Source organism: Hemibagrus wyckioides, linkage group LG05, assembly GCF_019097595.1.
Source record: "Hemibagrus wyckioides isolate EC202008001 linkage group LG05, SWU_Hwy_1.0, whole genome shotgun sequence".
Classification (NCBI taxonomy): domain Eukaryota; kingdom Metazoa; phylum Chordata; class Actinopteri; order Siluriformes; family Bagridae; genus Hemibagrus; species Hemibagrus wyckioides.
In genome coordinates this window covers 15,005,440-15,149,618 of record NC_080714.1, presented here as the reverse complement: position 1 = coordinate 15,149,618, position 144,179 = coordinate 15,005,440, and the positions used below count along the sequence as shown (strand labels likewise).

At 39.1% G+C, this 144,179-nt stretch overlaps 3 protein-coding genes across 10 annotated transcripts in view; 2 read left to right on the top strand and 1 right to left on the bottom strand.

The window, feature by feature from the left end:
- ap3s1 (adaptor related protein complex 3 subunit sigma 1) overlaps positions 1–1,434 on the top strand; it is a 17,508-nt gene extending 16,074 nt beyond the window's left edge. Inside the window, exon 6 of one of the 2 annotated variants that reach the window (XM_058390251.1) lies at positions 798–1,434. In XM_058390251.1, coding sequence (XP_058246234.1) covers positions 798–926 — 129 coding nt within the window. In that variant the 3' untranslated portion in view covers positions 927–1,434. The remainder of the gene's footprint in view (positions 1–797) is intronic. The other variant, XM_058390252.1, reaches the window with a different exon arrangement.
- Positions 1,435–7,843: 6,409 nt separating this feature from the next.
- On the top strand, positions 7,844–43,940 carry commd10 (COMM domain containing 10). Its single transcript, XM_058389088.1, has 7 exons — positions 7,844–8,002; positions 8,337–8,427; positions 8,658–8,768; positions 9,458–9,613; positions 11,783–11,896; positions 43,077–43,136; positions 43,242–43,940. Exons 1-7 carry the CDS (start codon positions 7,974–7,976, stop codon positions 43,278–43,280), a joined length of 600 nt encoding a protein of 199 aa, XP_058245071.1. The 5' UTR covers positions 7,844–7,973; the 3' UTR covers positions 43,281–43,940.
- A 5,139-nt stretch (positions 43,941–49,079) lies between these two features.
- sema6a (sema domain, transmembrane domain (TM), and cytoplasmic domain, (semaphorin) 6A) lies at positions 49,080–126,067 on the bottom strand. 7 transcript variants are annotated; one of them, XM_058389080.1, is made up of 19 exons: positions 125,847–126,067; positions 101,673–101,808; positions 100,798–100,915; positions 95,233–95,293; positions 94,655–94,717; positions 94,244–94,345; positions 91,429–91,519; positions 90,610–90,729; positions 90,237–90,325; positions 87,764–87,981; positions 87,059–87,190; positions 86,078–86,233; positions 84,551–84,724; positions 82,111–82,251; positions 81,871–81,945; positions 78,110–78,168; positions 77,526–77,546; positions 74,327–74,437; positions 59,426–63,061 (listed from the first exon to the last, which is right to left on the bottom strand). In XM_058389080.1, exons 2-19 carry the CDS (start codon positions 101,770–101,772, stop codon positions 61,983–61,985), a joined length of 2,910 nt encoding a protein of 969 aa, XP_058245063.1. In that variant the 5' UTR covers positions 101,773–101,808; positions 125,847–126,067; the 3' UTR covers positions 59,426–61,982. The 7 variants fall into 7 exon arrangements, with proteins under 7 accessions (XP_058245070.1, XP_058245063.1, XP_058245065.1 ...); XM_058389084.1 differs by lacking the exon at positions 59,426–63,061 and adding an exon at positions 64,862–65,019; XM_058389087.1 differs by lacking the exons at positions 59,426–63,061; positions 74,327–74,437 and adding an exon at positions 49,080–49,708.
- Between the last annotated feature and the right edge of the window lie 18,112 nt (positions 126,068–144,179).

Here is a 144,179-nt window from a genome sequence, read left to right as displayed (position 1 = left end):
GCTATAAAAAGAAGCTAATCCTCTTGTCAGCATAGGATCAATGATCAATTAATTATTAGGAATTATAGTGCATGTAAAATCTAAATGAATGCTTAGTGATCTACAAATACTGATATTAGTGATCATTGAACTGTTGAGTTGTAAGTATTACAGAAGTGTTGATCACAGCTGGCAGTCAGTGAAGCAGGAGCTTAAAATGGCAGGAGTCAGTTTGGTGTGATTAGTGAACTAAATATCCAGAAGGTGGTTATTATAAGGGCATAATCGTGAGGAAATGCTTTATTTCTGCAGTGCTTGACAATTTGCCAGCTTGGCATACTTGACTGTATTAAGATGCAGTTTAGAGCAAGGAATGTGGAATTTTGACATGATTTTTTTTTTTCCTTTTCAGATTTCCTTTCTCTGCTTTTACATTTTTCTCTCTTGCCCATTTCGTAAAGACTTTTAGTTTAGTTTTGGAAAATTCTCACTAAAGGCCATGCTTTTAATTGATGAACACTCCTTGATCTGTTGATAAATACGTTCAGTTTCCATAGTTACGGCTTACTCTGCCCTACTCTTAGTTACACTGGAAATTGACCTGAGACATGCATGTGCATATTGAGCTGTGAGAACAAGAATGCCAGTTTGCACCCATCTGTAATGTGCTTTGCATTTCGTGTGATGTCGACTGTATCTGTGAAACGTGATTCGAGTGTCTGTGTTGTCTGTTCTTACTGTCTGTGATTGTTATTTTCATGCCATGGTTCAAACACTACTGTTACTGTGTGTGTGTGTTGGTGCGTGTGTGTTCACAGGCTGGCATTGCAGGGGCTCCTGCACGTGCTGTTTCAGCAGTAAAGAACATGAACCTGCCAGAAATGCCCAAGAACATCAACATCGGAGACATCAGCATAAAAGTGCCAAACTTGCCATCTTTTAAATAGCAGCAGTGGACAAGGATGGGCAGACGTATTTGCTAAATGTTTACCAAACACAAAGTGAATATCTTGTTAAGAAGGTACTATGTGATTTCCTGTCGTGTTGCTTCTGGTCTTGGAATGCCATTTATGTGTCTCTCTCTCTCTCTCTCTCTCTCTCTCTCTCTCTCTATCTGTCTATTTTTTTTTTTTTTTTGGAAATGAAGTATTTATTTATTACATTCCAGAGGCCTTTCTGAAGGTGTGCTCCAACATTTTGGCTGCTCCAGTATTTGAAGATTGTGTCTTTATAATGCTTTGTACAGCAGACCTAAAAATCTACTCAGTTATGTAAACATCCAAGTGATGCTGTATATGCTTTAATTGTATTACTGGTATTATACTGTATGTAATCAGAGTATTTTATATATAATTTATCTTTTCTTACTCAAGCAGTGATTTTATCTTAATTAGTGCATGTGAGTGTTTCTTCTTTTTTTTTTTCCACAACAAAATAAAAAATGCATCATTTTAATTTCTGGTATTTTTAATGGTACACTGTAGTGTAATACCAAGCAGGTCATAATAGAAAACGCTTATGCACACACACACTAGATGCAACAAAATACTATTACATTTACTTAGATACTGCGTGTGTATATACAAAGTGTATATACTGCGTGTGTACTGTACAAAGGTTTTAGGCATAAAGTAGGAATGCATTCTTCTAAATAAATATATATATTTATAATTTGTTTGCATTTTGTAAATTGATATAAAATAAAGATAGCAAACAGAAGAAACATTTACATTACATTTACATTATTGTAAATCAAATCAGTGTTTGGTGTCACTACCTTTTGCCTTTTGGCTTTAAACCAGAATCAGTTCTTACACTTGCACAAGGTCAGGGATTTTGTAGGATCAGAGTCAAATGTATGATTAACCAACTATACCGACCAGGTGCTAATGTTGATCAGTTTCATATGTAGGTTGAAACCCAGTCATTAACTGAAACAGGGACAGTTGTGTAGGAGCTGAAATCTAGGTGAGCCAAACTCTGCTACTAAGGTGATGATGTGGAAGCCATGTCGCAGGTCATACACCATGGCAAGACTGAGCACAGCAACAAGACACAAGATAGTTCTACTGCATCAGCAAGGTCTCTCCCAGGCAAAGATTTTGAAGCTTGTGCTGTTCGAGCTATTTTAAAGAAGCACAAAGAAACAAGCAATGTTGAGGACCGTCAACGAAGTGGCCGGCCAAGGAAACTTGACACATCATGAAAGTCCAGCAGTTCCAGCAGCAAAGGACTGGTGGAAACCAGAGGGACCCAGGTACACCTATCTACTGTACAGGGAAGTCTGTCAAGAAGTGGTCTTCAGGGAAGAATTGCGGCCAAAAAGCCAGATCTCAAGGAACTCAACTATGCACGAAAACATAGGAACCAGAGTGCAGAAAAATGGCAGCAGGTGCTCTGGACTGATGAGAAATATTTGGCTGTAGCAGGAAGCAGGTTGTTCACCAAATGGCTGAGGAGCTATACAATAATGAGTTTCTTCAGGTAACAGGTGAAGCATGGTGGAGGTTCCTTGCAAGTTTGGGGCTGCATTTCTGCAAATGGAGTTGGAGATTTGGTCAGGATTAATGGTGTCCTCAGTGCTGAGAAATACAGGCAGATACTCATCCATCATGCAGTACCATCAGGGAGGCATCTGATCAGCCTCAAATTTATTCTGCAGCAGTCCTGAGTCCTGAAAGTGATGGTTTGGCCCCCACAGAGCCCTGATCTCAATGAATCATTGAGTCTGTCTGGGATTACATGATGAGATAGAAGGATTTGAGGCAGCCTACATCCACGGAAAATCTGTGGTTAGCTCCCCAAGATATTTGGAACAACCTAGCGGTTGAGTTCCTTCAAAAACTGTGTACAAATGTAGCTAGAAGAACTGATGCTGTTTTGCAGACAAAGAGGGTCACACCAAACTTGATTTGGATTTCTCTTCTGTATATTTCATTTCCTTTTTGTTAACTGATAAAAAATAAACTGGTAACTCTAAGTTTTGAAAGCATTCTTACTTTATAGCATTTTTTCACACCTGCCTAAAACTTTTGCATGGTATTGTGTGTGTGTGTGTGTGTGTACATGTAAACACAAAATGTAAACACAAAATACACTTTGTAAGCTACTTGTGTTCTAGAAAATTTTGACTAAAGGTGCACAACAAAAACAAGGGACACACACACAAAAAGCAAGCATGCATGAATGGGACGTTTTTACTTTCCCTTAGGTGTTCATACATAAATGAAGCTCACAGGATAAAGAAAGCCCATGCTCATTAACACACTGGGTTGGCTTCACACAACGCCTTTATTGCATCTTTTGAAGTGCCCACTCTGGGGTCTAGTACTTAAAATTGGGCTAATATTCGAGTTATATTTTGGGAAATGGGACAAAATTAAATTCCTTAGAAAACATTGTGAGCATGTACAAACAAACAAATCCAGACCCATTTCTAGAACAATCTTTACTCGAATGCACATAATTAAGATGTTATGATATCCGTCCATCCATTTTTTTTTACTGCTTATCTGTACATAATTATAATTATCAGTGCATTAGATGGGGGACCAATGCAAGGCACACACACACACACTCCAGTCACACAAGGCATGTCTTGAAAGCATGGAGAGAACACACAAGCTCGATACACACAGGATAGAGGCGGTAAGCAAACCACCAACTGGAGAGGTACTAACTGTATCTCTGTTTTAATATGTGATGCAATACATCTGAGGTAACGGTACACAATAAAAATATAAAAAGATTTGTTTTATAAACAATGTAAATCACCAACCCAAACTTCTATCCATACAGTTTAAAATCAGAACTCAGCACAAAGCTGGCTGTGTCCTGAATTGTTATAGAGTAAGCATAAGATGCTGCTATTGAGAATTCTGCTGTTTCCTTTGAGGATGTGTGACGTTAGGAATAGACTTGTGTGTGCATGCTTATGAAGGGGAGTCAGATTTTTTGCTGGAGTTGGCATTATGAACAAGATGAGATACTATTTAATGGGCCTCTAGTGTTTACTGTGTATGGAAATGAAAAGGGAAGTGTATTCTACCGTAAGAGAAACAGAAATCTGATGTAAAAATGCAGCTTACTCTAACACACGTGAACATGAAGGGGAGACGGATTCCTCTGGTGAGATGAAATTTGGCACCAGGCTGGTAGTAGAAGCTACACCGGAGTGCTGTCTAAAACACACAATAGTAAAGCGCTTACTGAAGGAGAAAACGTATTCTCGGTTATGGTTCTACTGCATGGTGCTTGTGCAGCACTTTGCTGAGATTGCAAGCTGTCTGAGGCGATCTGTATATCTTCGAGAGCGATTATTGCAAGCTCAAAGACAGCTGAAGTGCCACATAGTTTAGGGAAAGAAATTTTCAGCTTCTCTGCTTTCCATCCTGTCCTGACCAGGCCTGCTTATTTTGATGTGAGTCTCTGAGCTCTCCTTATCATCCTGACGAGAGGTACTTGAAGGGAGCGTCTGTGGGGAGAGGAGATTGTGAAATAGATCTTGCTCTCTGCCTGGTGTTATCTTCAGTGGTTTAATTAATTTAAGCCATTTTATCAAAACCCTAGTGATGTCTAAAAGATATTAAATTCAATTCAGTGCTCATAGTCACTACCTTTCCCCCAGTGTTTTTAGTATTTCTAGTGTTATAGTAAAAAAAAAATCCCTTTCAGACTAGGCCACGCCCACTTGGATCTCAAATCCAATTATGGATACAGATAGTGGTAATTACACAAATAGCATACACATAGTTATAAAGAACCTCTTTCCTGGAATTGTCAGATATGTTTCAAAATTTTTCATGTGCCCCCTTTTTTCCACATACTTTTCTTTGAATACCAAAACCCATTGCAGTTCACAGTATCCCAAAGACTGCTAAATAAATAATTTTGTAATTGCAGCTCCTACGACTTACATTTCCATTGAGAATGCTATACATGACATACATGTAACAGGATGTAAATATTTTAGTAAATGGATTTACTAAAAAGAGTTATAGATGATGCCAGGATAATGCTCTGTGCCCTGTGTATTCCTTTGGCTCTCTAACTACAGTACTAAAACACACAACTCAGAATGTGACCACTAAAATCCTCTAGGAGTCATTTTTGTCATCCATCACATCCGTCATAAATCACAAAAGTATGTGAACACCTGACCATCGCACTCTTTCCAAACCTATGGGCATGATGCTGCCTTGATACCTTCATTGGAATTATCGTAAATACAAGTTGCCCACTAGGAAGTCCGAATTTCAACTGGGAAACTCGAGGTACTTTTATAATTTGGTCATATATCAACAAACATTTCATTCCAATGAAAATAACTTTGTATAAAATATCATGGTATCAAAATAAAAGTAAAAGAAATATGCACAAATGAGCCTGGTGTGGTCTATGTATCATGTTCTTTCTGACAATAAAGCATACCATACTCGTAATTACCACTTCAGATGTGGGAAGTAGGATGATTCTGTTAGCATAGGAAGGCAGCATAAATGTGGATTTGGCGCCAGTTTTACTGCTATAACAGCCTCCACACTTCTGGGAAGGCTTTCCATAAGATTTTGGAGCATGGCTTTGGGGATTTGCTCATTCAGCCACAAGAGCATTAGTAAGGTTGTGGTCTGATATCAGTCTGCATTTCAAGTCATACAAATAGTGTTCATTGGGGTTGAGGTCAGAGATCTGTGTATGAGTTCTTCCACCAACCTTGTTAAACCATGTCTTCATGGACCTTGCTTTGAGTACAGAGGCATTGTCATGCTGAAACATGTTCGGTCCCCTTAGGTCCACTGAAGGGACATTTACCGCATACATCCACATTGTAGACACAGTTATGCACTTTAAACTGTGTAGCAATAATTTGGGGAAGACCCACATATGTGTCTGATCCTCAGGTGTCCACAAACATTTGGCTATATAGTGTATCTTGTGCAAGAGCCCTTTCAATGTAATATTCATGAACATCCTCTTCAATGCAACAAAATTTCAGTAGTAAGTTTAATCAGTAATGAAACTGACACAGCATTATTATGCATCTTGACCATATGGTAGAAAAATAGTGAATTCATTCATTTAGGGTTGTTGTTTTACTTTTGAACACTGGGTTTCTGAATAAGCCACAGTATAAATAAATATAATAAACACAGATAGGGTTAGGGTTAATGTTAGAGGTGACAGGAACATGAGTTCTTAATCTGACCCGTATTCTCACAAACCTGTGAAATATCTTTTTTTTTCTTAATATACTTCTTATTTGGTGTCTGCCATGTTTACAGGTCATGTTTATCAGCAAGTTCAAGTCAAGTGTATCATTTGCACAGAATGACACATGTACATTACAATGCTGATGTAATAGAACATCACATGCACACACACACACACACATATGGCAAAGATATACATACAATAAAGTACAATATGTATGATGTGTGACTTTAGCTGTGGCTTGGATTTTAGTGCCTGGTGGGCTAGTTTGAGGATTTCAGAAATCGCTGATCTCCTGGGATTTTCACACAGTGGATGAGCTACAACAGCAGATGACTACATCAGGTTCATCAAGACTGAAAAAAGACCATTTTCCTTTTTTTTTTCTCTAATCTTCAGTCTGTGTCCATGATAGCCTCAGATTCCTGTTCTTGGTTGAGAGAAAAGAAACCTGATGTGGTCTTCTGTGGTCTTATAAATACACACACGTGCTGGTTGTGCAGTGTTCTCGAACTCTTTGGTCCACACCACCAAGACTTCATGTCAGTCCACTGTAGAACAGATAATTGCAAAGTTTAACACTCATTAAGTAGCAAATGGTAGTTGTTTTGTAAAAGGTAATCTTTTTATGTTTAGAAGTTTAGATGGTTGACCTGCTGATTAAATTGTTAGGGATGAAAAATGAACATGTTTTCTGTGTATTGGTATTAATTTATTAACATGATTATTTTAGAACATACATTAATAACTTGGTATGTGTGTGTGTGTGTGTGTGTGTATACAGTACCAACTGTACAACAATCAGCCATAACATTATGACCACTGACAGGTGAAGTGAATAAGATTATCTTCTCATCATGGCACCTGTTAGTGGGTGGGATATATTAGGCAGCAGCTGAACATTTTGTCCTCAAAGTTGATGTGTTAGAAGCAGGAAAAATGGACAAGTGTAAGGATTTGAGCGAGTTTGAAAAGGGCCAAATTGTGATGGCTAGACGACTGGATCAGAGCATCTCCAAAACTGCAGCTCTTGTGGGGTGTTCCCGGTCTGCAGTGGTCAGTATCTATCAAAATTATCCTTCAAGTCCTGTAAGTCCTTTAAGCCCTGTAGGTCCTTTAAGTGGCTTGGTTGAGCCCATGGAGTCCCCTTGGTGGCCCCACCACACAACTTGCAGGACATAAAGGATCTGCTGCTAAAGTCTTTGTGTCAGATACCACAACACACCTTCAGGGATCTAGTGGAGTCCATGCCTCTTCGGGACAGGGCTGTTTTGGCAGCAAAAGGGGGACCAACCGAATATTAGTCAGGTGGTCATAATGTTATGCCTGATCGGTGTACGTCTATATGTGTAATGTGTCAAGTGTCTGAAAGGGGGCAGAGCGAAAAAAAGTAAATAAAGTGGCGTGGTAATAATTGAGGAAATTCCTTGTATTTACGTAAGCATTAGCTGATTAACTGAGTGTAAACACTGATACACAGTATTAATAAGTCTCTCAAACGTTTACATTTTAGAATAATTCATATTTCAGATGTTTCTCTCATTCACCCTGCACTGATGTCATGTGACTGACCGCCACGTGACCGTTAAACAGGAAGTAACTGCAAGGTCGAATTCCAAACGGCTCCATTATTCCTACATAAGTGCACTAGATAGGGTATGAAACAACAGAGCTTTATGTAGTGCACTATATATCCAAAAGAGCTGTATTTGGGATCTGATTTGCGTTTCCTAGTTAGCCAGAATAACACTGATCGTTCATATAAAGATTAATGAGACATTATCATGGCTTTAATTGTCAAAGAAACACAGAGGTAAGTGAGATGAGGTTTTGATGTTATTGTGTAGCTGTCCTGATGTTAGCTGATAGCTAGCCTGTGCTAGTTAGCTATAGGGATCTTGCTAATTGAATAAGTGAGCACTGATCTTGGAGTCTAATCGAGCTCTAAATACGAAGAGCTGAAACACTAGCTGTTAAATGAGCTGGATGGCAATAACAGACCTGAAGTTAGAATGATAACCTTTCTCTTTTGCACTATAAGAATACATGCAATAATATGCAGAATAAGTGCAATAATCTGTGTGAAAGAATGCAAAAGAATTTAGTGCATTTGTTGTTTTGGTTTTTAACTTCATTTCTGTCCACAGCATTAAAGAGGCAGTAACCCTCATCAACTCTATAGAGGTCAATAAACTGTCCAGACTTCTCTCTCGCATTCTCCAGAAACTTCACCTTAAGGTATGAATCCCCTAACCCTAACACGTGAGTATTTATGGGCCATGTCCCGTGCTGACGTCACAGGGTGGGACATTACTGTCACAGCTACAGTGATGTATAATATGTAAGCAATACCACAGTCTGTACATGTATGTGTTTCTATGGGTGAATAAATATAATGAACATGTTTTTTTTTGCATTTGTGCCGAGCTCCAGTGTTTTACGACCGTATGTCTCGCTTTCCATCACAGGGCGAGCGTTCCTTCAGTGAAGATGAAGAGCAGAAATTACAGACTGCCTTGGCTTTAGAGAAACAAGCCCTTCACCTGGTGCTTGAGACGTCCTCCTTCTTATTAGAACAGGTTGGTTTTATGAGATGAAACTACATCTAGAGACGCATCAGTTTGATAAGGTGCCAGTGTTGGTCTGAAACCCTGGATCTCCATTGGATTGGAGGTGATATGTTTTTCAGTACGGTGCATTGATGGATTTCGTGCCATGAACGATAATTTGGCAACGGAAACTTACAGAAAGTTGGCTTGCTTACTATGAGGATGTTTGTGTCAAAATATTAGTATGAGTCAGTGCATTACATATATATGAGCTATTTTTGCTTGAGTAAGTGTTTCCTAGATTTTATGCTATAAAGTAATGATTTATGCTAGAATTTAATATGGAACATTTCCTTACCCTTTCGTTTATGTATAATTATAATTTTGTGGGAAAACAAATATTTCGTACTTCAAGTTTGTAGTTAAAAACCATATATGAAACACCAAAATATTGAATAACTTGGATAATTATAGATTTTTCCTAATACTTAAAGCAATTTCATGTGACAGTATCTGCCTCACTAGATTTCTTCACCACCTTCACTTTCTGCATGTTTATTTTTTAACAACTTTATTCTTGTTATTCTGGTCATTTTGTGTGAACGAGAATGTTGGATGAAAATGTTTGAGATCATTCTGAATGTTTGAATGGTAGTCCTGTTAGAGTCCTGTTTATATTGTGTATAAGTGAAAATGTCCGGTGTGTCTCTTGTGTGTAGGCTGTGTATCACAATATTAAACCAGCATCTCTGAAGCAGCAGCTTGAAAACATCCACATTGCCCCAGACAAAGCCGAGGCATTTAGTCAGGCTTGGGCTACCGCTGGTCCAGATGTGGTAGAGAAGATTAGACAGACGATATTTGCTCCCAAGAAGGTGAGTTCTTTCTATTTTCTAGATTAGTTTAAGCTGAAATGATGAATGATTGTTTTACATTTACTTCCATATTTGTTTGTAATTCATCATAAATATCAGAAAGCAGACTTGTAATGTTGTTTCTCAGAACAGGGCTAGTTGTTGTTTTTATATTCATATTCAGTTCACAGATGACCAGGCACAGTTATCAGTGAATCTGATGTATTATAAAGTAAAGTAATACTGCAAGTGAATAGCATAGGAAAATATCCATATTTATATAAACTTTTTGGATTTCTACCAATATTTAATCAGGTAAAATAGACTCTGTAGCCAAAGCTGTAAATCTGGCTTGCAAATATTACATTACATATTAATATTATTACATTATAATGATATAATAATAATAATAATTATTATTATTATTACTATTATTATTATTATTATTATTATTACTAATTCATTAATAATACATTGCATATTATAATGCATAACTGCTGAATTCCTTATCCCAGTACATTAGAAGTTGTTGATTAGGTTTCTATATCAGCAGCTCAATAACACCAATAACATTAAAAACAGATTAATGGATTAAAAACAATACTATATGGCATTTATGGACACCTGACCAGCTCATTTATAGTTGGGACATTCCCAAATTATTGGCACAAAGTTGGGAGCACATGTTTTTGTAAGTTCTCTTTGTATACACTGACTTGAAGACATGTTTTGTCAAGATGTGAAAGAACCCTGACTTCAACCCCACTGAACACCTTTGGGAGGAAATGGAGTGCTGACTGAGCCCCAGGCCTCTTCACCCGGCATCACTGCCTGACCTCATTAACACTCTTGTGGCTGAATGAACAAAAAAATCCCCACAACCACACTTCAAATTCTAGTGAAAATCCTTCCTAGGAGAGTGGAGGTCCTTGTAACAGCAAAGGGGACACAACATGTGAAACTGGATGTTCAGAAAGCACATGGACGTGATGGTCAGCTGTTCAGATACTTTTGGCTATATAGTCTATGTTGAAATAGTAATTGGATTAAAAATGATGGATGTACACTTATTGCCTTTACTTACACTTATCTCACTTATTGAAAGTGAGAAAGAAATCACCTGGTGAGTTGTAGTTGCTCTAACATAAGTGCTAGTTGTAAGCACAAGCTGTGAGCGAGTACAGCTTGTCTTTAATAAATAACAACATATTGTAAAGGGAATAAAACACTTTATTGGAAACAGTGACCACATTGAGTTAGTAACATTAACTCCTCTTTGCGTCAGCTCGCATTACTCAACCGTATCTCTTCTTATTTTTTTCTGTAATCTGACAAGCTGAGAGTTTTGTCTGATGAACTTGCAATAAATCGGTGTATAAGACTTGCACAGCATGCGCCACACATGGCTTTTATATTAGGAAGTAATTCATGAACAGATTTCTAATTGTTATGCTTTGAGAATTTTATAGGTGGGATCATTTCAGACGTCATAGCTTCTGAAGATCTTTGGCTGCTGTTTTAAAAGCTATTAATCCAGGTTGGATGTATGCCTTGCTGAAGCATTTGCCACAACAGAGAAAGATAATAATAGATATAATTGAAATAATTAATGGAAAGACATGTGGGAGGGTAAGTGCTTTATGATGGTGGCTGTGTAGATGCGGCGTTTACACAGTATGGGAAAAGTAAATGAATGCATTTATGATAAGAATGACCTTTATTTCCTGTAGACTAACACTGCTGCAGTGAAATATAAGCAAAAGAAAGTTAACACATTTTTTACCGTATCCAGACACATACTGTCTATGACCCTGTTTTCAGTGCACTTATTATTTTATTTCAGACTTTTATTCTAGGCTATATGGATTAATAATAATAACTGACTTCCTGGTTGAATATTAATACTGAGGCATAAAATATGCAGGCTTTTCCATGAAATATCAATGTAGGACCCAGATTTTTAGAGCCAGTTGCATTGTGCATGAGACCTTGGTTGCTCATTATAGCTGACTTGAGTGAGTTATTGAGTTTAAATTCTTAATTCTGTGACTGATTCAGAGCCACTGCTGGGCTACAAACCCTAACCTGCTCTGCCCTGTGCTTGGATTTGTATTTTGTTTCCTTTGTTAAAAGCTCTGAGTCAAAGGGAATGATGACACATGTAGTAAGAGTTGTTTTTCTCTTTGCTAGCTGGAGCATATAGGCTGGCAGCTCAACCTTCAGATGGGCCAGTCATCACAGGCTAAGCAAAAAGAGCCACACGCCGTGCTGGACCTGGGCGTCAGAGAGGAAGATGAGTCGGAGGTAAAGGCTTTCCGCAGTTTATCCATGCGTGGAGATGATGTTTGTGTCTCTGTGGTCTCTGTGGGGTAGCGCCTAGCTTTGAAATGGATGTAAATTTGGACTCGTTCTGTCTTCACAAAAACAAAAAAAAGCCCCCCCCCAAAAAACAAAGGCAAAACAACTCATTAAAGGAACTGCCTGCTAGACATTGCTTCTGTGGGTATTATTTTACCCTGAAAGAGCTCCCTTTTCTTTCTTTTTTTTCTTTTAAATCCACAGCAGTCTGAATTGCCAAGAACCAGGCGTAATCCGAGCCTGCAGAGTAACAAAACATCTGGATAAACACACAAACCTCTGTTTTGCCCAAAGCAGCGACAGACCTTCTTAAGTTTCAGTAGATTTGAAGGCATTTTTAATTTCTGGCTTCTAGTCCATAACCCCATTTTTTTTCCTAGTGTTATTAGTGGCAGTAAAGGATATTTAGCCACTGTGTCCTTGTGGTTGAGGGAATGCATAATGTACCATTGCTTTTTTGGTTCTAATAGGGTATATAAACAGAACATTTTCCCCTTAAAATAAATCCACTTAGGATGACTCTGTTAGGAATTGATCGCTTTTAGCCTAGAGCAAGTCAACGTAATTAAAAGAAGGACGCAACGCTTGCTCTTTTCTCAGCCGCTCAGTTGGGGGCGCTGTTACCACACTGCAGAAGTGAGAGTCTGTTCCATAAGCGAGAAGCACGAAACTGTCACAGTCACCGGCAACTTCTTTTACTTTCAATGGAGTTGTTGAGTTTAGACAGGATGTTAGAAATCATTCTGAATAAAAGGCTTGCGTCCTGCCTTTTACCTCTTAATGTATGTGTAAAAGGTAGAGCTGACATTTTCTCTGCAAGAGAGTTCTCCATCTGCCTGAGTTTCAAAACCCTGATCTGTTTTTGCTTTGTTTAACTGTCATTGTTTTTACGCGTTACGTTTAGGCGAATGGGTTTTCGAAAGCTGTCTGTTTTTCCCTTTGAAAACAACTCGAAATGATGATCTCTGCTAGACTGCAAATTTCTTTGTACTACATGACACCAGAACACTAATAGGAATATGTTTTACGTGTATGGCTTTCTGCCAGAGAGCTGTCGATTTGAGGAGGACAGAAAGAAGCTCCAGATATTTGAGCACAGTTTCTTTTCAGAAATCACAAACTCTTAAGCTCCAGATGATAGATTAGTGTTAGCAGCTATGTTGAAATCTGTTAATGGTAATGTGCATGGAAAAGTGGACACATTCATTGAAGCAGGCCATGTTAGTGTTCATGTCTAAAACTAAATCGTATGCAGCCACTGTGGTGATTTTCTAATAAGTATGTTACTGATATAGTAAGTATATTAGTGACTTTGAGCTATCATGACATTAATATTGTGTGGTTAAGTCTGATGTCCAGAATTATGATACTTATGGTCACGTCCTAATAAGATATACTTGATGTTAATGCCTTTTGTCAAGATTTTGCAATGCTATTTTACCAGCTTTGGATTCCATTACATGCCGTAAATTGATCGTCTTTTGTTCTGCCCAAACTCTGGTGTATATTAAAACGCTCACGTATTCCATGCCTCAGCGATTTTTCCAGCCACAATAAGCATTATGTTTTGGATTGAAGCATCATTGCACAGAAGCGGAGCTAATAAAATGAAGCAGTAGCAAGGGGAGGTGGCCGAGGAAGGCTGTGGGTTGTTGGTCGCAAACTCAAACAGCTTGGGAGAATTCACCTTAGATGGACGACGCGTCCCTGAGGCATATTAGTCCGTCCTCGTTAGTCCTGGACTTGCTCTTATCGTGACCAGTTGACAGCTGGCTTCTGTTTAAAAGAATCAGGCTCTTTGATATTACTTTGAAGTTCTTAGGGTTCCTCCTGTTTCCCTTCTCTCTGATATAAAGCCCTGTGAATCTGCAGGCTTCAAAACAAAGGGCAGGATCTGTGAAAGGTACACGGCCATGTCAGTGTGTTTTTTGGCTGGTTTTCAATGATTTAGATTGAACGAGTTGAAGATTCTTCTTTGACCACCATTTTTAACACCATACAATGTTTTGTAGACTCTGACTTATGCATTTGCATTCAGTTAGACTTTAATTTGATTGAAAATATCGGTCTAATTATTATACCAAGCTTATAGGATGACTTTTTTTTTTTATCATTTTTTTTTAAACCTCATCCCCATTTTTAATTTAATTTTACAGGTTGCTGTATCCTGTGATTACTTCCCTTGTTAACGTCAAGGTGTTCGCTAATACCGCATAGTCAGACGCACGTAAAGTCATTCCAAACGTCCGACATTATCTTATTTCCTCCGGGCTCAGCCACGGAGCAGCCAGAAGCTCTTTGTTGGATTTCTCACTCGTGAAGGCGATAACCTCATTTATTATCACCTGGAAAAAGAGGGCACGTAATTAAACATGGGATTTCGAGCTGTGAAGAAATGCAAAGAAGCGTTGTAAACATTTGTTCTCACTTGATGTTAGTTGTAAACAGAGCAAAAGCTTTTTACACAAACAAAATGGAGGGAGGGGGAATCATACAAGTGACAACTCGCACCACAAAGTTGTAATTGGTAGCTTCTTAACATAATAATAGCTTGCCACGCACCTAACCAAAGTGAAAAGAAAAACGGATAGGAAGCTGTGGCTGCTTGGGCCGTGCTGTTTGTTTAGGGATGCTTTGCTTTTTTTAAACATTTACTGTGTCTGTTTGCATGGAGACAGAACGTTTTGTCATTTTGTTTATTACCACAGCAAAATAGCGAGTAGTCATGCATCTTTATTCTTGACCGTACTTTTCTTTTTTTTTTTTTTTTGGCTTGCTCAGTTTATTGTAAAGCAACCCTGTGTTGATAAATGTTGGTGAATGGAAACATGAAACACTGCAAATTTTGTCAGCACACTGATCATTATGCAGGCAAAACTGGATTTGGCCGCATGCTGATTCTCCCAATCAGTGAAGGCTCTTATTTGCCTGTATTGCTGCTCTGTTAGATGGGTAAATTAGTGCACTGTTGAAGCACATTGCTTTGATGAAAGGGTGGTTTGACACTCACTTGTTTATTTATTTGCATGCAACTGCATCTGGGCTTGTTCGGGGGAAAAAAATGAAGCAGTGTGCTCTTTAGTGCAATGTGTGAGTAAGGAAGGTTTTGATCATCGTATGTAGTTTTAGTGTATAAACCTGAATGCTTGCCAGTGAATAAGTAAAAAAAAAATGTCATGGTTATGCATTTTGCTAGATTGAACATGGACATGATGTTTAAATGTGAAGCTTGTCATCATGAATCTTTCTGCTTACAGCATTTCTGGCAAGTTTCATCATATCATGTGGAAAAAAAAACTGTCTGGATGTTAGAGTAGAATTTTGGAAAACAGCCAAAAGTGACAAAAGGTCTAGACCAGAATTGAGTTTTTCTGCCGGTATTATACTTTGACATCTTTACTGTAAGCAAACATACAAGCAGGTCTATAGATATTCAGACATCTGGACACTTATCTGAAGAATCTGGCCAGCTGGTGTGAAGGGGTTTTTCTTCACCAGGGAAAGACGTCTTGTGTTGTCCACTACAGTACTCATTTGTCTATTATTTATTTTTAAGAATAGTAGATTTGGCCAGAGCTGACAGTTTTGCTATCTCTCAGATTTTTTTCCAGCTTAATAATGGCTTGCTTCACTGGCATAGACAGCTATTTGGACTTCATATTGAGAATTAACAGCAACAGATTCCAGTTTCAAATGGCACACTTGAAATGAACACTAGACCTTTTATCTGTTTACTTGTAAATAAAAAAAATGAGGGAATAACATTTCTTTTATATTTTTGGTTCCTTCAGAGGTGGTGGGAGTGGGAGGGAGGATCGGGGAGGGGTATCAGGGGTGGGGGTTGAAGATGTGCAATTCATTTCAACTTTTGACTTTGACTCAATAGACGTGTCAGTGTCCAAATATATATGGACCTGACTGTAAATATGTTTTACAGTGGAAATCATTTTTATGTCAAACACTTTTGCCTTGTCCTTTTGCCTGCAGAATTCATGTGAGCCACATTAACCGACTCTGGTACATGCAGTCCCTCTGTCTAAAGATGTCAAAAACCTCGCAAGTGTCAAAAATCAAGTGTTTAATCAAGTTTGGACATTTTATAATGACATTCCCTTGGACATAATGGACATTTGACGTTGCATCTGCACAAGTTATCATCAAAATAGTGAACAGCTCTTACATCCTGTGTACAACCTTCTAAAACATTAGTAAGAAATGATTTATTCAGCTCTACAGAACCTGACTGAATAAATCAGTGATTATGGATGTAAGTGTGAAAAGTGTGAACGGTGAGCTGCCGCGCGATTAGTCAATGATGAGACGCTTGTTTAAATGGTGCGAGTGACTTTACATCAGGTGTTGAGAGCCTGTGATCTTTATAAGCAGATTAGATTATAAGTAGCTGCGACTTCATTCAGACGAACTGGAAAGGAATCTTTTTCTCCCTTTTTACTTGTATGGGGCACAAGACTAAAGTGAATTATCTGAATTATGTAGAGAAAATATCAACTTTTGACCGTGTAAAGGGGTTTTCACACACTGCCCCACATATTTGACATTTTTTTTTTGGGAGTGATGCTCTACTTTTAGCCCTTAATCTATTCAGACATGATGCATGCGTTTTTCCCAGATCTGGCCCAATCAGTATACACTAAATGGACAAAGGTTTATGGACACATAACCTAACCTAATCACACCCATATGTGTGGGTCTTCCTCAAACTTGTACCAGAATGTCTAAAATGTCACATTACAGTTTCCTCCACTGTAACTAAGAAGCCGAAATGTTTTAGGATGACAGTATTTGTCCCCATACACTAAGTGAGGTCCATGATGACATAGTTTGCTAATGTCGGAGTGGAAGAACTCGCCAGCACAGAGTTTTGACTTCAACACTGCTGAACACCTTTGTGATGACTCGGAACACTGAACATAGCTTGAGTGAAATCAGGAGACACAGTCAAACATACAGTGATATTATCTCTTCAAGTCTCCAGTTACTGAACTGTGAAATTGTCAGTTGGTGTTCATACTAGTGGTTCCCAGAGTAATACCATGTATCAGTAGGTGGAGCAACTAGCATTCCGCTAGAGAGCAAATCATTAAATCATTTTTTTATGCTACTAAAATGAAATATTCTGGAGACAGATATAGCGTTTGTATAGAAAATTCACCAGTGTATATCTGCATCACGTACGAGATGAAGGAGAAGCAGTGTGTGCTCTCCCATGGATCACATGCGCTCTACTGTCTTCAGTCCCATTGCTAGTCACTATACCAAGTAGCCTAAAGTTTGCCTAAAGTTAAGTTTTTCTCAACTTTGTCACGTCACTGGATACCAAACTTATATCAGAAAGTATAAAATGTCGCATTACAGTTTCCTCCACTGGAAATAAGAACCCCAAATGTTTTAACATGACGATATTTGCCCATGTGCACAAGTCTTGACTTCAACACTGCTGAACACTGATGAAATAAACACAGTGTGTGCTCTTTGCCACAGATCACATGCGCTCTACTGTCTTCACTCTGATTGCTAGTTGCTACACAAAGTCACTGCATTTTTGCCTAAAGTTAAGTTTTTCATAACTTGGCATGTCACTAGATACCTACGTCTAGTCACCAACCGTGGCCGTCACTCATGTCACTCATATTCCTTAGCTCTGTGTTGTTTTTTATTTAATGTAGCATCATGGTCCTGGAGGAATGTTGTTTCATGTACTGCCTCAGCTATATATAGTGGAAATGACAATAAAAGCTTCTTGATTTGACTTTACTCATGTCTCCAGAAGTTGTCAGCTCACACTGACAATCTCTGTTCTCTTCATCTTTGCGACTTGCTATATGTATGAACGATCATAATGCTGTTATGGCTGAATAGCCAGACTTCCACAGTCACACTGCAAAATAGTGGAAAGTCCAGATGAGTGGAGGTTATTATAGCAACAAAGGGCCTCAAAATCTGTAATAGGATGCTCAAAAAGCATGTATGTATGTGTGATGGACAAGTGTCCACAAATTTTTAGTGCATATTGGCAAGATATGCTGTAAGTTGATCCTGAAAGTGTTTACCACTTACAGCCTTTCTAACAATAGTATTATCAACTTTTGATTAGTGTGATCGCAGGTGGAGGGGTGACGTTCTATTTTCTGCCACCGATCTGTCTCGTTGGCTGACTGCATTGGATAGACATGCCACTGTAGATGTTCTGTTGATGCGAATGCCCTTCTTTCCCACAAGCTGTACAGTATAAAGGACGAGGCCCTCTAACTCTAAGCCGTTGTAGTGTCGACATACCAGAGGGATCTAAAAGGGAGCCTAGGCGATCACCAAAGATACCACACAAGAGACATTTCTGTTGCTATGAATAGTGGCCCGTGAGCCTCTCACTCTCTCTCTCTCTCTCTCTCTCTTCAGCTATAGTGTTTCAAAAATGGATAGAGGGGATGTTTTTATCGTGGGAGGGCTTTGGCATGCTGCGGGTATGTACAGCACATAGCCGCATAACCGAGGAAACACTTGCTTTCAGTGAATTCCCGGACTGTGTCCAACATCTCTATCACTTCTAGTTTATGGCATCTTTTTTATTTCCCTTTGTTCGTTCTGTTTTCAGCTCAGCTTTTAATCAGGTTCTATTTTAGTATAGTTTCTATGTGATCCTATTCTTTACATAATCCCACCTCCTACTTTATTAGGAACATCATACTAATGCTGGCTAGGACTAAGCAGAACATCTTCCATTCTTTGTGTGTTGAAAACATTCCTTAAGATACTTAAGAGTTTGCACATCATGCTCTAGATCTCCTGTTCTGCTGCATCCCAGAGATGCTCTACTGGATTCAGGTCTCACGACTGGGAAGACTATTGAAGTACACTGAGCTCACTGAGCTTGTTCATGGAAGCAATTCGAGATGATTCTCGACACGGCGCATGATCGTGCCAGGCTTAGCCAACTAAAGGAATGTCCTTGAAGGAATGCACATAATCATCAACAACACTGTAAAATTAAGTGATGTCATTCCTCACAGCATTACCCAGCTACCACCAGGCTGAACTGCTGACACAAACTCGGTTTTGTTTCGTGGATCCATGCCAAATTCTGACCGTCGAATCTAAATGTCACAGCCTAATGTAAGAAGGTGACATTATTTCAGTGAATCTGTCCTCAGCTTGTAGCTGACAAGAGTGGAACCTGATTTTTCTTCTGTTGTAGCTCATCTTCCTTTGAATTTCATTTTAATTGACTTGGCTATATTTCACTGACGACTGTGTAAAGGGCTTTTGTCTGTTATACTCATAAACTTCAACCTTTTGTAGCACATTTCCATCAGTCTGCTTTTTAATGCCCTTGTCCTTCACAGCATTTGCCGTGAAGTTGCCCCAGCTTGTACAGAAGCTTTTGTCGCTGTTTTATTTCAGTCAATTCCGCTCCCTCAGACCCCTCATATTTCTTACCAACACTTTCTCTTCCAGTCATCGCTTCTCTCATGCTGGGATAACAGAGCGAGCGAGGCATTTTTATATTCTTCTTTTTATCACTGGATGAGTCAGTGAGGGTATAAAAATAGGTACCATGCAGTAAATATGAAGGTGTTATGTGCCTTCTTGTTTTCCGTCGTTCTCTACCAGTGCTGCTAGCAGATGCAGCCTTCCCGCTATTGTTTACATCAGAAGCTTATGCTCCTCATCAGATCATCCTGTTCTTAATTTAGTGGAATACAAAGACGCTATTCTATATGGACTTAAGCTCGGTGCTTAAACCGTATGACTCAGAAATGTCTGAAAGGAATGGAACTTTGTTATTGCTACCTGCATAAGACCCAGTTCTGTAATCTGTCAGCAGATGGATGTCTGATTGCACTGAGTCACTAATGCACAACTGAGCTTTATCTAGCTCATTATAGTGAGATTTTCTTTCGCAATAGGTTCAAAAGGGAAAGCCAGGCAAACTAATCTTCAGATAGAACTGAAATAACAATTACACTAATTTAGCTTTTTACATCTGGATATGTTTCATCTTTTTTGGCTTTATGCTCTGTATTACTGGCAACAGTGTTGTGTTATAGCAGCTGGCTTCGTGTCTCTGATTATGATTCACACGTCTTCACCGGGTGCCATTTGCACTTTAGTACCATGATCTGAATTGTAAACTGCCTAATGAATAGATTTGATGAATTTTTTTTCGCCTCTGTACAACAAAGACGGTAATTAATGCCGAATGTAGTTTTAATTTTCCAGTAGAAATAGGGTTAAATTGTGAACCCAGTTAAAATCAATACTGTACATTCCGCTGTTTCTCCTAAAGTGTCTTAAATGACTTTAGGCTCAGAGACCCCTATCTAACACATCGTATAGAAATCCGCACTGTTCCATTACAAATCTGTACCAGTGGTGCCATAAGTTAGTAGTCTTGCTTTGCCTGCGACTGCACCCGCAGCCTCCTGCCGCTGCTCTCTGATCTCTGACTAAAAGCATGTCTGTGATGGATTGTAAAGGACACACCTGCATCCTTAAATAGGCCACCACGAAGGTCATGGAGTTACAAGTGAAGAGTACTGGCTTTCTTGCAGTTCTCCTTTCATGCCTATGATCAAGCCCTGAACTCCTGTCTAGTGCCAGAAAGTAAATTATAGATGGAGACTGCAGCATCAGTATGTCATTTCCCTGTTTTCCTTGCACTATGAGATTGCACCATGGGAAATGGAATGAAGGACTGCTGTGTTAGCAGCGAGGGATTTAGCTGAAGCTTTCAGCCTTTCTTTGGCCATGGAATGGCATTCAGTAACCTTGCTCAGATGTTTTCTGAGGTTATAAAAGAATGTGAAGTGATCTGGATATGAGAGTATCATTCTTAGTTATTATCAATATATTTCTATTTTGCACATATCACAAAAATGTCATTTTTAGGGGCCTGGGCCCTTTAAAATCTGAGGCTCCTGATTGGCGAAACAGAAAAGGCTTGCTTTTGATATCCTCAGTTGATTTGCAAGTTTGAATCAGAATAATGCTACAGCCATTCAAAGCTGGGAGTCCAAGCGAGCGTAATTGGCCATGCTGTGGAAGGAATTACTCTCTACTGAGTTTGAATGTGATTAAGTAATTCTGAGCACAGTGACATGACCCATTAGAATAGGGTACACACTTATGCCACCAGGTTATTTATTAGTTTTAATGGTTATAAGATTTTTTTTCTTCCCTAAAAGGTTTCTAATTGTTTTTATCCCTTGAATTTTTAGTTACTAAAAGCTGAGTGTCGACTTTACATTGATAAATGCTCTCTCAACAAATACATCCTGATACTGCTTCACTAGATTTATAGGCTAAGAGTGCTATCAGTTAAAAGCTAGGGGAGATAATATATTATAAACACACACACACCTTATATATTTTTGATATAAAGTGCTAATTTAAGTACCCTATGAAGACGTAGGTCTTTATTTTTTCATTTGAAGACAGTCATGTACATGGCAATGATGTTTTTCCCAGCACAAGGCAGCGATGTGTATGCAGCCAGCATCGAATCCAACTCTGTTACAGATTTAATAGATTAATTCATCTCAGACTTTATGGATTGGACTGCAAAGTTTAATTGGTAGACACCATGACCTCATCATAAGTAAATATGAGGATGTGACTGGGGTAATGTGCTGGATGAGCGAAAAGGTTTAACTTTATTGTTGTCAGAATATAAAGTACAAAGACCATGAAATGCAGTTTACATCCAACCAGTAGTGCAAATAGCAGCTAAGGTTATGGTGCAATAAGCTAGTATAACGGAGGAATGCAAATGGAAGTGCGGTTAAATGAAATAAATAAGACTTGTGCAGCAATAATCTGAGATAAACAGTATACAGGTAGAACTAAACTGAAAGATGCATGCAGTATGATACATACACTGATTACAGTAAATGCAGATGTACTAATAACAATATAAATAACAACCTAATATAAATAATTGCTTAAACGTGTAAGTACTTGCACATAATTGCAGATAATAGTAGTATAGTATGGTGTCTAATGCTAATGTTTAGTTATTAGCTGGAAGGTGGCAGTTAATGCCTAGAAGCTGAATTCAGCTTTAATACAGCCTAAGGGAAAGCTGTTTTTTTGTGACAATGCAGACTGTAGAGTTTTCCCGATGGGAGACATATAAACAATACATGGTGGGCATGGAGGTGTCATTGATAATACCTCTCGCTGTCCGCAAGCAACAATTGTGAGGAATGTCTGTAATGTGCTGCAGTAATGTGTTGGGCAGTTTTCACTACCTGTAATAGTGCCTTCCAGTTACACACTGTGCAGTTGTTGTGTTGTGATGTAGTTTGTAAAAGGATGCTTCCAGTGGTACATGATAGATGTTCTAAGGAAGAAGCTGGGCTTTCTTTAGTCTCCTTAAAAAGTGGAGGTGTTGTTGCACCTTTTTGATAAGAGAGGAGGTGTCGAGGTTCTAGGAAAGGTCAGACATCCAGAAACTCGCAGTTAGAGATACCTTCTAGTCCAATTAGTAAAGATGGGGTTGTGTTTGTGGCTCCTCAATAACTTCTGGTAGTTCACCATCAGTCCAAGGTTGTAAGTGGCTCACCATGTTACCAGGTAAAAGAGTTGGAGCTGTGCACAGGTCCGAGGTGCAGTCTCGGTGTTTGTGGTGATGAGTTGTTGATGTCAATAAGTCTAGGCTTTATTTGCAGACAGCAGTGTTGATTCCCAGACTGTATAATTTGGAGATTAGCTTCTATGAAATGACTGTGTTAAACGTATAGTCAATGACTAGTATCCTCACACAGGAGGTGCTATTTTTCAGATATCAGGGCAGAGTGAAGTTACTAATATAAATGTAGCCTGTTACTAGCCACCTCTGTTGCAACTGTCATGTACGTAGATGCCAGCTCATGAGCTGTGCTGCATTAGGGACATAACCTAGATATAATACAAGATACTGAGGCATACTGAGATTCTTGCTGTGGATTAATTCATCTAAATATTATTGTTCATTACTGCACAGATATCTGTGAAATCTAATATGGTTTAAAATGAGCTAAATATCTTTCTGAAATATCCATTCCTTTTAATATCACTGAATATTACCTCAATTTGGCTGCTTCCTGTCACTTTTATCACACTTTCCCAATGATAACCCAGCAGATAGCAGCATTAGCGCTATTGCAATACAGTGGATGTGTTTGGAAAAAGCATATACAATTCCCCTACTAAACCCTGCCAAACATGGGCAGTACACTGTATGAGCAATATAAGTGATTCCATTACACCAAAGATACCCAGATGATGTACTGCTTAAGCTCGTTTCCGAGCATTCTGCTTACTGAATCCCACAATACAGTCATTTCATTTTTGTATGACGTTGTTTTGTATAAAATGATAATTCTTCCATACCATATACTACCTCAAACTACTATGTGGAATAGTGTACAGTGTTCACCCTGGACCGTATCTGCCGAGAGCGAGCTACAAACCACCAAATGATTCCATATGAATGCACTACATGACGTGATGTCGGAATTACGGTAATTACAAGTTTCAACTTGTAAAACCATTTATGTCTTTGTGAAACCTGTAATTACCATTTGGAAAAGGGGCTTTTTTTTTTTTTTTTTGCATGAAAGCGCTGACTTGATGTCAGTGGTAACACCATGTGTTAAACAAACAGTTTCCTGGGCCTAGAGAATAAACAGCAGCTTTCAAGTACACTCTGAGTTGACCTCTCTACCACATGGTGGCTGCAACTAATGATTATACTGATTGATTGGTTGATAGATTAATCAATTAAAAATCAATCTCCCTGTAGCTATCCGAACAGCACCTTCTCTATTTGATTCTAAATCTATGCTCAAATCTAATTTATTTGAAAAAAATTATGATGGGTTCATTTTTATTTGCGTTGTTTTTGTATATCGTCTGTATTTTGTTTACTTGTTTTATTGTTTCAGTTTTATTGTTTCATTTTTTTAAGTAATTAAAAAATGTGTGTTATAAATAAATGAAGAAGAAGAAGAATTATTTTTAAGTTAATTATTATTTTTAATAATTTAAAATATTTATTTAATATTAGATTTATTTGCAGCATTTCAGTCAGCTTAAATAGGCTGAACAGGTCACTACCTGTAATAAAATATTAATGACCTTTATCAGGAAATCTGTCAGGCAGTTTATGAGATTGAGAATAGAATTATGTCAACCAAATAAGTCCCCCAACCTAACACAAGGTGCTGGTAAGCTACTAGTTACTTAATTTGCAACTATGTATGCTCTGAATTTCGAGCCCTGAAAATAAAATAAATTATCCCTGAAAATAAAATAAATATCCCCTGCTGTCTCGTAAAACTAGAACAGATGCTAAATTAATTTTGCCTGTAAATCGACTCGGAGGCTTTGGGGCTGACTCCTAGCTTTCAATGCCTGGAATGACTGAATCTGACCATGTCCATTGTTAAAAGCATTATACAAAATTGAATTGAAATTGAAATTTTATGTTTTGTTTATTGATCGTTCCACCGCCTGCTCTTATGTCATGCATTCAAAATAGAAAACTATGAATGAATTCCGTTTATCAAAACATTTATAAAACCCCAATTAAGTTTTAATAATTGCACCAAATTCTTGTGTGCAAATATCTCTCCTACATTAGGGCACACTGTAAACTGTGTGAACACTTTGTTCACAATATTGCTCATCTCCTCCACTTGCTGAACACAAAAGATGCCGAAACTTTGGTCTGTGCTTTTATCACCACTCATCTTGACTACTGCAATTCCCTTTTCTTTGGTTTTGTGGCTAAAAGCAATACAGGAGTTTCAGTGTGTATTCAACACTGAGCCTCCAGAGTACTCACGCATTCTGCTTCACATCACCGCTATGTTTCCTGAACCACACTGGCTATTGGTTTCAGCCCACATCAAAACACCACTCTGGCTTCTGACCTATAAATCCTTACATGGCCTTGCTTCATCTTTACCTTTCAGAGTTCCTTCTTTTCTTCACCCCATTGCGTATTCTCAGCTCTTCTTTTAGATTGTCCAATATGCCAGACGGATCTTAGCACCTAAACATTGGAATCTTTGGGGAGGTACTTCAATTTATTCTTTTAAACTTAAGCTGAATGTTTGCATACTCTGGTTTGAACTTGTTCAGGAAGTAAAGTAACCTGCGCTTGCGTTTTAGCTGATGACTATGACATTAGTTTCCACAGTAATGTGGCAGGGGAACGTTGTGGGACACAGAAAATGTCAAGAGTCTTACTGAACATAATAGCACCAAAATAATCAAAAACAAAAAAAATATGGTTAGTTGCTGTTAGTTGTGTTCTCCATATATTGTTCAGTAGAATCAAGTCAGTCTGAAACTACTTGATTCTGTTGCAGGGCCACCGGGAACAATCGCACTCAGATTCAGACCTCAGCATACGTGACCAGTGTGAGAATCAACTAAATGTCCAAGCAGAAGCTCACCAACTATAAGCGAACACTCCCATTGTTGTATATGATAAGTTTGTTTGTATCTTGGTTGGATGTGTTTATAGCATGAACTGACAACAGGTTCTGTGGTTATCGTCCCATGACATTCTCATACTCTGTTCCAAGGAGTTGCTGCATGAACGCTGTAAGCTGAAGCTGGGTCAGACAAATGGAGGCAGAACATATCATATGAGAATAACTGAACTATACTTCATAAAGTGATGCATGGATCAACACACAGGGCAAGCATATGGTTATATGGATGCTTGTATTCTCCTTTGCATATTGGAAGCTATGTTGGATATCCACTGATACAAGAATGTTTTCTTTTCAGTTTTCTGATTAATGGAATATGAATCAGGTACCTGTCAAATTGGACACTGCTGTCATTTTGATGCTTTGACTCATTCCTTAACGCTCTTATTTCCCTGCTTTAATGGTGCTTTTTATTTTTTTAAAAAGAAAAAAAAACAACCACCAGAATTTAACCGTGTCATCACTGTGACAAATTTTGATGTGCAAAGGATACTTTTATTCCATTTCTTTTCAAGACTTGTCATGTCTGACATCTGGTTCACTTTTGTGTGGTCAGAAGCCCCCTGTGGGGAAGAAGGCACCATACAGGGGTTGGTATGTTTGCTTTACTTTTTCTTGCCTCTCAGCGGAGGGTACCATTAGGCACTCGTCGCCTCTATCATATGATTGTGCCAACTTGCCCTTCACCTCCTCGGTGTTCTCATAATCAAAGTGCAATAATGGCATTGGTGCTTACCTTAGCACTATGAGACTAAAAGCATAAGTGCTTCTCCATCATCCCAATGAAAAGCTGTGCACAAAGGAATGACCGAGTAAGCGCTTCACTTACCTCTCCGTGTCATATCTTTTTCTGGTTTTGTCTGTAGTTTGTCCAAGCATAGCCTGTGAATTATCACCAAAGCAAATCAAACCCAGGCCAAGCCTGCATGCTTGAGAGATCAGAGACAGTGTCCCAGGAAGGCAAAATAAACAAAGCCTGAATCACTTTGCAATCAGGGTGGCATCGATGCCTGATCAGATTTTCCATGCTTTCTTTAAGGTGAAGACTGCCAACAAAGCCTTATCTTCTCACATGAGCGAAGCAGAATTGAAGCAGGGATCAAATTCTAAATCTGTGCAGGTGGTGCTGCAGGATTTCTTCAACAAAAAAGAAAGCCCGGAGAACACTGCACATTGAAAATTAAATTTGTCAAATGGGTTCCATTAATGGAATGGGAAGTGAATTTAATTACGAGCGAACATCAGTTTCATGTCAGGTTTGTGTATTTTATCTTGTGTTTGACCTCTACACTCTGTGTGTGTGTGTTCTCTCTGATGGTTTGCCTTGTTGCCTTTGTGCATCTGGGTACTTGAAATAAGCAAAAAAAAAAAAACAACAACATAGTTTGGTTCAGTTGTAAGACTGCAACTTTTGATGATTACATTTTTGGAATATTTTGCAGAATACTGTCTGAAAGATTTGATTATTTTCTAGATGGATAAGCTGCTCTAAAAGACTTCATTTGAATAATGTAATAAAAGAACACCAGCAGTTCAATACAAACCATCTGAAAGAGACTCTTCTATGGGACATTACCCCATAAAATCCAAACAAACTGTTTACAGCATACACATATTTTCTATTAAATATCATCTCACCTCCATCTTTGGACTTAAATCTGAAACATTCATGCCCTCAAACCTTGTAGGAATGATTTGAAATACCCCTATAGCAAAACAGGCTGCTTTTGGCATCATCCGGATTTCTACTCTTAATCTCCAGACTTTTCTGTTGCGCCGCTTAGGAATCCAAATTGATCAAATATTTATAACTGCCTTAGGTCTGATCTATTTCACTACTCCCTGTATTCATGCTATTACTCCAAGATCTCTGGCTTATTGAGTAGCGCTGCATTACAGATTTTAACCCACTGTATTCACAGGAAATAAATTACCACTGCTATCACTTTGGTGTGTTAGATGACACATCAAACTGATAAGAGTAAGACACCACTGTTTTACTTGATACTGAGCTTAAGCTTACACTTGCGTCTTTCGTTTCTTGTGTCTTGAGTGTCAGGATTATATCCTAATGGGAAATTTGCAAATACACCCGAGACACGTTTAAGTTTGATCAGTCAACCGTGTTCAAGCGGAGGTCTGAGGCTCATCTGTGCCAAGTGTAAATGCATCAGTTTCTCCAAGCAACGTTTTTCAACCCGAAACCTCTCTCAACAGGCCACATACATGCTCTTTAGAAAAGCATGATAATTGATGCAGTGAACATCTTGCTCATCACTGTGGCTTAGCACTGGAAATTCATCTCAAAGTACAGCTTTTAAGTCTGTTTAAGCAGAGGGGAAAAAAATCTTGCTGAATTTACTTAATTTAAATGCGCACATCTGTTCCACATGATTGAATCAAGTAACATTAACACAATTAGTTTTTGTTCATCCAACATGATTTGTATTTTCAAAGCGCTGAATAAAATCAAACACACCTGAGCTGAGACTCAAACCCACAAACCTGGTGTTTTGCAACAGACATGTTATTGCTGTGCTGTTCTACCATGCATGTTTTAATTGCCTACATTTAGTACTATAATTATAATTCCCATCACTGCCAAAGTCCTCATGAGATTTCACAATCGAATTGATTTATATTAATAGAGCCTGAATTGATCACGCTCACTCTCCATAAATCAATCTAGCAATTAAACTTAATTAAGTTAATCTAGTAAAAGCAATAAAATCACATTTTGTTGAAATGTAATATTTTAAGTAAACTATACAGATGTTTTTGTCTTAAATCTCACTGACTCAGATTCTCAGGTGTACATAGAAACCGAGTGTGTGTTTACTATTATTATTATTATTATTATTATTATTATTATTATTATTATTATTATTACTATTATTATTATTATTATTATTATTATTATTATTATTATTATAGCCTGTATAGTCTATATTATTGTAGCGTATATTGATATAATGATAATAAAAATAATAAAAATTATTCCATTATAATCATTTCCATTGTGCATACAATGTTTTTAAGAATTAATAACTATTTTTTAGAAATACTGTTCAAATGAATAATCTCTACAGAGATTATAATGCCTTTACCATCATTTAAACTGTAAACAGCAGTCATTGTTTGTGCTTGGCTTATTCTCACTCCTTTCTTACTTGAGGATTTCTGTCATGCAGGCTGTCAAGAGATGTGCATTTTGCGCAATCCTCTCATTGCCAGTACTCCTACCATGAATCTCAGCCACTCTATCATGAACCAATCATGTCATTCGACACCCAGTTCCAGGTGCAGGTTGCTTTCATGCGTGATGTGCACTGACCCTGATGTTCATTTGAAGTGAACCCTAGTCCAGTGTTTTCAGGTGCACCGGAGCTCAAATTCCTGGCCCACACCAGAGTTTGACGAGTTTTATGCTTGACAAAAATGAACTGCGAACAACCTTGAGTTTGGAGAAAACGTTTCTAATCTGGTTGAGAATTATAGTCTTAGTTTTAACGTCTGGCTTATTTTAGCACTCAGACAAGATGGTATAGAGTCATGCTGTGAAACATGCCAGATCCCAGAGATAGAGGCTCGACTAATGAAACATCTAGAGTGAAAATCTTGTTGAGAGTGTATAAATTTGTCAAGCTGTCATGTGATGGAGAACAGCAGCAGGAGCTGTATTAGTGGATAACAGTGTTGTGGATGTAGCATGGCTTACTGCTTTTCCTTCTTATTACTACTCTAGATAAATATACCATTTTTGTTCCTACCCAACATGACCTGCTGAGCTCGCCTTAATAATTGAGCTGGATGTCTGAAGTTTTGTTGACGCTGTTTACCTGATTGAGGGTGCTGAGGTCCTCTGTGTATACTTTTATATACAAGCACACATTTTATTGGGAAACTCTACCCTGAAAGACTGTGAATGTGTTCATACCGAAATATTTGTGATGCTAATTTGTTAGTTGGCCAGGTATTTTTGTTGTTCCTGTGAGAAGTTAGTTGTTATGTGCCAGTTTTTGTAACAATCTCAAACAGTCAGGTTTTACTGTTGGGTACTAAACACAAAAGAGCACGAGCTTTTTTTCCTCACTCACCATTTTCCAGTGACATTCAGTATCGAGTCTGGAGTCTATCTCGGGGGACTCGAGGCACAAGGAGGAGGAGACAGTGGACAGGGTGCCAGCCCATCACAGGGCAAAATCACCCACACTTACACACTGTGGACTATATAGAGATGCCACTTAGGGAGTACTTGGGAAAATCCCTAAAACACACAGGGAGTACATGCAAACTCCACATGCACAAGAAAGCATGAATTGAACCCCTAACCCCGGAGGCATGAGGCAAATGAACTAACCATTAAGTTCCAGTAGAGACTGGACTTGGCAGTCTACCAGGTGTCAAGCATGATGATGTTGATGTTGGTATTAGAATTAAATTTGAAGCTTGCAAAGTATACAAGTAATCTAAAGCACTACTGCATCACTGTTTAGATCGAAATGAATCAAGGGCTAATTACCACTGGCACTGCTATCAGTAATTGTCAAAGGGCATTGTGGGTAAGGTAGGAAACTCATGTTATTTTTAAAGATTAATATTCAGGAAGTTCAGGATAGGTTCCTTCTTTTGGGTATTTGCGCAGTGATTTGTATTACATGTACCTGACCTTGTATTTCTCTTCTTCTGTTTCTCCTTGTGTCTCTCTTTTTGACTGTAGACTTTTTCTAGTTGTATTGTTTTAAACGTCTTCCTGAAAAAGTGCTTTAATAAAATAGGAGTTATTCTTTTACCTGTTAGTTTAGAGACTACAGTTCAGTGCTGGAACCTTAAGCAGCATGTTACAATAAGACATGTTGTGAGTGTGGACATGGGAGCTGGAGTTCAGCGTCCTCTTCTAGTCCCTACCCGATCCTCATTTGACTACGCTTTTGTAAATGCAAACACGCCAAAGGTGATTCATTTTCTATTTTGAATGATAGATTTGTCGGAGTACCTCAAATTGTTATGGGCCAACAAGTGAATTGATCAGTACAGGTTTTATAATTTGCATAATTGTATCGTACTAAACTGTAAGGAAATTAATGTCCGTCAAAGTATAATGAAGCATGAAGAACTGAAAATACAACTCCGTGCACAATATTTGAAACTACTTATCAGACTGTATTCCTGACACCAGAATCTATATAGTCTTGTTATAATTCAGCCGCTGTTCATTGTTTCAGCAATATTGCTGAAGCATGAGTGCGGTTATACTGAATATTGGCAGGCTGTGATTTGGCTGTAGGCACGAGTCTGCAGGCTGAGAACTGTGTGTAATCACAGCCGTGCCGATGTTCAGTATAATGGCAGGATTAATATATAGTAAGTGTCAATTTGTGTACAATATGGCTGCACTAAGGGCCATTTTATTCTAGTGGAAATAGATTTCGGAGAAGCCACACTCACTTTATAGCCGGTCACATGTACATTCTGGTTTAAAAGGTGCTTCTGGGGAAATTGTCATCTTTATCTGACAAGCTTTTATGTTTTAAGTTAAAAGTAATATCATCAGTTAAAAACATCATTAACCATGTTCTCTGATGATGGTGTTAACTATTTTACAGTGCAAACACAATTCTGTGGAGTGATGCGCACAGTTAAACCTCTCTGTATAGTCACTCTTGGAACGCCACTCGACCGATCAGATCAGTGGACTTGCTTCAGTGAATTCTTCACTTTTTTTAATCTAGTAAATACATTAAATAGCTTAAACATATGTGTTCTTGTCTGATTGTTTTGTCTGCAGGATATTTTGACAGAGAATTTGATCTGTATGTGATTTTTTTTTTTTACAAACTTGACTTAAAAAGGGCCCCTTAGACCTTCTGAGAAAGGAGCTGTACAGATTAATTTGTTTATTATTTTCTTTCTATAATGGTCAGTGGAAAATGAGATCCAGATTGAGTGATTGAGTGGCAGTCTGTCATTTACCCACAGTGGCTTCCCTCAAGCCATTTCAAGTATATTTCACACTCTGGAGTTGTGTCTTTGTTGGACATGCTATTTATGGAGGAAATATACTTATTCCTACACAACATCGCAATGGAGTTGACACGAGTTGGGCAGTAATTTGACAGGGCTTGTCAACTCTGAATAGCAGAGAACTGCTGAATACTTGATAAGATGCCAAGCCCTCAAACCCTGAAAAAAAACTTCTGATGTGGGGCAAAATGAAAGATGTACAGGATTTAAGAAATCCTTACTCCTAGTAATTACCTAGACCAGAAGTCCTCTGAGCGTTACAAGAAAACGTTTGCAATCCATTTAGTCACAGTTTTGTTTGGGTAAAAAAAAAAATCCTTCTCTCCTTCTTCTACTTTTTACTTTTCTTCAAGTTTTGGTTTGATGGTGCGCCTCCATTTTGAGCTGAAAGCTCTTCACGCATTAAATAAATAAGCTAGCTACAAAAAATAGCGCTTGCATTTGGCAAGCTGACAGGGCTTCTCAGGTTGATTGGTAGTGCAGCACTGGATCATTTGACTCTATAATTCATGCCATGTGATGTGTTCAGTCAGTCAGCAGCTGGATTTAATGCACACTGCAGACATGTTTAAATTCTGCCATGCGACAAGCACCACTAAATTATTTACAGTAGGTTTCTGTCAGCATCCTATAAGACTTGCGCTGACCTACTTTTAAATAAACAAATCTGGATTCAGTCTGTGACCAGGTAGTATGCATACTTTCCATAATTTCTGTGAATGTGAAGCACATTGGACTGATTGGATTACAGTAATGGACTGGTTCACATGTTTAAAATTCATGCTTTCAGAGTTCAAAATGTTGCAGCACCAATTCATCTTAAATATGACTCTGGGTTTGTAGGAGTCACAAGATGGAGGAGGCTCCGAAGAACAGTTCTCCAAGAGAGCTTATCAGATCATACATATTCACTGACAAAGGTATTTCAGCTCTGCTGTATTCACTCATATCTCACTCCTTTTATACTGACCAAAAAAGTAAGACCACTAAAAGACTGTACTTTAATTAAAGATGAAATCAGGACATCTACACACAAAAAACATCCACATAACTATCTCCCTCTTCACCACAGCAGACCTCACATTTCAGCAGTGCTTCTTTTTGGTTTGGCTTCACAAATAATTAGGCTTGGGTCCTCCTATATGCTAATGATTTGCTAATCTCCTCCTGAGTGCAGGGCTTAATGAGGGCGGATTATCCTTCGTGAGAGCTGCGGTATGGAAATAAGTCACATCACAAGATGGGAGAGCAGAACGACTTTACATATTTTGAATCGTCTGAAACCAGGCTCGTTGTCCTCTGAGGCCATCCTTGGATTGTAAACAAACGCTAATGAGTTACAGGAAAGAACCTTCACTCATTGAGGTTCTGGGAAGTAGGGCACTGCGAGATATCTTTGGGTATATGAGTGCATAAAGAGTCTCAGAGGGCAACGAAGGGTGGAAGACTTATGTGCGTTTATTTCTATAAATGCAGAGGGATACACAAAACTGAGTTTTTATCTTAAGAGTAGGGGTTCACCTGGGCACATGTCGAGTTATTTGACAAGAGTTTGGAGGACTATAATGATTTTTCTTGATGTAACAACCTGGAAAGTAACCTTTCTGTGTTAAAGACACCAATACGATTGTATATGTAGAAATAAAATACAAAGTCAGCTTTGAGTGTGTTTACATTCAAAACAGTTGAAGAGTGTCAGAATTACAGCACTTTTTGCGGCACTTTATATTACTTTAAATTGTTATTTTTAATACTTCAAATCCTTTAGACTCAATGGTTTCCTGAGGTCTGGAGTCCATATACAAAACCAGATGCTTCCATCCTGATGCCCTACTTCTGGTTAGAGATCTCATCACCTGAAAATCCCTCACTGCTGCTGAGGATGGCTCCACATAGACAGGCTGAAGATGCAAGAGATTACTGTGGATGGTACCACTTAGAAACCATGAAGATGGCTTTGGACTGCAATTGATATGATCAGTTTTCTGTGATTGCTTTAGGACTGCAATTGCCACGAAGAGTTTTGCACTCAAGTTTCCATCAGTCACCAGTTGATAACTTCAACAAAATAGACTTCATGTTAAAACTCAAATGAATTTCCTGGTTACATAATTGCACTTTTTGACCATATAGTAGACAGTTATAGAAGGGAACAGATTTATAAACCAGATGAAGATGGATTTCTCAAGGGTTCTTCCTCATATTGTCTCAGGGAGTTTTCTTTAACACCGTCACCTCTGGTTCACTCATTAGGGATACATTTGTAAATGTAAAATTTATATCCTGAAATGATCAATTGTTTTTAAAGCTGTTCTGTGTCTGCATCCACTGTTAAAAGCACTATGCAAATTGAATTGAATTTTTAGATGCTGAGCTTCTTCTATTGTTTTACTTTAATGCAGCTCTCTTCAGTTTCTGCTTGTTCTAGGAGGCATTTTGCCTTCAGCAGATGTAATTTATTCTGAATTGGATTCAGGTCAGGCTTGGACATTGAAGAACATTCATTGCTCTTGACCATTGCTCACAAGTGTATTTATTTGTTTAAGACAATGGCTTGCTTCACTAGTAGTAACAACTCTTTGGACTTCATATTGTAGTCCAATTACTCTTGGGAACCACATATGAAAAGTGTTGTATTTATTACACCATTCACCCAATTTGGTTGTAAATACTCTCAAAAGGAGGGTGGGATTTGCCTTTTTGCATCAAGAACTAGTTTACTAAACTGCTAATGGCTGTCATTCAACTTGATTTAAGTGAAGTGATTTAATTCTGTGAGCTGTTGCTTTGAATAACTAATATTTTTCCATAAACCAATCATATGTGGAATATTTACTGTACTGAACACACTATTCTAGTAATAATTTATAAGATTATTTAAAAACTTCATTATCAAATGCATTCATCTGTGCCTCATTTATGCCCATCTTTCATTGCCCTAAGGGAATATCAGTACCTCCGTTCACAAATGAAGCTAGGCAGATATGATAAGGGCTGTATGTCTATATAGATTTTTAGCATGTAAAGTGTGAGAAGGCCCCTAGCCTTCTCTGTCCTCCTGAATGTGACATGGCCCTGAACCTCCTTAAGGCCCTGTTTAAAATGCCACAGCGCCGGCTAAGTGCAGTTGGGTACACGGCAAATGAAAAGCAGCCTGAGACCGTATGTCTTGGCCTGGTTTTGATGTGGTGGAACAGTAATTGCCTGGATGAGCAAACACTTGAGAATGAGTGCTGACCACACAGGCTTATGGAAGAGTGGGGAAAGGGGTTTAGCTAAAATTCTGCGCGATAGGAATGTTAAAACCTACGCTTGAAAGCATATGGTTTATGGTCTCTATTAAAACAGAAAGGACAGAAATCTCTTCAGTCCGAGCAACTGGATATATCATATCACATCACAGCGTCCTATGAGATGTGGATCCAACATTTTATGTAGAATCCCCAACAACAGCAAGCAGACAGTATAAGTTATACAGGTATGTTCACAGTGACTGATTTATTGAACAGAAATATTACAACAAATGCAAAGGCCTTGCATGATTCACACGATGGAACTGAAGCACAAAGACAGTGATACTGATTCTGCCCTTTGTTATTGTGTTATGCTAAACCAGAGCTTAGCACTCCATTCTTGCTTCATACCATTCATGCCCGCTAAAGTGAGGGAGCCTCTCTGCATATTATTCAGACTTATTCGACTGAGTGGAGAACTGTTACCAATCCTCATTTTTCCACGCTAAGCAATAGGGAAGGTGAGGCCTACCCACGATTAGCGATGTGACGAGTGCTGAAAGGGTGCTCTGTACATCCAGCTCTGTCATTATGCGCCTTTGAGCATCGGGCCACTGGGGGACAATCCCGGCCATTGTTCGTCGGTGTTATTGCACTCTGGCTGTGTACTGTACTGAATGGCAGTGTGAAAACCATGTGAAAATCCCCCCGGGCCTGCATGAATTCCGCCAGCTTTGGGGGAACCAGGCCCTCACTGGAACAATGAGGCATTTTTCTTATTCTTGTTGCTCCCAAACAAAAAGAAAATGCCCAGACTAATGCCCCAAAGGCTTCGAGCTCAGACTAATACGACGTTCTGGGGTTGCTGTTTTGTATTGTGAGCGATGCATACTGTGTGGGTCATGAGTCGGATGTGCACTGCTTGTTTTTGTTGGGGCAGAGCTCCTTTTCCAGCTCCACCCACTCAAAGCCACAACAGAGGATGTGGTTTATTGTAATGATGTACGAGAGAAAATGTCCTAGGTGACCTCATCTTTATTAAACAAATCAAAAGTTATGGCATTGGCTTGGTTTACTCGTTGCCTCCTCATTTGTGTAAATGTCAGTGAAAGGCGTTTGCTTTGTGTGCCTTTATATAAACTTGCACTTTTCATTCAGCGTTCATTAGACTCGTAAGGGACATAAACCTTAAAGGAAATGAACAAATCTAATTATAACTGAAAAATCATCAATGCTTCTAAACATGAAGAGGCCTGATTTATGAGATAACAAATCCTAGAGAGGGCTGTAAGAGAATGCATTATTGAAATGAAAATGCTCTGCTATGAATCATGTCCATGTGTCGTGTAGTCATCCGTATTTTTCTATGTTTTCTCCAATTACGGTTGCCATTTTCTTTTGCTGTCTTTGGCGACCTGAAGCCTCTGGCCGGGCATGTCGACATGCACTGCTCTTCACCTTAATTGGATCATGCTATTCACCTGGGGCCTGACTCGATCTTCCTTTCCATAAATGCCAATCTGTGTGCCACCATGGATGGATGCCTCTCTGATAACTTGTCTGTGCTTAGGCTTTCTCTTTGTTTGAGTGCTGAAAACACATGAAACCACACTTGCTACCTCTAGGGTGCTTTAGAAGCAGAGGACGAAGTATGAAAAACAGAGGGGATCGCAGTCACTGCTGCCGCATCATCCAGTGGATATTTTTGATATCACATCTGGGCTCTGTTTACTTTAAAGTGCTCCTGCTGCGTGAGCAACAACTGAGCTTGATTTTCAGCGGCATGTACTTTCTTTTTAAAATAAATGACTTTTCAGTTCACAGAATGGGATTGAAGTTGGGGGAAGGGGGAGTTGTATAAAATCAACAGGAAGGAAAGATACACCACCCACCCCATTCCTGTTTATGCGCCTACAGTGTAGTTCTTTCACACTGTGCGCATGCAGGGTTGCTATAACGTCACTCGGTGCATCCTGCTGACTGCTATGCGTCTGATCCCAATTCTTTAGAGGCTTTAGCATCTTTCAGCCGCCATCATTTGCCTCAGCTTCTTCGGTATGTTTACAGTTTGAGACGAGACAAAGACAAAGATTTAATATTGTTCCCATCCACCACTGTCTGGGTTACACAACGACTCCACCGCTGGCGTCGGCTCACGGCAAACATTGAATGCTTGTAAAGTTTGTTGAACTTTTTTGTTTATATCTTTTGGATTGAAGCTATTGTTTGAACTCACATTTGAATACTGTTTGTTCCTTGTTGAGTTCAGACTGCGAGGCCAAAATATTTGAAACTAATTTCTTCTAGACTGGATGTATAACACGTGTATATAGCAATGTGTCTCTAAACTAAACCGTCTTTAATTTGTTCAGCATGTTTCTTTAGCATTTTCTAACACGTCGTTCCCTCATAGTTTTCCTTACATTTGCAGCCAGATAGGGTGAAATGTGAAAGATCAGACCGTACATAATGGAAAATTGCATTTAAGTGGAGTTGCTTGGGCCAGTATGGCATCCCAGTTTTCACCATTATCCCTGAGAAACTCCCACCATCTTGAAATGACTGACACGGGCACAAAACTTTACAATGTATTCCTCGGAGCAATGCTACGAGTGCACAAAAGAAGACTGACATTTTGTGTGGAGACAGACAGCACGGTACAGCGGAAAAGCCTTCCCAAGAGCTCGGTGACCATGGCAACCAGTTAACCTAGGAATTGAGGAGGGGGCTTATCCATAATTAAGGATGTTTGGGGTAGAGCTCTGCTGTGGTCAACACTTGAGTTGAAGATTCACATGGTCAATATACGTCCATTTAAAATATAACAAAGACCATGTCGGCTCCTTTCTATTGATTATTTTCCCCCAGACTTTGGTGAGGGCGCACATCACTCTGTTTCTGCATACTATATAGGTCTTAATACGGGTTTATGATTAAATAAAGAGCCTAATTCGATTTTTCCGTTGCCTATTTTTAATGTGTAAATGAATCATTTTCTAGTGTATTTAAAAATATCCCACACACTGTGCATCAGATTTTACTGTCTGCTGCTTCTCCTGCTAATATTGATTAGTCAGTTCTCCAGTTCTAACAACACCGTGAAGCCAAACTCTAATTATGGATATATTTCAGACTGAAGCTGTTGCTGCATCTGGCAACCCGACGTGCCATATGTTGTATAAATTGTTGATAAAGAGCCTTCAGTATTGGGATGTAAACTTATTTATTTAAGCATTAGGGTTGATTCATACATTAAGGAACATTGTGAATTTGCTTTCTAATCCTTTTTCTTGATCCATTTTAAGATATAATTGAGCAAGGTAAAAGGCTAAATTGCCATTGTTAGTAATGTAATAGTTCATCTGCAACCATAAGCCTTGCCCACTCTACATTTTGTTTTTTATATTTCAGATTTATAAAATAGTTAGATGAATGGATGGATGGATGGATGGATAGAGATGGATGGATGGATGGATGGATGGATGGATGGATGGATGGATAGATAGATGGATGGATAGAGATAGATGGATATGGATGGATGGATGGATGGATGGATGAAGATAGATAGATAGATAGATAGATAGATAGATAGATAGATAGATAGATAGATAGATAGATAGATAGATAGATAGATGGATGGATGGATGGAGGTGGATGAATGGATAGAGATAGATGGATATAGATAGATTGATGGATGGATGAATATAGATAGATAGATAGATAGATAGATGGGTGGATAGATGGGTGGATGGATGGATAGAGATAGATAGATAGATAGATAGATAGATAGATAGATAGATAGATAGATAGATAGATAGAGAGATAGAGAGATATAGAGATGGATGGATGGATGGGTGGATGGATGGATGGATGGATAGAGATAGATGGATATAGATGGATGGATGGATGGATGAATATAGATAGATGAATATAGATAGATGAATATAGATAGATAGATAGATAGATAGATAGATAGATAGATAGATAGATGGATGGATGGATGGATGGATGGATGGATGGATGGATGGATAGAGATAGATGGATATGGATGGATGGATGAATATAGATAGATGAATATAGATAGATGAATATAGATAGATGAATATAGATAGATAGATAGATAGATAGATAGATAGATAGATAGATAGATAGATTATATAAATTTGTTTATTTATAAAATTATTTCACATACACAGCCATACATAGTACAACAATATAGTGAAATGGTTTATAAGAAATAAAGAACAAAATAAACAATAAAAATATACTAAGAATGAATAAATTCTAATACAATTTGAATTAAAATAGAATATACTATACTGGTGGAAAGGGAAGATGCATATGGAAAATTATATAAAATCTAAAATGATATACTGTATTTGCCATATATATCTGTATGGTCAAAAGTTGTGTGTTATAAGAAAGTAATCCATGACATGGTGGTGTTCTGTGGCCTGACCCAAACCTCAGGAGCCTGGTTTATATATGAAGTTAGATTTTGTGTAGTGTCAGCACAAGCCACATTGTTCACACTTATGCTGAGTAACTTTAAAGCATTTATCAATATTACGCACAATAATGAAGTTAAACCCAATTGTCAAGCTCTATTTCACTATAAGACTTTCTGCTGCTGTTGTGATTATTGTCATGAGCTGCAAATCAAATAAAAATCTCTGACCTTACATTCAAAGGTATTTATTAATCTAGAAAATCCAGACAACTGCTATGCAAACCAGACCTTTTGGCAGGCTAGTCATGAGTTTTAACAATCTAAACATTAGCAGGTAAAACCGATTAGTGTTAGTACTCATTAAAAGTCTAGAATAGTACACAAGAATGAGATTTGAGACACGGCACTTCCGTCACAATCTGATATTTCTAATATTAACGTATTGAGTTTGTGATTCTCGCAACCCCATTTGTAAATCTCGACCCCTAGTGTGGAAGCCCCTGACATATATAGTTTAATACTAGAATCGATATCCTAGTCCTGTTAGATTTCTTCGTAAAATTGTTGAAATATTTTTCGGCTTTGAATTGGGATAAAAATGATGACTCAGGATCCTTTGATCAATTTTGTAAGAAACAGTATGTATATTTATTAAATTCTTGTCTGCATTCGAATGAGAACATTTACTGGCACATTTGCCTTCCAAAAAACTGCTAATTTATAAAACACGAATCATTTTACGATGCCAAGACAGTGTGTCCTCCCAGAGTTAAAAGGAAATCAGCAATATTAAATAATTTGTTGTTGTTTCAGTTCTTTTGCCAAGAACAACTAATAAGCTGTTTGTGTGAAAATCTTGTCTTGGTAAAGGCATTCTTCTGCCTATTATGACTCACTTGCCCACATTCATTCATTTCAATGCATATGATGCATCTAGTCACCGTTTGCATAGTGACTGGAAATTTAATATGAATGCATACGCTCATGCAGTGACTGCTGTATTCTGATTAGGGTTGTGCTGCAACTAGAACTAAGCAGGAATACAGCCTACTATAGATAGATGAGAGTGCACACACATATTCCTATATATACTTAAGGGCAATTTTGAGTATCCATTCCATCTACCAGCAAGTTTTCTGGAGGTGGGAAGAAACCACAAAACCCAGAGGAAGCTCAGACAGACACAAGAAGAACACAGTGTTCTACAAGCCCATGCTGCCTCATCTCATAAAGTAAAATCCTCTTCTGTCTCAAATCAGACAAGCTTACAGGAGACATACTATGAGCTAATGCCCTAGCATACTAAAATATTGGCATCAGTGTTTAGCAGAAGGCCGGAACTGGAAAACTCCCCCAAGGAACAGCTTCCTCATAAGTTACGGTGCTGATGGCCAGTCAACATTAAAGCTCTAATCAAAATGTATATCCAATCCGCCCAATATATGTACAATACACAAACTGAGCTAAAGAAATGAGCACGTTGATTGGGACGTTCATATTCAGTAGTGAAAAGAGCAGGATTCAGAAACACATCTATGGCTATTGAGAGCCTTGTGACACTGGTAGCACAAATAACAACAGAATAAGAAAAGCCCTGTGCTTCAGACACACTGCCCTGAGTGACATCAGTATATAGCACCTGCCAAGGATGGGATTTATTAGGCAGGAAATGGAAACAGTTAGTTCTAGAGTGGATGTACTCAGGAAAAATTGACAAGGATTAAATCGTGATTGCTAGACAACTGGGTCTGAGCATCTCCTAAACAACAGGTCTTGTGGGTGTTTCCAGTATGCAGTGGTTAGTACCAAAAGTGTTCCAAGGAAGGACAACCAGTGACTATTTGTTGACAGGATCCTGGTGACAGATGACATATGGATGCCCAAGGTCATGTATTTGGGGAGTGAATGCTAGCTTGTCTGGTCCAAACCCACAGAAGCACTATTGTAGCACATATTGCTGAAAAGGTTAATGCTGGCTAGGATAGAAAGCTGTCAGAACACACAGTACATCTCTGCTTGCTGCATAGCTGCAGACCAGTCTGAGTGCCCATGCTGAATATCTTTCTGCAGGATAATGTGCACTGTCCCACTACAAAAATGGTTGTGTTCCTCAAACCATTCATGAAAAAAAGAGATCAGGGTGTTGATATGAGCTCCAAACATCTCAATCTGATCGAGCATCTGCGGGATGTTCTGAACAAACACGTCTGATCCATGGAGACACCAACCTCGCAAATGACTGGACTTGCTTACATTTTGGTGTCAGATACCACAGCACACCTTCAGAGGTCTTGTGGAGTCCATGGATTGAGAGTTCTTGTGGTGACACATGGGGAACTGCAGTGTTAAGCTGCTGCTTTTAATACACAAACTGATAGGTGTATAAGCCAATATATTTTTATTTCTTTGCTGCTACACAAGGTGCACACGCTGTCTTATAAAATCATTATGAAATTGACTTCCATAATCAGATTAGAAAATAGATGCAATTTTGTATTAAAAAAACCCATAATAACCATTTCTTAGGGCCCTCTATGGACTCACAAAAATGCAGCTCTGGTCCAGGCAGAAACTGAGTTTGAAACCCCTGATTAAAATGTTATTTTTCTAGGAGCTGAATATAATGGTTCCATGCAAATTTAGTAAGAAGAAACCTCTCCCTCCTTCTTTCCCCCTTATTTTTGAATGTAGTCAAGCAAAGCCAGAACACTTCTGAATGGTAATAGCGCTGCACTTCAGCAAGCACCTTGCCTACATGTAGGACTAATAATATACTGTATATCTCTTTCTAGTTACTTTATTTATTTACAGGTCTGTTTTATTTTACTCTGTATTCCCAAGAAACCTTATAAATGTTTTGTAGTCAATAAAATAGCTGAGAATTCATTAGAAAAAGACCCACTTGCTTCTAGTAAGATGTCTATACCCCTGTTAATTTGTGAACTACTCGTTGTGGAAAGTAGAAAACTTTTTAATAAGAAAGCTTCACCTCACAATGCTTTTTTTTTTTTCTCTCAAAAATGCTGAATTTCACTGACAGGAAGCAAAAAAGCATTTCACATAACCAAATGATTCATGAGAAGTGCCTTTTTGTGTCAGCCATTCCTCACTTGCTCAGCCATGAGAAATGTCATACTCCAACAGCTCATGAATCAACATTAGTCATTAAACTTTCATTCAGAAATTAGAAATAAGCCTCTGTGATGGTTTCTCAAAGCCATCAGCTTTTTTTTGTAGATTTCAGCACAGCATTGTTAAAGTGGGGGTAAGGATAAGAGGGCAGCACTTTTTTAGTTTTAGTGCTTATCATCTGAGTTGTTAGGACCACCTCTGTGATTTGGGTGTGCGTTATTGTTAACCTAGATCTGTCAGATGAAGCCTGGCTCTTTTGTGCTGCAGCTCCGGAGTGGGTTTAACCCTTCCTTTCTGACGCACGTTTGCTTTCATTCATGGTGTTCAAAGAACATCACACGTACAGAACAGCTCTCCTGGTTCAGCGACGCCAACTTCCCACATTACAAGCGAGAGGAATATTTTATTGCAGAATATTAACAAGTTTGATCCATGACATGTTTTTCGGGTATCTGGAGTGTGTTGGTTCCTTCTTACTATCAGTAATAAACTTATAAAGTTCTATGTTACATTTTGGAGGCATTATTCAGTAAATAAAACAGTCAAAATCATTTTGTCATTAGTATTTGTATCTGAAATGAACAAGTTTACTTGTTTTTGTTTTATTAATACAGGCAAAAATAGGTCAGTGTATCTGCCTCTTGATGGAACTGACTTTATTTGGACAGATGTGTGCTAATAATTGATGAGAGGCTTTTATGTAGACTGCTGATTGGGGCTGTGTTTTTCACTGTTGTTTTCTTTTTTTTTCTGTTCTCCTCCTCGACTGCGATTGCTTCCAGCATCTACAGAAGGTTCATGTGGAATTCAGCCACCAGGAACTGTTGGAGTTCTACAACAAGGTCAGACTAAATTCATTAAGTTTTCCACTTGACTGCCTGGCCAACAAGACCAGGCACAGAACCACTCTTGAAACTGTCAAACATGATTATTTTTTTCTTTTGCAGCTAGAGACGATTCAAGCCCAGCTGGATTCGCTGACTTGATGCTCATGGCACAGTTAATAAGGGTATCGGCCACATTTCCCGAGTCCAGGGTCCTGCACCGTCTAAAACTCTCTGTCTGATTTGTCATTTGTTTTTTGTGTGTGTGTGTGTGTGTGTGTGTGTGTCAGATATCATGACTGAGAAATGATTCAAAACACAAATGTCACTCCTATTGTACCCTGTACAATGTTATTGCTATCAATACTGTCGCTACTGGTTGAATTTTGTGTTGTATAATCGAATGATGACAATGAAATCAGAGGAAACAGAAACTAGGAAGACAGCAGTTGTTTATCTTAAGCTTCCTCTCAATCCATCTAGCCAGAGGTTTTAACATTTTAAAGTGTGAGGGTGAAGTCACACTCTTGATCAGTTACTAAGTGTACTCAAGGGTCTGTGTGTCAGATGGCTTTACAGATTTAACTTTCATAAATCTGTCCTAAAATGTGGCAGTGCATTCAATTTGTGCTAATTGAGATTTCTGAAACAAATGTGCACTGAGATGCTTTGTGCCAGTCTCTAAGGCGTGTGATGTTTCAATAAGAAACAGATGACTAGTCCTCTAAAAAAAGAAAAACAAGCTGTACCTTATATTTTCATACGTTTCTGTGCCACAACGGTGACCTAAACTTTCATTAAATTTCATAATGGAATTGCTAACAGTGGTGTATTTCTAATAAATGTGTAATGATTTCCTGCAATGAAAGGTCATTTTGCAACAATTTTCACGGCTGTTGCATTTCAGCTTCAGAATTACTGAAGTGCTAATTGAGTGTTGTTTTTTAGCGTTCAAAAACAAGTGTCTTGTATTAACAGGCTGTAGGGAAAATATTACGTTGTTCTATTTCGCTCATAGTATTAAAAGAAATACATTTTCAGTGGCCAGTTAATTGGTTCTGGGTTTAGAAAGAGCTTCGATATTTATAGGTAATGCCCAGTGAGTGCACATGCCTACCATAACCCTGTAAGCTCTTTCGCCTGGACCTGACTGCAATTTCTCTTTGTAGTTGCTATTAGTAACTGTAACAGTGCACTTATATTGTAGGATCTGCAATACAGTAAAACAGGATCAAAGGTAAAGTGACCGGAAATATCATTCCCAAAGTGCAGATTTTTGAAAGCAGCTACTTAGGCTGTCTAATGAAGCACCCCATAACCTTCGACTGCTGCTAATAGGATAATGACATGCTGTAAAACACACGAGTTTGTCCTCTATTTAAGATCAGCTTAATGGTACCTCCTCCTGGCTATTCACACACTGTGTGCTCTCGCCTGTTTGAAGTCCACCTTTTGAGTACTTTGAGCAACATCCATTCATGTGCTCACTGAAAGTTACCATTGTACCCAGTTTCTGCTCTTTCTCTGCAATATGAAAGAAGCATAAGAGCCAGTGCCGGAGGAAGAAGTGCGCCCCGCAGCATGGAGAACAGATGGCAGCTCGGTGCCTCGCGATGGTGAAAGCGGTTGGTGCTGAATGACTCCAGCAGCGAATCAGCAAAATACAGAACACCGAGTTCTGTAATGGAGAGTTGTTTCAGAGGCCTTCTGGACCATAAACACTGACACGAGGGCTTGCTTCTAAGAGGCATTTAAGCACTGGCTCCTGCAGTCATCCCACCTAAAGAAGATTAACCTACAGAGGACTTGGTGGCCATCCAGAGGAGCTGTAGATATTTGTCCTAAACAGAAAATGGAAAATAAATCAAAACGAATTTGGGGACAAATAATCCTCCATAACATGGTCAGAAACATGTGAACATTGATGTCAGCTAGGCTGCTGCAATATATACAGAATATTTAAAAAAAAAAATGTTTTATGGCATTAGTGAGTTAGAAATAAAACACTACAGAACACTACATGATGGGGTGAAGAATCGGAGTGCTTTTACCAAACTGAAGCAGAATATTTTCTTAAAATTGCACATTCCAGAGTGATTTATTATGCTGATACCACAATAGTTATATTTATTGTTAGTTCCTGCCATCAGTTTTGTTATACCAACTTTAAACAGTCATTCCTTTATGAGTCTCTCTTTTTTTCCCTCTCTTGATGATAATGAAACAAAAAAAAAATGCAGGTTGTCGTGTTACCTGGAACAGAGAAGGTCCAAACACCACCCTGTCTTTAAGACTGTGTTTTCCTGAAGACTTACTGACAATTACAATATGCTCCAGGCCCTCCTTTGTTAAGTGTCACAGAAAGCTTTATCATTTTTGACAATTATAAAAGATTCAAGATTTTATTTCTGCCTTACACACTTATCTACAATATACAACCCACAGTGAAATGATAATCTTGCCTGCCTCCTTAGACAGTGCATTTAAATAACTAATTTAAAAATAGGAAATAATAAAAGAAATAATACAAAAGAAACAGGATATTGTTCAGACTGTGCAAAAGGTTATGAACACAGTTTGCACTTGTGTTGCATGAAGTACCAGTACAAAAAAAAGTGAACAATATTAGCTTTAAATCATGTGGCGCTTTACCATAAGTGTCCCTGTGACTACTATCCAAACAATAACACATTATAATTAGCAAATTATTAGAATCTATTAGAATCAAATTATTAGACCAGTCAGAATATGAGAATTCAACAGAATATGAGAATTGTGCAAATTGTTATTTCTGAATGTTGAATTCTTGTATTCTTAGGTGTTTTGCAGTGAAATCAAAGCAGTCAAGCATATGAGTATTTGAGACATGAACGCCTTGTTCATTCTGGTCAAATGTGTGTTTCTGAGCTTAGAATAGAATTAGCATTGTTTTTTCCTGCTTATGAGCAGTATTATCAATGCCAGCCATTCTCTTCTTTCCCCCCACATATAGCCGAGATTCATCTGTTAATCCGGGATCAGTGTATAGTCTGTAGCCAACCTGATTCAACACATTTCTTGTGTGGGTGGGTGTGTGTTGTGTGTGTGTGTGTGTGTGAGAGAGAGTGTCTGTGTTGATTGTGAAATGGTAATAGGTGCCAAGACAGTTTTGACGTGGTGGGTGCCACTGGGTCCCTACAATCTCGACCCCTCTTTGGAGCCAGACTCATCAGCCTGCTCACTCACACACACACACACACATTCTGTCATCACTCCATTCTGTCCCCTATAGCCAAGTCGAGTGTGTCTTTCATATCACACAGCTCAGAGACTGCTGAACACATTTGCACCTGCTATCTCCATAACTCATCAAACCAAATTAAGCAAAAGCCAATGGGGAAGAATGAGCATTGTTGGGAGTTCACAATGAGACTCTTTAAGGCTTGTCTGTATCTAGAGACGAGGTCTCTGTCTTCTTGGAAGTGCATGCGGGTGCTCCGCTATTTTTAGTGAAACACTGTCTCTTTTCTCTTCTAGCTTGCTTGGCTCTTCTTTGACTCTGTCTTGTCTTGAGGCTGCTTCTAGCGACTGTTGCCCCAAAGACAAGTCTGTTCTGGGTGATAAGTTCTCTTGTGGTTCAGAATGGAGCTTGTGTTGCTATATTGTTTTAGCAAGTCTGTGACCTCACCGTGGCACCAGACTGAATTATTTCATTGTGGATTATCTCATATTACAATGTCGATAGATGGAGGTCCATCTGAGGAGCTGTATAGCGGTATATGGAACTTCTTTGTTCCTCGGGCTGTCAATTAACTCTACTCTACTTCACACCCCCCCTTCATAACCCTACTTCATTTAGCGGTTATTTTTATTCTAATCTTAAAGCATGGGAGCCTCCTATAGTGTCAGTCTGAATCCGTTCTGCTACAGCAAACGGATTAAACAGGGATGTCATCTGTTGTGTCTTTGTCTTGAGTTAAGCTTTGTTTTTAAGTGCTCAGGACATGACTTAGCAAACATCATACATATTTCACAGCAAAATTCAGTTTGGAAATTCCTGATTAAATTCACTTGTTAAGAAACAATTTAATTTTCTAGCTGTCCTCATAATACCCACAACCTCTTCACTTCCCCGAGCAGACACAATGCATGGCAGGCATACCCACCCGAATAATTACACACTGGCTAATCCTGTTTCCCAAATCCAGGTACCTACGGCTCTGTGGAGAAAATCCCATTGCTGATGCACATTTCTCCATCTGCTTAGCTTTTTATTCCAGTCTCTTTTAATTCCAGTCCCTCGCATCTCGATTCGATGACTCTATTATAAGGCAAGGACAGATATTTGTTACAAGAAGTCCCACCACACACATATACAAATATATATGTGTGTGTGTGTGTGTGTGTGTGTATGCAAACTGTTACATCAGGTGAAATAACATAAACTGTTGCATTTATAGTAACTTTTTTCATTCAGTTTATGCTAAACAGAGGATACTGTTTCTGAACACAGCTGTTACCACGACACTTATGTGGATGGGCGTGTATCTGTGAGTATGGGTTAACAGTGGGGGGAGGGGGGAGGGAGAAATATGATGAGCAGATTAAGGAGGTTTGTCATTGCCTCTAATTGTGTGTGCGTGTGTGTGTGTGTGCGTGTGTGCGTGATAATGAGATTGGTTAAGAGTCGTGCTGCTCACACTCCCTGACGCACATGGCAACTCCTCTCAGAACACCTCCCCAGTGGCTGACTCTGATTCCCTCCCAACCCCACTGTACATTTCATTTGATTTGTATCTATCACTTCAATAATTGTAGATTTTATTTTGGGAGCTTAATTGGTGCACACACATCCATAAAGTCTTTTAATAGACGGGTAAGAGATTATTAGAGATTGATGTGTATCATGCAGGGAAATTAAGAGATCCTTATATAATTAAGGCTTGGGTAAAACTAACATTTTCTTCTGCTTTCTTTCTTCTGATTAACCTTAAATCCTTAGTCACAACAAACTGTCACATTGTCATTTTTGGATATTGAGGAATATGGTTCAGTTGAACAGTGTTATTCTGCGTAGCAGCTTGACCACTAATGCTGACGTTCAAGACACTCGATGTATTAATCAGTCACGAAAAGCTCACTAATGAATTTATGAATATTAAGTTGTGGATTTGACGGCCTGGTGGAGGTCCGTGCATTTTATTTATTATTCGTTCATCCTCACTAACTGCTTAATCCTCAGGAAAGGTTGCAGTGGATGTTTTTATATGGAGAGAGACAGTTAAATGTAGTCAAACCTTCTACTGGTATGTTAATGGGAGGTTACCAGAGAATACAGAGCAAACCCACATGACACAGGAGAACATGTGATACTCTGCACACACAGTAACCTGAGCTCCAGATAGATAGCGGTATCCTTTCTATTGGGTGTGTCACGATATCAAAATAGTTACATTCAGAAACAAGAAAGAACAACCGATAACATTCTCTTTTTCCAAATGATCATTAATAATATAAAGCTGAAGTGCGTATTTAATTACTAAAAGGCAGCTTATAATAAATTGTATTTATGTGAGTTCTTTTGTGAGTGAATTATTATACTTTTGTACATATTAGTTTGACTGACTGACTTTGACTTTCATTCTTGATTGATTGATTGATTGATTGATTGATTGATTGATTGATTGATTGATCGATCGAGCCTGAGAGGGGAATTGTTGTTTCAGCATCATAATGCTAAAATTAAAAGCAAATACAGATGAATATCTCAGAAAACACTGAATATAAAAAAAAGATATGTACACCATTTAAAAGGGGTAATAACAATAATAAACAAAAGAAAAAAGGAGTAATATAACAGGTGTGTGAAAATCACTGAATAATATATATAACATATGTATGCTATAAGCGATAGGCACAGATGGAGGTGCAGTAGTGTGTTTATTTATCACACAGACATGAGCTGTTATACAGTGTTATGTTAAAAGGTGAACAGGATTTCCTTAAATGTTCTTCAAGGCAGTGGAGCTGAGGGAGTGTTTGTAGAATGTCATGAAGAGGCTGCATTGTACACTAGTACATTTACCTTGTAAATTTAAATCACGGAGATATTTTTTCTTTTGTCTCTAGTTATAAAAGTAGTTTTAAATTAAGCTAACTATGGTAAAGGCTTGTTTAATTTGTAGAAACATTATTGGGATGCAGGGGTCTTGCACACACACACACACCTTGAGCTCATAGCCTGAATATATAAAATATCATCCCATGATGTTTATGAGATCCCTATTTAATTTATTTTTGTAGCATGCAGCTGAGAGACTCTCAATAGTGTTACAAGCAATTTAGGTGAGAAAAACAACAAAAACAACAACAACAAAACAGTATAATAAAGCATGAAAGATCATCTTCAACCATATTACTTTTAATTACTTGGTAAAAGCAACCTGAGGCCACACGCACTGTACATGCATTATTAATGCTTAAATTGAAGTGGTTTTCATTTATTTAGTTGCATTCAGAGGGATTTCTTTCATCCTGCAGTTCCTGAGTGAGCAATCCTCGAGGGAGCTCTGGCCCTGTCTGGGCAGGTACAACTCGTTCGCTCGCACCGCCTGGACACAACACAGAGCAGAAATCACATTAATGACATTGCACGGAGTCTTCCTCTGGATTATAGCTGGGTCAGTAGCTGAGCCACGCTGCATCATTAAACATCAGAAGCGAACAAAAAATGGCTCAGTAATGGGGGATGTGTCTGGAGACACACTTTAAAGAGTGGCTCGAAACGGATGGTGGCAGCTCCATTAGGAAAATGGCCGCCCCTCTGGAAATGAGGTTCTTCACTTATTGAAGGGGACAGCAGCTCAGTGCTGTGTGTGATAAAGGAAAAGCCTGCTGAAAGAGGGTGGGATGTGTTTGCACTGCAGCCGGGCGAAGCTGCCTCGCTTTGTCAGGATGATTATGAAAAGTGGGTGGGGACGCATGCAAATGGTGGCACTGCTGGAACACAGCTGGGGGACGGCTCATGGGAATGCTTTACCTCCCTCACTCATCTATAATGGATGGTGGTGCAGTTGAGTACTGGGCATTGGTCATGTTCTGTTAGCTTTATTTACAGCTGGAGGGATTTACAAAAATAATCGATTTTCATCTCAATAAAAATATAAACACTGTTCCTATTTTCAATTGTTCAATGATCTTTGTATTTGCTGCTTGAAGCTGCAGTGTTTTTTTATTTCAAAACAAAAAAAGATAGCAAATTAGTAAGTGAGGGAAGAAATGTAGACTAAAATGTGTTTGTGAGGTCAGTAATATAAAAATGTACACAGGTTTTCAGTGTATGTCAAATGCCAGCACAGATATATTATATGTCACACATTATCATGCACACATCTTGAAATTGTGTGCTGCTAGCACTTTTGCTAGAAGATAGGCTAGAGATCATAATTCAGGACAGAGAACTCAGATTGGTAATAAATATACACACACTGGACTAAGAATGGGAGTATTGTTGTGGCTTTTGTTAGCAAGCTAAAGATAGCTGACTCTCACAACTCGGAGAAGAACAGAGCAAGCTAAGGTTACCTCAATAGCTAGAGTACTACATATATATTTGAACAGTATTTGATAGACAGACAGACAGACAGTCAGATAGATAGATAGATAGATAGATAGATAGATAGATAGATAGATAGATAGATAGATAGATAGATAGATAGATAGATAGATAGATAGATAGATAGATAGAATACTGTGCATATGTGAGGATTGTTGTGACGCTGAGTTGCCAGTTTGATCTGATGTAATCTGTTAATAAGAAGAAAACTGTCATATGAAGTTTATTTATTTATTTATGTTATGATTTTTATTTTTACTATCTAAATCTACGCATGCTCATGAAACTCTGATGGTGCGAAACCGTTCTTGTGTGGAGAGAAAACTCATAACACATTATGAAGCAGTTAAAAATAGTTGAGGTCGTAAGACATCATATGGAACTATTGTAACTATCGTAACGATCATATCACACTAATATCTCGGGGCGGATATCCATCCACCAGACACAAAGTGCATGCTTGTTTTTTAACACTATAAAAGGAAAATACTTTTTTTAAATTTATTTATTTGCTTTAAATATTAATTGAAATGTTGAGTAAAGGCATGTTTCTCTTGTGTCTGCTTGGCTGGTAGACAATTTCATGTACAATTTCTTTTATTAAGCAGAATATTTTTGCTGTATGTATTTTCTTTTTTATACACAGTAAATTAGCAATGCTGTAAATTGTATAAACTATTACTGTAATATATCTGTCTCAATATTCCAATAAGCAACTCAAAACACTGCCAAGCTCTTGACTTATTTTTGTCACAGGGGAGATTTTTCTATATGTCCTATCAACAACTGCCTGCTGTCTGTGTGGTTAGACGCTGTGAGTGTTGCCATGGTGATGACGGACTTGCTTTGGTAGTCCAATCGTTCATTTCTTGATTGTTGTAGGCAGCACAAGACATGATAGTGCCATAAACACTCAAGCGATCGTTAGGCTTTCAGTGTTGGATGGTAAAAACTGACAGTTAAACACAAGGAAAACAAACATAAATCATATGTGAAGCATTAATAGTTATTATTAATTATCTATCTATCTATCTATCTATCTATCTATCTATCTATCTATCTATCTATCTATCTATCTATCTATCTATCTATCTATCTATCTATCTATCTATCTATCATTTAAAATATCCCTCGATTGCTTTTTTTTTATTATTTCTATTTCTCCCATAACACTGAAGAGATAACTGAAAAGGTAGGTATCCTCTTCATTGCAAATACTTGGGATTCATTGCAAATCATATACTAATATATGATAATATACTAATGTACCAAAACATATGTCTAACATTACTCTCTAGGCATACTAATTTGCTGTGAAGTGTGTAGTTTGTGAGACAGGACTGATAGTGTTTAAGCATGTGTTGACTAGCACATCATAAAATGACCTTCCTTCTGTAGCATGAAATTGTATTTTCCCTACAGATTTCTCTTCAAATCCCTAAATCCTACATCCATCCGTTTTAACTTCCAGGATGTCAAGTTCACAATGTGAATGGGTCGTATATATTTAGCTAAATCTGTGTTTTTCTGCTCTATTCATGATTGAACATAATTGAATGGGTTCTGTTATTTGGTACCATCACCTGAGACTCGAGTATCCTCCTCCTCCTCCTCCTCCTCCTCCTGCTCCTCCTCCTCATATGTCCTTCTCAGGTCTCCAGAGATATTCAATACTGAATGCCAAATGTGATTGATGAATGGTTAATGTGTCTGGAATTTTGACCTTTGCCATAATGGGGTGAAATGAAACACATTATCCATGTCCCGAATGCGGCCTGAACTTCAACAGCCGAAAAATGAAAAAGGTTACCATTTACACTCCGGTTATCTTAAGGACAAGGGTAGAATATTGTGTATACTTTTTCACAGTTATGGAATTGCTCTTCTACTATAAATACTTCTGAATAGGTTTGACTTTCATCGCATTACAACAAAAGAAATAAATGTCTAATCTGTAAGACATTACATTACTAGCATTTTTAATAACAATATTATTAATCGAAACTGATGTTATTACAATGATATGCTACAGACAGTAAAAATAATTTGTAAGTGGACAGAAAAATCAATCAGATGGACCCAGGCAGCTTGTTTGCTATGGCTGACCTTCAGCACCGCAACAAAATTGTCATTTAGCAGAGGCTGTCTCCAGCACCCTGCTGGGCGGGAGCCACCTGGGCCCTGCTTATTTTAGATGGATAGAAAGACAGGAAAATGAAGGGAAATAGATGAACCTGGCAAAGCCTTGTGATAGGATGATACAATGAAACATCCAGTGATTCACTGATTTTTTTTGGAAAACAACTCATTCATTCATTCATTCATTCTTTTATCTTTAGTAACGTTTTTAAATTATTTTAAATAGCAGTTTTTTATTCTGGTTAGTGTTTCTATAAATCCAGGAGGGATGTATCTACTGTCTAAAAAATATTTCTTGGCTGGTTTGGTTTGAGTAAATATAGGCCAAGTATTTTTTTTTTTTTTTAAAAAAAAAGGCCTGGCAAACTGAAACTGGCCAGTCCGTCTGGCAAAAAAATAAATATATAAAAGAAAAAAAAGATTTATTATACCAGCTGAGTTGCAGTTCTGTTGGTGCAAAACCTTAACAAAAAGATTTCTTCCTGAAGATGAAGCTGTAGATATGACTTTGAGGACAAGCTGTAGCTCAAGCACATTCTACAGGACTCCCTACATGACCATGGACCATTGAAGTGAGATCAGGGTTGCAAACAATGAGTAAGCACAAGGACAGCTGCAGTACAGACTGCTGTGAAACAAATATACAAATGCTAACATTTTTCATACAGACACAGACAATGAATATTTGTGTGCACAAACTGGGACTACACAGCTGGATCATAAAACTACACAGAGGGTTCATGAACATACACAAATGGATCATCAAAGTCACACATGAATCATATTCCACTGAACTGTTTATTTATGACTGTGAAGTACACAGAGTTTCACAATGATTACGCCTATTTCACTGCAACACCATTAGAAATTTGTTATATCTAATATAAGGGTTAATTATGTGAGCCTTTACTGTGAAACTAACAAACATCTTGTAATTGAGTATGGGTTTCCTTTTGAATCTGGTTCCTCTTAATGTTTTTTCCTGATATTTATCCTTGCCACCGTCACCTCTGGCTTGCTCATTGGGGATAAATGTTAGGGATAAATGGTAACACAGCTTTAAACTTTATCATTTTTCTATGTTTCTATACAAAGCTGCTTTGAGACAATGTCCATTGTTAAAAGCGCTATACAAATAACTTGAATTGAATTGAATCTTGGTCGCTAAGGTTTTGTCAGTATAAAATCTAGTCACTACATGTTTAAAATTTTTCTGAATAATGTAATATTTTTACTTTGAATATTAAATAACAGACACAAGCATGGCATTATTTGCAGGTATTTTTGTATTATTCCTGCATGTCTATAAAACACATCTCATTTTTTGTTTACTTTCTTTTTATTTTGAATTTTTCGTACTTTACACCTATGTATTTTTTATCTATAAATTTTTAAATAAATGACTATAGTCTGCCTTTTACTGCCTTTCCAACAATTGATTGAGACTAGTTATTAATGTACATAAAGCAGATCACACATGTGCATTAAAATTCATTAACTGAACAGTGAGTTTATACTACAGCCAGCATTAGTTTACTCTGGCATATCAGCACGCTAAATGAAGCAAGGAGCGTTTTGCATGGCAATACAAACACTTCTTTGAAATCTTTTGCTATTTCAATCTCAAGATAAGAGAAAATGCAAGAATAAAACATTTGTGACAGGTGTCCCAAAACGGAAAAAGTTTTGCATTTGCAAAATAAACAATTATACTTGCCCACTGCTTTGCAGCAGAAACTGTATGCTTCTGGCGTCATCATTTTCAGCTGTTGTTGTGTTTGCTAGGCACAAGCTGTGTGTATTTTCTCTAACCACAAATTAATGTGCTAATTAGTATGTGAAAATGCATTACCAATTGTAACCTCATATACTGAACAAGCCTTGTGCAGTCATGGGAAAAAGAAAGTACACCCTCATTCAATTCTATGTTTTTATTTATCAGGCCCTTGTCCTCACCAACTTCTATAAACAAAGGACCTCAGGTGACCAACATTCAGAAACGAGGTGGGGAAAAAATAAGCGCACCCTCTAATTCAGTAACATGTAGAACCACCTTCAGCAACAATAACTTAAAGTGTCAATTTCTTGTAAGAGTTTATCAGTCTCTCACATCGTTTTGGAGACGCTTGAAGCTATTGGTTTATGCACAGCTCTCGTAAGATCCTTCCACATCATTTCAATAGGTTTGAAGTCCAACATCTGATTTCCAACATCTGATTCCAACATCTGATTTTTTTCCAACATCCAACATCTGATTTTTTTTTCTTCTTTAGATAGTGATTCAAATGTCGTTTTGCTGGTGGTGTTTGGGCTGGTGGACATGTCTCAAGAAAATTCAGGTATAAAGTGTAGGTTGTTGTTAAATCAGTGGCTGAAAGTTTCACAAGTCCTGTGGCTGCACAGCAAGGCCAAATGATCACCCCTCCATCACCATGCTTGCCAGTGGGTATGCGGTATTTTGGTGATGAACTGTGTTTGTTTTTTGCCAAACATGGCACTGTGCATGATGACCAGTTCTGCCTTGGTCTCATTCCAAAGGACATTGTTACAGGATGTTTGTGGTTTGTTCAGATGCAGCTTTGCAAACATAAGTCATGGTGCAAACTGCCAAATGTTTTGTATTTATAGAGATGATCACACCTCTTAATGAATATCTAATCTTGCTTATTTCATGAGTAACACTTTAATTACTGGTAATTACTCTTACTGTTAATTACACTTGATTTCTGAAGGTTGGTTCACTTTTTAAAAATAAAATGACTACATGTTAAAATCTGTTGTGTTTTTGTCACCTGAGTTGTGTTTCATGACTGTATATAAACTATAAAATGCAGTTTTGGGACACACCCTGTCTGTCGGTTGTGTTATTCAAATGTCTCTTGTGTTATGCACTCTCTAACACTATGTTAATTTCAGCAGTGGCGTATTCAAATACATATCCTACAGGAAGCAGATAAAGCCTGTGATTTTGAGCTGAATATATGGACAGGTGGCAAAGGAAAAGCCATTGATTGTTATGCTGTATGCTATTTTGCTGGCATGGTTTGAGTAAATTTATCCCCTTAAAACTGTTGTCTTTATTCTATTTTGAAACATGTCAGCCCTAATCAGAATGATCTCATCCAGGACAACAATGCTCCAATCTCCAACAGTGCACAAGCATTCACTAATGAGTATGACAATGCCCTAAATCATATGCTATGGTCTTTACAGTCACTAGATCGCAACACAGTGGTACACCTATGAGCTGAAATGTTAGACAGCACTCACTATCACCATCATCAAAAGACCAGTTGAGGGAATATACTTAGGAAGGATGTTGTTTATCTCTCTAGTACAGCTCCAGAGGCCAATGTGTATACAAGCTTTCCCGAGGGCTCATGATGGCCTAACAATTTACTAAGAAATGTAAATATTTTTTATCCCTTAAATTTCTCACCCATCTGCAAATGTTTTTTTTTTTTTTTTTTTTAAATCACTGCTAAACTGAAACTATACTCCTGTGTAGGAAAAACAGCAAAAAAAAGTAACTCAATGCTGATGTGTTAGGAGGAATCTTTGCCTGCATAATGCATATTATGTATTTACCCGGCTTTGGGGACTGCATACCTCAAGACTGTTGAAGCTTTCCAAGAGTTTACAAGCTCAGGCAAAGCCGCTGCCATGCCAATATTCCCCTTTACCGTCATGCTCTGCAGCTTACACCTCTTTCCTTTATCCCACTTCCTGGTATTTAAACATCCTGGTGGTTTCAGCCTTATGCAGAAACAATGAATAGAGCAAAAGTAAGCACAATGAGGTCTGATGTATTTAATTATACAGTTAGATAAAACATATTATTGAACACATTTCTGCAGTAATCCTGACTACACACATAAAGCTAAGAAGTAAATGTCAGTTTCAACAAGCTGACACATAAACAAACAAACTAACTAATAAATAAATAAATAAATAAATAAATAAAGGATATTCTGTCCTGCTGCCTGATGCATTGCTTCGGCTATGTAGATTGGATTTGTCTTCCACCCCTTAATAAATGTACAAAAATAACTATAAATAACAATTTAGGTACTTTTTCAGTCTCTGGCTGGTTGCTTTACAGCCAGTGAGAGGATTTTACTTAGACTTAGTATGATTGGTTTTGTATGTTTCTAACAGATACCGGAATCTTCGTAATAATCACATAGTGTACAAGCGTATCAAAGTTGTTTATGCGCAGTCTACCCCATGCCTTTTCTGTCTTAATCATTTTACTTTATACGTTATATTGAAGTAAATACTCTAAAAAGTTTTTGAGGGTTTTTACATGCTATTAACATTGATTACTGGCTCTTCCACTGCATTTTCTTGTGCCCTGGATCACAGCGGCAGCTCATTGCTGACCATCTGACATTTTAATCAACTCAACCACTATTCTGACTCACTATCGACCAACTGCAATATTATTCCACAATGGAAATGATTAAATTAAGCTGCACAACTGGAGCAAGGCTGAATTAGCCAAACAGACAGAAGCAGGAAAAGACTAAAGTTGGCAGCCGTTAGAAGATATCAGATGCTAGATTGAATTGCTGGAATAAGGTTGGGGGATTACTGGACTAAGCCAGTTTAGAGATGAAAAAATTTAAGGCAAAGGATTTGCAGCTTTTGTCTGGTTAGGAACATAAAAAGGAATTATACTGAGACTGAATGTAAACAACGTAAATCCTTTCTTCTGGCTTGTAATGCCTTAAATAAATGCAAATGGTTTTTAGGGTCTGAAATTGTCTTGGTGTGCAAATGTAGATTTTGGGTTACAACATCCTAATGACATTAATAGATCTTGTTATCTTGGACAATTTCCAGTCCATTGGGTATTACCCAACAAATGTTCTCCAACACTCCGTGGATCCTTAGTGAAAGTGGCACTAAATTAATAATAATTAAGTTTCTTGTTGGCACTAAATTAATAATAATTAAGGATAATTCAAAAATATAAATAATCACTATCTCACTAACATTAGTGAGATTAGACTTTTGAGAATCTTTCTTGCTCATTTATTTACACACATGCTTTAAATTGAGTTAAACAAATCAATTTATTTTTTTTAAAAAAACTTTTATTTAAATAAGTAATTACACTTGAGTGAAGAACTGGTCTACCTCTGTTTAAGAGTTCATTTTCTGTTACAGTAAATATTGTATTACAGCTAAGAAAAATGACTGCATTTATGCTTCAGTTTTCACTTCTGGTTCATTCCTGTGTAATTTCTTGAGCAATTATATGCCACTGTGTAAGCCTGCTATAGACATAATTTATTTTAACACTGTGGTTTTATGACTAGCTGACAAAAAGACATAGCTGAGCATAGAGCTGCAGTGACCGGTATGAAGAGCACGAGTAGTTTATTTCTCTTTCCACACTGGTGCCTCACCTCTGACGTGTGTTAGCAACGTCTCTGACAACTCACTTTACTGTGTCTGCCGAAGGCTCCAGACTGATCCTTATCGTCTTGCTTATTCATGGCAGAAGACATGACAAATTACTGATAAATGATGCTTTTGTATAAAGGTGTTTGTATTCACATGCCCAGATAAGCATTTGCTTCCTTATCTACAGCTCAACTATTTATTATGCAAGGAATCTGCCAAAACAAGCTATCAGTGGTTTACAGCATGTGCTTAACTTTGACCTGTTTATTTTTTGTCATTGGTTTCATCATTGGTACAATGTGACCAGGCTTATGCACAGATAAAGAAATTCTACTAAGCAAAGAAAACAAAATGAATATTTGTGTCTACAATTTGAACTTCTTGGAGAACTGTCCATGGTTCTACTGAAGACTTTCGACCATCTCACTTCACTTTTCCTCGTTTCTGCAGACCTTCTAATTAACATAATATTACTTATTAAGGCAAAATATGCAGATTTTGCACAGCACATATGAACATTTCTAAATGCTGATGTCAGAAACACATTTCCTGCATTCATGTGTAAAAATCTGATGGCATAAGTTTTGCACTGCAGGTATACAGGTATTCCTAGTGCCATTGTCCACTTCATTTAGGAACGTTTGTGCACCTGCAGTTATCAATCATGTAATTATACAATCAACCTATCATTTGAGGATGATCATGCTTAAGTTATCATTCACATCAATCATCGGAATGGGGAAACGTGATCTCAGTGGCTTTACAGGCATGGTTGTCGGTGCCAGATGAGCTGCTTTTAGTATTTCAGAAACAACTGATGTGTTCTTCTTCTGTTGTAGCCCTTCCAACTTATTATTTTGTTCTTCACACCATTTCATGTGAATGCTAAATATTTCTGCATGTGACATCTCTCCAAGACATCAGCAACACTGTAATACTTAAACCAGTCCAAATCAGCGTTCATGCCACGGACAGAATAACTGAGATCAAATCTTTCCCCATTTTGATTAACTAAAGCTCTTGAGCTATAACTTGATTGCATGCATTGCACTGCTGCCACATGATTGGCTAATGCATGAGTCCGCGTGTGTTCCCATTAAAGTGGGTGTACAATGACTGTAATTATGGAATAAACTTAACAATTTAAAAAACACAGGAGAGCTTTTGTGACAAGAAATTTAAATGTTTTTATTAGCTTTTTTCATTTATTAAAGAGAATGTCTTTACAACATACATTTACTTATGAATCAGATGTTAAGGAGGTTGGAGAAGAACAAGGAAAAAACCCTTGTGAAAGAACAATATCTTACAGGAGTATAAACTTCAAGCCATTTTGGAATGTCCAGCTCTGTTCACCTCTAGCAGTGTGTAGTAGATGGGGTGAGAAAACAAAAGGCACGCCAAAGAGCCCACTGTCCACAATCAGCATCAAAAACCACAGGCCAAGATGCATTACTCAGAAAATGAGTGAGCGAGTCTGAGTGGCCCTTCAATACTCCGAATCTGATCCGAGATGGCCAATGCAGTCTGAATCTATGTACACGTTAGTCCAAGTAACAGAAGAGGAAGGGACAAATCCTGCTACCCTTCACCCTGACTAATGAGGGACTTCCATATCGGAAAGAACTGCCGACAGGAAACGTAGTAATCTCCAAACTACACCAGTCTGCAGAGACTAGACCAGGTGAGTGCTTTGATCATTTGTGGCAAATGTGAGCTCTAAATTGTTTCAGGGAAGTAGTTAAATACTCAAATCTGACGATTAAAACCCTCGTTGTACATAATAATGCTATAGTTAGGAAATTATATTAGTTGGCATCTGTCATAAACATCGAAAGCATTAAATTGTTCCCTAATATTATTCAAGTGCTTTTCTTTTCACAGGAGCCAGCCTGTATTTCCTGCCTAGAAACTCGAGTTCAACATGTATATTAAGAGCTTAGTGTCATTTGATGGGAAACATTAGACGTTAAAAAGCTATGTGGCCAATTAACCATTTCATTACATTGTACCAGCCAGAACCAAGGAGACTTTCCCAGGAATATACAGTTAATGTTGAAATTGTGAAACAAAAGTAAGAACATCATCAGCCCCTGAAAAAAAAAACAACAACAACAGAAAAACCCAAAAACAAAAACAACAACACTGACAGCACTGCTAGCACAACAAAAGGGCTGCTTTTCAAGTGTTTCATTGGCACAATTAGAAATCAATCACAAAATATGCTGTGTGGTTAGCCCCGCCCACCCGATATTTCCATAGTGACCAGAATGAACAACAAGAATACCTACATTCTTTAGTTGCTTTTTTTTTAAACAAACAAGGAAAATACATAATCATAAGGACTACTAGGTAACAGTTAACAGCTAACAAACTCTTCACTACTCAGGGGTGTAAGGCACAAATTTACACATGGAAGAAACAAACAGGCTATCAAACATGTAATTCAATAAGAGGGTCTGTGTGAAGATGAGACTCGGAAATGATACCTTTTAATACCTGCCAAATTAAAAAATAAAAATAAAAAGCATTTCCGCCATGCTGGCTGTAAGCCAACGCCCATCCAATGGTTTTGGAAATAATATGGGGATTTTTTTTTGTTGTTCTTCCTCGGCTCAGTCTTTGCACGCTTTCATGCAAAAAGTGAACCAGAATGGCACTCAGTGAAGCTATGGCCATTAGGATTAGAGGTTGCTGACACAATCCACAGTGCTGAATGAGGATGCACATGGAGACAGGACGGTGTGTTTAAGGAGTTCCAGTTTAAGGATTGTTTTATTTTCTTTCCTCTTCAATGTATTTTTCACAAAGGGAAATTCATCTTGGTGTGTGATACTTGATCTTAAGCTTTCTCAAACTCCTCTGGCAAAGTTCAATAAATAGCTCCTTGGAAGCTTTAATTCCCTCTGTAGCTCACTTAGAAACATCCGAAAAAAGTTAGAGGACTTTGCTTCAATGAGTTGTACTGGCTCCAGTTGAATGACTTTAAATAATTTTACATAATTAATTCAAAATTAAAAAGTTCTCTCTCTCTCCCTCTCTCTCTTTCTCTCTCTGAATCTAAAAAGAGTCAGTCTTTCTTCGAAAGCACTTTATTAAAAAATAAATACAACCAGCTATTAGTACTAACAGTCACGGGTTATTCAGTCACCTGTTACAGTAGACAATTCTTCAGACCTCGCTAAAGGCAGAACTTGATTGCTGTGTCCAGTAGCTGCAACACTGAGAGAGGCATTTCATCGTTTTTTTTTTTTTTTTATATCTTACTTCACAGTTTTCCTTTGTAAACCAGCTGCTGTTCCAGGCTGAGATCTCTGCAGTCCATGTGTTTTTGTTTTTCTAACTGGGGTATAACCCAGCTTCAGATCTATGCAATTACACTCCTCTCTGTGATCCACAATGTGCTTTTGGCAGGCTGCAAAGAAAACGCCAGTTGCGACGCGGTCGTGTCCCCAGCCTGGCGTACTTTCTTCTTACAAAAACTGAGCGAAATAGCAAAATGTGGCTCAGTGACAAGAGATTCGAGAGTCCCTCTCATTTCGGTAGCAGGTGTTTACATCTTTCACCATGAGGGAATCAACAGCCTGAGTTAAACACGTACATTTATGTGAAAAATGTTTTTTTGTGTGTTTTCTTAAAAAAACAGTGAGCATTTCCTGTACACAGCTGTACAACACAGATTTTTCCACAGACTGTTCCCTTGCCCCAGTTGGTGCTGATTATGTCCCCGAGTCGCTGCACTTCACTTTGCCAGAGAGGGCGAACTGTGATGGTTTGGGTGGGACGTCTGGTTTGCGGTGCCTGGAGCTGCAACGAGGCAACGAGCCATATGAGCTCAAGCTAGAGTGACGTGAAAGGCCTGAAGGAGAAGAAACGTGCATGGAGTCAAGCCTCTGTGGAGCAGGAGGAGGTGTCTCCGCACGGCTAAAGCTGCGCTTCCTTGACAGGTGAGACGAGTTGGACGAATTGGTGTTGTGCTGCTGCTTTTTCATGCCCATTGGGTATCCACGGCAGTACATATCTAGCCTCTTGCCCATCTGAGGAACAGCTGGAGGTACCACAGCTGCTAATGAGGCCTCCCTCTGGGGCACGCGGGGTGGCACCCCATCTGAATCCACCATGACATTGTGGCATGGGCTCTTCACTGTTTTGTACTCCAGTGTGGCTGCTTGATCATCAGGCAAATCTGTGCGATGTGGCTGCTCCACATACTCATGCTGGTGCTGGTAGACCTGCTGGTGCTGGTGCTGTTGTAACGGTAGCACCACCACACTGGGGATCTGGCCTGGAGATGCCCTCAGTGGCAGGTCATTGCCTATCAGGACATTAGGCGAGCCCATGGAGGCCAGCTCTTTGGCGCAGGCATTGATTAGGTTCTGGTTCCTCTCCCAGTCCCGGCTGGCACGGCTGGGCTTACGGCGCAGCTGCATGGGTGTTGATTCGGGTGTGGGAAGTGCCACTAGGTCCAGGTGCTGCTGCTCCTCGGCTTTGATAAGTGTTTTACCATTGTGCATCAAAGGAGCAAGGATGGCTTCAGGCCGGCCATCTTTGGCTTGCGTCTCGAATAGACCCGTCAGCTTGGTGACGCTGTTCATGGAGCCGCGCCTTGAGTTCACAGTCTCTCTGGTCTTTTTGTGTGCAGAGTGCTCTAGATGGCGCCGCCGATGGTCACATACACAGTAGACCACAATACCAGAGAAGACAGCACCCATGATGAATGCCAGGACCACAGCCACAGCCAGTAAAGTGATAGGCACCATCTGATCCCGGCCCTTCTGGATGCTCTCACGAATCACGCCTGCAGGTGAGAGTTGAGAAATTCTTTACACGAGATGAATCATTTGCACATATCAAATTAATTCAGTGCTATGGCTTAATAATAAACATGGACTAAACAGCACTAATTATCAGCACCAAGCAGGGATCATTTAATTGGTTATGTCATGCTTTTTAAATGGATAGAGTGCAACATTAAATCCTGCTAGTAATAAATCTCTTCAATCAATTATTTTGTGAGGTTTTCTCTCTGGACTATGGTGTCGCTTTAACAGTGACGCATGAAAATATGGATTCTCAGTTCTGCACTTATATCAGAGATTAATAAAAAAAAAAAAAACATGCCAAGGATTTAAAGTTCAGCCCCACAAAGCAAAACTACCTATACACAATAGCTGATAGCAGCAATGATGGAAGCTAAGGGACCTTAGAGTGTACTAAAGCAATGTACTCTCTGAAATAGGGTTCTGACAAAAAGCCTTTAAAGATTTGTCCAGTGGAACAAACCAAAAGAAGATATACCATCTAATGTTTGGAATAATAATATAAATTATTAATTAATCTAATAAAAAATGAACAGAATATGATGTATTTGTACCACAAATACACTATGTGGTCAAAAGTATGTGGACACACCACCAATCACAATATTAGCTTTTTGACAATCCCATTCCATATACTACAGTCATAGGCACAGTCATGGTTGAACATGCTTGAGCTCCTTATTTCCACTGAAGGGAAACTGTAATGCCACAGCATACATATATAACATATATTCTATGGAATTTTGCATCTCCAACTTTGTGGCAACACACTGGAGAAGATCCACAGTGTGTTATGAATGTAGATATTTTAAATGTTTTTAACAGATTTACCTTCAGTAAAGGTGGACATACATTTCAGAATTCCTAGTGTAAATTATAATCATGGATAATTGAAATTGACCATTTACTGTCTATATTTCACTATAATAGTACCTGAAATCCACGGTGTGATTGTAAATTAATACGTACACAATTTATGCACAGATAGTCGCATACCATTGTCGATTTAGAATAAGATTTATAAAAAGAGTTTTTCAAAAAAAAGAAAAAGAAACATGGACCAGCACGATAGAGCAAAAATATTCAGGATTGATCAGGATTTGCCAGAATCACTCAGAAGACCTTTCAAGTCTCGAGGCAGATGAAATATCAAAAAAAAAATGCAGCAGTCATTCAGTTGTATGTGTTAAGCTCAGATTGAAGCAAGGAATCTCTGTGATTGCCGATGTAGTCAGGGTATGTTTTTAAAAAAAAAAAAAAACAGTGAAGACAAATGCAATGTATAGTACAATGTAAAGTTGCTTCACTCTTGCAGGTGTTTTTTGGGAAATACCGTGCTACAAAATTACAGCAGCCATAAAACTGTACTAATTAGACCGAATTAGAACCAAAGTAACGATAAACACATATGTATACTTTTAAAATAAATTCAATGGAAAGCCTAAGAACAGTACTGTAGACTGAAAAATGAAGTTTGTAATTACCAGCTGTTAAAATGTTCATTTAAAAAGGTTTCAATGTTAAAATCTTTCAAGTTTAATGTTATAATGTAAATATAAAACATAACAGAACAATGGCTTGAGTGGAAATTTGTGTAGGCAGTCGAAAGTAGTACATGAAACCTAGCATGAGAACACGATTACCCCACCCCCACACCTCTATTACCTAGAACACTATTACCCCACCCCCACCCCATTTGGGGTAAAGCTTGCGAATATGCTTTACCCCACCTTGCCTACACACACACTCACATTTACAATGAGAATAATATTGTGTACCGTTTCTGAGCCTCTACACATGCACGTCTTCAATGTTTACACTGCACATCTCCACATTTTTCCTTGTATTTTTATTTGTTTTCCTCCTTCCTTTAATATTTGTAATTCATATTTTTTGTGTCTTCCTTATGTCCTATGTCAATAATGTCTTGAGTTTTCTGGAGGAATCAGAGAGTAAGATTTTCATTGTATTGTGTTTCCTGTACATATGACAATAAACTCTTGAATTTTGAATCAAACACAAATGTGAAGTAAAACTGAAGTAAAAGAGACAAGCCAATCAAATGAATTATAAGAAGTTACACCGACAACACCAGATGAAAGGAAGAATAAAGGAGCATGTGCTGTTGTTTCTGTTGTAACTCGTGTGAATGTGGTGTTTTCTGTATGGAGACATTTGTTTAGCATTTAAAGAAGGAGTCTCCAGTGTCAGTAGTTTGTAAAGTCAAGCTGTTTCAACACATGAGTTATGACATGGGAAAGTCTTCAAGATGAAGGGCTTTGCTTTTTGCGATTTCTTTGACATGACAAGTCGAAAAAAAAAGAGAGGCTAATGATGGAACAACTGTTTATAGCTGCTTTGACATAGGTTTGCTGATGTTTCATGACAGTAAATGTAATTATAAACGGAAAATAGTACAATGTGTCCATTAAGAAATAAACCATTTGTAATCACTGGCAATTTGCTGTGGTGTAAGAGGAATAAAACACTTTGGAACATGCTGTTAAAGTAAAAATAATCACAATGGGGAGATAACACATCATCCATAGTTGATTATTCTTTCTGATATGACATCATCAGATGCAGAAATAGTTGATCATGTATTTTCATGTATTTGAAAAACTGTTTGAAAGTTTGTACATAAGTGCAGAAAAAAAGAAAGAAAGAAGTAGAAGAAGAAAAATAGGAGAAAGAAGAAATTGGCTAGAAGGAAAAAAGAAAAAAGAAAAAAAAGAAGGCATAAATCTTGGGTAGAGTAGAACAGTGCACAGTGACAACACTCAGCACAGACTCATCTGTTTCCTGTAGGGATTAAGGCAAATGGTTTCCATCATCCTCACAGACACACTAAGGTGCAATAAGTCATGTCTAGTGAACAGACTGTGAACCAAGTTGCACTGGCCTCATGAAATCCACCCGGCCAGCCTGGTATCGCTCTGATCCTCAACACCAGAGATGGCTTTAAAATTCACTGTCTCTAGCTATGCAACTCCCTTATCAGATCTTTTTCTTCTTCTCAAGACTTCTGTAGATCACTATACATGTTTTATCTTGTGGCAAGTAGACGAATTGCGGACATGTTTTCTGAGACCCTGAATGACAAAGCGACCCGGTTATACAGTACACATCTGCTTCTTCTCTCCTAATGGAGAGATCTGAGAAGCTTTTCCTTTCAACCTAGTCTGTGAGTTTTTTTCTGCTTAAGTGAACCATTTTCCCTCCTCACTGCTCTGTATTTGATGTTTTGATGAGTTTCCCATTCATAACACCATATTGCCTACAGCAAGACAGATCTGCCTGAAAGAGAATTTTAAAAAGTGGCCGCTTAAGATGAGGGCTATGAACCGAGATTTAGTATGCATGACTTTAAACAAGTATTACTACAGACTATTAAGCTATTGCTGAGTTATGCTCCTGTTGAATATCATTTGTTAAAATGCGATTATCTAGTAGTGTAGTTGAGCAGGTTAAGATGAAAGGGCTAGTGTAAACCCACATGGAACACTAGGTAATTGTGGCATAGTAATAAAAAATAATGGCCTATGGTCAAAAATAATGGATTTGTGAGTGAAAAGTAAAAAAACAAACAACAATTTGCAAACAATGCAGCAATGCAAACTTTTTTCCTTACAAAGCTAACAAGTGATTTGAAGAATGCCTGCAGCATGCAGCTCTAAGTATGAAATGTGAAAGTAATCTTTTTCACCAGATCCCATAAAGAGATAAGATGGATAGATAATGTGCTAACTTTGGACTTCGGCTTGTAATATTACTATTTATTAAAGGTGATAAAAACCACATACCTTGGATGTGCTATCTTTTAAATCAACTTAGGGTTAAATGTGTTCTGTCCTTGCTTCTGCTTGCAAAATTATAGCCTACAATTTAAATTCTGCTATTCAGCTTCTTAGCTGTTTGTACCATTAATCTCTAGCTGCTTTCTGCATTAGCTAGTGAGGGAGCTAGGGGAAAAAAAAAATCAATCAGCCCCTCACAAATATTTCACGTCCAGAGCTGCTGTAGTCTTTCCAAATTTACTTATGCTTCACCATAAGGGATTTTTTTCCTAGTATTTAAACTTGGAAATTTTGTTCTAATCCATTAAGGCTAATGCAGCATCTCTCTAAAAGGTGTGTAAGCATGTTTACAACAAAAGTATTGATCGTTAACTTTTTAATTGTGACCAGTGTCCTACAAGATTCACCTTGAACTAAACTACATGATGAAAGGAGATTCACCTGGAGGAAGAACACTGAGCCTTAAATCTATGCTGTCTAGCCAGTGAACATTGTTTGAACTGGAGTGGAAAAAAAACAGGCTTTTCATTGAACAACCGGCGCAGGGACAGAAGCTCACTCAGTCCCTGAGAGGAAGGGAAGTTAAAGTGCTCTTCTTCTGCCTCTATGGGCCACTTGCTCTGACCTTGACACTGGGCTGCTAGGCTATTGAGAGCCCCACTTAAACAGAGCCTCCAGGCTTCATCAGACCTTTGAAGATACCCAACTTTCATGTATGAACGAAATTGTTTCTTGAATTGACTTCAAAGGACCTGTAGCTGTAAAGAAACCCTGGTCTCAGACAAGTGCAGCTCTATTAGTTAAAGGCACATGACTGCAAGGTCTCGCTCACTTTAAGACCTTATTTCTCTTTTGAAAAATTCTCTTGATTTCTTCTTGATGCTCTAAATAGCGTTAAGTGCAAACATATTCACGATGACTAATTATACTCAAATAGTCTACCCTTATAAAAATTCATGCATCTAAAACGTATTCATGTTATCTTTTCTGACACGACTTGTTGACAAAAGTTGTCCCAAAAAAACAAAGCTCAAGCTGAGAATCCTCATATCTGAATTTCATGAGGCTCCAATCGCAGATAAATTAGGTATCTTGGAAAACGCTTCACTGCATTCGAGTGAGTTAAATCAAATCCAAAGCCTCTCACTACACTTTATCCTGTGTGAAGAAGTGATGAATGCTCACACAGAAAAAAATAGTCAATTCCTATGAGATTATTCCTTTTTTTTTTTTCTAAAAAGGCATCGGAGGTACATGAGGTCTGTTTCAAAGCATGAGACAGTTTGACAGACATTAATGGTGATGTCTGATGTAAAAGAGAAGGCAATTTAACCTCGCAGTCAGACACGCAGGTCCGTGAACGGCTTGCGGAGGATTCGGAGTGACTTACAGAAGCATGAACATGTGTGTTGACTGACGATGGTGTGTGAAGCTTCATTGAGGGCTCCATTTCAAGTGACAAATGTTCCTGTTGATTCTGTTCAGATTCTCATGTGAGAAAAATGACATCTTAGCCAAGCGACCAGCTCGGAAAATTGTTCTGCCACTGCATCGCTAATATGTTTACTTTTCTGCAAAATAATCGAATCCTCCCTTCCTCTGAAAGCTCCTTTTTGTGTTTGCATAGTGAACAGGGAGTCTGTTTTAACATCCTCTATGGTTGATATAGTGCTCTGTAAGGGCTTTCTAATGTTTAATGTTGTACTAGCACAAAATACATTAATCCTTCTTTTGTTGTTTTTTGGAGAAAAACACTGCTGTTCTAGTACGCTAGTGTATCTAATATGGCAAACAACAGGGGTATGGATTTAAGTCACTTATTTAATGATTTTTAACAGATTTTGAATCTTAGCTTAAAACTTAACTCTTAAATGATTTGGTGTGTTTAAATATCATTACTGTGTCTTATAATAATAATATAATAATATAAGGTTCTACTTGGGTAAAATAGAATCTTAGAATGCTAAGGTCATAAGCAGGGCTGGACAATACGCCCATTACAGTACTCAAGTATTATTTTGTCATATTTATTCTTGAAAATTTCTGAAATAGAATATATGTACTCTTACCTAGTTATAATTACAAAAAAGATTGCATTTAACTCCTTTCATTTCTATTTAGACCTTCAGAACTGTTGTTCTAGTGTCTAGCCAATCACTACATGCCGGCTACATCAACAGAATGAGTTCAGTTTATCCTCCGATCATTTCAGTCTTAATTATGCAATCAAGAAAAAAAACAAGAATGTCAGTGTAGTTGGTGCTTTATCTATCCATGAGGGTTTGAAGATGGATAAACCACCAGACTGCAGTGTCAAACTTGTCAAGCAAAGACTAGTAAAAATTAAGGATAAAATGAGTCTCTCATTTAATACTTTTAATACTTGAGTAAAGTTAAAGGTACCAACATTTTGTTTTACTTGAGTACATTAAGTTTGTTCACCACTGTGCATTAGACATGCCTACAAATCCTGTAGCTATTAGTTTTACTACATTTTCAGTAATCAGGGCCACCAACTATTTAAAAGTTAGTTTATTCATTACTTTTAATAAAGTAAGTTGTAAAGAGTAAATTCTTCCAATGTTCTAAGTAGCAGAGTATCTGTAAAAAAAACAACAAAAAACACAAACAACATCTACTACATCATTTCATTTTCTTAATGCAAGATGTAAATGTTTTCAATCCATCGAGTGATGTATTTATGGTCACTCAGTACAAACAAGGCTTCATTATTTATGTAAATTTAATACACTACAGTTACTTGGCTGATAATAAAATTTGGCATGGCAGTAATTTAGGTGAGGAATTCATTCTGACTTGCTCATAGCACTTCAATTTGGACTCGTCTGCATGTACTTGGGACTTGACTTGGATTTTTAATTGTCAAGACTTGTTACAAGAAACATGGACTTGTTCCTGCCACTGGCATACATGCTGTACACTACAAAAGAGTATTAAGATAAGATATGGTGTTCCAAAGCTTCAATGCCTGAGGTCTGTCATAAATAAAACATTGTTCATATTTTCCTCAGTAATTAACACTATACTATATAAATGTCTAATGCGTTTAATAAATCTATCTAATGTAATTTTATAAATTACTTGGTTTTGGGGAACACAGATGGTACTTTGGATGTCATTCATTTCTTATTCCTTCCACAGTTACATTCTCAAACTTTAACTTCAACATTAAACTGAATGCTGTGGCAGGTTTAATGGTGCATCTGTTGTCAGTGCTCTTAACGTCTGATGATGTGCATCTGTGGAGTGATTTTAAAAGCTTTGGTGTCTAAATCTTCTGATTGAGGCCATCAAATGCTTGTTCAGTGCACATGCAGAGGGGATAATAGTTAAGGTTTAAGCCTGGCATATGCCACAGTGAGCAATCATTTATTTACATCTCTGATGCGCACGTCACTTTGTTTACAAGTGCACATTCCCCTTTTAGGAAATGTCAAGCTGGCATTTATATTGCCTCCTGTCTACATGAATACAGCTGGACTTCTAACATTCTAATCAAAAGCAATATTATAAAATGTCAATTCTCAGATGTATAAAATGTAACTCTGACATATGAGGTCTGTAAATATTATAAATCATACAAAGTCTATAAGAAAAAAAGAGGATTAAACATTAAAAGTAAATGTCCCTGGTTGAACGGGGTCGAGGAGAACTGGGTTAAATCTATAGCCGAATTTTACACTGAATAAAGGCAGCCTTAAATTACAGTGGAGGTGAGGGCCACTAATATGAACATCATTAGGATACGAGTAGCTGAAAATAGTGATCTAGTCTAAATCCGCCTCTCTCCATAACTGTCAGTGTGATGGAAGACCTAGTTGTAAAACAGTGTCAAATGTGCTATAAAATTGTGAGCATTCCATAATGAAAGCTCACTTTGCAGATTTAACGTCTTTAACCGCGGCAGCCCAGGGAAACCCCATTAGCAAATGTACACACTGGCTGAAATCCAATCTCTTGAGGGAAAAGAGAGGATTTCAACTATAAAACAAAGAAACCAGTGCATTGCATGGCACTTATCATTAAAATGGAAGGTGTAATCATGTGCACGCTTCACACTCGATCTGCACACGGCTATCACATGTCAGCACTCGGGTTCACAGCTAGCAAGCACCTCCTGGCTCCGAGCAGTATGCTGGGTAGGCATTAATGATTATCATCTATTTTGTGCTGTTACAGCACAAGAGTATTCTACATGGAATATAGGGCGAGAAAACTCCAGAGAGAGAGCGATTTCTATCTCGGTATCTATATAGCTTTTATAATTGACCTATAAATTCGAGAGGCACAAAGAGACAGCCACAGGTTGGGGGTTGGGGGGTGGGGTGTACAGAGAGAAAGGGAGAAAGAGAGGGCAGAGAGAAAGGGTGGGGCTAACAGAAGCAATTCCCCAGACGAGGGTATGAGAGATACATCTCCATTTGGTAAGAGAGAGAGGATGCGCTGTACAGTAGATTAAGGTTAGTAATTGGTGGTGGCTACATTAAGGTCCAGCCTTGGAACATTCCATCTGGGGAGATGAAAGGTCCTGGGGAAGGGAGACTACTTACAATGGCAGCAGATGGCGGAGGTACAGATAGGGTGGGTAGGATTGTGTGTGTGTGCGTGTAAACACACCCTCACACACATAGACACAAATGAGACCAGACACAGAGTGCTCAAATGTACTGCGAAAAATGTTGCCACCAGCCAGCTCTGGCACGGAGGAACTGGGGTGAACTCATAAATACCACTTTTTGAATATTCATCAAATTCAAATTTTGCCTGTGTTGTACTAATGTGCCAGAGTGCAGCGACATCGCAAACCTAATAAAAGGCAGAAAGGAGGTTGTGTAAATGAACTAATGCTTACATGCTCTTATTATGCAATATGTGCACTCTGATACAGGAATAAATTCTGTTTTTTTTAAAAACAAATAATCTGCTCATGACTTAAAAAAATGATATCAAAGCACAGACATCCTTGTTTGTTTTTCAGAGTACACTTGGTCACTTTGGAACAGATGTGTAGCCCAGCATAAAGGTGTCCACAGGAGGCAAAAGAGGGAAGCGTGGATATGAATGAAGGTGCTAATAATACGTTAAGCAGAAATCATATTGCAATGGAGGAAACAGCCCTTATTACAAAAACATGTCCCAAAGCCAAAGGCATGCAAGAGCAAGAAGCAAACATCATGATAGCAGCATGACAGCCAGTGAACATCAATACTCATTTTTGAAGCAGCTTGTGTGTAAATGACTACGATAAAATAGGCAGTGTATAATAATAATAATAATAATAATAATAATAATAATAATAATAATAATAATAATAATAATAATAATAATAATAATAAATAATAATGCAGTAAAAGAAAAGAAACATCAGCAAAAAGAAGCATTTAGATATGGACCTCTTGCCTATGCCACAGCGCCACAGTGTTCTGGATGGCAGTACTGGGGATTGGCAAAAGAGGCAGCAACACAGCAGTGATGCCAAATAAGCATGCCACGTTTCTGCCACCATTGTGTAGGTTCAACAGGTGTGCTGCTTCCAGTGACCATGCAAATGTAGGAAATGTCCTTGTGACTAAGCTATTCCCTGGCGAAGGTGGGCAATATGTCAAAAATATCATTTTATGATTCTTCTATGATTTATGAGATCATAGATAATAATAATAGGAATTCAATGATATGTTAACCTTTTTAGAAAATATGAAAAACAAACATTCAGGATGAAAATATCTTTAAGGTCACAGTTACTGTGAGTATCTGCTAATTGGTATCAGTAAGTACTGATGATCAGTGATATTCTGAAAATCTTATAACATAATTTCTGATGATATTGATAATATATTGTCATACCACCCAGCTCTAGTCTGTTTGTAAAGGTCTATGTTCTGCACCTTTCACAGTTTGAAATCTGGTAGTCTATTTTTGGAGTACAAAAACATTTCTACATGCTACTACATACTATCGTTATGTTATTGTGTAGTTCATGAATAAATGTGATATTTTGTAGCCCTGAATCATTGCTCGACCATTGGCTGGATTCCGGCTATACTGACTTTCTCGTGTTCCTATGTCTGAGAGTAAGAAGGTACAAGAGAAAAGGAACAATGTAGTTATTGTCTAGAAAATCTTGATTGCACACTGCACATATCCTGCCATCTACAAATTACATACCCAATGAAAGAAATGATAATGATTTAACATTCAGCAAGTCTGTGCAGCACATCACTACCCACATTCAAACAAAGGTGGAGCAGTAAAATAGTGGCAGGTAAGTAATAAGATTACATCCTGTGTTTTATCAAATCTTACTGTAAGACTTAAATAACATGATAGTTGGAGAACTGCTACACAGAGTTGAGTTTCTATCTGCGAGTTGACAGTCTCAGTGTTTCTTGTATGTTTAATAGCAGACATTTTACAAAAAAAACACACAAATACAAACTGTGAACACTGTGAAACGTGCAGAAGAAGATGACCTTTTCCTGAGGAAAACGCTAGAATCATTGTTTGACCTAGTAGTAAGACCTTGAGGGAGTAAAGTTTGAATGGAAGAGTGTATTTTACTTTCAAATTGTTAATGTCCTGAGACACTATATGTTTCACGCTAAGGTTATGCAAATACCTCAAGGGAACATTTAATTTCGTTTTCTAACTTGATATAACTCATACGACCTGTACCAGGTAGATCGGTGTAAAATAAGTTTAAATTAAGCCAAAACCTAACAATTGTATTTTCATAAAAAAAATTTTAAGGCTGGCTCTGAGGAAGAATCCCAAAACAGAGAGATAATAAGCAAAAACCCCACAGAAGTGTGTACAGATTTGTAGTTTTATGGCTCAGGAGGGAAGCAGAGGTTTAATAATTAGTAATTATAGCCATCACTGATAAATAACACGAAGCAATCTAATTTGCTTGTTGATCCATCTTTTTTGCTGTTTTGAGCTCTAATTAGCTCATGATACTTTTATCAAAATGATTACCTAGGCTTACTGTAATAATACATGTAATAATGATCCTCGCTGTGTAACATATTAATATCAATTTGGTGAACATAATGTACTGCGCTGCTTGTGTTGCTAGTTTCAGTATAAATGGCAGTTCCACACTGACCTTGAACAATTCGGTGACTCTTGCCAAGAAGGAGTGTTCAATGTCATGACATGAGGACAAGATAAAGACTAAGCCATCATTTGGATGGGCAAATAAACAATCTTCTCCTTTAAACTGTAATAGCCTGGATATTGCCTCCCTCCTCATGGGCCATTATAGTCTTTGTTTAATAATTCTCTCTCTTCCAGGAGCACAATAATTTATTACAAGTATAAGTACATCTCTTGCTTTGTGTGCTGGTCGACTAGAAGCAGCATGAAACTGTAACAAATTTCTAAAATAGCAGAAATGGAGTCTCCCGTTCCCATTCCAAGGCTTACCGGTGGACTCGTGCTGGGTTAAAGAGGGCACTGCGATATAAGGGTCCCTCTTATCGTTGGGTTCAGGGGGATCTTTGGGCTGCACAGTGCTGAGAGAAGAGGTAGAGTGGCCTGCCAAAGTACAACACACATTAATACACAGTCATCATTAACAAACAGAAATACACTTCCTTCCATGGGTCCGAATTCCACAAATAATAGTGCTAACCTTGCCCTGACCTTCAAATCAAGAGTACTTTACTCTAACTTTATTATGTATCTTTAAAATTAACAGACATAAATGGAACATAATAGGCTTTGAAGCAATTTTTCTTTTTACCTATTGGTGGCATCACACAGTTCGCGAAATTGCAAGAGCCTTTTTCCTTTACAGAAACTGAAACAGCTTTAAGCTCTCCTGTAAAGAGGACCTTTGTAGCAGAGCAAACAGGGCACAGAACATTATTGGAACTTTTAAATAGCAATGCTTCTGACCACTAAGCTTGTAAAAAAAAAAAAAAAAAGAATGCTTAAAAAAAAGAACTCTTAACTAAAGTGGATTATAGAAGTTTGTCCATTTACTTCTAAAGAACCCAAAGTAATTTGAGAAATTAATATAATCAACATTTTCATGTTGTAAATATTTAGCATTTTGCAGAGGTCATTCATTTTGGTTATCACCCCTGTTGAAAAATGTTTAAACACCACAGCAAAGGGACTCTACCTGCATCTTTCAAAATTTTTTTTTTAAAAAATGACATACTAACAGTACAAAAGGTGTATTTTAGACTGCTTTCCCCATGGAAATGGAAAGGTAAAGTTTAGTACCTTTTTTTCCTGAAAGCACATGCTGTTATCCATAATGTCTAATTGAATCTTTTAGGTTTACAACAACATAAGTGTAAAGTTTTATAATACCTAATAAATCTTCACAAAGCAATAGAAACTGTGCAACAGCCATTCACATGCCTAGACATCCTCCTGATAATAAGCATGTACACTGATCTGTCAAATGAGATGTGAGAATGTGACAGAAACTAAAATCTTCTGCAATTTACTGTTCCATCTTTATAACAAACAAACCATTTTATCACTTATCTTGTCATTCTCAACTCAAAAGAAAAAAACTATTTTATGGGGAAATCATTTTAATATTGTTCCACACATATAATTGAGTCATTTTTGGGTCATAAAGAACATAACAGCTGAATTAAGCTATGACCTTTCGAGAATTGCCACAGCTCCTGATGCATGAGCTGAATTATGCGCTGAGCATTGTCCATGTGTCACTCGAGCATGGCTTCACTGTGGCCTTGTGAGGCCTGTGACCTTGCAGGACGTATTCATTGTACTCACATCCAATTCAGGGCCTGACAAATTTGCTTTTTATGAATCTTCCTTTACCTTATCACACTGGAGCATGAATGGTTTTACTCATATCTGTGGCTCTGCATATTCTGCTTATATTCACACAAATTCTATCAATTAAAATGAGCTTTGAAGCCTGTGGCAACTGTGCACAAGAAATCACATGACAGACCAAAAATGGGGTTTAAATAAATGTTCCCTTTCTTTTTTTTCCCACTGAGACATACACGTAGTTTAGGCTTCTCTACACATTTTATAGGTACAATCCTTAAGCAGTTAATTCATCAGCATGAGCACTGTATCTTAATTAAGTGATAAACACAAAATAGTGATAAACTCCCTCCTTTCATGCCTGTTTGCTGTGGTCAGAGTGGTCTAAATCTGCAGTTGTTTGCCACTGGTCTGTCATGTGCAACAGCTTCATGATCTCCCAGTAGCCATCATTAAAATGATTTATTTAAAAATGTGCTGGAGGCTGAGTGATTAGTGTGACAGAGCTATTTTATAATTCATTTTCCATGGCCAGGGGAAGTGGGATGGAAGCAGTTGACACACATACACCAGTGAAGGCTTGAGATTGGTGGAAACAAACAAAAAAAATCTCTAATATGCCAACTTGAACATATTTTTTTTACTGTTTTCACAGAATAAAGATAAAGCTGTGCTGGAAAGGGACCGTATTTGCAAGCATTAAATGAACACTGATTAATGCATGTGTTTGAAACGGAGCTATTTAGAAAGGAAGCTGGTGACAATGACGCTGTTTCAAGTATACTAATATCACATCTGCAGCAAAATTTTGCATTGGTATCACATGTCGCACTTTCATTACATGTTTTATGAATTATATTTCAAATGCGGTCATTCAAGTTAAATCGATAATACAGATGAAGCAATTGAGCATTAGCTCTCTACACTGCTAACATATCACGATTCTTTATAAATTTCTCTGTACCTGTGGTGCAGAGTGATGCCAATAACAAGAGGACAAGAGCAGCAGGAAAGAACACACAGAGATGCGTCAAGGATGAGATTTATGATTCCTATTTTTACCATAAATGCTAAGGATAATCAGACCTTTTCCACCCAGGGTGAGTAATAATGTGATATGTAGGTCAGGAAGGTAGACATTTTCACCACCTCCCTCCAGCTGAATGGTTAACATTCCTTTCTCTTTCGAACGGTATCATCATACAGCACCAAGCAGTGCATGCGAGTGTGTGTCAGCATGTGGGTTTATGGGTGCGTGTGTGTTTGCTGATGTGGCCCGCTTTTGCTGGATTGTGTTTCGTGAATAATTTCTAAAGGAGCTTCGGAGAACATGCCGCTGTTCAGCCTCTGTAAACAGCTTCCACCATTTGCATTTGGCCACATCTCTAACCCACAAAGCCGCCTTCTATTAAGCAGCTAGATCCATCCAATTAGGAAATCAAAGGTCAAAGCGAATCAATGGGACCAGTGAAGGCTTGCACAGAATAGAGAGGGAAGAGAATTATGGGAGAGGGAGGAGGAGCGTCTCTCAAACCTAGATAACTGGGGAGAAATCGAGTGAATGTAGCTGAGCCGCTACAGATCACTGCACTCGGCAGGGGAAAAAAAAAAGAAGATATTTTTAAAAAAATGAGCAGGTAATGAATTTAAAGGTACTTCGACAATTGGCTGAAAGTCTGTAAAGGAATAAAGGCACCAAAGGAATTAAATGATTTTTTTTTTCCACAAACATGAAGAGTCAGATAAAGAGAATGGGAAAAGCTTAGAAATTAGGGAGTGAATTGAGAATACAAGAGGGAATGCATGAGAGAATTAATGAAGTCTGGCTTCATGCAGTTTGCTTCTGACTTACACCACTTACCATTTAGAGCCACAAAGGAGTCTGAAAAAAAAACCAACAACAACAAATGGAAAAAAGTGTTAATGTATTACAATTAGTTGTTTGTATGCATGTTGTACTAAGTTAATATTTGTGTTTAATATGAAAATTGCAATACTTTAAAAATAACATCAGTGTCAGTGTCACAGTAACTAAACATTTAATTAAAATGTAAATGATCATGATATCCAAAGGTAAGCAGTTTACATCATTTCACTATTCACAGCAGATAAAATGATGAAATAAATGAATGCAGTCCACTGAAAACAGGCCTCTATAAGGCTTAGTGTAGCTGAGTGAATAGGTCACAATGAAAGCTTCTGTCAGTGTGTGTGTGTGTGTATGTGTGTGTGAGAGAGAGAGAAAGAAAGAGAGAGAGGGAGAGAGAGAGAGAGAGAGAGAGAGAGAGAGAGACAGTTTATGTCTAAAGCAAGTTCTTGTGTTCAGTGTGTTTCTGCAGCTGAAGGACGGGGTCAAGGCTGAGCCCAGATAAACAAGAGGGAGAAAAAGAGAGTGAAGAGAAAGACAGGGAGAAGCAGAGTGAGAGGGAAGAGGCCCTTGCTTACTTTGGCAGTCTCCCAGTCCATCTGTGTTGCCCTGCTCCACGTCCTGCTCGAACGGCCATCTGCATAATCAACAGAGACAAGACACACGGTGGTGAGCTGCTGCAGCCCTGCTGCCTCAAACAAGCCCATGTGAGGAAGAGCACAGCTCGTACCCTGGGGCACACCCTCCATTTTCCATTGAGACTTACTGACTTAGACCTAAAGGCCAAGACCTTAGTCCAAGTCAAATGAGACAGGTCAAATGTCACACAAATTACAATAAGGATCAGTTTCGGACTATAATTAACTCATTTTTTCCCCAGCAGTATTAGAGTTTTTAAATTCCTAGTAGACCTACACTTGGGGTTTTACAAAAAATTTTATAAATTTAATTTGAATAAAGCTGAAGATTCCTTGGCTTATTTGTAATAGAATTCTAGAATTTTCTTTGGTTCTTTTTTAAAGGTACAGAGAAACGTTCTCATCTACAAATGCAATCAAACAAGGAAATACAGACATGTCACAGTGGAACTCAGTATTCTGTTCTCATACAAAGACTTATTGTTTTGTTTTTTTTTGTCATGTTGAACCTGCTATTCCTGACGGACACCCAGTTATGCAATCAGAGGAAATAGTCCAACTCTCATGCACATTCCATTTTGGGAAATTGACTAGAATTAACTATGTTTCCCTAGCAGTAACAGAGTGTTTTATAGACTAGGTCTTATAGACTAGGCAGTATATATAATATCCAGGTGTCACATTGACACAACCTAAAAAACAGTATAATATAGTATCAAGGTATAATATAATAGACATATATTTGCCAGGATAGCTCAACTCAAAACCTGGTTGCCTCTGCCAGGATGTTCAGATTTGTTTGAAGAGCTTTCAACAAGTAAAGAGCCAAACATTTATCCAGAGTGAAAGCAATAGAGGTCTTTAAAAGCAAAGGGGCATGAGCTACCTGTGTATTAAACATTTAGGACTGAAGCCAACTACCCTTGGAGAAGATTAAAGCAGTAGTGCCCAAACAAAACACACCTGCCCCCAATGGCAATGTTCCACTTTATCTTTAATTAGCAATGTTTGACCAATTTTCAATGCTGAGCCTGAAAATAGATCATTTATTGAGTATTCCCCATATTTAAAAGTGATAAAAGGTGTAAAATCCATTTTATATAATCAAGCACATTATATAAATAATAATTTGTAAAAAAAAAAAAAAAAAAATCATGGTATTTTGTTAGTGTGCCAAGAGACCAGTCAAATTGGTGGGAAGGTACGCTCTATCATTCAATAATCTGAAAATTATAGTTGCCTTTTCAGTATAATGACAGCAATTATTACATCAAACCCATCATTATTTCATTTAAAATCATTATCCTCTTAACTTAGCAACTTATACTGAAAGCTAATACAGAAATATGAAACAGTTTTAATTCGTTCTCATGGACACAGCACAATTCCATGTCTTTTTCTTAGTGTCATTTTCTGTGTCTTCATTATTAAATAATTATAAAAAAAATATCCAACAATTAAAAAAACCCTGCTTCTCACAAGTGGGTCCAATCTCAGATATGATCTACAACATTAATTTATTAGTTATCTCAACACATGGGAATCCTTTAAATAAAAGAAGGTATACAAAAGGTTAATTTCTATATAGCTAAAGATTCCTTAGTGTTGTTCGTAATATAATTCTGGAAGTTTCTCTTATTCCTTTTTAACAGGGCAAAGAAATTTTTTTCTTCTGAAAGCCCCAAAGCAATCAAAAAAGGGAACACAGACATGTAGCTGTTGAATTGAGTATTCTGTTCTCACAGGGACTTATTGTTTCTTTGTCAGGTTAAGCCTGCTATTCCTGAAGGACGCTCAGTCATGCAATCAGAGGAGACAGGACAACTGTCACAAGTTATACTGTGGGAATTTATTAATTTGACTAGAATGAACCCATTTTTTTCCAGTAGAAATAGAGTTATATGTACTCTGCAATTCACTCTTTAATTTCTGAATTGGGATGCAGTACATTCACTAATTAACCATAACTGTATGTTGTTACAGTGGCACCTGTTGAGGCGTGGGGTATATCTGGGCAGCAAGTGAACTGTTAGATCTGAGTGACAAATTGTGATGGCTAGATGACTAGGCCAGAGCCAGATCTCCAAATCAGCAGTATTAGCACATATCCAGTAGGCAGTGATTACTACGTACCAAAAGTGGTCCAAAGAAGAACAACCAGTGAACGAGTGACAATATCATGGATCCAGTGTTGTAAAATATCCATGTGTCACACTGATTCAACCTGACTAAGTGTGTCCAGCTGTACACCCAACAGAGTACCAGCTATAGAGAAAAGGGTCTTTCTCTGTTATTACAGCTTGTGTTGACAGAGGGACAAGAAAGTGTGACGGTTCAGTTCTTTTGCTCTAAGTGCAAAAAAACACATCTAACTCAAAGGCACTGCAGTAGGTAGTGACAAAGTATGAAAGTGTGAACTTTCAGCTGTATTTCTCTAGGGCTCATTTTATATTGACACTTTTCATTAAATGTTGCACAAAGTGTTGAGCCAAATGCCTTTCAATCACTAACCACAAAAGCCAACAGATCATAACTGTGTAATCCTCTACTCAGTCACTTTAGAAGCACTGTTCAGGCGGAGTGAGGTCATCTAACCTCTTAATGCCTCTCTCTACTCAATTTCCAAAGTGAAAAGCTCTATCATGGTAGACAAGCCTTTGAAAATAATAACAGGATAGAATAAAACATCATGCAATGACTGATCACTTTCCACAGGGCAAGACCCGCTTCTGCTCTAACGACTTCATCTGGAGATTGATTTATGTTTTCTTTACTGTAGAAATGTTGTTCGATTGTTCAGGAAGAAACCACCACAGAAGAATAAACAAGCTTGAAATTTTAAAACAGGGTCATTATATGCACTCACCGGCCACTTTATTGGGAACAGCTGTACACCTGCATGTTCAAGCAATTAGCAGCAACATGAATAAAATCATGCATTTAAGAGCTTCAGTTCACCTTCATATCAAACATCAGCATGAGGTAAAAATGGGACAGACTGTGACAGCTGTTGCTGCTAAATAGGCTGGTTTGATCATTTCAGATTCTGCTGATCTTTTAGGATTTTCACATACAACAGTTTCTAGAGCTTACACAGAATGTGGGGAAAAAAACAACATCCACTGTGCAGCAATTCTACAGAAAAAAATGCCTTGTTGATAAAGGGATATCAGAGGAGAATGTCCAAACTGGCTAAAGCTTACAGCTATGTTAACCCAACTCCTCTTTTCACCTGTGGTGAGCAGAAAAGCATTTCTTAATGCACAGCACATTGAACCCTGAGGGAGAAGGAACACAACAACAAAAGACCAGTTCCACTTCAGCCTGCCAAGAGCCAGGAATCTGGGTCTACAGTGGGCTCAATTTCACCTAAAGTGGGCAACTGAATATTGGAAAATGTCTGTGTGAGGTTTTTCCAGTGTTCCAACAAACATATATCTTTACTGTTCCTTCAACAGATCAAAACAAAGCAAAGAAAAGAATATCACAAGGCAAACTAGAAGTAGATGAGGCTGCATGCATGGGGAAAAAAGTATTCCACTCAAAGCTATACCACTTTTTCCATGTCTTTACTTCTAGATTTCTACACACGGATATTCACAATCATTAGAAATAGTCAGAAAACATAAAAAGTGATGGAAGAACTCAAGACAAGCACGATATCAGCGTACAGTGTTGGTGTACGGTTCAGAATACCATACCTTGTGCTTGTGATTTCTCGGCACACGCCTTCCGACACCCAGCCGCAGTACGGATCCCTGGAGGCAATACAGGACCTGCGAGAGGACAACACACAACTGCTCTAAGTCTTTAACCAGGATTAGTGAGCTCAATAACACGCTCTCTAACCTCTTCTCATACCTCTCACATCTTTTCTCAGAGATAAAACCCTATTGTTATTATTGCTGACAGCCTTATTGTGTGAGCTGAGCTCGACTCACTTTTTGCACTTCCCATGTCGCTCACAGCGTGACAGTGGCACCTTAACCACACAAGATGTGAACGCCACGAAGAGTGAGTGACTCTTGCTGTCGATCTGCATACTGATGATGCGCTTGTCATCCACGCCGTCAATGCTGCACCTGTAAGAATGCAAAAAGGGCTCATCACCATTTTTTCATAAAGTGGCCTTTCAATTCTGAGACCAGAATGAAAACCTGAGGTTTCTTTTTTTTTGAAACTGGAAATAAACAGAAAGCTTAAATTTGCTGTAAAAATTCATAACCAGACAAACAAAAAGTCTCGAACTGGTTTTACACAAGGTTTTACAGTACCCTGCCGAGTCTGTGTCAGCTCGAGTACACACTGTGAAACTCATTTAAATTCATTTAAATTCTAAAATCCTTCGGTTCACTCAGGTGACTGCTAAAAATATCATTGCTAATGAATTTTTATGTTAAATTCAAAAAGAATACCAAACAGAAGCATTTTCACTAGTGGTCTCAGACTTTCAGTCCACACTGCATATTCAGTTCTTATAGGCTGTGCCATGCCACAGTGTGGTACAACCAAGCAGACTGCTTTAGTATATGTGCGTACTGAAATAATTATGTATCATTTAGCAATTAGCTCTGAAGAGAACTGAATGGATGGCCTGAAGGGCATAGAGCCTAAGCCTAATCCCCAGTTCCCCACATCTAAAGACGATATTTAAATACAAGTTAATGACAGCTGGGTTGTATTCATACAAAGGATATAAAGAGTCTATACACCCCTGTTAAAATGGCAGGTTTTTGTGATATAAAAAATGCTTTTTCCACCCTCAATGTGAAAATACAACGTATAAAAATTAAGTAAAAAAAAAAAAAGCCAGTCTTTTTGGGTTAGAGTCTATAAGCAGAGTTCATCTTGACTTGGCAATATGTTCCCGCTCTTTCTTGCAAAAACATTCTAGATTCATCACATTGTAAAAGCATCTCCTGTACACAGCACACTTCAGGTCATCCCACAGATTTTTAGTTGGGTTCAGGTTAACCTTTGTGGATTAACCTGTGGACGTATGCTTTGGGTCACTGTCGTGCTGAAAGGTCGTCTTCAGGCATACTAGCAGACACCTGAAGGGTTTGCACTAAAATCAACTGGTATGTGTTGCTATTAATGATTTCTTCCACTTTGGTAAAAGCCCTAGTTCTCGCTAAAGAAAAAAAAAACCATAAAACATGATGCTGCCACCACCATGCTTTACCGTGGGTATAGTGCTCTTTTGCTGAAGTCTTTTTTTTGCACAAAACATACCTTCTGGAATTATGGAATTACTATAGAGTTTTTAAGTTTTAGAGGGATGTCCTGTTTATGGTGATATCCCTCTGGTGCTCCATTTTCTCTATTTGTTGGTAATGACTTTTGCATGTCCCATGCTACATCTAATGATTTGTAAATTCTTTGATATCCCTCTCCTGATTGATACCTTTCAACGATCTCGCCATGCATGCTTTGTTAGCGCTTCGCAGACCATGCCTTTATCAGTCGGATGTAATCAAGAAGACGTGAAAAAAAATCTTACAGAAACAGCTGATCTTTATTTGGGGTTTAATCAGATTCATTTCTTTGATGACAGCTGTGTGATGATTACTTTGGAACATGAGGTTGAATGTGATTGGTTCACTCTGAACACAGCCACATCCCCAGTTATAAAAGGGTGTGTACACTTAGACAACACGTTTATTGTACCTGTCCCTAAAATGTTTCTGATTGTTTTTCACTTCATTTTTATACGTTGTAAATGTCACAATGTGGGTGTAAATAGTTCTGATGTGATTTAACCTGGGGTTTTTTTTTAATAATAAAAAAAAAAACTGCCACAGGGGTGTGTAGACTTTTTATATCTATTGTAGGTTTCCATCTTACTTATACGATCTGAAGGATCTTTACTCTGATCCTTCCCTGTAGTAAAGTCACTTATGCTAACTGCTAAACCTAAGCCATATGGTTCTCAGCTATAGAATGCATGGTGCCAAGCTGTATGTTGGGAGGTTTCATTGCTTACGCTCCAAAAGCCCCACTTTTTCACATGACAGCTCAGTAGCTCCCTGAAATCTCTCATAACCAGTCATTAACTCCAGTTTTCATCTGAATATTTGCTTTAGCCCCTGTTTCTTTGTTTATTCCACAGTAGCAGGATCCAAACCTCTATCACATCTTAGAAAAGGAGAGGAGCTCAGCTAGACTTTGAGACGTTCATCCAATACCCCCTTTTTAAACCAGCTCTGAATTCTTTAATCATTTGCCATACGTTCAGCAGGGCTTCAGGGCAATGGCCCAGCTGCAAAAGTTCCACTCTGCTCCCTTTAATTTTGCTCACCACATTCAAGGGGCTGTAACCTGATAGATCACTTTTAAATGATCTGCAGGGTGGTGGTGAGTTTTTAATGGAATACATACTTCTCCGGGTTGTAGATGTTCAGCTCCTCCAGGAAGAGGCTGTCGTTCAGAAAGCCGCTGCTTATTTTAGCCAGGAACTTTAGGATGATGCCCCTTTCAGAGCCCAGGAAAACAATGGTGTAGTTGCGATAGGGCCCGGCAGCGTTATCCACTGCAATGCGAGTGAGCCGATATCTGGAAGAGTGAGAAAAAGAGAGAGAGAAAAATGTGTGAGGCAGCAGAGTAGAGATAATGAAATCGCCCTGTGATTCTCTGACTTAATAACGTTCAGCTCTGTTCTTGCTATAAAAATGAAACTGTTGTCTGGTGTCTACTGCTCCAATTACTGCACTGACCTCCATGTTAATCAAATATATGTATAATATTCAAATCAATATGCAAATACAATTTCAACGTAATTAAGGCCGGTGAGATGAAAATGTTGAGACAAATATGTTTTCATGGAAATTTCTGTTATATTTTCAAATATAGAGTCCTAAAGGAGTGATTAGGTAATGATTAGATACTACAGGATTGAGTTTTCAATAGTGTAGCATTGTTTATGCACATTCACTAACTGTTTTATCCTGGTCAGGCTCATAGTGGTTCCAGAGCCTATTCCAGGAGCACTCAGTACACCATTGGAATACACCCTGAACGATATGCTATTCCGTCAAGTGACATTACACACATACTCATTTACACCTCGGGGCAATTTAGTGTCACCAAATCAACCTCCTGGAATGTTCTTTGGAGGAAACCAGAGAACAGGAATAAACCCAGGTGGACACGGGGACACCATGTCTGTGCAGACAGTAACCTGAGCTTAGGACTGAACTGGGGAACCCTGAAGCATTGAAGCAGTGACACTTCCTGTTGCTTCATAGTGCTGCCCCAGTGCGACATTACTTAATCAAATTTATACAGTCCTTTAAAAATCAGTGTTAATGAAAAAGATTGCAAATGTAAGACTTGTCCAAATAAATTTGATTGGTCATGAACCCAACGTTAATGAGCAAACTGTGATTCCTGTTCTGAGAGAACCCTGTATAGGAGGAACATCCTTTTTTCACTGTTTGAAAATGACCCCCGCTGCTCCAATTTGTTGAAAAAAAGAAACAGATGAATTCAAATGTCTTCCCTTCAGGCTAGAGAGGAGATAGAATCTTATTCTGGATTGAGTTTCTAGCTCACTTCCTGCAGCCGGTGCAGATATTCTCCCTGCTCTACATTCTAGATTAATCTGTTTGACTCTGAATTTGACCCGGTCATGGTTCTGCATTGCAAATGTACTTTCTCCGCTGGTCAATTGAGAAACAATTACCATGCTGAATAGAAACCATTAATTCGCACATATCATTAGGGAAGAATAATTACGGAATGGGATTTCAGGCAACAGGACTGCGAACTTCTAAATCCTTTCACATACTGTAAGCCTTCCTTATCTGCTCTTGGCTGTGCGGTTCCGGGTCTGCTATTAAAGATACATGTGTGCTAGAAAACATCCACCAGGCCTCATTAGCACACGGATCTGATGCGAGTGCTCACCGAACCATTGTCTTGAGAAACCAGGGCCGGTTGGCGATGGATGGTACAGCCTCATCCATCAACGGGTGCATCTTGATGAAGTTTAGAGTGTCGTCTGGAAACTCATTGGACACCTTGTACTTCTCCGCTGACGGTGTTCCGGCACAGCAACCCGGCCTAAAAACAATGAATGAAAACAAGAGATACTCATAGATCAGTACACAAGCAACCCTTCTCTCTTGTTGAATGTAAATGTATTATAAACTGTTGTGATTCCAATCACTGTTCTAAGTGCAGCTTTGAATATACTGACTGCACATGAAAGGAAAAAAATCTGTTAGCACCCTTGCACCAGGATAAAATAAGAATGACATAAAAGAAGAGCAAGTGCTTTTGCGCTCATTAACACCTGACCTTGTTTCCCACAAACACATAATTTGATGCTAATCAGCACCAGTGATACTCCTGTTGCGTTTGACACGGTGACACACCATATGGATCCTAGACGAAGCTCTCCATTGTCTTCCCCAGATCTTTTCCTTCTTGTAAAAAGCTATTTCTGGGGAAATGTAGCTCTCTCTTGGTGTGATAATTAGAGGGACAGAGGACAAAGATTGACCAGGCTGGCTGGTGCTTTTGGAAAATTATTCGGCCATCTGGAAAATGAGCTCATGCCTCATTTGCTGATATGCACTTCTCTTTTTTTCGTTGACTTTTTTCTCATGACATGGCAACAATGTTATTCAAAGAGACTTGCCCAGTGTGGCCATGATTTATTTATAAGACCTACATAATATCTCCCTAAGTCAATTGTAAATATTCATGACTGCAGTTGGCGCCATATCACAGAATCCCAAACATCATCTCTGATGAAAGAGCACAATGGCTTTGTTGTTCAGTGCATCGTTGTCTGTTTTGCTGAAATTGAGGAGCTTCCCACATATTTTTGAGAAGTTTGAGAGAAGTAAAAAAAAAAACCATCAGAAAAAGACTAGTGAATACCTGGGCTTAGGAACTTTCTCTTCAGGTACAGGCGTCCAGGTCGACTCCGGTGACTTCTGCTCTTTGAAACGGCCAGTGAAAGCTGTGGCGATGTCCGCCATGTCGTAGGCGCACACGGCCGAGCCTGGAATGCTACAGAGGAGCCAAGAGACATGCAGTAATTCGCCTGCGGATACCCGCTTACTGTGTACATAACAAAACTCTGAATCATTCCTCCTCGTTTGTCTCTTCAACTAGGCAGTTTCAGCGGAATATAGAGCACACAAGGACAGAATTGTGATAATTACAGAGATGGGATTCTGTTAACCTCTGTGGCCAAAACTGTAAATCTGAGCAATAAATTCAAAATATGAACTGGCACATTGTCGAAGCAGTTGCCCAGAAACAATGACTAATGCGTCCCTTCTGTATAGCTGGAACTTCCAGTCAATAGCAGTTCATTCTCCATGCTTGGATTAACTTTGAATATGGCCCTTACTGAAACCCTTATTGAAATTTTGTAGTTGTTTGGCCCATTACGCAAGCTCAATTGCTCTGTCACAAACTGCAACAACATGGGAATTTTCAAATACTGTGAGCACTATAACAGCTCTGTGATTCTAATTTAGATAAAGAAATTAGCTGCCAAGTCTATTTTCTATTCATTACTGATGGATCAAACTTTCCCAATGGATTAGATTTGCCTCTGAATAAAAACGCAGGTACCTGTTAAATGGTGTGGAGAAGGTGGCCATGACAACATCACGACCGTTAATGTGGATGACGTCAGTGACGGCTTGCAGGATGTTGAAGTAGAAGTGAGAATCTCCCGGGATGGAGCAGTTGAGGCGAGCCTTCAGGAAAGATGTCCACTGTTTCTCCAGTACGCGCTGTGAGCCCCCGCGGTCGTTCTTACACACACGGGCCACTCGTGGGAAGACCACCTGATAAAAAGTAGGTCATACACACTAATGAAACCTATTCATGTTTGTAACACAAGTCCAGATATATTTTGCACAAATCTAATGGATGAATTAGAGAAAACTGCATAATGCTCAGAAAAATTAATCATCATAGTGTAACACCAAGTCACTTAAACTTCAGGGATATCAATATGTCCAGTAAGGGAGTATAAGTTATTGTGAATTAATTTCATCAGGTGCACTGGAGAGACAACTTCAAAACAATTCCCAAAAAGGGAATTTTGTGTTTTGTTAGGGTCCTTGCCACTAAAGATAGTACCTGCAACCCAATCAGGTTGCACAGGTAGTCCAGCTCTGCCAGAATGGCACATCCATACATGTCATCACAAGGAGGTTTCCACAGCATGGATGAGATACCAGGAGATGGGCCATTACACGAGGAGAGCTGGACAAGACCATAGAGGGGCAACAATCTAGCAGCAGGGCTGGTATCTGCTCCTTTATGTGAGGAGGGACAGGAGCAGCACTGCCAGAGCCCTACAAAATATCCTCCAGCAGGCTACTGGTGTGCATGTTTCTGACCAAACTGTCCGAAACTGATTTAATGAGGGTGGCATGAGGACCAGACATCCTCTAGTGGGACCTGTGCTCACAGCCCAGCACCATGCAGCTCGACTGGCCATTGCCCGAGAACACCAGAATTGGCAGGTCTGTATTTGGCGCCCCATTCACACTGAGCACATGTGACAGATGTGAAAGTGAGTCTGGAGATGCGATAGAGAACATTATGCTGCCTGCAACATCATCCAGCATGACCGGCTTGGTGGTGGGTCAGTGTTGGTATGGGAAGGAATATACTTGGACCTCCACATGCTAGCCAATGGTAACCTTACTGCTGCTATGCACTGGGATGAAATCCTCAGAGCCATTGTCAGACCTTACACTGGTACAGAAGGTCCTGGGTTTCTCCTGGTGCATGAAAATGCCCCAGCCTCATAGCCCTTAGCCCTTTCTGGAGGTCTAAACACTGACAGTCCCTCACATTTCCCAGACATGAATCCAATTGAGAAAATCTGGGATGTTATTTATCGGCGCATCTGAAGAACACAAGTAGCTCTACAGACTGTCTAAGAGCTCACTGATGCCCTGATTCAGGTCTGGGAGGAAATCCACCAGGACACCATCTATCATCTTATCAGGAGCATGTCCAGATCTTGTTGGGAGTGCATAAAGGAACATGGGGGCCATACACAATACTGACTTATATTATGAGTCACAGTGATGAAATTCAGTTATAATTAAGTAATTAAAGATTTTCTCTATGATTTTTGGTGTGATTTTGAATACAGCCCTCAGCTGATGGTTTTGGTTTCCATTGACCATTGTTACATTATTTTATTTAACAAATTACACAATGCATATAAGGAAAGATTTTAAAATTTTTTATTCATTAAGACATTAAGATCCAATGTGTGATATATATATATATATATATATATATATATATATTATATATTATTAATATATATTATCATTCATACATATATGAATACTATTCTAATATGAATGTTTACTAATTGATACATACAATGCTTTTAGAAAAAGTCTTCATCTAGCACATGTAAGGGTTCAATCATTTGACCCTCTTTTATGAACTGTACAATCGAGGGCTTCCCGCATCTCCTTTTAAGCTTTATCTAACATTTAGCATCTGTTAGGGATTTTGAGGCTGGCAGCAACAGACTCTGCACTACCACAGCAGGCATGTGTAATTACAGTACTCTTTCAAATGCATTCATACTGTAAACGCAGAGCTTCATTCACAGATGGTGCTCACACTACAATTAACTATCAGCTACCGAGCACTGCACATGCAAACCGCAATGTGTAAAATGCCATGAACAAAGAATTACAAAAACAGGGTCAAACCGGATTAATTAAATGAATCCATTTTAATTCTTGAGTTCTTCTTTTCTTAGCTTAGGGTTCAAAATGCAACAGGTGCTTAGGCAGAAATAGTAAACTATTTTAGTACTTTAAATAATTCCAACAATGTCTGTGGCGCCCTTGTTTATTTTTAGGTCCTCCATCCTGAATGTCTTCCTATTTTGAAAAAGGCTGACCCTTCCTGAAAGCCCTCTCCAATATCAGAGACTCAGCCAGCTTCCTGTTTGCTTCCTAAGACCTTTGATTTTTGCATGTGGTGTGCTCAAGGAGGAAAGACGAGACATTACAAGATTTTTCATTCAAAACCATGGCGTGATTAGGGTTCTGACCTTTCCCATGCTGTTGTATTCCATAGCGATTTCACGAAAGAAAAAGTAAATGAAATCCCCATAATCCACTGCCTGGACAAAGTAGGGCTCTGCAAAATAAAAGAAGACACACACACACATATTTTGCCAAGGCTCCTCCTTACATTCAACAAACAGTTACTAAACAGTGACACAGTATTATGGCCGCAGTATTATAATACTTTAATAAAAAGCATAAAATAATAAAACTAAACTACTAGTGCAAGGTCAGCTTTACCTCAGCAGAACATTTAAAGGAAGCATTAATTAACCTGACTCCAATTCTAGGTAGCATTTAGAGACGTGCACTCTCTGTATGAGAAGGTAATCCCACACAGTTTCTCTGTTTACTCACCTTTCAGCCATTTGGAATCATGTTTTACTGTGCGCAGGGTCGGACTGTCTCCCAGGCTACGATAAATAACGGCATCGATGGCCAGGAAATCAGTGACCGTAGCAGAATACAACTTTCCATCTACAAAACAAACATTATGCAAAGCTTAAAAACACACACGAAAAGGTTCCACTCTGTGAAATTTGCTACACAAGCATGCACAGAGAAGCCCAAACCAAAAACCAAGGCCAGAGATGAGGCTGGCAATAAGTATCGGTTAATGACTCATAGTCAAATGTTTGCTCTTCATTGGCAAAACAAATAAAATATGATGGCAATAATGTAATTAGTGTAACTATGACAATCACATGAATCACTTCAGCAGACCTCAAATTGGACAGATTTTTCAAGCCTCTAATGAAAAGATGAATCATCTGGGTTTTCCATCTTGGAGTTATTTTTAATCCTCATATTTCAGGGAAGACTCTGCATTTTTTTTTTCTAGTACCACAATAGTTGCATGTGTTTCCAAACTGACCACAGGCAAAATCTTGCCAAGCAGCATGCTCTTCCCAGAAACAGAGAGCAACTGTCGCAGAATGCCTGCCACCAGCTCTGCCCACCTCGGAGTTCCCTGTGTTCCTCACATGCTTTTTTTATAGGCCATCTAATGATGACAGTCTGCGTCACTATTCAAAAGTTAGATCATGTCTTGCAGCTATTACTGAGTACCAACAGTCTAGAAATAAACAGATCCAACTAAAACCAATCTTCCATAATGAGCAAATTAGCAAGTGTTTTAGGAGTGTGAATGTAAGGAGAGTTCATTAGATGCCTCACCAGCAAACAGGGCAACATTGGCATGCTTGGCATCATATGGGCACCGAGCCATTCCACTAATCTCCTCCCCAAGTGCATCCAGTGTGTCCGTCTAGAGAAAGGAAGCCAAAGATCAGAGGTCAATTATACTCAAGGGAGCAGCAAGGGAGCCCCTTAACTCTGTACAACTATGCTGATTTGTTCAGGTCCAGAAGCTGCAAACAAAATAAACATAAGGATTATGAAAGGGAAAAAAAATGAAGTGAGAAAAAAACTGTATTACATAGCATCTTGAAATATGATTCTGAGTACATACAGTGATACGCTCTCAAGGAGTTATTTTTAACATCCTTTCTTGCTATTGACAATGGTTAGAGCTTGCCAAAAAGTTTAACTGCTTACGCCACCCTTTCTGGCTTCCAAACAGGTCATTTCGTATTCTATTTTTTCTTGGCGGAAAGAGCTATTATCTACCGAGTGAAAAAGGTCACGTCTCGGCGAATTTAGAATTTCTGCTGGAGGATAAGAAATTTCAGAAGCCAACACCAGAAGCCCAATTAACATTTCCTACGAAATGTGTTAAACCGAAGAAGAAGCCGAAAAATACCACTGGAATTAGTAGAACTAAATAGTAATCCTCATTACTCTATACATAATACTTAAAACCTTTTTTTCATGCATGTAGCAGTGTAAGGGTCTTCCTGTGCTTATTCTGTCTCTCAAGTTTGCTAAGCTTTTCCTGCTTTTCAAAAGGAGGAAGAGACTGCTAAACAGTAGCGGGATATATGAGGTCAAGCCCTATCTCATAGACCAGATGAATCATATAAAGACCCTGACAGATTTGTTCCTCTACTCTGGCATCCTGTAGATTTCCCTTTAAGAATGACTTTGATGGATATATTAATTATTTCCATCAAAGGATCTACTTTTGCCAGGAATTTGAGCATAGCCACAGACAATTCAGTAGTCTACAGTAGGAGGTGTATCACGTTACACCCAAAAGACCCATCATTCACATATGGATTTATGGTTTCCGTAATTTACTAGGCAGGGCCCCTTCTTTGAAATGGTTAAGGGAAGTTTTTTTGTACGCTGTCAGTAATTACATGGTGAGGGACATCACCTCACCGCCCTTATTTCCCCACAGCGCCATCCAGTAACAGGTGGCATAATCCACACCACCTGTATATAAGGAAGGTATTAACACACAAAGAACTGCTCAAGTCCGAGGTTGGTGTCTGAGTGATCCCTGGCACACAAGTGTTGAGTGGGCTACAGATGGGCCCTTGGGAGTGAGAGGTGTGTGTGTGTGTGTGCATACACAAAGCAGAGCTGTCGTTCTCTCAGCTGAACATTTGTACAGTGCCCACCCCCTCCTTGACTCACTTTGCGCTCTCTCTCTCTCTCTCTCTCTCTCTCTCTCTCTGAGATTTGCTGATTAATGTGGCCTGAGTTTGGACCTGAAACAGAGGCCCCTTTTTCAGTAAGTCATCACGCTGTGAGGATAGAAAGGTGAAAGAGTGGCCAAGGTGGACGCACACATGCACCGCCTGACTCCGCTGTCACACATCCCAGTGAGGGCCAAATATCCCTGGGGGTGGGAAATCTGTGAGCAGATACTGCAGTTCTTGGCAAAAGGATTTCATTCTCTTTATAAAAGGCTCTGACTTTTTGTTGTGACATTTATTACAGAGGCTTTGTGCCTTACTCACTGGAAAACATTAAACTGATGCTGAATTATTATGTAAATGAATACAAAACATTAAGAGAAACATTTCAAGAGAAACAAAGTGTAATTTCTTCCATAAACCATTTGAAATGGCTTGCTTCAAAGGGGCCAATTGTACAGACACTAGCATGTTTAAGGCTCTGAGCCTAACAAAAGGAAGTAAACTATATGGAAATTTTGTGGACACCTGACTATCACACCCATATGAAGATCATCCCCAAACTCTTTCCACACTATTGTAAAGGATGTCTTTGTATGTTAAAATTACAATTTCCATTTACTGAAACAAAGGGGACAAAACCTGTTCCAGCAAGCACAAAGTGAGCGCCATGATGACATGATTTGCGATGGTTGGTGCAAAAGAACTCGAGTGTCCTGCATACAGCCCTGTCCTCAACCCCACTAAACACCTTTGGGATGACTGAGCCCCAGGCCTCCTCAAACAACATCAGAGCTTGACCACACTAATGATTTTTTGGCTGAATGAACAGAGGCCAAATCCCAGCAACCAAGCTCCAATATCTAGTGGTAACCTTCTCAGAAGAGTGGAGGTTTATTACCACAGCAATGAAATCTGTATTGGGATGATTGATTCAAAAGGCACATATGACTTTGACAGTAAGGTGTCATATAGTGTATTATGTCAATTAACTATAACTAAATAAATGGCATCAGCAACTAAAGCCATCAGATACCAGGTTGGAAAAAAACCACCCAATGTATATGCTTCTTTCTACACTTGGGCTATTTCTCTAGTTGGTGTGCCCTTTTAATGACATTTCAAACTTTCTCACAGAGGACAGTGCAGGCTCTTGCATGTTATCTAGCCAAAGGCATTACTCAGTGATAAATGTGTCACAACATCTGACTACTTGTTGCATTTACATGGGACTAAAGCAAATTATCAACGTACGTCTGGATGCCACTGCTTTTTATCAACACTGTGGGCCCACACCTGCAAATCACTCATGCAGAAATAATCCATCACTGTTCATAGTTCCTTGACTATCCTGCTATTGTATGTCATCCCTTATTGAGCTTGTCTGTATGCCAAATCTGCTGCATACCCAGTTGTATGAAGAGAGGTCATAGTGAAGGTGGTGATACCTTGTAGGTTCGACAAGAAGGGTTGAACGCGTTGGTCCCACATACAAACAAGGTGTCATCGTTTTGCTGGAGAAGGACCTTGATGAAATTGTGGCATTCATCCTGCAGATGAGCACAGGAGTACAAAGTTCAAGCATGACTTGCATAACCTTCACAATAATCTGACTAGTCTACAGTATATGTTTACTGTGTTGCTTAAAAGTGAAACCTTTACATCTTTCCACTTTATCACCTTTTATTACAGTCCATTAGGTTACCAATTATGCCATTTTCCAATACATATTGATGTCTCATGTTACAAAAATACATTAGTCCTAGTTCTAAAAGCCTTTATTAGATTTCCAAATATTATCTAGATGAGCAAAAACAATCATGTGTCATGATAGAAATATAAGGTAAAGGTTCCTATACCTTGTGCTTTCCTTTCATTCTACAGGTGTCTACATCAGGTTGCCTGGACTTCCATGTAAGTTTCTGTGGAGAGAAAATCGATGGTGAATCAGTGCTGATCTGCTTAGGCTTTACACTGAAGACAGGCTTGTGCAACGAATACAACACATTAGACTAGATTATGTCTGTCTCTTATTACCCTTGAGGTCAAATCAGCAGTCATTCTAACATACGATGTAAGCTCTAAGCCACATTTACAAACTACTAATTGATTAAATCACTGATGCTAAATTGCACCCTTTTATTAATCAATCTCTCTCGCCCTCTCAGACCCAGGATCAATCATGTTGCGCTGGTATTCAACTGCACAGTTCTGAGCATTGGCATAATCGGGAGCAGTTACATGTACGCATAAATCTCCAGCCTCCCGGGTCCCTCTTTTTAGGATAGATGACGCATAGCGACGACTCTTGATAGGATAATGTGCTTAGCAGCGTCACAGGGCTGGAGTGTCTCATGCTTGGGTTTCAGCGCTGCCAGGTAATTACGATGGAGTACAGGATCGTATCCCAGAAGATAGATTGACACAGAGCACTTACCTTGTTAAAAAAGATCTCTTCTGTGTTGGCTGTTTCGATGTCCACTGTATATATGTGATCTCTGGAAAGATGACAAAAAGAAATCATTTGGATGTAGGAATTAGAGATCATCCTTTACTGCCAATGTCCAGTGAGCTTTTTATTTAAATATGAACACCACTTCAGGGAATAGGCACAGGCAACAAAGGTTTAAAAGTGCTTCAGCACCCACAAAGCCGCCTTTGTTCTGGTGGAAGGTTGCTCGTTGGGAGGATGCCAAGTCATTCTGCGATGTTCAGGTCAATTAAGTTCAGTACTCAACCACAGGAAATCGATACCAACACTCATTAAAATACGAGACAGAAGTTATGTGTTTCGACTGGTTCTATCACAATCTCCACTGGCATGTGCTGCTGATAAACTCGGGTTAAATAACCCATGCGAAGACCTCCACAGATTGTATACTTTACAAAATATGGAGTATATAGTGTTCATTTTGGACAGGTGGAAATGTCCGACTGGCTGCACCGTAAACTGTTTCATTTGTTTGAGACTACTTGTAAATGTGTGTTTAATCAGAGTGCCTCGTCAACATCCGCTGAGTTCAGTTTAATTATATCTAACAACCTGCACAGTGGCTTGCGTTCTCATTATACAAATTTAATAAAGTCTGGAAGAGAAACCATTTCTGAAATGAATCCACTTATACAAGTTTCCTGGGGCTTGGCAATCTCCAGCTGGATAAACTTCTTTCCAATTATGTTATCCAAAGTCTCTGTCAGAAGCTGGTAATTAATCATACATGTGTCGAATTTCAAATAGTTCACAGTTTCCGGTCTCTATTGAATGGTGTAGTGGCTTTTGTTGAAAAAAGGTAGATCTTCTCACTCTTAGTTGCCTTGGATAAATGGCAAGTCCTGCATGATTCTGAGCCAAGAAATGATCTAGTTTTAAACAGCTTCATTACACGGTGCTCAAAATGATTAGGGCTGCCGATGCTGATATGGCTATGATGGTCAGTGTTTTCTTGGCAGCTCCTAATATTTGCTTATTGTATGTACAGCACTGGGTCAATATACAAGTCGAAAGCTAATGAAGAAAAATCAATTCTGTGTTTACAAACAAGCTACAAAGTCCTAATATCTCTGTTGGTGTTAAAGGCACGTAACAGGGTTCTGCTTCTTCGCTGAAATGCAGTTCAAGATCACTGACATGCTTCTAGATTACAGAAAGCTAAACCCCAGGTGATCCTATACCATTACTTCTGAGATGTAATTGAGCTCCACTCCTAATGCATTTCAATTACCATGGGTAAGGTGTCATCTCACCTGACTGTCTTACAGTCCGTTAATGAAACTCTATTCTACCGAATAATTACAACTGCAGAGGATCATTAACTGAGTGAAACGTATGTTGTTACATCGTAAAGTTCAACATGAAAATCTACACAGTCGGCTATTACATATTATTGTGCAAATACTTTCAACTTTTTTTTTTACAGTGCAGGATGAATACAAAGAGCAGTGCACATGTGAAAAGCTTATACCTCCAATAACATGCCATTTAGTAAATGACAGATAAAAAAAGCATAAATAAGGGCTCCTACTCCTACTTTCTTAGGACCCACTCAGAATAATGGGTACGCTGTTGTAGGGTTATACAAAGAACATTTAACGGTTTCACCCACATGTGACAAACCCTTAAAGAGGCTAAATAGAAAACTTTTCTCAGAGTATAACATGGTTTGACCCTGATCTGCTTTTAAAACCCAGTCTTTCCGCATTCGTTGACATTTAACAGCACCTTCTCTGTTGAATTCTTTCAGCCACAAAGCAATAGATAAGTAAGTGATCAGCGATGCGGTAGGCATGCATCCTGCCAGCAGAATACTGGAGCGGTCATTGTGCAAACATGACCAGTTCAAACTCCAGCTGCACCTGTGGACACATCACTGACTCCATACTTGCAGCCTGCTGGATGAAGCTCCCCAGGCTTCCTATTATGACAGCCTCAGAGCTTTTGAACACTTTGGCTCTTCATCCAGCTGCAAAAGTAGTGAGTGTAACAAGCGGCAAGTTCCTTTCATGCTGCGTGAGTGCTAGGCCAGCCAAGCAAACAAAGACCTATGGAGCTCACCACAAGCAAACAAACAAAACCCAACATTTGGCTTCGTGAGTCGGGCGCCTTCTTTTATTCGCAGTGCCTGAGGTGTTACAAAACTCTGATACGCTGCAAATGTATCCGTTTGCTTGAAGATCTGATATCGGGGTGTGTTGTGCTTGGGCAGAGAGGGGGGAGAGGACTTGGCCGCCCACCAGGAGAACAGAGAGGCTTTGTGCTGAGGAATGTCGTTTTCATAACACCCCAGTTTTTTTTTCAGGGGTGACTGAGGGCCACTGTGGTCCATCTGGTGGCCTTTTGTAAAACAATCTCACTCTCTGACAGGAAGGATGGGGGCCTTCGTTAGTATGCACCCCACACCTAGTAAAGTACCCCCTGTTAACACCAACCCCCTTCATAACCACATCGCTGATGGCTGGGGCAACATTGTATATTGTCTGGCTCGACCTTAGACTTGACATACATAAATGCACAGCAACACCAGGAATTAGGTGCCGTACATAATGGCAAGATGGCTCAAGCGCAGTTCCACTGAGTATTTCTGTACCGTTTATTTGGGGTGGGATGGGGGGGGGGGGGTGGGATCTGGTTAGTTTGCCTTGTCTCTAAGACCAGCTGAAAAAGCACACAGGAGGAAGCACAATCCTCATCATTAGTGGACCTTTAATGGGATTTGAAAACACTGGATGAAGCCAAACCTCCTGGACCTCATTTTCTGCCCTGTTTTGAAAGGGATGAACCTGAATACCTCATGGACCACTAGACCATTCCCATAGCATGCCGAAGGCCTCCCAAAAGAATGATGAGAACAGTTGCCCTGGCAAAAAGCAGACAGGGAAACGGGAATGTGAACAATGAATCTGCACAAACTTCTCAGTAGCAGTGAGGGTCACAAAATTGCTGCTTCTCCCTAGATTCCTTCTAGATTGGGAAAAATGCTACTGCCAACCAGTCCTGCTAATCGGTTAGGTCAATTCAGCCAAGAATTTAGGGCTGATTTAGCACTTAGCATTTATTTATCAATTAGAGCACCTCCTCCATTTAAGCTGTACTGAAGCAGTCACAAAGACATGTCATAGTTAAACCAGGTTTGTGGTTATAGTGAATATTTCTGTTTATTTTTATGATTCAATTAGTCAAGAAATAAGATGTTTAAATTGCCTTACAGGTTTGGTATTTTCTTAAAAGTTACAATGTAGTCTTACAGTATTTGCTGTAATTCGGAAAGTGTTTCTGTTCTACCATTTAACAAAGATAAACTACAAGCTCGACAGACTTAGCAGCTGGTAGCTGCTGAAACTAAACTGGATTTTTCAGCAGGGAAAACTGTACAACTAAGCTTGAAAAAGGAAGTACAGAAAGAAAGAAACGTGTATGATCCAAATAGCTGATTCCCACCTAGTGCTTTTACATAATAGTTTGTCTAATGGTAACTGGCTTGCAAAGAAAAGAGTAGCCATGTGTTTAAAAATAACATTTAACATTATTCAAATTTAATAACAATTCATGACCATTCTGTTAGCTGTAATGGCATTAGAATGTCAAAACACTACGTCTCTTGAATGTGCAGGCCAGCCATAGCTGTGGAGTTTTGGGATGGCTACAGTGACACACACTTATTCACTTACTATTTTACAAACAGGGCCTTAGAGGAAAAAAAGGATGATAACCGCTGCCACAGGGTTTTACCACCAGTCAGTGATCACTCCCAAGAAGCCACCACAGCAAACTGACTCATACACTGCTTTTAGAAAAGCAACCTACAGCTCAGATGATTTGGGGGTGTTGCTAAGCCCAAACACAATCATTTAAATCTCCTGTAATAAATAAATCCTTGTGGAGGTTCTGTTTTAAAAAACCCAAAGGGTATGTTCAGGTTCAAGGAGTAGGTGAACGTTAGCTAAACGATACCTTGAGGTATTTCAAACCAACTCATGGAGCATATGAACCAAATTTATACACGGTTCCATAATTATGTAATAACAACCTCATTTTATTCTTTGTGGGTAAATATTTCCATCCTCCCACTACATGCTATTTTCAGCATCTGCTGGTGCTTCCAGACTGCCAAAAGTGATTTAAAAAAAAAAAATTCTAAATCCACTTTTCTAATACTATGCTGTGTGCTACACTATCGAGCTGGCTAACCTTTTAATCACTGGACCTCATGATGAGCCAAATGATGTGAAGCCATTCACAAGTAGCACCAGCTTTTGGACCGCATCTCTGTCGGCCATCTGTGGGCCAAGATACAGCAAACTGAATGAAAGCAATCTCATGTGCCATAGCAGAGCTCTGTCCAAAAACTGCACGCTCCTGAACTAATTAGCATTTTAAAATAGAAATCCAAAAATACTATTTTATGTACTATTTATATACTAGTACAGCTTATAATGACTATTTTGACATACTATGTAGAAGAGAATTTCTACCATTTTTGCATGGATTTTGACATGACTCCTGACGGCGACAGAGCAGGAAGCAATGTCTGGACAGACACCAGACAATATCCAGGCAATGTGTGATGGCTCGCCAGTCCACAGGTCCCTAATCTCCTACCTAGCTGGCTCCGTAAATGCAAATTGTACTGTGTCCTGTGCACATAGTCCTCCTCTCATCAGACTCCAGTTTGCTCATATATTCCAAAGGTGATATTGGCTCAGCTGGATAGAGTTTCATTTGCACAAGCCCCATGAAGCACAAAAAGGAAAAAAAAAAGATTTATTTCCAATTCTGTGCACCCCAGATATCAACCACACACCAGTGTTATTCACTCTACAACTGCCAATAGCTCCATCCGTCCCATCAGTTTGAATTTCTGTATTGTTTTTTAGTGTTTTTCTAGTAGGTTGTTCCCATTTGTGTGATCATACCATATAATTATTTCTAGTAGAATAGCTATGTTGATTGACTTTCTGTATTTGGATTGTTTTTGTTTCCAGCAAACTGCCTTACATCAAAAGTTTGTTAAACACATGGAAATGATGAACTCTTCTAATAAAAGGGTTCTGTGGTTCACACAAGCACATAAATCTATTTCTTTTCTTTTAACTGATTACCATTTCACACTACAGTTATTTCTTAAATAATTATGTTTATCATTTGTGACCATGACTCTATTTTGACAATACTTATACAATATTAACTGTGAGATCATTTACTCTACACAGCATGTTTAACTAGCTATAATGAGAAAAGTTAGTGCACTTCTTAAGAACTGTCTGATTCAACAACAGATCACATGAATGATGTTAGTCTGCATGAGCCATTATGGTTTATGCTGTGTATGTATAAGCCACTTTTATGGAAATGCTATTCCTTCAAAATGCCAGAGATGGTGTGTATTTCGGTGAATGGCAGAAGCCGCAATGGTCGCGTGAGAATGAGGCACTCTTAAAGTCTTGTGGTCTGCATTCTAACACAAAAAGCTTTTGCCCAGTGCATGTAGACTGTAAGCAAACTGACCTTGCTGCTATATAAAGAGTCCGATTCGTTATGACGATCAGCTGAATATCCAATTTGTGCCGTTGTGTGCTGTTCCTTCCTGGTCTGTGTCCAACAAACACTGGGTAATGTTTTGTATCTGCAATGAGGTGGAAATGAAATACAGGCAAAATAATTCCAAGCACATAAACAAATAATATTGTAGGCTAGCTGGTTTCACTGAGAGAGTGAAAGAAAAAAGAAGGAGATAAATTTCACCCTAAATCTCTCTGCCCCACATAGCAGTTAGACCTCAACATAAGGCTTTAAGCTTTGACGGGGGGAAAATAAAGGATTATCCTTTGATGTTAGAAAGACTCCATTTCAAATAGCATTTAAAGTTCACATTTTTTTGTGTGCTTCCTTCGGCACAGAATCATGTTTCACACAGTTCAAGGAGAAGAGAGAGAGAGAGAGAGAGAGAGAGAGAGAGAGAGAGAATGAAGAGAGGAGAGGAGGTGAGAGTGCAAGACCGAGGGGAATGTGTCGGGAAAATGAGTGAGAAACAGACAAAGGATATTAGTGAAAGAAAAAAGAGAAAGTGAGAGAAATTGTGAAAGAAATGAAAGAGAAGAGAAAGGTTATGAATAAAGCATCTTGTTAGCATGAAAGAGAAGTATTTCTGGCAAAATGACAGAAATGAGAGGAAGAGAAACAAGTGAGAGAGAGGAATGTGCATGAGAATGAGAGAAAAACAAGCAAAGTAAAAGAGGGTGACACAGAGGGAAATAAATGTGAATGCGAGACTGAGAGAATGAAGGATGTGTATGAAAGATGGACAGTGAAGAAAAAGGAAGAGAGACGAGCGAAGAACAAAGAGGTGTAGACGGTTCTCCCAGCAGCTCCTGGTTACTCACAGTTGCCATGTGAAATAGTGATTGGCTCCGAGTCCTCTGGGAAGGCAGCCCCAGCCATCTGCAGCAGGGTGAAATACAGCAACAAGGCCTCTGACCTCATTTTTGCACTGGCTCCTCACTATGTCTTCACTTCAGCCTGCAAGAAAGAGAAAGAGAGATGTTGTTTCCTTTAGTTCCTTCATTAGTTCCAACATAGACACCTGCAGAAACATAGTACAGATATGCAGGGCAGGGCATGATTTTACAATCTTGCCTTGCCAGCGAAACTAATTAATTGGATTAGTTCAGTAATATGCGTCACAGATCGATGGCTGAGTCAGAGGAGGACCCGGTTTCGCTCAAAGGATCAGACGTTTGCTTTTTTTTTTTCAATTCAATATGATTCATTAATTGGAGAAGCTCATATGATTAGATCGATGGAAGAAATGATTCCCCAATTGGTCTTCCTTTCCATTACTTACTTGAACTGAAAGCTGTTCTCTTTCATACAGAGGAGATTTATGGCAACTAGCAGTCCCACTGACATTTTTATTCCTCTGTTTTTGCTAGGGCGATGTAGCAACAAATCAGCCCCTCAAATCATGGCTGATAATTACTGCAGGGTCAGGAGCAAGAATGAGAATGGAGTGGTTAACTCTCTTAAACCAACTTGTATTGCTGGTTGTACGTCAGCATTTTTAGTTCGGATTTTAAGGCCTCAATGCAATCCCTAATTCCCCCCCACATTCGCTACCCATCTTGGCGACACACTGGTGCCTCACACGAGAGAGAAGGTGAAGAAGAGAGGGGGAGGAACAGAGGGACGAAGGGAGGGTAGGCAACAGAGCGCGAGAGAGCTCTTTCCATGCGCCTGTGAATCCCATTCAGAGCACTGTGAAAACACTATTCTCCACTCAGATTCCCTTAATAGCATAGGGCATGCAACTGAAATCCTAGGAAACAACCTTGATGGAGGAGGCGCTGGCTCTTCCAAACACGCTCTCTATGCTCTCCACCTCTAAGTGTGTGCATCTCGACTATATTATACAAGAATACACTGAAAAGGCTTGTCAAACCACGGTCTGTGACAAACCCGGGCTGACGGTAGCAGTTTAGACATCATTCAGTAAAAGCATGGTGGCTAGGATTGTTTGTTCCTCCTGACTGCGTGATGGATGACCTGGATGAAATACAAGACCTCAGGCAAGACTGTCCACTGTAAATAAAATCAGTGTCAGCAGCATAGGCTGACATGACTAATATGGTCTCAATCTGACATGACAGCCTGTCACTGAGTATACAGCTGTGTTCAGCCCTCGTTGCTGTTTATTTAATCAGAGACATACTATTTCCTACACCATGGGCTATGCTAATTCATTTAACCATATAAACAAACAAAACCATATGTGATTTTAGCATCAACTCTGCATGCTCATGAAATGGGGTTATAACCAGGAGACACATACAGTAGCGAGTCTTTGAAAATAGTTAGCACTTCTAAATCCAAAGTAAGTCTTTGCTCACCGAAAAGTCATAGCGGTTCAACAATACACTGTGGTGAAACAGACTTAAAAGCATAAATCTTGGCCACAAAACATGGTATTTATGTAAGTTATTAAAAATCTAGGATTGTGGCTCCAATGTGTGTAAATTACCCCAAATGGGATATGATTCTGTTGCTTACTATTTGTCCAAAGGTTAATGATTAAACGGTGAGAGCTGCCTGTCTGAATCAACACAGCTCCTAAGTGGAGGTATAAGTATGTGTGTGTTACGGTGGGGGCTGGGGGTTTAGTAGTAAATGAAAAAAGAGCACTGGATTTTCTCCTAAAGCAGGATTAGACTGCTGTAGTGTTTTTAAATGTTATTCAAATGCATAAACCAAAGATGAAATTAATGTCAGTTTTAGCACAGTGAACAAGGAGCCGGAGACAGAAACCTCAGTGTTTCAGTATGAAATTAAGCCAACACCTTTATTACCCCAGATGCTGGAAGGAAATTTGTGGCAGGCAATAAAGCTTAGCGGAAATGAGTCTGCGTCTGCAACGTAGACATGCACGCTGTTTTCGCACCTCAAACTGCCTGTTCATCCACTGGAGACCATATGCCGGTGCAGGTTTACACCACTCACACGGTGTTGGAATGATCGTTATCAGACATAGCAAACATCTCAACAGTCACCAAACACTGGCTCAAAGAGGCACCAAACGCAATCAGGATACAGCCATAAAGCGATGCTATGCAGTATGCTCCTTAACGCAGCATGTTGAAGACCAACCTGGATAAGCAGCATGTTTCTTAGTGTCAGAAGAGAAATTTAGCACTCTTTAGCCTGGCACACACAAACACTTCTGTTTAGAGAAACTAGAAATATATCTTGAAACAAATATCAAAGCAGTCTAATGATGATGACTTTTAATCAGATCTTCACAAATCTGTGAAGTGACAATTGGCAGAGTTAATTAAACTCCTAACAACATAACCTGTAAATGAAATGCTGTATAATTGAAGTTTTCTGCCCCCTTTCAAAGAGGCCAGGCTTGTTAATTATGCCTGAAGGTGATACTGACGCAGTGGAGAAAATGATATGTGAAATGAAAAGTAGCTCACATTAACCACACTCTTAATTAAGGTGAAGTAGCTTTCAGAAAACTGAAACACAAAACCTATACCAAGCTGCGATTTCAGCATGCTTAAAAAAAACCCGTCACTTCGAAGGGTTTTATGTGCAGAATATACAGGAAGACCCCCAACCGCTGCTTCCAACAGTCATCAGAGAAAAGAATAAAGTCATACGTTCGAACCTTTTTCATTTCTGTCAATCATCAGGGGCCGGATGGAGACAACCCAAATGTGAGCCAAGTGCAGCTGACAGACTGAGCAGAACCAAAATTTATTAAAGATAAGAAGGAGGCTGGCAACCATATCCTGCTTCACTTTGATCCGTTTATCATATCTCATGCTCCATTCATGCCACTGCTATTCATCTGCTTTCAATATTTCAGCACAAAGTAATGGACGACAAAATCAAATATTATAACGCGCATGCAAATGCAGCTGGCCGAGTGGCTTATCCATTCAATTTCCTGTTAACATGAGCAGAGAAAAGAGACTGGAGCTCCCTTATATCAGCTCACACTTCCATATATACACACAAAGAAGGCATAAAAATATAGCAGCTGCGAAAATGTGAGCTGTATCTCAATTGTAGAATACTTTTGAGCCACTTTAAGCCAATTCTTGTTGGCACTAAGCCAGTCATATTTCTGATCATTTTATAATCATTAAAATGACTGCCTCATAGTGATTATAGATTTGTCTTTTCAGACTTTTCATAATACAAGCATAAAAGTGGTCCAGTGACATCCATGCGGCATTTCACTATATTTTGTCGATACAATTTCTGTTTAAAAAGATTTTTAAGCCTTAATAAATATTAATGTGACTACATTAAACAATATTTTAGAAAGAATGAATGTTGTGTTGAATTTAAATAATTGTGACAACCTACTGAACTGCAGTCAGCTTTAATAATTGTGTTTTTTCCAAATCACTGAAGTCAGGCACTTCTTCATAGCCAGCGTGTTCACAACTATATAATTACCAAGTAAATTGCATATTCTTGCAATATCATGGTGCAGGGCATAATGTCGTAAAGACTGTAATAATGACTAAGGAAAGTATTGTTTGTCATATTTTCAACAATTTATGGCCACAGAAAGCATGAAAAGTGTTCAACAAAACAGAAAAGCTGTATTTAGTTGGAAATGGAACACACCCACTGAGAAAGTGTAAATAAAACACCATCATATCAACTCTGCAGCTCTAGAGCCCTTCTACACCTTCCTTTAGTCTAGTGACTCTACTATCTTTGTACTAAAAGAAAAACACACCCCACGCATTTCTGACACTTTATATTCTGTGAGTGGATTTCCACAAGAACCAATGCTACAAAGAACTTCTCCTTTAATCCTGGTGCATACAAACAACAAACAGCTTTACCAACAAACTACAGACTGCAGATGTATAGAGGAATTGTACAGCACGTCTGAATCAACGTCAAGCTTCTTCTTTTCAAAAAGCATCATTGTTTCTGATTTGGTGGATTTTTGAAACGCATGTGGTTTTGGCTTTGCATCTGTTTCTTGGCTCTCTTCAATCCATTTTAACTTCCATGCTAGCCAAATCCAAGGCGAATGCTAATCCACTGATAGGCTGTAAGGGAGTTCTTGTGTCACTCCTCTCAGATGAATGGTAACTGGAATCTAAACTCCTCCAATCCACATTCAGTCCACTGCTCCTGTAGGTGGGACATGACCAAACAGTCCAGCAGCAATGGCCTTCTGCAAAGCCTCAAACCAAATTGCTGAATCCTTTTAGAAGTACGCTCTTTTATAAGTAGTTTTCTTCATCCTTTTAAGACAACAGCAGAACCATGTCATCGACAGAGCTTTTTGCAATAGGACAGAGTACTGTAAGAACTCATCAGGTTGATGTCTGATAGTCTGTCGATAAATTCCAGAGGCAATTTCCCAAGCTACATAAAATGACATTCAGTTTCTTGGTGAATGTTGTAGACCACTCTACAACTAGGAAGGGGTGAATAAGAAAAAAGATGTGCAGTGTTGCTAATCATGCAGCTATACAAAAATCATAGCACTGAAAATGACAAAATCTATCTATCTATCCAATTTCTACTATTCTAGAATAATAATAAAGATATGAACACTATAATTTTTAAGCATCTCAAATTAGCAGGACACCTCACTGCTTCTTCTGTGTTCAAAAAGAAAACTACTTACACTTTACTTGTCTTACATAATGGCATTTCCAGAACTAAATTTATACATTTATACATAGACATTCTTTACTGTTTCTGTTAGTTCCATCTTATAAACAAATTTCCAACACAGGCCTTTATAAATATGGCCTTAAGACCATTCAATAAACACTCTGAAACATACATTAAACATATACTTAATTGAGTGTGTCCAAACCTTTGGCTGTTTGTGTACACCAGGGTTTTCTGTACTACACAGATGTGTTGTGCTGCACGCTTGACCGCACTGTAAGAACCTATTACACATAACAACTGTACACACTCTGGCTGTAACCACGCAGAACACTAATTACACATGCTATCACCAAATCACATGCATGCAGCATGAACCCAAGATCTACAATCGCAAAGGAAGTATAACAAAAGCGTATTTTAAGCCTGCTAGGAAGAAGATGACTTGGAATCTGCATGAAATCATGCTTCACCACATCTCATTCGCATCTTTTCCTCCCTTTGTTGAGCCTCAATATATCACTTTCCCCCTGGAGTAATTTCTCCTAAGGGCTCATGACGCTTCTTCAATATCTAATTTTAGGTGCTTTGTCAGAGGACATTTTTGATTCCCAGATCCTTAGATCAGTTGTGTCGTGTAATTTTTCTAATGGAAATTGCTCATTAATTTAGTCAGTGGAGCTATAGATCACTGGTATCTATTCCTTTCAAAAGGTTATGGGTAAAGTTATTGTCTCACTGTGAGGAAAAACACAAAGCAGTAACAAGCATGTAAATTGAATCAGGAGGGGTTTACGTGAGCAGAAAGCCAAAGTTAAAGGAAGTCACCGCAACCCATTTATTAGACTCCGTAATTCAATTTTAGCCTTTGAGTAATTGGCACTAATTTGAAAGCCTTGTGCTCATTGAAGAGAATAGTAAATACATGATATGTGCAGGCTCATTTATATTCTTCTCTCCAAAAGATTTCATTGCAAATAAAAGAGTGTTAATGATTGTTCTCTATAAATTTAAATCTGGATTTAGGAAGTGTATAGCACTAAACTACGTGCCTCATGCTGCTCAGTCACATGCTCCGGATCTTTCCAATGTGCCAGTGTGCAAATTAGTGGTTGTGTTATTAGCTTTCGGTCATGTAAACATTTTCAGGGTGCTAATGGCATTCGGTTCCTTAAGGCTCACAAGTGCATAACAGCCGGTATGGATGGAAACAAATCTGACTGAGGTTGTGTTGGAGAAACAGAGTATGGTATAAACAGGCAGCTATGCCCTGATGAGGAACCTATCTCTCCCAGGCACGACGTCTCACGCACAAAGGAAACTCAGAGCTGTCAGCAACAACTCAGTGTAGATTGCACGGCATGAGGATTACGGGATCCTTTTGGCTAAAACCTTCACCGGGTGCAAAATAAACAACACTAGTAAAGGAGCTTATACTGCAGACTCCACCGCTATATCCTGATATGTGCAAAGTGGAAGTTTTCACTTCGAACAGATTGGGAGAGTTCATAAACCGTCTCTGATGACGAAGCAGTTCTTTTAAAGAACTCAACAATTATTTAGCCTCCGAAAGCCTCGTTTCTTATGAATTCAGTAAAAGATTTAAATGTCTGAAAGGATTTCGCTTTCTCTATTCTGATTTCTAATCCACCCAGGATTCATAACTAAATATCATTACCTGGTATGATTGTGGTTACAGAACAATAGGCTCTAAGACACATAACTGAATAATAAGCCAGGGGTTTAAGTTTTAAAATTATGTCAGTATTAATATGCTTTAATGTGTATTACACTAGCACAGAAAATTCAGAACAGCTACTATTGCTAAAATATAACAGAATGAAAATCTCAGCTTTGCAGATATCTCACATTATTAAAAAATCATTAAGTAAATTAAAAAAGAAAACATTATAATATACAACAATTCTGAATAAAAACAAAATGAAAACTAGTTGTGAAGTCACCCAACCCACTTTCATTTTCCAACCCAATTTTATAGTTGATGTGGTAGCGTATGAGACAACATGAAGCTAAAAATGTAACATATATCTTCCAAAACAAACCCCACCACAGAGGAAAATTTACCACAGCAGGCCCCCAAATGATCCACAGCTATAAGTGACCACCCCTATATATATATATATATATATATATACACACACACACAATTTAGTTTCTGTTTGTTCAGTCAAAGCAATTTGTCATCAGTGACTTCATTCACTATCTCAGCCTTCAGATAAGCAGGCTGTCTTTGAGACAGCTCGAGCAGACACAATATCCTCAAAGATGAGCTCAGCTGCAATGAACTGTAGTGTCCTCTGTCATTTTCACAAAGGTACAATCGAAAGCTTTCCCTCAGCTAATTTTCGTCTCTTTTTCTATTTGTTTTAGGATGTCAAGTGCTGTAAATTTAGGAGGAAATTCGATTAATGAAACAGGTGAATAATGTAGAATGCCTTAATGGAATTGAAGAGCGACTGTCTCTTAGCGAGTACTTAGGTTCAAATATCCACTCAACTAATGAGTCCAGCCAGAGAGCATCAGCTGTTCTCTGCTGCCACACTGACCTAGGTATGAAAGGCACTCGCTCTCTTTTCTTTTGCCTTCCAATTTATGTTCTCCAACCTAATGAACTCTCCACCCATAAGGCTCACACTGCCAGCAAGCTTCTAAAACAGCAAAAAGAATTGAACTTCTTCTGATTGTCGGTTAGCATTCTCTTAAAGTTGATTCTGCTTCGCATCCTGACTTCAAGCTGGCACCGATGTGATGTGACAAAGCAGCCAGAAGTCATTAATTTTCATTGAGAGTTGGCAATTAACAGCAACAGGAGGTGTAGCAGCTGTTGGCAAAGTGAAGTTGAAGGGCTGGGTGATCCAATAAAGTTTGGCTTTATGCAAATGAGAAACAACACAGTGTGACCAGTACTAATAATAATGAGAACAGTAGAGTTTCTAATGTTTTTTCCCACCATGAAATAGAATATTTTATCTTTATTTATTTGCAGTCAAAATGCAGGGGAAAATGATTGTTGTGAATTACTGCTTTACAAATATGTATGATAGTGGCTTGGTGGCTTAATGGAGGCAGGATTGCCTCTCATATCAGGGATTTGAGTCCTACTTCCACCCTGTGTGCATGGAGATTGCATATTCTCCCTGTGCTTAAGGGGATTCTTTTAGTTCCTCTGGATTCCTCCCTAGTCCATAGACATGTGTTGTAGGTTGACTGGCATCTATGAATTGTCCATAGTATGTGACATGTGTGTGTGTGTGTGTGTGTGTGTTTGTGTGTGTGTGTGTGTGTGTGTGTGTGTGCATTTGTCCCCTGTACTGGGTTGCCACCCTGTCCAGGGTGTCCCCTTCCCTGTGTCACCTGGGATAAGCTCCAGGTTCGGCAATACAGCAAACAGATGGATATATTTACGAAAGCACCAATTTTCCATTTGTTTTCACTTGATGTGCTTTAAGACAATTTGTTTCCTGTGGTCTCATATAATTCATGTCATGGAAGCCAACATCACATGCATTTGCAGCAGAAAATATGTTACTGGCAACAGATCATATCATCAAATCTATTGCCATACCAACCCACTCTTTCAGGCCATTATCTATATTATATTTAGTATACTTAGGATTTACTGATGTTAATGCAATTATGTAATTTTGTTTTTAAAGAAATTATGCCTGAAGAAACACCGTAGTGATCCCGGATGATCTTTAGTAGCATTTACAAAGCCTGGTTTGTAACACTTTGAAAACTAGTTAATTTAACTAACCATGTGAACACAAGTGCTGAGTGGTATTAGTTAAAGTATTAAAAATTATTTTGGCGTAATATTTGGGCTGAATAAGCTGAATGTTTCAACTGAATAGTGAAACCATGGCAGTGAACTCGAGTAAAGAAAAGATTAATGCTGCCTGTCATTTCCTGCTTAGTCTTAACTTAAAGCAGTGATGAACACAGCATTTTTCATAAGGCTACTTTGTACATTTTAAAGAAACATATTAATTTCTTTGCCATGATCACTCATAAAAAAGCTTAATAATCTTTCATGTCATTAATCATGTGTTTAACCTAATTAAACCCAAACTGGGAAAAATGTATTTAAATATCCAAATATGTTTTGTATGAAGTATGGTTGCATTTGAGATGTAAAAAAGGTGGAAATGAATGTCTCACATTTTTATTAAGTCATAAAGTAAGTGAAAGAACAGTGAATGAAAAATGGAAATCAGACAACTGTACTGAAAGCATATTGCTTCTTCAATATGTATAATATGCAATATTTAACATGATGCTGAAAGCCATTTCGGATATCTGTCGGAAAATACACTGGAAACAAAATGAGATTTTGTTTTCAAGATCACTCTATATATTTATAGATATTATTTTGCTATTTTTTTGTTTCCAAAGAACTCCTTTTTTTCTGTGTGGTGACCCTAGAACATAGTCAGTACATCAGTCATCAGTCAAAGCAGCGCCAGCAGTAAATCAAAGAGAAAGAATAATAATATATTATTAATACTTAAATTCTGGGAGTACACACCCAAACTATAAATGGCTGTAGGGTAGATTATGGAGTATTTCAGGTAAATACTCATTAGAGTGACTCGTTAGGGATTTAATACGGCTTTAACACTCAGGGGGCCTTCAGAAACAGCTTTATCTGCTGAGAACAGAGCCCCCCTCCAACCAGCCCTGCAAATCCCACTTCTTTTTCTTTACTCCTCTCGATGCGATTAGGGCCACCGCCGTAGTGACCATAACCAGATAGTACTCTACTTTGGAGGTTTCTTGGGTTCTGTCCATACAGAAGCCAGTTACCATGTAACAGCCCCACATGTGAAATGATCCTACACAACTTGACATTTTACTGACTCAAGCAAGGAGAAATAATTGAGTCCATGGGGTGGAGGAAGTCAAATCTTTTCAAGTTGAAACCGCGCAATTTCGGTTGTCGTCCAGGGGGCAAATCAAAGGAACAGTGGTTTTAGCAACTGATCCTGATGGGAGACAGAAGTCTGTGCCTGAGCCAGTTGAGAGAATAGTGTGTGTATGTGTGTGTGTGTGTGTGTATGTTTGTGTGTCTGTGCATATCTATGTGAACTTAAAAGCATCATTGTCCTCAGTGCCAGATTAAACCGTTTCAAAACGAGGTGACATGGCCTGTTCCCTGAAAGAACTCCAGCTCTAATCAAGACTGCCTTCAAGGCTCACTGAGGGCTGTTCCGCAGCACAATCAAGCCACTCGCACAAGTACGCACGAGCCAAACTGTAACACAACACCGGCAGCAGCCCAGCCTCTGATTAAGACTCATTACGCCATTCCATATAATGACTAAGAGGACATGGGACGCACTGAATTTAATGCCTTGATACCACATGTACATAGAATCCCCACTTGCAAAGCCTGAGACAATGAATAAATTAGGAGAACACACTGGAATCCATTTAATAAAGATATAGAAAGCAGGCAGTTAAAGACCACCTGATTTAACTGGAAGAAATCGCTAATTCAACAGCTGTTTTCGTGTGTGTTGTCATGATTGTCTTATGTTCAAAGGAAATCTTTTGTTGAGCTGACACGATTCCTGTGAAATGGCTGACATCCTACTTGACACTGCTATAAAACAGGGGAGTATTGAAGGGGAGGCCCTCACTGGGTTTATGGCTCTCTTGGGTTTGTCACTGGAGCCGTACTACTCAGTAGCAGGTCCAAAGGGAAAACCCTATTGAGCTTTACAAGGCATCCCTTTCAACCCCCACGCAGACCAATACCAGTGTAACAGGCTTCCACAGCCAGTCAGGTGACACAATCATTTTGTGGCCAAAAATAATCACAAGGCACAAGTCTTATGATAAAGTTAGCCTGCAAATGGCCCAGAGGACAGAGTACTGCTGTTTAATATGTTACACAGTCGTCACACAGAACTGCTGGGATGACATTTGATTATCTACTATTCTTCATCATGAGTTAAAACTGATCTTCAATAACTCTGACTGCACAAGATGGTGTAAATCATACCCTATTTCCAACTGTGCTAGATTGTTTTTACACACCACGAAAATGACCATAAGTGTATAATAAAACTTTAAAAACCCTCTGAGGCAAATACATCTGAGAATGAGGGAATATTTTTAAACAGCTGATTTATGGATACCTCTTATGTAAATGTTATTCAATATAGCCTTTAACTGCTCAGTGCAATGCTTTACAGAGAAATGACTCATCGACTTGGCCATTCTAATTAAGGGAAAGTCAAAAGAGGCAAGTATATTGTGTATCTTCATCATGTACACTCCGAAATGATTAAGCTCAGTTACAGTGAAGCTGATTTGGCTATTTGCATCAGACTCTCAAACTTGAAAATATCCCTCTCCTGGGTTTCCTCTGATCATAAAATTTCACATTTTTACATCTGATCCACAAAAGCTATTGATCTCTGTTGAAATAATGACCCACCAACATCTAGTTAAAGTGTTTTCTCATAGCCTGTGTGTATATTGGGTTGCATTCGACATATTAAAACACATCAGTGGAGAACTTGCTCTGAACTAGATGCCACTCGAATCCAGTCGGATTCTAGCCAACTTAAGAGAGGCTCTACAGGGAACAATTTGTAGGAGATATTACTGTTCGTTAAATAAAACAATAAAAGAGGACCGTGAAGGCACTGAAGGCATTAATATCTCAACAGTAGACACAAGGGAATTTTTAATAAACTGAATCTATATCCGTTTCAGTTATAGAGCTTGCTGTGGCAGTTTAATCCATGTAAATGCATCTGAAATTCTAGAAATTAAACCATGTCATTTATTTGAAGTGACAAACAGAAGAGTGTTAGAAATATTACGTGGCCAGGTTGATTGGCAGATTTTGATCATTAGAAGTCATAACACCTTTTTAACCAAGCCCACTCAAAGCTGCTTTGGCTCACAACCACACAGCAAGTGAAAGAGCTGGCTGAAAATGAACCTGCCTTAATTCCCTTCTCCTTCTCACCTCTATACTGTAGCCAACCTATTTAATCATGGGTGTGACTTTGAATGGCAAATGCTAATGATTTCAAAAAGCATTAAACCTTAGCTTAAAAAAGGGTCGAAATCGGGGGTTAAAAATCAATAGACAGTATGTTAAAGACCCAGTACAATTCAAGAGTACGAGATTAAAGAGAAATAATGACCTTTCTTCACTGTTTCTAAGCAATAGACACTCACACTCACACTCAGAGAATCAATATCAAGCTCCTGGAGCGCTTTTGACAATGTCACTGGCCTTGTATGGAGGTGAGAATGTAGAGACAGGGCATGGGATCTACAGGACAAGCCTTGCTTTGTGTTCCAACATGAACAACAGTTCTTCGATGCGAAAAGCAACAGAGATTAAGTGTTGCAAGCCAGAAAATAGAGAAAATAAAGGGAGGTCTTCACACACGGATGGACAAGTGGGTCACAGATAACTTGTTGAGGGACGATTCGCTCCCGCGGTCAGCAATAGGGCTCTTTCTACAGAGACATTCTTTGAGGGGAAACCTCTTCTCTTCGTGACCCCCCCTTTTTGGTGCCACCAACATGTGATCTTTTGTGAGAAAGCCTTAGAAAAAGGGCCCTAGTCAGGGCCACCAATTAGTCGATCCCCATCGGGTGGTAAGCCGCATGAATAGAGCGCCTACAACGGACCTGCACCTACAACATCCTCTAGGATTTGCACAACCAGCTCCATGTTATCTGTCACGGTCTGGAGCCAGTACTGCTAAACGTACTGACTGAGTACAATAGCAAAGAGTATCCCCCAACAGCTTGCTAAGCAGCACACCGCAAGATAAATTTTACCTTCCACCTTCATGAGATGCTTAATCACTGAATGCACACTAAAAAAACAGGAAGTGTGAACACAAAAGGGAAATAAGTTCAGCTGACCCACATGCCACAGACTTACATGACTGTCTCTGTCATCTGGAGCATGAGAGCATTACGGTTGGATTTGCTCATGATCATCAACAACAACAACAACAAAAGTGTGTGAGCGCTGTACGACACAAGCAGCACGTAATTTTATTTACAGTGTTACTGAGCAGAAGCAAAAAAAAATGCATTTCTTTCAATACTACAGTCTACAACCAAGCTCAGTATTAGCTAACTAGGCTATATTTGTAACTCTCTGTTGCTTCAGTAACCTCTGTGGCTTCACTGAGTGCTGTATGTATTGAAGGCAATGCATCACTAAAGAAATTAGTGAAGTATATCAGATAAGCTGAATAGATTTGAGCTCAGCTTTAGCAAATTATTTATATGACTGCTGTTTATATAAAAGTAAGAGGATACTTATAATGGTTGGAGAAAGATGGAGAAAGACTCAAGGTCTAGAATGTGTAGAATGTGTGGAATATTGCTGAATGCTTGTGTGCAATGCATTATAGTTTGGATGTAATTTAGTTTATATCCTAATACTAGCTGATGCACTTTCATTCAAGTAATTAAAAAAAAAAAATTAATAGACCACTTTAAAGTAAATTTCCAGTCTTTGCCAGCTCACATTTGTAAGAAAACTGGCAACCTTTTGGCCAACATTACACACATATCTGAAATGATTCTACCAGATTTGGAAACTTGAAATGCATATTTTCACAAACAAACTGTGTACAACTTTCCTTTCAGACATCACCCACAGCTTATACCTGACAAGTAGATGTTTCACACATCACACTGTAACAGTGTTTATCTCCCTTTTTTAACTCCTTCATTTTTATAATAAAGAGTAAAGGGATCTTAGCACAGATGCACACACTGTTACATGCTGACCTGGATCTTTCTGTTTTCAACTGCTTGCTCATTTTTAACGTGAGCTGAACCAGAATGGGGCTAAACATGAGATTACTGCCTCTTGCTAGATGTTGTTCTTGGGTAAGATACAGGAAAACAGCATCCAGTTCCATTGTATGATGTACATAGCAGTTAAGAAGAAACATTAACTGGATGAATGCTACTGGGTTTCTTCAAAACGTTAATGTTAAGATAAAATCCTTTAAAGACTAGTCAATCCTATGTGTTTTTACAGTAATGAAAAACATGTGATGGTTTAGAATCCAAGTTTCTTCTGGCTATGCACTTAAAAAGCCATTTTTGGCTCAGCTGGTTGAGTAATTGAGCCATACAGTGAAGCTTCAATGTAGAATTTGCAGGTGCCGCAAAATGAAGGATGCAGAGAGCTTCCCATATGACTCACTTAAGCTGCCGGAAAGTTCAAACACGTAGTTGTCCTCCTCACAGTCAGAGACTGTTTGGTCTTCAACTTCAGTGCTGCTTGACAGAGATTAATGACTCCAAGTTAGCAGAGTGAAAGAAGCTTAAAACAGCAAGACTCACTTGTAGTCCAAATAACAGGAAATGTTTTAATCAGCAAGGTTCACGAAGGTCTTGATAACGATTAAGCTGCTGCTCAGACTAGACCAGTCTTCTGTATTTCCTGTGACCTCAAGGCACCTTGGCGCTAACATATACACACCTCTAATCTGGCGTTTACAAATTAGGTGTCGTCTAGCTCAGCTGGTCTCAAACCTTTTGCAACCAGGGACGTCCTAAAGTAAATTCCTTAAAGTAAGTGTAAAGTAAATTCCCCTAACCCCCTAAGTGTACGTTTATTTTATGAACATTACTGAAATGTGTATAATGATATTTGTGTAGTTATTAGACCCAAAGTGTTTTCTATGCCAGAACTTTCCACTTAAAGAACACACTTGGTCCATGCCGACATTATTCATTGGCCTGCTTGTTTTTTTGTTATTGCATTTTGGATTAATCTCATTCAGTTAAAGCAACCAGTGAAACAATAACTGTAATAACTATAAAAATATAAACTAGCCACTTATCCAACTAATTTAGCTCTGTACAAAGGCCGACGAGTATTCCGGGAATACTCATGCTTTTTACCCACCAAGGCCATTTATTTCAACTCATTTCATCAATCTTTATTAAATATTACATATATATATACACATATATATATATATATATATATATATATATATATATATATATATATATGGCAATTAAAATTCCATTAGGAACTGCATTTGTCTTGCATATTTTCCTTGTCTTTAGCAGAATCATTTTGACTTTTTCTCTTTTGTTGTTGACAATATTTCATTGCAAAATAATAATTGTTCTTGACTTGCCATCCATTAAATAGAGAAAGAGCAGCTCAAAATGAATCCACCTCTTGTTATCTGCCTAACCATTTGACAATGGCTTTTATATTAACTAGATATGGCAGCAAAGCAGACAGTCTTTCACTATAAAAAGCCCTCCTTGCTCCTCTCTCTTTCCCTCTTCTTTACTCTTTCTTTGCAGGGTCAATTAAGCCACCTAAATACTACACCCTGTCACATTCCATATGAGGCGGGGGGACCACACATTGAATGACTACTTTCATTAAATCAGCTAGAAGAAACAGAGTTCAGGAACAATTACCATATGAAAACCACTGAATGTTTTACAAACTAGACAGGCCTCCCCTAGTCTCTGGCGGCCTTCATTCAGCCCACATTAGTCTGAAAAGTACAGTAAACTCTTTGCTCATAGCCAGTGAGGAGAGCTCTGGGCCTCAGAATCACAGTGTCAGAGGACTCTGTCACTCCTTTTATGCCAAGGCAACTGTGACTTGGTCCCACTGGCAGAGTAAAAATCCTTCTTTCCTGACTTAAAATACTGCTTCGTTCTCAGCTTTATTAATACGGGAGTTTGGGATTGTGTGATGGCTTGTATTTAGTTGCCTTCCTTTAAAATTTTGTATAGAAAAAAATATACAGCAGTGCAATCTCTGTTAAAAGGATAGAGGATGCTTCATGAGTGCTCGCTTGAGCTAATGCATTCAGAAGTTTGTTCTTTTGAGGCAAATCTATTGAAAGTCCTTCTTACTCAGGGCTAAGAAGGGTTTAGAGCTGTTTCCTCTGACTCATCTTGCTCATGTTATTCACAGTGGCTTATCTAAAACCAAAAACTCCTAAATAAACAGAATAATGATTTCACTTCAGTGTGACATTTGGAAAGCACATACAAATGAATCAGTATGAAGAATTCATAGGATAGTATGATACATAGCATAATGTAAAAAGTATAACATTTCAATGGCAATACAAATAATCAATTATGTGGTTGAAATATATGAAAAATGCTTACAGTCTTTGGTATTTCAGACTTTCAGTATACCTCTGAAGGTGCTCATTAGGTCCCTACCACAACACCTGAACAGAAAAACCCAAGAAATCTGATCAGGCCAAGGTCCCTGAATCAGACACCCACTGGTCGAAGGGGACACTGGACCTTTCACACATGCTCAAGCGTCATATGATCTGTTAAAGCAGCATTAAGATGCCAGACTTGCAACTGATGCCACATCCCACCCAGCATGGCATGCAAGTAAAGTCAAGCAGCTGTCCAGCTATTGTGTGTGCCTTATGTTTCTAACACTGACATCTTGAAAGCATTGTGGCATCGCTATGTAAAGAAAAAAGACCAAACTCTAAAGCAGTATTTAAATAAAAAATTTTAAAGGTCAATTTTATTGTCAAATTCCTTAAATAACGAACATGACTGAACGGCAACAACAGTTAACTTCTAACACTTTACTGTGATTTATTTATGACTATAATTAAGACAGTTTGAAGTGGTTTTGTTTTGTTTCATAGTGACGCTTCACACTTTGCACTTTTGAGCAGTAGCACGATCTCAACAGACATGTGCTTTGAATTTGATGCCCATACTTCTGTGAACATTCTGTTTTTGTTGTCTGCTTTAACCAGGCCATAATAAGAAAAGAGAGAGTAAACAAAATAAAAAATATAAGAATATCTGTGAAAACTCCCATTCCTGAGCTTAGTCTCTTGTCCGATAAGCTTTCTGAAGTCAAATAATTTATATAAAAGCATGTGATTTGCTGCAACTGAGGATCTGTTACTGAAGCCACTATAGTTCTTGGCTTGAAAGAGTCAATCGCTGAACTTTTTTGATATTTTTGTTGAGTCTGCTTCAGTATTTTTTCATGTATTCAGTTCTGTCTGCTGAAATACTTGGATACGGGGTCAGTATCTGAACTTTGGTCTGCCAGTTGATGACCTGTGTTTTAAAGGATTAGAATAATGCACTCTGCTTGCTTATGGTGGCCATTTTCCAAAATAACCTTTCTGGCTATTTCATTGAATACCAAGTGAGAAATGAGCTTTTAAATGGAAGCAAAACAGGACAAACAAAGTATTAATGGTTTCATTGATCTGAAACTCAGTTCACACTCAATAACCTCCAAAATGTAATACAATGCATCTGTGTGAATAAATAACCATCACCCATGGCTATAAAAAACCCGTCATAGTCAGCTGAAGAAGATCAATACTGCCAAGCCACAGAGTCTCCTTCAGCTTCAGTCCACGCAGCCAGAAGGCAGAAGAACAGAGAAGCTGCACAGGGCAACAGCCTACTAATAGGATGGCATATTACAAACTGTGGAGAAAATGCAACCCATTACTGAATAGCCACAGCCGTTATTTAGGTAAAGATGGCTACAACCGTCAGTGAAGCCTGACAGATCAGACATGAGTAATAAAGTAGAGAAGCTTCATGCCTAATTTCACTCAGACTGCACTGTCAAACTAGCAATAAAATCTCTCCTGGTGTGACATCAATTCACTCTAATGGGGTGCTGTGCATCTTCCTCCTGATTTGAATGAAGGCACATAATAGAGCTTGTATTTATGCCTGTGTTACTGACAAATTTGTCTGATGGTCAAAACAAGCATTGTAATGAAAATCTGACATGTGGCAAGCTGACAAGTTAAAGTAGCTGTTGTGCCAATCAAAGAAGTTTACTATAATACAGCAACACTGTAAAGCCTTCTCAGAAATCGATGTTTCACACCAAAACTACATTTGCAACTAACTTGGCGTAGATCGTAGATGACGTCAAAGAGAGGAGGCTGCCTCATGGCACCAGCATTCAGCCCAAATGAGCCATCGTACTGGCTTGGGCGCAGGATACGATGTTTGTTTTAGATACGCTCTCGCTCATTTGAACATGAAACATGCCCTGGACAAGTGCACCTCCAAACTGGGGGAGGGATAAAAATCCATTCGGCCCCAAGGGACAAGATCAAAGTGAGACGAGGAGGAAATGCTCTGGCAATAATACACCTGGATCTCTCACGCTCTCTTATATAGGTCAGTTGTTACACAGGAGCAATGCATCTGGATAGCATTTCATTCCTCTCTATCCAGTTACCTTGCATTAGCTGATATATGCTATCCTGCAGTTGAAACAAGCCTAGAGAAACTTAAGACGAAGGACTTGTTTCTTGCTTCTCCTATCAGCGATGCCACTGAAAAGGAGACGAGTGTTCGGAATTGGCCAAACTGTCTGAGTGTTATGAGTGGTATGAGGAAAGCAGAATCCTCCAAATATCATATTAATTTACACAAAACAAACAAGGCACCAGCTATCCAAATAACACAGCTCGATGTTTAATTCAGTAGTGGTGACAAATTATTTCCATACACGGTGCCCAGCAAATCCAATTAGACCTCAAACAATCTATCCCTTTGGTATGTTTGAAAGAAAAACAATGTATATTTGCTCTGGCTGTCATTCATCATAAATAGTGTTTATACAATGTTCTCTTTATGCAAGGCAGACCCCCAAGATTATTAAATAAAAGTAAAAGAAAAATAAACATGAAATTGTTCAACAAAGCTCGACTTGTTTTAGATCTCCTCCTGATTTTTCACGTGCGGTTCCTGTAGCGGCAGAGGAAGGAAACAATGTTGGGGCTGTTGAGCAGGTCCTCTGAGAGTGATGATAAGTGTGCCTGCCTCGTTTCTCAACGCCGGGCTGATGGACAAGCAGGGGCTGAACACTGGAGGCCTTGTGGTCTCGCTTATGTTACCAGGCACACGACGCCACATGGCTGCAATTTGTTCATTAGATATGTAATAAATGTATACAAAGGACCTTCATTGTTAAACTTTCTTTGACTAGGCTCAGAAAGTTAAAACCTCCCCAGGGCTGATTTTAACATGCGCTCAGCCCCAGAATCTGGAATACCTTAAGAGTCGAACTTTAAAGCGAATGCCCAAAATGAATAGCTACTAATTCTGAAGGTTATTTAAGTGCTGTAAGTAATTTATGTACAGTAACCCCTCTGACAAAAAGCAATTCATTTCAAATAAGCATCTTAGTGGTGTTTCCTAGTGTACGTTTGCTGAAAGGTGAGAGGAATAATATGCAAAGATAGATATTAAATGTGGTGACCACGTCTGCTTGAACAGTTACAACAGATGTCCTTTAATGTGATGCAATACCTTAAAAAACCTGACAATCCTCTAGGAGCCACATCGTTCTTTCCAACTCCACCTGCTGAAGGCAGAGGATGATGTAACGCAACTGTACAACTTCAAAACCACCAGGAAAAAAAACCCCACCACAGCCCTTATTTTGTAACTGCTATGGGTGGCCCATCCAAGAAAGGTCATAGATATGAGAAGCAGAGTGGAAATCATGCTGGCTTGGACTGCAGCCCAACAGTCCTGACAATGACAAGGTTCTTTATTCAGAACCAAAGCCACATGAAAGGCACAGGAGAAACACTCATGATTACAGTGCTTATGTCTCTGCTTGTTCTGTGTCCTAAAATACTCGCTAGAAAAGCAACATGATGAGGAGTTACAGCGGTGGCATGACCATTAGAACAAGGCAAGGACACCCCTGGATTAAAACTGATGCTTTTATGCCATAATTAGCAATTCAATTTGCTCCAGAATTTGAGACTCATGAACTGACATAGTGTATAACAGGTATTTGGCTGAAACAAGAGCCTCACACAGTATAAACAATGACTATGACAACCTTATCCACTGAAAAAAATGATGCATGCTTAGCACCAGATGTTGCACTGTAAAGCTTTAATTATTTACTATTTACACTTCAGCCTATCGTGTCTAATCAGCAGGCTCAGTTCAACACCTCTCTGAAAAGTTATGCACACTGTGTATTCAGAAAAAGCTATATAAGCCTCATCAACCTGTCATAAAAGAAAAAAGAAAAGCCCATCAGCTCCATGGAAGTATTTTCATTTTCCCTTCGCTATAGAATAACCTACTTTACTAAAATGTCCCAAAGAATGAGCCGATCTAACCACCGATTGCTGTGCATTTGTGTCAGACTCCGAGATGGAGCTTTTCAATATACAACTATCATCTCAAACAATAGTATCATCAGTCTCCTATCTGATTTCTGCAGAGCAGTTTCATTTGCACATATCAACACTATGAATGGGTCACTTCCATCCAAGGGGGCTTAGCATGATTAAAAAAATCAGCACCCTCTCTGTGTCACTGTTGCATCCCCAATATTTCATTCAGCCCATCTGTGGCATGCATGCACAATAAGTCTTTGCTCAATGCCAGTGCAGGCCATAGTGGCCCCTTTAAGCATACTCTCTCCTTGAGAGGCTGTTTGGAATTGCTGGCCCCTGCCATCTCCCCTCCAGCCCCGGCGCCGTCTCAGGCCCTGAAACTATGGCAACAGAATAAGAAGGCGCTCTCCATGATTAATAGATGAGCAAAGCCGTGCCAGTCACACTGGGTCTGGGGATGGGACAGATGTACATGCTGTCCTCGGCGTCACACACCACCACGGCATGTGAAAACCTGGTGGAACGTGCAACCACGGATCACCAGTGAAAATCTCAGAATATGCCACACACTCTTGCATAAGCAACAGCATCTAATCAATCCTGGCAAAGCATCAGTACAAACAAGAAAATAAAAACAAAGCCTGATGCTATCAGTTATCCATGGCTGTGTTTTACCTCAGTGTGATTTAATACAAGGATATTTTCTTACCAATTGACATCTCGCCAAGAAGACAAGTAAATTGAAGCGTAATAAATCAGTCCTTTACATCATGTTTATATGATAGCAAACATGTAGGTGTTGAAGGAGGAAAAGATACTTTCAGGTTTATAGAGGGAAAAAAATCATTCAGAAGCACACACACCAATAAAAAGGGCAATAAATGAATAAATGTCAGATAGCCGTATGACTCCACTGCAGAACCAATGGCATAAAGAAAATCCATGATTAAAACACTAAGGACAATGACCTGGACGCCCAAAATAAAATCATTAATAAGAAATAAATGAAATTTCGTGAATTTCTTTGGACGTGACTTTTAGCTCCATTATTTTTACAATATTAACATTAATGAGCAGGAGAATCACCAGGTCCAGAAGAATCCACAGGCAGAACGATAGTGAGTGGGTTGGTATGACATAATCATGCTATAACTATATTTCTAAGTTATTTCAAGAGTATGTAAAGAGAATAAGGAGAAACACAATCATTATTTCTGGTCATATCAACATTATCACTGTAAACACACATTGAAAAATATACTACCACGAAAAAAACATCAGAGTATCCGAACATCATTTAAACGCAAAAACATCAGCAACTTGCTTAGGCAGAATATAACAAAAATCTGAAACTGCCCCAATTATAAGGCAACTCAGCCCTACTATCACCTCCCCTATGTGTGCTCATTAATAATACATGATCATGGAAATCACATGAAGTCCATCATGCATGCCACACATTGAGGGTGTATTATGATTGAGCTGAAATCATAAACCCACATCAATTATTCAAGCTGAGCAAATCTACCTGTTCTTGACAATGAAAATCTAAACACAGCACACTACAAGCGATTCAAGCCCACCGGTGTGACAAATCCACATCAGTCACACACAATGGAGCCTTCACTGCCATTGTTGGGGTGTGAAGACCAAATGCCTCCCAGTGAGTCGTGGCTTGTAAAAATACAATTTCTTTTTCCACCTTGCGAAATTTGCTGGAGTACTGGATCAAATGGAAAAGCAGATTGCAGATATTTAGACGCACAAATGATAAATATAAGAAAAATGAAACATGCATGAATTCATGAGTGCATTATTCTTATACTTTATGGGATGTTATAAAATTGTCTAGATTTTTTCTATCAATTTTTTTCTATTTCACTTTTTATGAGATCACTACAAAAAAATCACTTCAAATATAATTTCCACTCGTTTGCTGATTTCTGTCCCTTACAACACATCCTTTTTCAAGCTCTTTGAAACGCACTGCCTGATCACATGTACCGCATGCTCTCAGAGCATCATAAGATTCTGAGTTCACACAGTACGCCCTTTTCATACTTGCAGTAGAACCGTGTTGGTAGGTGGCAATGCTGAAAGCCATCTGGCAAGCTGATAGGTGGGATGCATCATCACTGCAGGTTATGACCAAGAACCTGCTTTCCCCCCCCAAAAAAAAAAAATATTCCAGGCCCCCAAACAAATCAATAGCACAGATTGTGAAGTGCTGTGCTGCAATGAAATACACGCTCAGCAGCAAGCACTAAACACAGGCATGAAACATGAACCACTCATTCTAATATCTGCAATTAAAGACTCTCAATACAGCCCTTTGGTGTAGTTATTAAAAAAAAAACATTCAACAGTGTCTTTATAAATAGATAGAAAGCAATATATATCACAATAAACTTCATCCATCCACACTGATGATGTGTGCATGTAGGCTAATTTCAGCCAAGCTTCTGTATGAGCTTCTCTTATTTATGATCGAACAGACACAGGAGACGTACAGTACCAACAGCACACTGTGATTATTAAACACATGTAACAGCCCCAGGAAAAAACAAATCAGTCAGAAATTCAAACCAACCATAAAAAATAATGAAATCTCCTTGAAGTCACATGAATATTAAGTACTCAAAAATTGGTATGGTCCAAGGGACAGTTTTTCATCAGAGAAACAGCAGACAGTGGTCTTAACAATTACCATTAATGTCATAAGAGAGCACTGAGACATGGTGAATCATGAGAGATTGAGCGGTTTGGATCGGCTTTGTCATTCTGTTCACTGTCTAGAAACAGATGCTCTGTATTGTTGGATGCAGTGACAAGCGTGTGCAGACACAGCTGACACAGTCACACCCTACTTGACCTTAAGGGTCAAGAGCAAGGGATCTAGAGTGATGGGTTTCCAAATTTCTTCCAGGCCACCTAGCCGCATTCTTGTGCCTTTTTAGCACAGACGCTCACACAGCTAGATGAAACCAAAACGGTCTCACACTCACAAATTGGGAACTATCAAGTCACATATAAAGATACAAAAGCTTGAGGTTCGAGGCGGGGTCAGCGCTCATACCTTCACTTACCACTTGAGCAAAATCCAATCGCATTGCCTTCATTTGCTCAAAAATTCGTACTAATTTCTCATGAGACCAGTTTGGTCAGAGGTCTGCTGTCGAATGATTCAACAAAGCATAGTTAACTCTTAATTAACTCATAGTGTTTATTCGTGTGAACAATATGAGTTGTGTACCTACTACCTGTCATTCAGCACAGGTGTGGTTTGTGTCCAAACCTTTTGTTTTGTCTTTATTCTGTTTAAAAAAAATAAAATTGGGAAGCAACATTCATCTCCACAAAACTGTCACTATTCAAGAGCCTCTTTACAGTAGTGTAGCTAAATATAGGCAGAAGGGCTGGAGCCTGTTCGTATAGAATAAAAAAAAGAGCATTTTCCCCAGGCTGCTATAATGAACACTGATTAACGGATGTAAAACACTAAACAGATTATGAGACTGGTTTCATGTCTGCGCATTAATCTTTTCTCTTATTGATAAATAAAACTCTTTGCCGTCGGCGGAATATAAACAAGTGCCATTTATTTGAGAAACAAAGACAACGCCATGTTACTTTAATAACAACTTGAGCTCTCGTGGATAGTCATCACATCCTTTTCGTTACAAGTAAAACCATTCAGCTTCCATGCTGTTTAGCTATTATAAATGTAGGGGAGCAATCAGAGCATGGGAATAAAATCTCTACAGGTTTATTCTGTGAGATCTGGGCTGTAAGTGAAATATGTCCATATGTGCACTGACGTCCGAATCAGAGAGTGTTGTGTTTTCAGCGTTATAACACCCCCTACACACATACTAACTCGAGGTGTTAAATGAGAGGAAACACATTACTCAATGACTATTAGAGCTTCATTTTTACTTATTACGAAAAAATAAAAATCAACATAGAAGTTTTACTGGAGTGACGTCAGCTGAGGCTATAGCTCGCAATAGAAGCGCACTTGTGTCTAATCTGCCACACAAAGCCAACTTAATACCAGAGCAAGTTTTCATTGAATGAGCCGTTTGGTAGATCTCATCATGCCACTGATGATTCCGATCGGATTCATAAATCAAAATTCACAAAGCACCGGGTTTAAAACGGATAACGTGAGCTACTTTTATTCCCCCCCTCAGCCAATCGCTTTAATAAGGTTAACCGTACCGTGTCCACGCGCGCTCCTTCTTCACACGGGAATATCCATTGGAAATCCGTCTAGTGTGGAAACAGTCCGCGAAGACCAACTGAAACTGAACAAAGAAAAGCTCCAAAAACTAACAGCGAATCGGTCCGGACCATCCGCGGTGCCACCAGCAAATCGGCTGCTCATCCTATTTGGGAGATGAAGCCTCCTTCACCAGCGCGCGCACGCACGCACACACACACACACACACACACACACACGCAGCTGTCACTCGCTCCACACATAGGGAGGCGCTAAGCTGCTGACTGGAGCCCGCTACATGGAACGGGAGCTTTTGTTTTATTTAGTGCGGCTGATAAAGCGTTCTCGTTCTCGCTGATAGAGCTACTCGTTCGAAGTGTAGCTTTAAAAAAATTAGCCGTCACTTGTCACTTGTAACAGGTATCTAAAGTGTGCGTTGTCTTTATTTATGGGGTACAAAGATGGGTGAGCGCGCGCGACAATAGAGGCGGTGTCCTGAATGAAAAAGGCTGTCCAGATGACCCCAACGAGACGGAGACGCTGTGATTGGAGACGAAAACCTAGGCCTCTCTGTCTTTGTCTCTTAAAAAAATGAGAAAGAAAAACACCCACTCCGGTGGTCTCGTCATCTCCCGACACTTGTTTTCTAATCGCCATTCACACTCATCTTCACACAAACCAACGGCTTTCAAGGAATTCACTTACTTCTTCTCACATGCTGCATAGTTTGTGGGAAAAGCTTTCCTGCTAACCATCCATCAGATTAAACAGTAGCTGTAGTTCCCACCTGGAACTTATCATGGGTTACACTGTTATTATATGTTATTACATTTACTACAGAGCAAATTGCATGCTTATTACCATTTACTTCTCGTTCTTTCAGGGCTTGGCTAATTCATCTGCAATAGTCCCACCGTGGTGATTAAAGGGTCCCTTAACCATATGTGGGACTCATTCTCTTTTAACCCTACAGAAAAGAACTCATTTAAGAGGTCATCAGTGTGGCCTAGCCACAAAGCCATAGACTTTCAGCTGTGCAGAGAGCTACGAATATACCTTCAACAGTTAAGACACTTATGTCTTTAAAGCTGCTCTGAGACAAAATGTATTGTTATAAAAACAACCATAGAAGCAGCCGCATGGCTCTGAGTGGTGCAATGAAAGAGCATTTGGGAGATTTTCAGGATGCTGCAGCCATAGCTACGTTCACACAAATCAGCAGTAGGCGTCCCTGCTGGTTGCCATAGTAATAACGTTTAAGAGTGGAAGGCTGAAATAGCATCGTATCAAATTAGATAAAGGAGAAATATTGTGTGCTCTTTTCCCATTGAACATTGTCGCATCAAAGGACACGCCCACTTCTAGTCATCAGTAGTCGATGTTGCTTATGTCACCAGAAGTCTCCAGCTCTCACTGAAAATGAATCGTCTATGGTCGCTTTGTCACTCTGAGTCGCTGTGTGTGTGTGAACGTAGGATAAGACTTGGCCATGATCTCTGAATGGGAGGAATGGCATGACCTTCACCCCTGTCAATCAGAACAACAGAGTAGCCAATCTGGTGTGTTTATGAGCTCATGAATTTCTCCAATTGTGTTCTGCTGTCCTGCGACGTAGAATGGGATGCAAAAGATGCAGCGATTGGCTTTGCATGTTTTAGAGGGACCACATGCTGACACGCTAGCCTTCACCCACCCTGGTTGGTAGCTGTCACATGACCCATGAATATTAGGTAGTGGGTGGGAACTGGGAAATGACAAAATTAGTGTTAAAAAAAGCCCCAACATCACAGGGAGCAGCTGGGTGAGTTGTCATGGCTCTGGACAGGTTGGGGCCCCTAGGGATCCACTGGCAAAATAGACCTATTTGATCAAATATATTGGATGATAGTGTTACAAAGAGTTCTACACTAAGTTGTTATTAGTGCCTAAAGGTGCTATATTGATTTCAAGTAGCCAGCAATATTATACATATGGTTTGATTGGCATACCGCTTCCATTACTTAGTGAGATGTGAAAGGCACAAGCTGTAGGCCACTATTTACCCCACTTATTTCATGATTTCTACTAATAATGCCAGACTGTCCTGTTTGGTATACTTTATGTTGTGATTTTCTGCTGTTTATAAGTTTAGGGCATTTCCCCTCACATTGATCTTCCCCTGTCCAGCTTTGAGAATAATAAATGTGAAACATAAAAATGCCTGATAATTTTCAGCAACATTCCAGATATATTCTAAAAACTTAGATGTGCCCAAGTTTTGTGTGCACTACAACTACAACTAATATGTTTATTAAGGGTACACACTATCATTTTGACTTATTTAACTCTCTGGTAATTGTAGTTAATAATTTTCAGTTATTGCCTTTATTACTGCAGTTATAAGATGCAGTTATATTCTGTTATTGCCCTTATTAGTGCAGTTATAAAGTTCATACATACGACTGCATGTACAAAATGTTATTCCCCTATAATGATGAAAAATTGTAGATCGGCCTGGTTTAGTTTGAAGATCTTCATTGTGAACTCAAGACTCAGGACTGAATTGCAGGAAGCAATGAATAAGTCAGAGACTTTTGCCTGATAGACGCTTATAGACAGTGACAGCTAGAGAGCATGTCACCGGAAACAGCTTTAGGGATTGATTAAAAATCAGTCTAAATATGGCACAAAATATCTGATGTGTAACAAGGCACAATTGCAGTGTGAGATGTATTAGAGTTTTCTGTTTCCCTTACATGAGATGGTTAATTGGTTAGGTGCAGGTAAACTTGTGGATTTTAACAGCAGCCATACACAGCGTCTGTTGAATAAATCATTTTGCCTGCAAACACATATGATGGGAATTCATGAATTTTTTAGCTTGTTCATTTTAGTTACTCCTTCTAAAAGTGCAAGAGTAGCCTATGTGCATGTGAAGCATTATTTACCTATTCAAAGCTTCCATTTTTCATGCTTCCAGCAGCAGGGTTGAGTCATTCATCCTCTCCCACTGGGCTTCTCTGTCTGAGACGGCTTGTTGACTGCTTGATGATTTTAAATCAGTGCACGGTGGATTTCAGGAAAGGAAACAGTGAGATGTTACTTTAACACAACCTATAACTGTATAAGCTGTGACAGAAGACTAGGGATATAGACAACCAGGTAACTGATTAAAATCTTTTTCACCAAGATAATTATGAATATTCATTCATTCCTCTTCACTAACCACTTTTCTTGCTCAGTGCTGCAATGAATCTGGAGCCTATACCAGGTACACTGGGTGTGGGGCTATTGCCGTGCACACACAGACACACACACACAGTGAATATAAACTATCATTTTCTCCTCACTGATTCCAAATGTATCACATGTCTCAGCCTTGAAACAACTCTACTATGATAACATGATTTACATTAGTAAAAAGTAAAAACTCTGATTCTGAGAAAATGCTCATCTATGAAGCCATCTAGATGCTCAAAAATTGGCCAAGAATGTTTGTATCCAAAACCACATGGCAACAGCCAAATACACTATACAAACATACTGATTAATTAAAACGGCACATGTTTCATTGTATGGGAAATTCATGCCCTTACAGCACTCTGGAGGTCAGAATCATAGCACAAACTTCCCAAGGAAATCCTTTCAGAGTGCTTAAAAATGATTTGTTCAGCTAGATGACTGGCAAAGGTACAGGACTGAACATGTGTCCTTCCTCTTCCTAGGTAGTCGTAATAAGCAAATTTATTGTCTTGGTAAATCCCTCTTACTCCTCTGGTCAGAAACTATTTCTTCTTATCATTACAGGCTACTCAATCACGTTTTGGCCTATATGTCAGATAAAAGCAATTTAGGACACTCTAGAAAGAGGCTGGCATGCTGTAAATCATATAGAGAGCAGTTAATACTACAGCTAGTTCATTTATGAGTCAGGAAATCAATATGTCACCATTATTTGATGAACATAATATAACCAACTTGAAGCTTGATTAAGAGTTTAACTATGAGCACTTAGCTATAAATCTGTGCTCTGCTAAATTAGAATAATACCTAACATTTATTATGACCATTCAAAGTAAAAATCTGTCTTTTCTGTGATTATTTACTACTCTTTAAGGCTTTTTAAAAAAAATGATTTAAGCAGGTCTGTGGTATATAAACTGGAGAATACATTTAGAGAATCCTGTGCATCACCAGTTCGTACAGCAAAACTAATGTCTAGAAATTCATTATTGTTTAAAATGTACCCTTGTCCAGATCTGTATCGATATTTATATTTAAAGCAAAATCGGGCTTCTTCATGACTCCAGTCCAAGTTTTACAGGAAAGGCACTGAATGTTTAAGAAATTGCTCTGCTTCCTTTCTGTGGTCCTGTGATTTGATCTCTTGCCCTTGCAGTCTCTAAAACAAAACCTTACATGCTGAGTTGTCACTCCCATATACAGTAAATAGTTACATAGATGACTGCAGATGCAAATTGTTAGCCTAAAACTGTCAAACAATATTAACCTATTCTTATTATAGCTGACCTGTCATGGGATACAGTCAATACAAAGGACAGATTAAAAACTAATTTAGAGAAAAAAAGATTCACCAGAAAATAAAAAAACAATCACAAGTTAGTTCAGTAGTTAGGGTACTGATCAGACAGTCATATATTTTAAGGGCTGTCTCAATCTTTCCAGTGCACTGGAATGTTTGCATCCTAAATAATCCTGCAATGCATCACAAAAAACAATTTTTCCTAAGTTGAAATGAAGCCTCTCAGGTTGAAAAAAAAAAGCTGTTAGCAATTTTTAACTTTATTCAATGTACTATGTATGTTTTGTTTGATTTATTTTTTAGTGTTTAGTTAGCACATTTTGTAGTGCATTACTTTAAATCTTTAGTGAAAATGTAACAGAACAAAGTATTTTTCATAATTATTTTAAATACCATAAAAATATATGGGATGGCAGAAAGACATCAGCCCTGCCTGATGTTGATAAAAGCCAGTTGAGAGGTTTAACAATGCGAGCAAGCAATCATGTTGCCAGAAATTGAGTATCAGGGTTTCTATGTGTAGTGAGCCAGGGTCCTTGCCAGTGCCCCAACTCATGTACCTGATATACTGAATCCCCAGGGAGCTAGGGAGCTGAATGAGATGCACCCTTAAAGAGAGGATGGGAGGCTGGTTGAGGTATTGTCTCTTGAAAATTGAACATCTTTTCGAACCCTTTAGAACCCTACAAATGAAGGTTTACCTTTTAGAGAGAGTGCTAAGCAGAACCCCTTCAATTTCACTCTCTGAACAACTCCTGAGGTGTCACTTTCCATAGCACTGTATATTTATATGCTGTATATAAATAGCTTTCATTGTTTTTTCTTTGTTTTGTCTACTCTGTGATTAGATTTATTATCGGAAAACATAATGTTGCACTGCATTGTGGTTGGTGGCAAGGCATAAACTGTCACATATAAACTGCTCTTCCACAGGTGATAGAAGAGTTTGGACTGATGTGGTAGCCTGACCTCCTCACCCTCTCCTTGGATGCTGCTGGAAAACTCTTCAGGAAGAGGGTGCAGTGAATGGGATGGGATATCCTGGTACTGCCACTCCCTTTCCTTTGCGGCTGTATTGTTCCCACAGCCCCAGGATGCGACATGCTGAGTGCGTATGCAGATTTTTGGGCTCTCGCAGTCACAGCACTGTTGATACAAGGTACGACTAGGAACTCTCTTTCGTTTCCCAGTCAATTGTCTTTCATTGCTTAACTGTTCAAACAGCAAGTACATCACGTCATATTACTCAGTTGTATGGCGAAATATAAAAAGACGACCACCAAAATTGTACAAAAAATGCAGTCTTGTTAGGTTGCAGTTGCCTGTACTAGACGGTACTCCTGTGTATAGGTGGGTGTGGATGCAGTGTATAATTGTAAACTACATGTTTCATACTGCAGTGACCTATTTCTGACTAGACAACTATTCCCGCACTGAAAATAATCTTAATTAAACCATCTTAAAGTCAAAGCCTTGAGCTGTACACCATCAGTCTGTGTGGGTTTCTATAGAAAAAAAAAACAGCCCTAAAAATCTACTAGCTAAAACAAAAGAAATTGCATCACACATTGTAGGTGTTGGCAAACAGCCAATGTTATCCAATAGTTAAAATAACTCTTTCAGTGAATAAAAAAGGAGCTGGAGGGCAAAAAATGTAGATTGCCTGTTAATACAAGAGCTCGGATAAACAATACCGTGTGCTAAGTAACACTAGTGTTGCTTCAGCTGCATATGATTTGTGTGCCATTATGTGTCATTGTGGTTTGGTGCAGTATACGTCTGCTGCAAAGATTGTATGGCTATGGCAAAGTGGAATTTTCCCCCCACCAAACATCAGAGGGATGGCCTCACCAGAGCTACAATAGAGTTCTGGCACCCTCCGTTCCTGTAATTATGGCTTGCCAGAGACATTAACGTAATAAGTCATTGGGGCAGGATACAATAACATCAGAAACACACTTCAAGGAGAGCTCATGTCTCACAGGCAAATGAATACAAATCTCAAGTATAATTGCATGAAAAATAGTTTCTGGCTTCCACACAGTTACCAGTTGTGGATTTAGATATTGTATGTCTAAATGCTTTTCCAGAACCAGAAGATGTAAGTTCAAGATGTAAACTGTCTTACTTCGAGGAGTCCTCTGACACGATCAGTTTTTCCTACAACTCCTTCATCTATAAAGGGAGTATGTTATTCTAAGCCTGTGGCAGCATGTCATTTGTCAAACTGTAACACTGGAGGGCTGGCTGCACATTTCTTAAACGTTTCAATACTGCCCCCTTGTGTGGTTCTTTAGACCCACGCTTTAATAGCATAGTATAAGGGTGAGTCCACAAATTTGCATCTAATTAATACTGCATTTATGAATAGACATTTAAAGTAATGGTAGAAATCATTTTAAACGTAAGTAAATATTTTACATACATTATTAACACACACATACAAATTAACATGAATAATAATTGACTGTGATCAGAAAACCAGATTTTTTGCCTGCCCCAGCCCACTAGAACCCTAGCCCTACTTTGAAATATCCATTCATCCATTTTGTTTATCACTTATCTTACACAGGTTCACAGGAAACCTGGAGCCTATCCCAGGGAACTCAGGGCACAAGATGGGAGGGACACCATGGATAGTGTGCCAACTCACTGCAGGACACAATCACGCAGCCATTCACACAATATGGAGTTTAGAGATGCCAATCAGCCTGTCTGTGGACTGGGAAAACTGGAGTACCTGGAAAAACCTCCAATGCAGGGAGAACATGCTCCATGCTCCAACTCCATGAACACAGGGCAGAGGCAGGAACTGTACCAACAACCCTGGAGATGTAAGGAAAATGTGCGAACCACTAAGACATCATCCTCCCACCTTAAAATCTAGTCATTTAAATATATTTAAAATTGTATTAATTGTGCTTATTCTCTTAGTATTATGTTAGCATGAATGTCTGAATCTTTCTCTTGCTCATCAATTATGGATAAAAAAGTGGGGTTTTTTTTTTCTCCCTAAATTATTATTGGCAGTATCCTGCTCTAATTTTAGGTCTCCCCTCTTATATGATAGCTACCAACTGGAGAGTGTGAAGGCTATGATGTGCTTCATCAAATACACATGAAGCCAGCCAACTATATCTTTATTAATTAAGGGGTGGCGTAACACACCCAGAGAAAAATCTGCCCCTTACACATGCATGAGCTCACAGATGCCCATGATTAGCTATAGTCACTGTGATTGATGGGGTGTGTCACTTCTGAAATTGTATATTTTAACTGTATATATCCCACATCATTCACTCAACCTGGGTATCTAAAACACATGAAATATTTGGAATATTCCACATCACATCTTTAATCTTTAACATCACATCTTGTCTTTTTCAATTACCTTTCTTCTAAAATGCTCCATTCTATTTTCAGTGTATTGTCTGACAAACAACTGCTTTTACTCGAATGATTACAATAAATTAAATTGAAATTAAATTCCAAATAAAAAAAATCAACCAATTTAAAATAAATAATTAGAAAGTCTTCATTAGAATGACCTTAGTGCCATTAGTATGATTATCATTGCTTACTTAACAACAAAATGTAGCCAGCCAGCCAGTGGAACCTTGTTATTGAGTTTTACTTTTGAATAGTTAAATGAATGTTTTTAGAATCATGTTTTCAATATTGGAAGTGATTCAGCAGGATTGAATAGCCACTCATGCCACACATATAATGTATATGTAACGTCCCGTCAGACGTAGGAGTATTAGAATCCATTTGCGGATGATGTAAAGGGCCAAAGGCTAGGATCTTGGTCGAGGTCACGGAAAAGACAGGGTCAAAAACCAGAAAGCAATGAAGAGAAAGTCAAAACCAAAACGCTAGTCCAGAAAACGAAGTCAGGAGAAAACGATCAAGGTCATACACGAGGAAACGAGACAATCGATAAATCACGGCTTGGCAGGTAACACTAAGGAAACAATGCTTCGCGATGAGACTGAGATAGCGTGCAGCTTTTATAGGTCACTGAACCGGAAGTGAGCAGAAACAGTTAATATTCGGGCGATGGCTCCCTCTGGTGTTCAGGCCTCGTGACAGAACCCCCCCGTCTAAGAACACCTCCAGGTGTTCGACATCGAGGGCGTCCCCTCGGGCGAGGGGCGGGTCTGTGGGGGAAGTTCAGGTGGAATTCGTCTATGAGAGCGGGGTCCAGGATATCGTTTGCATTGACCCAGCAGCGCTCCTCCGGGCCATATCCCTCCCAGTCCACCAAGTATTGGAGACGGCGGCCCTGACGACGCGAGTTAAGGATGGTGTGAACCCGATAGGCGAGGGAACCATCAATGTCCAGGGGAGGGGGTGGCTCACGGGCAGTGGGGTCCGCGGTCTGTGGCTCGTGATAGGGCTTGAGCAGGGATACATGAAAAGTGGGGGCGAGGCGGTAAGAGGCAGGCAGCTCTAGGCGAAACGAGACGGGATTAACCTGGCGGATGATCTTGAAGGGACTGAGGAACCTGGGGCTGAGCTTACGACATGGCAGCTTGAGTTTCAGGTTGCGCGTGGATAACCAAACCTTTTGACCCACTTGGTAGGTAGGATGGGGTTGGCGTCGGCGGTTGGCTTGCATCGCTTGCCTACGTATAGCCCGTTGAAGGCGAACATGGGCTCGTTCCCAGATCTCCTGGCTTCGCCTGGACCATTCGTCTACCGCGGGGACGTCTGAGGGCTCCCCGGACCACGGGAACAGAGGAGGTTGATAGCCAAAAACACATTGGAAAGGTGTCAGCCCCGTAGAGGAATGGGTGAGGGAGTTCTGAGCATATTCGGCCCATGGGAGGAATTCACTCCATCGATGCTGTTCCTTGCTGCAGTAAGCCCTCAAGAACCTTCCTAGTTCCTGATTCAGACGTTCGGCTTGCCCATTAGATTGGGGGTGGTATCCTGCCAGACCCTGGAGGTAAACTGCGGCCCCCGGTCCGATACTATGTCTTCGGGGAGCCCAAAATTCCGGAAGACGTTGTGAAAAATGGCTACGGCGGTCTCCATGGATGTAGGTAATCCCTTCATGGGAACCAATTTGCATGCCTTGGAAAACCGGTCAATGATAACCATGATGGTCGTGAAGCCCTGTGAGTCGGGGAGGTCAGTGAGAAAGTCTATAGAAATGTGAGACCAGGGACAGCGTGGGACGGGTAGTGGCTCCAACAGGCCCTCAGGCAGATGGCGCTTGGTTCGAGACTGGGCGCAGATGGAGCATGAGCGTACAAACCTTTCTACATCCTGGTGAAGAGAAGGCCACCAAAAGGTTTGACGCAGCAATTGGGCCGTATGATGGATGCCTGGGTGGCCGGAGCTGGGGCATTCATGTGTCCACCTGATCAGTCTTAGACAGTACGTGGTGGGAACATAACGTTTGGAGGGTGGACAATTTGGGGGAGGAGCTTCGGAGGTGTAAGCCCTTTCAATTTCTCCTATGAAATCCCAACAAATGGGGGCTACTAAAACGCATGATGGGAGGATATTACTAGGGTGAGAGGGTGACTCGCTGATCTCATGGATTCTGGAGAGGGCGTCTGCTTTCCCGTTCTTCGTGCCGGGACGATAGGTGACCGTGAACCGTGAGAAAAATAAGGCCCACCTGGCTTGGCGTGGATTGAGGCGCTTAGCTTCTCGGAGGTACGCAAGGTTACGGTGATCTGTGAGTATGAGGAACGGGTGAGCTGCCCCCTCCAACCAATGTCTCCATTCCTCCAGGGCAACTTTCATAGCTAGAAGTTCCTTATTGCCCACGTCGTAATTCAATTCCGCCGGTGTTAGTTTCCGAGAGTAGAAGGCACAGGGATGTAGTTTGCCGGACTCTGGCTGGCGTTGAGAAAGTACTGCTCCCACCCCGCTGTTCGAGGCGTCCACTTCTACTGTAAAAGGTAAGTCAGGCCGTGGGTGTCGGAGTATAGGGGCGGAGGAGAAGCTGTGCTTAAGCTTATCGAAGGCTGTTCGGGCTTGATCAGTCCATTTTAGTTTCTGTGGTTTGCCCTTTAACAACGAGGTCAGAGGACTGGCTATGGTGCTATAGTTCCGAATGAAACGGCGATAAAAGTTAGCAAACCCCAGGAATCGCTGGAGGCCTTTAACATTGGTGGGCTCAGGCCAGGACAAGATCGCGGACACTTTGGACTGGTCCATCTCCACCCCCGTTTGAGTGATCACGTAACCAAGAAACGTGACGGAGAAACGGTGGAACTCACACTTCTCCAACTTCACGAAGAGGTTATGGGTTGCCAGGCGGTGGAGGACTGCCCGAACGTGGGAAACATGTTGTTTCAAGTCTGATGAGTAGATCAAAATGTCGTCAATGTAGGCTATTACGTGGCTGTGGAGCATGTCCCTGAATATCTCATTTATCATGGATTGAAACACCGCCGGGGCGTTAGTGAGTCCGTAAGGCATGACCAGGTACTCGTAGTGTCCATTAGTGGTGTGGAAAGCAGTCTTCCATTCGTCTCCTTCTCTTATCCTGATCAGGTTGTAGGCACTGCGTAGATCGAGTTTAGTGAATACTTTGGCCCCTTGTAGCTGTTCAAGGGTGGCTGGAACTAAGGGGAGAGGATAAGGGTAAGGCACGGTGATCGCGTTCAAACCGCGATAGTCAATGCAGGGGCGGAGTCTTCCATCCTTCTTTTCCACAAAGAAGAAGCCCGCCGCTACCGGAGATGTAGAGGGCCGTATATAACCTGCTGCAAGGGCCTCTTCGATGTAGCCCTCCATAGCCTTCCTTTCTGGGATGGAGAGAGGGTAAACTCGGTTCTTAGGTGGGACGGCATTGGGGAGGAGTTCTATGGTGCAGTCCCATGATCTGTGTGGTGGGAGCCTGGTTGCCCTTTCCTTACTAAACACTTCACGTAGGTCGTAGTATTCAGGAGGGAGCAAAGTGGGACTGGACGAAGCTGGGCTTTCAATAGAAGTAGCGAGGCATGGACGTGGGGTGTGATTCAAAAAACAGTTCTTTATGCAGGAAGGGGCCCACCTTCGGAGGTCACCGTCCTTCCAGGAAATGTCTGGGTCGTGAAGCTGTAGCCATGGAAGGCCCAGCACTATGGGGTTGGATGGGGAGGAGATGACAAAGAATGATAAACGTTCACGATGGAATAATCCGAGTTGGAGGTCAATAGGTTGGGTTTGCCGAGAAATGAGACCCCCTCCGATGGGCTGATCGTCGATGGTAGTCACTCTGAGCGGGGGAATGCATGGGACTGTGGGGATGTGAAGATCGCGCACCAGCGTCTCGTCCATGAGGTTGACCGCCGAGCCCGAGTCAATTAATGCTGTGACAAAAAACTGAGAATGAGCAAGGAGAAGATATGCCGGAAGAGAAACTTTGGATAAGCATACTATGTTTTCTACCTGTGGCGTAGATGATTTTTCGGGAAATCGGAGCACTCTATGACCGGGTTTTCCACAGTAGAAGCAGAGGTTAAGTTTAGTACGCCATTCACGCTCCTCCGCTGTGACTCGTGCTCTTCCCAGCTGCATGGGTTCAGAATAATCCTCTGTGTGCTGTCGCTCTTCCATTTTATAGCGTGGCAGGGGGCGTGAGGTGGTGGCTGTAGGTCGGTGCTGGCGACGCAGATTATCTAGACGGATGGCAGTGGAAATATATTGGGACAACGAGACGTTCGTGTCGCGCCATGCCATTTCTGCTTGTAACTCCGGGTTGAGCCCCTCGCGGAAGACCGCCATGAGTGCAATAGCATTCCATCCCGACTGCGCTGCCAACGTGCGGAATTTTATAGCGTAATCCACGGCTGTGTCCCTCCCCTGGCGTAATTCCAGCAGCTGAACGGAAACATCCTTGCCGCCCGCCGGGTATTCGAACACTTCCTTAATCAGGTTAGCGAAATAATCCGCGGATGATTTAACTTGGGGGTCAGAGTCCCAAACAGCTGCTGCCCAATCTAGCGCTCTGCCGGTTAGCAGGGATAATATAAACGCGCACCTGGTTCTTTCGTCGCGGTAAGCCTCAGGTTGGTGAGCGAAATAGTTATCACACTGACGAAGAAAACCTCGGCAACGATCAGCGGATCCGTCAAACTTCTCAGGAAGAGCAAAACGAGGAAGTTTGCGGCGAGCGTCATGCGCTGGCGCCGCGGCTGCTGCCTGATCCAGTGGCTGCTGCTGGAGCTGTTGGTTAGCTGCCTTCAGCGCGTCGACCTCCGCCTGGTAAGCTTGGATAAGGACTCGCTGCCGCCATAGCGCCGCTTGCATATCCGCTGGACTCATCTCAGGTGAAGCATTCTGTAACGTCCCGTCAGACGTAGGAGTATTAGAATCCATTCGCGGATGATGTAAAGGGCCAAAGGCTAGGATCTTGGTCGAGGTCACGGAAAAGACAGGGTCAAAAACCAGAAAGCAATGAAGAGAAAGTCAAAACCAAAACGCTAGTCCAGAAAACGAAGTCAGGAGAAAACGATCAAGGTCATACACGAGGAAACGAGACAATCGATAAATCAAGGCTTGGCAGGTAACACTAAGGAAACAATGCTTCGCGATGAGACTGAGATAGCGTGCAGCTTTTATAGGTCACTGAACCGGAAGTGAGCAGAAACAGTTAATATTCGGGCGATGGCTTCCTCTGGTGTTCAGGCCTCGTGACAGTATATATATCTTTATGACCTGCTTCAAACAAACAACCGTGGCACCAACTGCCACAGAGAAAATGCCCTATAACCATTTTAATGGCAATGGCAATGGCAGGCCCTTCATAATTCATAAGAAAGCTGCCTTTCCCACTTATCTCAGCACATCTTAATTCAGCTTGATATGTCCTTTCCCCATGTCAAAGCCACAAAGAAGCACATGCATAATGTCAGCCAGCATGCAATATTTAATAAGTTGAAATGTCTGGGGTTTTAACTAATAACAGGGCAAATTTAGTGTTATGCTAATTCAGAAGTTTTGGATGCATTTACTTATAGTCATTTTTTACTATATTAAAATAGTACTAATAATACAAACTCTATTAGATAACAGTCTTGACATAAAGAGACTTAAAAAAATGTGTTAAAACTATTTTATAATTTAAATTCTTCTGAACCAAGTTTAAAAGAGAACTTGCTTATCCTTCTTCTAGGTTCTAACCAAAAACTTTCAGTAAGCAGTACTGAATAAAAATAGATGTTAATCCAGACAAAATACATGGGCATATACTTTTCGCTTTTACCTTATTTAGGAAAAAATAAGAAAATAAATTGAAAAAAAAAAACCCAACATTTTAAGACAATGAAAAATATGTCCAGTATAATTGTTCTAACAATTCACATGTAATTCATGCTTCTCAGTTGGTGATAATTTAATGATCCATTCATCATTTGTACCTCTTATCCTACATAGGGCCACAGGGAACCTGAAGCTTATCCTAGAGGTCTCAGAGCACAAGGAAATGGACACCATGGACAGGGTGCCAACCCAAAGCAGGGCGCAAATACCATACACAGTCGTCGCAGACAACACACAATGGACAATTTAGAGAATGTCAATTGGCCTACAGTGCATGTATTTGGACTGTGGGAGGAAATCTGAGTACATAGAGGAAACCCACAGAGCTTAGGGACAACATGCAAACTCCATGCACACAAGGCAAACATGCTAACTACTAAACCCTTCACCCTAATGATATAATTGTTGAATTTCATTCAAGCATTTAGTTTAATTATGTACTTTTTGGATGCAATGACCCATGCACATAATAGGAATTCAATGTAGAGTACATATGGGGAAGGGGTTTAATAATATCAGGCTTAGACTTAAACATTCATATTTATATCTCAAGGCTTTATCTTTAATAGTTAACCGAATAAAAAGATTGAATGACTTCCTGATTTATTAGTTACACACTAAGAACTGTCCTTACCTAACCCTAGTGCTGTGCAAGGGTTTCTTATCACTTCAGTGGTTCTTTGGATAGTTAAGCTTCCTAAAAGACTTCTAATTGGTATCTGTTTTATTAGAGAAATCCTCCACTGTTGGAATCCTCACAGGGTTTGTAATTGTGCGCATCATTACATATTATAATTTAAAATGATACAGTTATAAGAGGGAAATCACTTATAACCACACTATCTAGTGTCATCCAGATGAGGATAGATTCCCTTTTGAGTCTGGTTCCTCTCCTCATGTCATCTGAGGGAGTTTATCCTTGCCATCGTGGCCTCTGGCTTGTTCGTTAGAGATAAACTGATATATTTAGAATTTATCTCTGGAATTTACTTAGCTGTAAAGCTGCATTGTGACAATGTCCATTGTTTGTGACAATGTCCATTATTACAAGCGCTGTACAAATAAAATTGAATTGAATCATATATCGTTTGTATAAAAGTACCATTTACAGTGTTTTAGCATGTACTTCCTTCTATGACTCTCTGTTCTTTCCTCAACTATCATGTAATGTAATGTACTGCTCTGTGGTTTAGCTAAATTTGGCTACATTTATCGCAGTATTAAAGAATAAAGACAAAGACACTATTTGAGCTTAAATAATGCATGCTATGATTTATATGAACTGAGAAAACATTTACGGACATATATTACTGCATTCAATTAATTGACAGAAATAACAAAGGATCAAATCCTCTCTAGTCAGGTCAGGGCTACTGTATGAGTCCTAAGCCTATACGAAATGTAAACTGATTCTGTTTCCGCCATCCCACTGCAGACAAATTATAGGTGTGCTGCAGTGCCAGCGTTTTTGCAGGAATAAAACCACATGAGTCCTTTTTCCTCATAATTACTTGAAAAGTTGTTTGACCTACTTTTTTGCTCTTATTCAAGTTGCTGTACAAGACTTTCTATGGGAGTATGGTTGAAGTAGTTCATTGTTATTCTGTATAATAACTGTGTAAGCCAACTAATACAGCAAACAATTGGCTGGGAGTATTATATCAACAACCTGTTCAATAATCCGCAAAAATGAACTAGTTGAAAAGGATGAACTAGCTTGTTGTGCTTGCGTGAGTAGTTGCAGAAAGCTAGGTTGGTGTTATCTACGTAGGTTGCTATTTTTTTCATTAGAATGGAAAATTAATAGGTTTAGGTAACCCAACTGTTCATTAGGCTAGAGCTGGCATTACAGGCAAGTCTGCTTAACTACTTTATTACTTTTTTCTACTTATGTTTCAGCGTATAGGACAAAACCTTATATAATCTATTCTATGCTATTAATTAGTATGCTTAATGTCCCTTTTCTTTTACATTGTACATATTATTTGTATTATTGCACAACACTATTATTACTATTGCATGTTAGCTTTCTTTCGCTCACACTATTTGCAGGTTCAGTGACTTATCTTTGCACAACTCCTGTTGTAGTGTTTGTTCCAACAACACCCATGTTTATCTGTAGCTCTGTCTGTTTATATTTAATATTGTATTTTTTTTTTTTTATACAAATCTCAACCCCTTATACTCCAGGACTGATAAACAGGTCCAGATCTACAATCCTCACTCTCTTAGCTTCCTCAAATCAATTAAATTCTATTTTTTTGTACAGCACTTAGACACAGTAGACATTGTCACAAAGCAGCTTTATAGAAGTAAATAAATTCAAGATATAAATGATAAATTTGTCAGTTGTTACCTAATGAGTAAGCCAGAGACAACTGAGGCAAGGAAAACCTTCCTGAGACAATATGAGAAAGAGTCTTTGAGAGGAAGCAGGTCCAAAAGGGAATCAATCCTCATCTGGGTGACACCAGATATAGTGATTATACATCTGTTTCCTTCTATGACTGTCTACTATACAATCAAAATGTGCAATAGTTTTAACATAAAGTCTTTTGTTGCTGACATTATCAACTATTCACTGGAGAGAATGCAAAACTGTTCAAATCATTTGCATTGCAAAGCCATCTTCATAGTTTCTATGTGTTTTCAGCCACAAAATGCCCCATGCCATTAATTTGATGATTATTATTACTTATATAACAGCAAAATGTAGCCCATTGGGTCAAAGGAATCTTCTTGTTGAGATTTAGCACAACTTTAACTGGTTAAATACTGAGATAAAAAAGTGTGTGACAATGAAATAAGCTGTAGCTGGCATCAATGTACAGTCTGACAAATCTGTGTAAATATATTATGTTTGAATGTATATACAGTAAATGATTTTTTTTTTTCATTTTAACTTTCTTTCACTAGCATTATTTGTTTTTGTGACTGATATCTGATGGAACATCTGTACATATGATGGAGATGTTGGATAATTAATTTGTATTATTATTATTATTATTGGTACAGAATGATATTTTCTTCCTCTTTTGCCTCATTTTAACATTTTTATTCTACTTCTACTCCTTTGTTTCTTTATCCTCCTTTTCCTATCTTACAGGAATACCTTTAATCACCTATTAATTTTGACTTTATATATAACAAATTGTAATATTACAGTTTTCTGTAATCTGTATCTTTTAATTAAGAACTAGACCAGTACTTGTATTCACTCTTTTACATGGTATTTTTTTTTTTTTTTACATGGCACAATATTTATTGTACACTAAGCTGGAACTGGTTTTTCTTCCACTGTTTATTAACACAATGTTTACAGACTCAGTATCATTAGTAACTAGAGAACCTTTAAGAAACCTACCACTGGATAATTAGGTAATCTTTAATCTTTTGCAGAGCAAACTATAAAAAATCATTGAGTTTAATGCAGGTCTAACTTTGAGAGAGCTTAGTGGTTAGCATGTTTGTCTCAAAAATTTCATGTTTTCCCTGAGCTTCAGGGGTTAACTTTCTCTCCCCCAGTCCAAAGACATGCGCTGTGGGCTTATTAGCGCCTCTAAATTCTCTGTAGTGTGTGAATGAGTGTGTTGCGCGATTGAGTGCCCTATGATGGACTGGCCTTGTGACCCGAGTAGCATGGGATAGGCTCAATGTTCCCCTTGACTCTGTGAAGGAAATGTTGTACACAAAATGGATGGATGGATTAACACAGTGAAAGAAATGAAATAATTCCCCCTCATGGTGTGTTAAACTGAAAAACGATAGCACGAAACTGAATGACTTGACCTAGATAAACTGTGGGCTTTTAGTGAAACAAAAGAGCTTTCTCTTGTCATTTTCAACTGTACAGTCAGAAACAAACTGATTTGAAGTGAACTGGTATCACATATCATAGAGCTCAAAAAAGTCAGTAGTCATCTGATCAGAATGTGATATTTCCTGATGCATCCTTTCCTAATACACAAACAGGAAGCTTAGTTATGCAGCACTTGTATCAATGTAGGCTCTGTGATTACTATCTATGAACTCGCTATCAGCTAATCTGTGATTTATAGCTTACAGTATATATACACAAAAATGATGCAGAGATGATGACAGACAGATACACACACACACACACAGACACACACACACACACACACACACACAGAAACCGGTACTTAAATAGCAGTGTTTATTACAGGTAGCACAGAACAGTGGGGCATGTCAAATGGTCATGTCACATGCTGGGGCTTTCACATTTGATGTCAAAAACTCTGTGAAACAAAACATAGCCAATTCAAACTGTTTTACTTACAGTCATGAGCTAGTTATTAATGGTTAAGCATTTAAACTTGACTGTCATTCAGATGCTTTTTATAGCATGAAATTTTATACAGCTGGATCTTCTTCAAATTTTAGTTGAATGCATCTGATTGGGGATGCAAAATATATAGTGGTGAGTGGTGCAGTGGATGTGAGCGAGAGATTAGGAAGTTAAGAAGGGGATAGGTGTTTAATGGGTTACAGTGATTTGGATGCTGACACAGGATTGTGTAAT

What these genes read in the sequence shown, in the direction of transcription:
- sema6a (XM_058389080.1), bottom strand. Translation starts at nt 101,772, where the DNA reads ATGAGGTCAGAGGCCTTGTTGCTGTATTTCACCCTGCTGCAGATGGCT. An exon ending in CGAGAAATCACAAGCACAAG is followed by an intron (nt 78,169 to 81,870) that starts GTATGGTATTCT and finishes TTGATTATGCAG; the next exon opens with ATGGCCGTTCGAGCAGGACG. An exon ending in AACCCAGCACGAGTCCACCG is followed by an intron (nt 63,062 to 74,326) that starts GTAAGCCTTGGA and finishes TCTCACCTGCAG; the next exon opens with GCGTGATTCGTGAGAGCATC.
- commd10 (XM_058389088.1), top strand. Translation starts at nt 7,974, where the DNA reads ATGGCTTTAATTGTCAAAGAAACACAGAG. An exon ending in CGATATTTGCTCCCAAGAAG is followed by an intron (nt 9,614 to 11,782) that starts GTGAGTTCTTTC and finishes TCTCTTTGCTAG; the next exon opens with CTGGAGCATATAGGCTGGCA. An exon ending in TGTTGGAGTTCTACAACAAG is followed by an intron (nt 43,137 to 43,241) that starts GTCAGACTAAAT and finishes TTTCTTTTGCAG; the next exon opens with CTAGAGACGATTCAAGCCCA.